Source organism: Lynx rufus, unplaced genomic scaffold (assembly GCF_022079265.1).
Source record: "Lynx rufus isolate CCGP_SWC_20201006 ecotype Redwood Valley unplaced genomic scaffold, mLynRuf1.p SCAF_4, whole genome shotgun sequence".
NCBI lineage: Eukaryota > Metazoa > Chordata > Mammalia > Carnivora > Felidae > Lynx > Lynx rufus.
Window position 1 is genome coordinate 117,323,965 of NW_025814856.1, and position 144,179 is coordinate 117,468,143.

The 144,179-nt window shown below is 38.0% G+C and overlaps 2 protein-coding genes and 1 pseudogene across 2 annotated transcripts in view; 2 read left to right on the forward strand and 1 right to left on the reverse strand.

Annotated features, from left to right (window-relative positions):
* The first annotated feature begins 34,588 nt into the window (after nt 1-34,588).
* On the forward strand, nt 34,589-98,168 carry PALS2 (protein associated with LIN7 2, MAGUK p55 family member). Its single transcript, XM_047097305.1, has 11 exons — nt 34,589-34,705; nt 53,827-53,979; nt 57,562-57,714; nt 58,492-58,719; nt 71,363-71,494; nt 73,601-73,700; nt 74,022-74,090; nt 75,842-76,003; nt 87,062-87,264; nt 88,256-88,384; nt 95,468-98,168. The coding sequence occupies exons 1-11, from the start codon at nt 34,589-34,591 to the stop codon at nt 95,642-95,644; spliced, it is 1,623 nt and encodes a 540-aa protein (XP_046953261.1). The 3' UTR covers nt 95,645-98,168.
* LOC124525037 (40S ribosomal protein S15a-like) lies at nt 94,658-95,081 on the forward strand (annotated as a pseudogene).
* A 6,036-nt stretch (nt 98,169-104,204) lies between the features above and the next one.
* The window catches only part of GSDME (gasdermin E), a 56,167-nt gene continuing 16,192 nt past the window's right edge, over nt 104,205-144,179 (reverse strand). The window contains exons 3-9 of the mRNA XM_047096248.1: nt 129,199-129,370; nt 127,452-127,572; nt 122,405-122,566; nt 120,231-120,358; nt 118,296-118,491; nt 108,246-108,319; nt 104,205-105,529 (exon numbers count right to left, since the gene is read on the reverse strand). Coding sequence (XP_046952204.1) covers nt 105,299-105,529; nt 108,246-108,319; nt 118,296-118,491; nt 120,231-120,358; nt 122,405-122,566; nt 127,452-127,572; nt 129,199-129,370 — 1,084 coding nt within the window. The 3' untranslated portion in view covers nt 104,205-105,298. The remainder of the gene's footprint in view (nt 105,530-108,245; nt 108,320-118,295; nt 118,492-120,230; nt 120,359-122,404; nt 122,567-127,451; nt 127,573-129,198; nt 129,371-144,179) is intronic.

Here is a 144,179-nt window from a genome sequence, read left to right on the forward strand (position 1 = left end):
AAGTGTCTTTCTTATTTTCACTTAAAAGTTACTCCAACTTGTAGTTCCAACTGTTTGCTCTAGAGATAGCATAACTTGGATATTTAAATTAAAAAAATAAGCTTTTAGTAACCTTTATTTAACTCAGCTTGCTAGAGCTGAGTGGGTATTTATAGTTCTACCCATGATAATTTCATGCTAGCACTCATCAGAACATAACATAATGTAACACTGACTTGGCTTGTCCTTCCAATTCTCATATCCTTTCTCTCTTTCCCCAAAGACTTTTCAGATTGAAGGCTGGAAATTTGTTTTGCTCCTTCTTCTGTCTCTTCTAAGAGCACACTGAAAATACCTTCTCTTACTCTGTCGTCTCTTTATTTCCCTTCTCTTTTATCTTCCAAACCTGCAGTTCCCCCTTTTCCCAAAATACCTCCAAAAAGAGCACCTTAGAACTCATTACAGTCAAGTAGAAATTTTCACTGGAAGTAAATGTGTGTATATATGTATATATTGGAATTTCACACAATAAAAAGGTTACTATATGTGGTTTATGTGAAGAAAAAAACTGTCTTTGCATCCGCTCAACCAAACATTGTCCCATGCTCATAGGCTGTGTTTAATATTTATTACTGAAATTAGGAAGCACAAATTACCATATAAATAGCATTTTATCATGTGCAGCTAAGTTCTGAAAGAGTTTGAAGTTTAGGAAAAGAAATTCTCATCTGTAGGGAGGGACTTTGCTACTCACTTGATTGAATTAATTTTGAGATGAGTCCTTTCAGCTCTAAACCTTTGATTCTAAAAGAGCAAGAAGTGTGTTATAAATTGATTAGGTATCGAGTAGCTAAGAAAAAAAGAACACTGTTGGGGGGGGTAACATCAGTGAAGGCATTTAAGTAGGAAGAGATGTGTTTGTGCATATACAAAGTAAAAAAGAACAATGGTTAGAATAGTTTATATTAGAGAATAGAGGAATTAGGCTGAATAGATAAAAAGCTAGATTTTTAAAAGAAAAATTTAAACATTCCCAGATAATAAAAAAAATTTTCTAATCTAGTATTGTCATTAAAATGACATTTTTACATGATCTGTGTGATAGTTTTGTGCTGGGTGAGTTACAGTGAAGAAGAGAATAGTGGAAAGAGACTTGCAGTGATAATTAAAAAAAAAAACTTTTTTTAATGTTTATTCATTTTTGAGAGAGAGAGAGCGCGCAAGTGGGGAAGGAGCAGAGAGAGAGGGAAACACAGAATCTGAAGCAGACTCCAGGCTCTGAGCTGTCAGCACAGAGCCTGACCAGGAGCTCAAACCCACGAACCGAACCGTGAGATCATGACCTGAGTGGAGGTCGGACGCTTAACACTGAGGCACCCCTCTTGGACTGATGATTTAAAGGAAGTAAGAGCTTGAAAGTGGTGGCAGAAGGAATGAGGAATGAGAGTTGGATACAGGGAAATTATGAGTTCCCTGTGTCCAAATGACATAAAGGGGTGTCTTGAAGTTTGCAAGGAATTCCTAGGCAAAGGACAGTCCCTGGATCTTCAGGGTTTGGGGATCTTTTCCCAAGGTAAGCCCTGATCTTGTTTAAAGGTTCATTTAGGTTCTTATTTTTTAAATAACTTTTTGTACTCCTTAGATTTAAGCAATTTATTCTTAACTATATTTGACCGCTTTATTATTATTAAAGGATGGAGATGTCTTTTGCAATCACTTACCTGGGTATTAGTCACATTTCATTTATCCCTGCATAAAATACTGTTTAGTTCAAAGGAAAGATATTTACAGTAAGGATGATGGGTGAGCTATGTGGTTGTCATGGAAGGGAGGGGCAAAGGAACTGTAAATATTAGGGAAAAGGGAAACTTAGAAAATCAAGATGCTTAGGGGTGCCTGGGTGGCTAAGTTGGTTAAGCGGCCAACTCGTGATTTCAGCTCAGGTCATGATCTCGTGGTTCATGGGTTCGAGTCCTGAGTCAGGCTCAGTGCTGACAGCTCAAAGCCTGGAGCCTGCTTCGGATTCTGTGTCCGCCTCTCTCTCTGCTCTTCCCTCGCTCACATTCTGTCTCTGTCTCTCAATAATAAATAGACTTTAAAAGTTAAAAAGGAAATCAAGATACTGATAGGAAGATTATAAGAATATTAAAGAATTTTAAAACATTTTAAAAGTATTCAAACGCTTGAAAGATGCATTAAACAATGTTAACATTAGGGGCGCCTGGGTGGCGCAGTCGGTTAAGCGTCCGACTTCAGTCAGGTCACGATCTCGCGGTCCGTGAGTTCGAGCCCCGCGTCAGGCTCTGGGCTGATGGCTCAGAGCCTGGAGCCTGTTTCCGATTCTGTGTCTCCCTCTCTCTCTGCCCCTCCCCCGTTCATGCTCTGTCTCTCTCTGTCCCAAAAATAAATAAACGTTGGAAAAAAAAAATTTAAAAAAAAAAACAATGTTAACATTAAAACAGTGTTAGAAGTTGTGGGCAAATGAGAGAAGTATGTGACTTGATTTTTACTATTAGATAACACATGTAAAGTATGGTCATGGGCTTTCCTCTCTGACATTTTTTTTTATTTCACTAAACACTGTATACCAAGTACTTATTTTCTGTATAGAGCTAAATTATTATGAGACATTTACTAGGTGAGCAAGAAAATTGGATGATTTTGATGTTAGAAATATCAAACTGTATTAGCTTTGTGCATCTATTTACGTTATTTAAAATATACAACTGATTCTGGGGCAATTTTGCCTCCCACAGGACATTTGGTAATATCTGAAAACAGTTTTAATTGTCACATTTGGGGTGGAGGTGGGAGTGGGGATGCTTGTTAGTGTCTAGTGGGTAGAGGCCAGGGATGCTGCTAAATAATTTATAGGACAACCCCACATAACAAGGAAATATCAGAATGTCAGTAGTGTCGGGTATAGCTCAGTGGTAGAGCATTTGACTGCAAAATGTCAGTAGTGACAAGATTGAGAAATCCTGGAATACAGAGTAGGCAAATTCTCCTGTGGGCAATTTTAGAAACCTATCAATTTCTTTTTTTTTTTTTTTCTAGGATTGACCAGATACTGTCTTGCTGTTAATATACTTTTTTTCAACTGCTTATAGTACAGTTGTCACTATTTTCCTTATTATGTTCTTATCCTAAGGGTATATCTTAAGCACTTTAATTAGACAAATATTTCCAGTAGTTCTACCCCTCTTAGGGTAGTTTTTTTCTACTAACCTTGTGTATCTTTTGTTTCCTCTCATTAATTTAATTCTTGAGGGATCACTGTTTCCAAATTGTGAGAGCCTCTTGATGTGATTTCCTAAGTACTTTCTTTTAACAGGGATTTTTATGTGCTTTAAGGTGCTTTATGTCCCAGGTTTGGGCTGAGCTAGTTCTTGAGTCTAGGTTTTTTCTGATAGTGTTTGCATCTGTTCTAACTTTTTTATGCAGGATTTTTTTTTTTTTTCTGGCAGCATTTGAGCCTTTTCTAATTTTTCTATATACAAGAAGTTTGTTTAAATAAAATTCTTATCTGCAAAGAAAAAATTGCTTAGGAGTTATTTCTTTTAGAATAATTTTATCCTTGCTTAGAGGTAAAGATTGCCCTACATACAAACAGCTATATATGAAAAGGTTTTAGAATAGCTTTATAATGATAAGTGGAAAACATTGAAATTCTAGAGTGAAGGTATGCAAAGTTTTTTATTTGGTGTTATTGTTAAACAGTGCAAAATAATTCATTGGAATATAAAGATAAAAGTTGAATGAACATATCACTGATGGAGAAAGATACTTTGAAAGAACCTTAACCCATCTTAGTTTGGTGTTGATCTAAACATATTGGTCTTTTAGTAAAATATAAGTGAAGTATACCTTGTATACAAGCTACTCTATGTAAAATAAAGAAATTGAGAGGGAAAGCAAAAGTATAAAGAAAACTATTCTGTAGTGGTCAGGGTGTGGTGATAAAAAAGGAGAAAGAGAGAAGAGTGAGCGAGAGAACATTGCCCCTCAAAGATGACAAATTCTCAAAGTTGTGGAGTACGTGCAGGTTTTCTTTTTAGTAGACAACTTTTTGTCTGCTTCTAGTACATATAAATTATATTTTCATCTTTCATTTTCATCTGTGCAAGTGTTTCATTAATTGGCCTTTATAAAATCTAAAACTGACCTTCCTGTTCATAGATCAGTTATTAACAATCGGCTTTCATTAGTTTACTAAGTGATACATTCATGAACTGCACCACAGAACCATCCTGCCTTACCACTTCAAATATATACGGTTATGTGTCTTAGTCTTGACTCCTTCCTTGGGCTTCTTGTCAACTGTTGGAGCTGCTGTCTCACAGAACAGGCATCATGTCCTCACTGCATGAGCACACAACTCTCATCAGTAAGCTTATTTTAATTGTGGAGATGTGTTAGCTAAGAAACATTTAAGTATTTAAAGAGACTTCCCTTCTGAGTCTAGGAATTCTAGGGTAGTCGAGTACACAGTGTTTATGTTCTGATCAATCCAGTTTATATGGAGGGAGGGATTTTATGTTGGCCAATGAACAGGACAGCTTTTCCTCCCTAGTAATTTATGATAAACTTGTTTTAATTAACTTTTGAAAAATACTGTTACATGGTAAAGAGTTAAAATAATACAGAAAAATGAATGTGTAGTGAAAGCTAAAAATTTCTGTTCCTGGTCTTACTTCATAGAGTTAATCATTGATAACAGTTTTAGATTTAGTTAGTAAAGTGTTTCTCAACAATTCATAATTGGCATTTTGGCAGTACTGTTTTGTATGGTGTTGTCCTGAACACATCTTAATGCTTAGTGCCCCTGTTTCTCTGCCACAGCCATTGGGGCATCAAAAATGCCCTCACGTACTTCCAAATGCTCCTTGGAAAGAGGGTGGAACTTACCCTGGATGAGAGTATTGTCATTATTAAAATTATCCCACGTGTCTTAGAAAACATGTCTTTTTTCCATTTTACACAGTAATTATATTGACTCCAGTATAAAAGAAGAATATTTGAGCACACATGTACTTCTCAAGGGAGGCTTTTTCTTGGGAAGAACTGAATGTCTTAGATTACAGTGTTTATTCAATCTTATCTGCTTTCCTTTATGACAGTGTTACTGTCTTGTGTTTTCAATTACCTTTTTTTTTTTTTTTTTCTTGAGTGTTCTGTGGTTTTTGAGTTGTGAGCTCATGCTTGGCTGGGTTTTATTGAAAGGTTTCTGTACAGCCCGATTAAAGAGCACATTCCTCCAAGGAAGATTTGCTAAGGCTTTTCTTTGGCATCTTTGTAAATTCTCTGCTCATGGTTTTCTGAACTTGGTAGGTGTATTGGAACCCTGAATCCTTGAGAGTAGGCTGTGGTTACAAATTCTCAGGCTATATTTTCCTCTAATATGGAATCCAAGCTAAGACAAGCTAATGCCCTCATTGTCTTTCGTGACCAGCAGGCACGTCTTTGCTAGGCCACTCTTTTACAAGGTGGGGGTTAACCCTGTAAGGTCCCAGCCTTATATGGAGGGTCTCATATGCAATTCTCCATTTTGAGCAAACTAAGGCCTAAGCTGCTGCCTCTGAACTTCTAGGTACTAACATCTGCAAACCCTAGAGGAGCCAACCGGTCTTTTATCCTCTTCATGTGGGCTCATGGAGATTTTCTTGGGGATTTGTTTTGTATCTGAGAGGATGTTTTTGGTATTTAGCATTTCTAGCTGTTTTGTAAATGAAGGAATTATTTTCAGATTATCAAGCCTAATTTTTTGCTGGACCTCCAGGCCTCATTTATCTGTTTTCTAACTTCCGGGAATTTCCTACAATTTCTGGTTTGGCTAATCTCTTTGATTTCTTTCCCACCTCACCTCCAGTATTCTTGGCATTTTATTCTTTTTTTTTTTCTTTCTTTAATGTCCATTTTTGAGAGAGAGGGAGGGAGGGGCAGAGAGAGAGGGAGACACACTGTCTGTCAGCACAGAGCTCGATGCAGGGCTTGAACCCAAGAACTGTGAGATCATGACCTGAGCTGAAGTGGGATGCTTAACCAACTGAGCCACCCAGAAGCCCCTCTTGGCATTTTATTCTTTTTAAAAAGTGTTTTTCCTGTCATTTTACTGTGACCTCAGGAGGAGAAAATGTGGGCATGTGTGCTCAGTCTTCCATTTTGGCTGGCAGCTTCTCTGTTTTTAGATCTAAGCTCATTAGGGCTAACTGATGAAAAGTAAATCTCTATAAATGCCTTTTCATTTAACTTTGATTTTTTAAGTTTGAACTTGAAGAGCATGATCTTTGGTTATAAAAGAGGTGAAGGGGCAGGGATGGAAGATAAAGTTCAGACCATTCACTGTCTAAGTTGAGCAAGGTCTTCCTGGGCTGGGGAACAGTTGAGGATCCTACCATAATGTCTAAACATACACGGCATATCCACATTACAAAAATGAGAAACCATAGTTGTAAAATTATGTGCAATAAATGGTAACTTCAGTATGCATGTCTGGCATAATACTAAGAATTAGAGTTCAAAGATAAGTAAGATGCATTTCTGCCCTCAGCCCACTAATTTTGTGGTGGAGACACGTAAATGAAAATACAGTCAGTTTTCATTATTCATGGTAGTTATGTTTTAGAAATTCTTTGTGAACACTGAATTAGAAAATAGTCATTGCTTTTAGGGGAAAATTCAGGGTTAGATTCTTATGAGCCTCTGATCACATTTTTATTAACTGGTCAGTGCATAACCGGGTTATTTGTGTTTTTTGTTTAAAGACACCTTAACATGTGTTGTTGATTCATTAACATTGAATGGTCAACAGCAATAACTCATGCTTAAAGGAAGCTCATTGAACACATGTATTTTCTGTGCAAGGCACATCATCAGGCTTCTTGTCCTTAGGAACACTAAATAGCACTTAAGCATTATGCTTGGGGGACATTTTAGACAGCAGAATCACCACAAAAAAAAAAACAACCACAAAAATGTGAAAAACATGGCACTAAATAAACTGTGAAAAGGATCCTTGTTTTTAGTGTGAGAGCTGAAACAAAAGGGCAGAGTGTTGCCTTGTTGGACCTATGCTGGGGATGCATACACTGGATGCATTTTTTGCCTCTGTGCCTGTCTGCAGGTAACCACAAAAGCACTCCAAGTATTGATTTTAGGGTTAAAAATAAATTTTAGCAAATAGGCAAATTCATAAATACAGAACTCATGAATAATGAGGATTGACTATACTTATACAGTAAGTGTTGTAATTCTAAATCTGCTAGGATGGGTCAGAAAAGGCTCCATTTGAGACAATTAAGATGAAGTTACAGCAAAATGAAGCAGTGGATTTAGGGACTAGCAAATGGCCTAGCGTGGCCAGAATTAAAAGGGCCCCTCCAAGGGGGAGCAGGAGAGCATGTTTGAACAGTTACAGGGGAAAATGTGAGGGCTTTGTGCCATGTTAAGGAATTTGTATTTTATAGATGATAGGGAACCAGTGAGTGATATTAACCTGGGGATAAACATGGTCATATTTGTATTTTTTTTAATTTATTTATTTTGGGGGGGGGGAGAAAAAAACGTGAATGGGGGAGGAGCAGAGGGAGGGAGATAGAGAATCCCTAGCAGGCCCCAAAGAGGGGCTTGAACCCACAAACCGTGAGATCATGACCTGAGCTGAAACCAAGAGTTGAACACTCGCCCAGCTGAGTCACCCAGGTGCCCCATATATTTATATTTTTGGAAAGCTCACTCTAATGGTGATATGGGGGATAGATGAAGGAAAATAAATAGAATGTTGTGGAAGTTAAGGTGAGAGATGAGAGAATGAACTAAGGCAGTGACTGTGGAGATAAAGGGATATATATGAAAGATACTACACTGAAAGGTCTTGGCAGCAGGTTAACTAGAGACAATAAAGGAGATTGACAGGGTGTACCTGGGTGCCATTACCTGAGATAGGAAATATAGGAAGCAAACCAGATTTAGGAAGTAATGCAATACATGGGTACATTGAGTTTATAGTACTCATAGAACATCTTTACAGAGAGGTAGGCAAGGAGATAGGAGTCTGAAACTCAAGAAATAGAACTTTGAACGGCATTAGCACATATTTCTGAATTGGTTGATAAATATCTGAGTGCCTACTGTGTGTCAAGTTATTGCCCTAGCGCCAGAGGAGATAAAATGACTGAATTTTTAGTGAAGGGAGACAGACAATAAGCAAAGGTACTTCAGATAAGCACTCTGATGGATACAAACCTAGTAGGAGGGAGAGTGCCTAAGTGTGGTGTGTGTGTGTGTGTGTGTGTGTGTGTGTGTGTGGAAAAGGCTAGTTAGGATTGAGTATTTAGGTTGTTTCTGGGGAGGTAACATACTGAGACAAATGAGAGAGGAAGGATATATGTGTGGCTATCTGGGAATCATTTCAAGCAGAGAGAACAGAAAATGGTAAAGATGAGAAATGGGAAATTAGGCCTGTTTGAAGTACAGAAAGCAGGCCAGTGCGACTGAGGATAAGCAGATTGGGGAGAGATTGTCAAGGGTGAACTCAGCGGGGCACACAGAGTGCCAACTCGTGAAGGCTGGTGTAGGCCATGGTCAGGATTTAGAGCATTTTATAAGTGCAGTGAGAAACCATTGGACAGTTTTGGCAGAACAATAACAAAATCTTTTTTATGTTTTAAAATAATGTTTCTAGCCCCTCTGGAAAATACTGTTGAGAACTAGAGTGAAAGTAAGTGACCAGTTGAGTGGCTGCTGAAGTAAATAAGCAAGAGGTGATGGTGGTTAGAGTAGTGATGGCAGTGGAGCTGTGAGAAGGTCAGGTTTTAAGTCCATTACTTAAGATTACTTTTCTTCAATCACCTCCGTCATGGCTGAATTTTAAAACCATTTTATTACTGGTTCTGTTATGAATTCTAGGTATTTTTGTAAGTGTATTATCTTGAAAAAAGAAACTCGATGAAATTTATTACCATAAAATAACCTAGTTTTCAGATACTAAAAAATATTCAAATTTGCATATTTAATAAGATCGAGCAGTGATCCTATAGTCAGTCATATTTCAGGTTTATTAGTGCTTATTGTATAAAAACATTTTCAGATAGTTCGACTAGTTTAGTTATAACAACTACATATTTTCTTACAATAAGTAATGAAATTACTTGACCTGCTTTGTTAATTAGTGGTGAGGTCAGTAAAAATATTCAAAACAGGACTACTACACTGTGAGAGTAAATTAGGGACAGCGCTATTTACTTGAGCTGTTTAAAAAATAAATTTCTGTAGATCTAGCTTTTCTCTGGATGAGCTCTGCACTTTAACCAGATACTTCTAGACATAGTCTGGAGCAGGGGCCAGGGTGGGGAAAGATTGGGGGTTGGTAGACTAGTTAAGAGAATTTTAAAATAGTCTGTGCAAAAGAAGATAAAAACTTTAAACCAAAGGTCTGAGAGTGGAAAATTTGAAGATGATGAATTTGAGACTTTGATGAAGCAGAATAAAAATATTTGAAAGAGAATCAGATATTTAGAAGTTAGGGAGAAGAAAGAAAATCCGATGGCTTTGAGATTTTAAGCTTTGGAGAATGGGTGGATGGTGATGTCATAATAGATAGAATATATAGTAGGAAGAGTAGGCTCAGTTAGGTGAGTGAGTAGTTTTGAAAATGGTAAATTGAAAGCACCATCTTTGGGACGCCCAAAGAAAGTATGTTAAGGCAGTCAGAGAAAGGTGAGTGCTGTCACTAAGATTTGAAAATCATGTTCATATAGAAACTAGTTACAGTTCTGGAAGTGAATGAGATCACTCAAGAAAAGAAAGAAAACCCGAAGGACGTTAAAAGCAGTGATGGTTGTCCTCAAACAGGATGAGGACAGATTATGTAACTGATTTATCAGTCAAGTCATTCCTAAATTTATTTACAAAGTTTGGAGAGAATAGTGGCTGGGGAAGCCAGAAAGCAGTGGCTGAGATGGGAAGGGTAGAGAACTGAACTACTCTTTAGAGGAGCTTGGTGGGGTAGGAAAAGGACAGAGAGAGGGTATGATTTAGGGAAGAGGGAAGTGGGGTTCCAAATAGTTATTTAAAAGAATTATTACTGAAGGATGAGGTAGATGTTAGCACATTTACAAAATGTTTAAGTATAAAGTGAGGAAAAAATAGTGACAGTGTAGGAGAGAAATGACCTTTGTTTCATGGTCCCACAGTGGGCGAGAAGGATTTGATTCATTGCAGCCTTGTAGGAGAGGAGGGGCATATTTTCTTCTGACCTTGGAGAAAAGGAAGGAAAGAATGGTGCTGACATATCTGATTTTAGAAGTGGAGGGAAATTTCAATAAATCATAAATGATACCATTTTTTTTTCCTTTTGTCTTCTAAAAAAATCATCTGTTGGCAATTTAGTGTAGTGAATGTTTGATATGGGAGTATGGGAGAACCCAAGAAGGGGCAAAATAATGGAATTGTGCAGCAGTATTTGGGAACTTGCTGATTTTTGGAGAAGCAGGGAAGTTTGAAAACCTGGGGAGAAGAATACATAAGAGGACACTAAAATGGGGGAAAGAGCTGTGGACATCAGAAGTGAAGAGAGAGGAAGAGAAATTTGATTCCCTGATGATTTTGTCTAGGGCTACCTATTTTGAAATGAATGACGGCAAGCTTGCCAGAACACTGGGTGACTCTTTTCACTAAGTCTAAATGTAAACTACATCATTAAGAGCATTTTATCAAATCAGAGCATATGAGGGAAGTTTTGTTAAAGCAGAAAACTATCATTACAGAAAAGGACTTATAAAACATCCTGCAATATTTGAAACTATTATGTAACCTTTAAAAAAATTATGAAAGACTAAATTACCATATTTTTAGTTCATTTTGTTACCAGTATTCTCAAAACATGGTATGTAGCTCAATCCTTAGCTGCTAAGAAATGAAGTCTGGTAAGGATATCCAGTTGTGTCCAGTGTTTATGCTTGCCATAGGGAAATACACAATAAGATTTAAATAGTAACAGTGTTCAATTGTTATTTCATCTGTTTGCAGTACTCTTTCACCACTTTGAATATATTGCATATTCCTTAAGTTTCTTAAAACCAGAAAGTCTTCCAGATAATAAGTGTGAGGTAACAACCTAAAATATTTTCATTTTGGATGGGATATAATTTGCTCCTCTTACCAAGGTAGGACCTCTTTGGACTTTGTAAATTTCTAAAATTTTGTTAAATAATTAGTAAAGCTAAGGCTACACAAGGTTTTCTTCTGGACCTGTAAAATCAAAATCTTCTAATATTTGAACTATGTTTTGACATTCCTATTGCTAGGACTCCCCATGTGGGGAGCTGGTGTCCCTCTGTCTTTTCACATGAGCATTCCTGCCCAGAGGACATGACTGAGTGACATTATATCTGAGAATATTTCCCACTTTTTTTTCCACCATCAAAAATAAAGTTTTGTGCTTTAATGCAGTGCCTTGTAATGTTTTGCTCAGTGCTTTAAAGGCTGGTGTAAGTACAAATGGACACAATCTGAGAATGCTAAGACACAAAAATACTCCAAATTGATGGCTAATTCTAGTAGCTTGTAAAATATCTTTGCATAGAGAGATCTGTGTCATTTTATTATAATATTATAATCTGAATTGTATTTGAGTACAGGTCAATGATTTTTAAGTCCCAGTTTTTTGTTAGAGTGGAATTGGTAGGTACAAGTTAAAGAAAATGATTTGAGGGGCACCTGGGTGGCTCAGTCAGTTAAGCGCTCGATTTTGGCTCAGGTCATGATCTTGCATTTGGTTCATTTGAGCCCTGCGTCAGGCTCTGTGCTGACAGCTCAGAGCCTGGAGCCTGCTTCGGATTCTGTGTCTCCCTCTTTCTGCCCCTCCCCTGCTCCCTCTTGCTCGCTCGCTCTCTCTCTCAAAAATAAACATTAAAAAAAATTTTTTTTTAAATGATTTAGGTTGACATTAGATACACATGGCAGTAAGTAGAAGCAGTTATATGATGAGTCAAATGAGATTGACTAAAAAATTCCCTTTTATTTAGGTTAAATCTTTATACTTACAGATGTAAAGAATATTCATACCTCTTGAAAATTGAAAATATTCTTTGTAGGCTTTTAAATGTTGGTTTTATTTTATTGTTAGGTTGAGTGGAATATTTTACTAAAATATATTTAAATATGTTAAATATGTTTAATGATGCTTATTTTCCAAGGACAACTTGGTCATCCTCGCCTTCAAAGAAAAAGTCCTATTTGTTTTTAACTCTGAAAGAATGGTTATAATTCTCTGATTTTTCTGGACTCAAACTGGAATTACGACTTATACATGAGAGTTGTATTTTTTTGTACTTTTTAAAAATTAAAATTGTTAGTGTACATATAGATGAAAGACTGACAGTACTTCTCAATTTTATCCTATTTCTTGCTCCCCAGAGGCTACTACTTGAATTTTTTAAGATGTCATGCTTATGCTGCTGCTTCTTGATTTGTTGATTTTAACCATTATTGAAGATGAGGATTTAGCTCTTTCCCACTCTCCTCCTACTCTCTCTGTCTATACACACTTTTGATTCTTCAATTCTCCCAGTGTAATTATATTAGTAATTTTTATTAGATCAGTATTTATTAACTGATCCATTAGTAAACTATAGTTACCTTTCTCCATTCTTATATTTTTATTCAAGTTATTATTTGCTTAGTTCTGTATATATACTACTTATCAATAATCCAATCCCCAAATCTCTGCTAGTTTTCTAAATCACCTTTCAGTATGTTCATTCAAATTTATCAATTTTATTTTCTTGAAGATGTCACTCCTGGAGGCTTCTGACCTGTTGAATATGGACTCATTATTCTCTATACTTGATACACACTTGTCATCTTCTCCTGAGAATTACTTTTGCCTTTCTCCTAGTTTGCGTCTTCTAGTATCTCCTGGTATCTAATGTCTTTCCTTTTCTATGTTGATCCTTTGTTTCATGCTTACAGAGCAGCACACCTTTGTTTGTTTGTTTTTAAATCGTAGAAAAAGTGTTGTGGTAGATTAATTTTGTGAAACCGTATAAGCAAGTCTGAAAATAATTTTTAACTATCCCCACACTTGATTGATAGTTTGTCAAGGTAAAGAATTTTAGGATGGAAATGTTTTTAAATGCATCACTTAATTATCTTCTATCTTTAGATGTCATTATTGAAAAGTTTAAAAGCACTTTGATTCTTGATTCTTGACATGTGAGTGTGGTTTTTGTTTTTCCTTTGTCCCTAGTGTTGTGAAATCTCACAGTGATGTCTCGTGCTATAAGTCTATTTTCATCTGTTTCACTGGGAGCTATATGCCCCATTTAGTCTAGCAACATAATGTTTTCCAGAACCAGAAGCAGTAAGTATTTCAATAACATTTTCCTCCCCTCCAGGAGGAAAATTTATTCTTCTTTATGTAACTCCTCTTAGATGCCCTCTATCAGGTCGTGTAATTCTCTTCTATTTTTCCTGCCTCTGTGCTTTTCTACTTCTTTGGTTTTTCCCTGAATTTATCTTCCATGATTTCTACTGAATTTTTTATTTCTACTTTTGCATTTTTGTTGTCTAAGAGTTCTTTTGTTTCCTCTGGCTGTTCCTCTCCTAGAGTAATCTTATTCTGATCTCATGAATGCAATATTCTCTTCTTTCTCTGAGAATGTTAATGATGTTTATTTTCTTTGCCCTGAATAGTTTCATTATTCCAAGTCAACTTTACCTGTTTGATTGTTTATTCTGGTCTGTATCTTTCATGTTATAGGCTTTTCTCAGCATCTAATATCCCAAGGTTATTGGTTCATTGTTAAGAGTGGAAAACTAAAAACATAAAGCACATTTTGCATTTTGAGCTTCTCTGTAGACATTGTATGACTTGATTGGGGGTTTAATACGTGAGCTTGATGTCTATGTCTTTCCTGTTAGGTTGGTCATATCTTGAGAGAAAACTCTTCACATCTGCCTAGAAGGTCAAGTATAGGCTAAAATAAAGTCTTCTGATAGTCAAAAGGGAGAAGCAGATGGAGGGGTTGTTTCATTATTCAGTAATTCCGTTTTCGATATGATTTCAATCCCCTTTGTCCAGAGACAGTTCTTACCTTAGCGTCTCTAGAAAATAAACCTCTAGTTTTTGGTCCTCCATGGTGGAGGGTAAGGGGCAAACACCCTGCAAGGAGGGTGAAGTTGAATTATTGATAAGTAGTGTATGAAAATAAATATAACTCTAAGAAAACAAAATTCAGGAATGGAGAAAGGTAGCTACAGTTTATTAATGAATCATCTAACAAATCCTGAACTAATATTATCTAAGTCTCCTTATTATAGCCCCCCTCACCTCAGGTACCTTGTTCTGCTAATCCCTGGGCCTTTGGAAAATTGAGATGATTTTTTTTGCTTTACCCATAGTTTGTTTAAACTTTAGCCTCTTTGGGTTTGCTCAATCCATTCACTCCTTTGCTCACAGGTTTTATAGCTTCCAAAATCAACTTTTCTCTCATTCTTTCCATTTTTGTAAACTTAAGCTGTTAAAAGTAAAATAAAATTATACACATTTATTACATTTTAGAGGGGAGAGAACAAAATTAGATATGTTCAATTTACCTTTCCCTGAAAATATTGATATTTGTCCTCTTGAATAAAAAAAATTTTTTTTTATTTACTTGTGTATTTCTGTTTACTTTTCTTTCAAGCTTGACACTTGATTTTGTCAAATCCAAGCACACCAAAAGTTTGGAGCCTGTCAAACGGAAGAGCTGCTAAAAAGCCATTCGTAATTTTATTTTATTTTATTTATTTTGAGAGAAGAGAGAGCATGAGAGCATGAGCAAGGGAGGGGCCGAGAGAGAGAGAGAGAGGAAAGAGAGAGAATCCCAAACAGACTCCATGCTGTCAGCACAGAGCCCAAAGTGGGGCTCAAACTCATGAACCATGAGATTATGACCTGAGCCAAGATTAAGAGTTGGACACTTAACTGACTGAGCCACCAGGTACCCCTTAATTTAATTTAATTTAATTTAATTTAATTTAATTTAATTTTCTTTTTTTTTTTTTTTAATGTTTATTTTTGAGAGAGAGAGAGACAGAGTGTGAGCAGGGAAGGGGCAGAGAGAGAGGGAGACCCAGAATTCGAAGCAGGCTCCAGGCTCTAAGCTGTCAGCATAGAGCCTGACACGGGGCTTGAACTCATGAACTGGTAGATCATGACCTGAACGGAAGTCGGCTGCTTAACTGACTCAGCCACCCAGGAGCCCTTTAATTTTGTGTTTTTAATTATGCTTTAGGTACGAAGATCTTTGATAAAGAGCACCCTTCAGCTTTCTCTCCCAAAATATTTTTTTTCTCTAAGAGTCACTGCAGTCATCTACGCTTTGCTTCAATTTGAACTTTTATTTAGATTTCTTGAGTGTTAATATGACCTATGAATTGGCTCCTTTGACATGCTGGTATTATTACAAACTCAAGGTAATTCCAAAATAACTTCATATTTTACTTTGGCATGTATCAGTTGCTTGTACAAAATTTTATCTCCAATTTGGGCTGAAAGCTGGGTAATGGAAGGAAAAATAATTCAGAGCATTAGTTGAGCATTTTTTGAGTACCTATTGTACACAAGGTAATATACTGGGCTATGTAGAAGAGAATGCTCTTGTTCTTTGAGAGGTTATAAGAGAATAGGGAGCACACAGGAAATACCTAGTGAATGCTGAAAAACCATTATTTCCCCTCATTTTACCAGATATTTTAAAACATTTGGGGAGGGGCGCCTCAGTGACTTAATGGTTTAAGTGTCCCACTCTTCATCTAAGCTCAAGTCATCTCACGGTTTGGGAGTTCAAGCCCCATGTGGGGCTGCGTGCTGACAGTGCACAGGCTGCTTGGGATTCATTCTCTCTCTCTCTCTCTCTCTCTCTCTCTCTCTCTCTCTCTCAAAATACATAAACATTTAAAAAATAAAAAAAACATCTGGGGAAATAAGAAATTATGAATGTAGGGGCGCCTGGGTGGCTCAGTCGGTTAAGCAACTGACTTCAGCCCAGGTCATGATCTTGTGGTTTGTGAGTTTGAGCCCTGCATCAGGCTCTGTGCTGACAGCTCTGAGACTGGAGCCTGCTTCGGATTCTGTGTCTCCTCCTCTCTCTGCCCCTCCCATGCTCATTCTCTGTCTCTCTCCATCTCTTAATAATAAATAAATGTTTAAAAAAATTAAAAAAAAAAGAAATTATGGATGTATGTTTTCCCTTTGGATCTTAGCTTAGCTTCAATTATTAATTATTATAATAGTCCTTTTTGGAATTATGTCATGTACAGTGACATAATTTGAATCTTTAACCATTATCACTCTTCCTTCAGTATTTCTTGCACTTGATAATTTCCTTTAATCCTAGGAAATTACTGCAAGTGAAGAATAAGAGAGAAGAAAGAGGCATTTTTTTAAAAAAAGCAGACGTTTTATATTTAATCCTTTTCTTTCCTTTCAGTAAATACATTTGGTTCAGTGGCTATTTATCTATTACAGTCCAGGGAGACAGATAATAAAATAGAATGGTGATAAGTGTCTTAACTCAATGTTAATTGTAGCATCCAGCATCTCTGGATCCTTTTGACTGCAAATAGTTTTTAATGGCCATTTCTGACCATTAACCTTTATTTCAGTCATCTACTGTTCTTGCAAGCATTTGTTTCCATCACCTGCTGCTTCTGAGCACATTATTACTGGCAACTCATTTTCTTCCATCTTACTAAACTTTGTAACTGCCTCCAAGTTTTTGCAGGTTATTTCTAATTCCATTAGCATGTCCAAACACTTGGCATGGCAGTAGGAATGTTGAGAGATGTTGACCTGTGGAAATTTGTGTGTCTACTCTTTCAGGGCTAAAATCATAATAAAGTCATATTGCACAATGGCAAGACTAGAACTAGAAACTGCCATTTTCTCATACCCAGTGCTCTCTCCACTACCCAAACTAGATTGTTGCATGATCTTTCTTCATACCTGCCACTTGTTAAAATGCAGACCCTCAGTGATAGAAATGAGCTTATCATATCCTTATGCTTATGGTCAGTTCCTTGCAAGGAAGGTTGCTTATAATCGATGATTACAGCTGCAAAAGTTAAGCATGGTTTGAGACCAGTCAGTTGAACTGAACTCTCAATTTTTTTTCTCCTGTTGATCTGTTTCTGGCATGTCACTTAGTTTTAGGGCTTCATTTTTTTCATTTATAAAGTGGAGATAATACCTAACCCATCCAACTTACAGCATTTATTTAAATATTTTATTTACTTTTTATTTATTTTAGAGAGATGATGCATGTGAGTGGGGGAGAGGGGCAGAGGGAGAGAGAGAGAAAATTTACATGGGACTCAATCCCACAACCCTGGAATTAGGACCTGACCCAAAATCCAGAGTCTAACACTCAACCAACTGAACCACCCAAGCCCCCCACAGCATTTTTAAAAGACTAAAATGGGTTAGAAAATTAGGAAGGGGTAATAATCTACACATAAGGTGGTTAGGGATTCACCAACTTAGGGAAAATGCAAAGATATTTATTGAATTGACTAATGTGGTTGGGAGGCAATGGACAACTGACCTAGAAATGAAATGGAAATAAGATAGTCTCTGTATGTATAGTGTTATTTAGGCAAGATTCAAAGGTGGTGGAGTTGTGAAGAATACACATTGTTAAGACTTCTGCCACCAATACCACTTGATGACTTTTGGTTAAATTAGCATGTGTAGGTGCATGTTTATATTAGAAAAGTCTAAAAGAGCTCTTATAAGAGGACTGTTTAAAGCAACAATAGTAAGAAATTCTTCCCAAGTCACTTAGTATAAATACAAAAGATTGTTTTATCATTTTATAATTGTGAGAGGGTAATATTATAGGAGAGTAAGTTCTCTGGCCTGATCAAGAATCAATATCAAGATATCTTGATAAATCAATATTTATCAAGAATCAATATAGAACTTAATTTTTAGCAGTCTCAAATACCCTTAGAGCTACATGTGGGAACTACAGTGTGTGTGAGTAAAAGTGAAAGATAAGTTGTTTTCATCTATACCCACAGTGTCTTGAAGCCTCCGTTTTCTTTTTGAAATCTGTAAAGGCTTTGATTAGGGCAAAAATGGGAAAAATATCTGATTTGTAGGATTTGTTAATGAGTTTCATTTACTCTAATTGTTTACTATAGGCCTTAAAGAAATCTTTTAATTTAAAGCCAACCTGCTAAAGTTTTTAAAAGGTATTATTTAGTGTGACATAGCCGGAAATGGCTTACTCAGAAAGAAATCCATGATAAAAAGTACAAACTAATACATAAGGAACAGGATATTTAAGGGATGCAGTATTCTCTATAAGGAGATTATCTTTGGCAAATTCATGACTTGAGGAATGAGGCTAAGCATTTTTCCCTAATAAAATCTTGTAGATGGTAATACTTAATTTTATTAGGTGAAGTGATTTTCTTTAATCCTTATGGGTCTGTACGGAAATCTCTAGGAACCCTCTTGATAATGATTTACCAAATATACAATTCATAGCTAGAGCAACCTATTAAGTTACTGTTTTTTTAAACATGTATATGTAAATATGTTAATTTTGTAACAATTTTAATTATTACCAGATAGAGCCGAGAGCCTTTTAACCAACCCTTCTTTCAATCTTTCTGCTCTTTCCTAAGGGGTAACACTTGTTACACTTTGTTTTATATCTTTTCAGACTTATTCCTATAAACATATTTGTACCTATGGAAAATACACAGTTTTGTGTACTTTATTTCTATAAATACCACACTTGTTTTTTTCCCACAGAAAAATGTGTTTTAGAGAGCATTTTCATGTTAGTACGTGAAAAACCATGTTGTTCTTTTAAATGTTTGCACATTATTCATATAGGATGGATATTTACCCATTCTCTTCCGAAGTAACATTAAAGGTTGTTTCTGTTTTCTTCCTATGTTTTTGAATAATATCACCATGTGCATCCTAAAAAATTGCCTCATTAAGAAGCAGCATTACCAATTATGATTATCTTTTTCACTTGTGACAGTGAAGGTTTAAACTTTGAAAATCTTTATTAAAAACATTACTTGAATTTTAATAATAATGGCATGAAGAGGCTGGCAGTTCCCCTGTGCAAAAAGTAAATACAAAACTGGACAAAATCATCAAAAACAGCCATTTAGGAGTACTGGAAATTGACCAAAGGCAGTTAAAAAATTGATCTTGCACAACTGTTAGGGCTTGGGGTGAGAATAGTGTGAGTCTATGGCCTTCATGCCTGATTATCTTCCCAGATAGATACCTTCCTAGCACCCCTCTGTCCCTTCATTTGGTGAGAACTGAAGCTTTACCAGATTGGGTCTGACAGAAAACTAGCAGCTTTGCTTCCAGAACTAGGGGTGATGTGACTTAGGGAATGGGGGACTAAGAGGGAATACAGAAACCTGCGGCTTTGCTGGTGAAAAGTGGTAGCTTTGGTTAGAAACAAAGAAAACCTGCTGCCTTGCTGACAATGGTTTGGAGTGAGCAGTGGACCAATAGAAATTTCCCAGAGAAATCCTAGAAATGAGAGAGCCACAAAAGGGCTGAGATAAGCTCTCCATATAGCTCTGGTTGCCTGGGAAACTACATATGTGGAGGGGAGACCGAGGGAGTCTGGCAAAAAGTTCAAAGCAAGGGAGACTAGAGTCTAGGTTTGAATCCATTCTCCACTCTATATACAATCAACTGGCAGATGGTGGAAATCGTACAGGCTTGAGATGTTAAAAAAGACTCGACGACTCTGAAAAATAAAATGAATGCCCAGTTACTGTAATATATTAAAGATTCAGTTTTCAAGCAGAAACTTCTGGACATGGAAAAATAAAGGCAAGAAAGAAAAGCCAGGAAAATATGACCCATAATCAGGAAAAATAGTCAATGGAAAATGCACTCTGAGCTTGATGTTGGATTTAACAAAGACTTCAAATTGGCTATTTTAAACAGGTTCAGAGAATTATAGGACAGTTTGTTAATTTTCAATAATCTCAATAGAGAATTTAGAAGATAAGACCCAAATAGGAATTTAGATTTGAAAAGTACAGTAATTAAAAAATTAATTAGATGGGCTCAACAGCAGATTTGAGGTAGCAGAAAAAACATGAAGATAAGTAAAAGGTATTTAACCCAAAGGAGAAAGAGAAAAAGATGTTAAGAAAAGTAAACAGAGCCTCAGAGACCTTTGGGACAATGTCAAGCATTTCAACATGCATGTAATGTGATTTCCAGACAGGAAGAGGACAAAGGGACAGGAAAAATATTTGGGGGCGCTTGGGTGGCTCTGTCAGTTAAGCGTCTGACTATTGGTTTTGGCTCAGGTCATGGTCTCATGGTTCATGAGTTCGAGCCCCACATCGGGTTCTGCACGGACAGTGTGGAGCTTGCTTGGGATTCTGTCTTTCTCCTTCTCTCTCTCTGCCCCTCCCGCATTCTCTATCTCTCCCTCAAAATAAACTTTAAAAGAAAGAAAAAGGGGCACCAGGGTGGGTCAGTTGGTTGAGTGTATGACTTTGGCTCAGGTCATAATCTCATTGTCAGTGAGTTGAAGCCCCTCGTCGGTCTCTGTGCTGACAGCTCAGAGCCTGGAGCCTGCTTCAGATTCTGTGTTTCCCTCTCTCTCTGCCCCTCCCCCAGATTCTCCCAGAAGTAAACATTAAAAAAATTTTTTGAAGAAATAAAGGCACCAAACCACCCCAAATTAGTGGAAAATATAACTCACAAAGGGTTCCAGTATGGTAGAATAAACATGCTATATCCTGTCTCTCCCAGTGAATGCATCTATAAAAACAGAACTGAATATAGGAGTATCTATTTCTAGATTAAAGGGCGATAGTACCAGGCAGGTTGAGAAGACAACCAGGTATTTAAATACCACTGAATTTATGTTGAGTTTACTTTTGGTATCTCCTGAACTAGCCCCAAACCCAAAAGTTGGCATCAGAATGAACAGTGAGAACTTCAAAACCTTCTAGTTCTGGCTTAAAGAACAAGATACTCAGTGCAGAAATCTCTTTTTTTCTTATTCTGAGTTCTCTTGCCCCCCAGTCCCCAGGAAATCCTTTGGTAGCACTGTTGAAGCAGCTGCAACAGCCAAGAAGACAGTAACTCCAAGGAAGGAAACCTTCCTCTTCTACTGAAGGAGTTGTGATTTTAGTAAGTACATGGCAGAGTAGGTTAAACAGAGCCCCTGATTTTTGGCTGGAGCATTGGTAAAGAGCATCCCAGAGAACTAGAAGTACCAGGCATATTTATGGAGAGGAAGTAGTCTAGAAAGGGACCCCTTAAAGTTGTTTATGCACTCCTGGACTTGCCCTTGAACTGTGCATGTGTCAATCTGACCCTAAAGAGCATACATAGATGTTGAGTACTGAAACTAGATAGACTACCACCTAAGTCCCATGATGCATATGTGGGACAGATCCAGATAACATTGTGAAAGTTTTGAACAGTTTCGTAGTTTCTGATGATGTTAAACATACACTGATCATGTGACCCAGCAATCTCCTAGATATTTACTGGGGAGAAATGAAAACTTAAATTCATAAACAAGCATGGAAGACTAAACTAAAATGGCCATAGTACCTCAAAAGGTCAGAATCTGAGGTCTGCCCTCAACTGACTAAATTGCTTGCTAAAACAAAAATATCAACACTCTCCGAAAGTTTTCAGCAAGATTCAGTCTCATATGTTAAAATATACAGCATACATTCCAAAATTACTTGGCACGTTGACAACCAGGAAAATGTTCAACTCACATGTGCAAAGATAACAGACACAACACTGAGATGACACAGATGTGGGAATCATTTGAGAAAGATTTAAAGCAGTTATTATAAATATGCTATGACAACGGTGAGCTCTCTTGAAGCAAATGGAAATATAGAATGTCTCAGTAAAGAAATAGAAAACAATGGAAAATTTGAACTGAAAAACACAATAACAACTCATTGGACAAGTACAATAGCAAAATGGAAATGACAAAGAATCCGTAAACTTAGAGATAAATAGAAATCTGTCCAACCTCTGAACAAGAGAGAAAAAAGTTTGAAAAAAAATAATGAGCAGAGCTTCAGGGATCTGTGGGGTAATACCAGAAAATCTAACATTTTGTTTCATCAGACACCCAGAAGAAAAGAAGAAAGAATATGGTGCAGAAAAAACTATTTGAATGGTTGCTGAAAACTTCCCAAATTTGGTGAAAGGCATAAACCTATAGACTCAAGAGGTTCAACAAACCTCAGTTATCGATAAGTTCTATGAAATACATGCCCAGTCACATCATCAAACTGCTGGAAACAAGACAAAAAAAAAAAAATACTGAAAGCAAAAACCACTAGTAGATGAATGATTTAAATTAATGGGAATTTCTCATCAGAAATTATAAAGACCAGAAGGAAGTAAAACAGTTTTAAGCATGGTGGTAGGGAGGGGATATATCAGTCCAGAATTCCTTATTTAGTGAAAATATCTAGATGCTGCCTGTTTCTTATCTTTTTTGTTTTTGAAGAGGACTTTTTTCTTAAAGCATTGCCCATAATAGGAAATTGTTTCTAGCAAGAGTGTTGGTGGAGCTAGAGAGTGTTATGCTAAGTGAAATAAGTCAATCAGAGAAAGACAAATACCATATGATTTCACTCATGTGCAATTTAAGAAACCAGTGACCATAGTGGTGGTGGGGGTGGGGAGGGTAGGAAATAGAGAGGCAAACCAAGAAACAGACTCTTAACTATAGAGAACAAACTGATGGTCACTGGAGGGGAGATGGGCTGGAGGATGGGTTAAATAGGTGATGGAGATCAAGGAGGGCACTTGTGATGAGCACTGGGTGTTGTAGGGAAGTGATGAATCACTAAATTCTACACCTGAAACTAATATTACACTGCATGTTAACTAACTGGAATTTAAATAAAAATTTGGAGGAAAAAAGTCTTTTCTAACTAAGAATGCCAGAAAGTTACACTAGCTGCTTTTATAAGACACTTGATTTATAATAGGAATATTGATAAGTTCTTTACAAATGGTAGTTCACTTTCATTTCTGAATTAAATTTATCAGATGATGACAAGGTGCAAAGTGGTCAGTTAAGATAATGAAATTAGGGGAACCCTCAACTATTTTTTTAAGCCATGTTTTCAAGGTAGGAAAAAATATATTTAAATTGCTATTATTGGGATTTGTTTTTCATTGACACTTTGAATAATTAGCAATAGTCACAATGAGAGATGAAGAGACTGAGTTACAGAATATTAGCCTGAGCAGAATATTTAGCGTTTACATGTTTTTAGTAGGTGAGTCATTTAATTTTGTTGAATAACCATATGAGCTGGATCATTGTCATTTATTTTTTACAGATAAGGAAATAAAGGTGCTGTTAGGTTTATTTTGATGCCACGTTGGTTCTCTCTAAAACCACTCCTTTTGCTGCACAAGTTCTATGCATTTGTATTGATATGTCTTTATGAAGCAATTCATTATTATTGTAAAGATAATGAAATGAGGATCTCTTGATGGAAATGTAATTGATAGACCCTGTTTAAAAAACAGTTTCACAATATCTGACAATTGAAAAATCACATATCTTCTGAACTAGCAATTCTCTTAGTATTTACTCACTTATGGTACATACATTTATGTATATATGTATATGTGTATGGATATAGATCTGTAGATGCTGATTATAAATGATAATTGCAGAAAGTGGAAGCAACCTGTATATCTTTCAGTAGAGGACAGACTAAATAGATGTTGATGCATCTATATAGTGAAGTACTAGATATATTGGAAAGGGTGAGCTCCAATATGGAAAGATCACAAAGATATTAATAAAACAGTCACATTTGTATAAATAAAGGATATATTTAAATACAGGCATAAATTTTGTCTAGAAGGCTAGAAAGCTCTTTGGAAGAGATTATTGTGTTAAATATTTCAACATAACTAAACTTTTACCACATACGTATGTACACATACATGAACGTATTTTATGTATATATGTGTGTGAATGTATGTAATGTTTCTTTAAACTTATTTTGCATCAAAACTTTGACATTCTTACTGTTATCTTTTGGCATTCAATATTACCAGTAATAAATGGCATGGAAGTCTGATTATTGTTCCTTTTATACAACTCTTCTTTTGAGAAATACCCACTTACCCCCCATTTTTAATCCTCGGCATTGTGAGATGTCACTTAGATGTGGCCAGATCTGGATCTTTTTCATACAATCTGCTCTGTTCTTGGAAAGCCTTTCATTCTGAAGGTTTGCATGTCATTTAAACTCAGGGACGTTTTTTCCTATTGTTTGACAGCTATTTCCTCATCCTTGTCTTTGATCTTGTCTTATGAAACTCCTGATAGGCACTATTGGACTTGCTTATGTGTTTTTTCTCATGTTTTCATCTTCTGCATTTAGGACTTTATCTTCACTTGATTTTCCAGATTAGCACTTTTGACCTTAACAGTCTTATCATTTAGTCTACTGTTTGAGTTTTCTAAATTTGACAATATTTTTAATTGCCAGGAACTTTTTCTTATTCTCTAGATGCCCCATTTTCTCCTTCTTAGTTGCCTGTTCCTTTATGAATGCAGTAGTCTCTCATGTATCTCTGAGAATGCTAATAAAAATTAAAATTTTAAATTGTATTCTCAGCACCATCTGTTTCTCCTTAGTTGAGTTTGTTCAGCTTTGTCCACTGTCACTGATGTTTTCTTTAGGTGTCTGGTGATCTTAGCAGTTGGTTTATATTGATAAATGAAGGACTAGGTTGATTAATCCAGAATATGTATCTACTGAGGATAACCTCTATAGTGTACAGGCTGTCCCCTGAGCCTGCCCCGCTCTCTCTGGAATGAGAGGGCTTGAGCAGGGGCTGAGTGGCGAGCCTCCGGCAGGCTTCTTCTTGAGATTTGAAGGCAAAGAGCAGGTGAGCAAGCTAGGAACCCTCGGATAGCTAAATTGAGAGGGAAGAATTTACCCTGGAGACAAAACATATTAGTGCAAGCCTTTCTGTTGGAAGAACAGAAGGGGAGAAGATGGTACCACCTATAGATGTGTTAGAAAATGCAGTAAGGGGAACTTTCGGTTGTCATAATAACTGTAGAACACTATAGGCATTTGGCAGAGAACAATCCTGTGCCAAAAGTATTTTTTGTTCCTGAAATGCTAATAGTTTCCTGTTTCCTGAAACACTGTGTATTTGTGTATTCCCTCCTGTATCGTAGCCTTGCCTCCACCCCTTCTTCTTTAGTGTCCATTATGAAGAACCAGATTTACCTTGGCCTCTGTGCTTCTTTGTTCAGGTCCCAAGATTTGTGTTAGGAACCCTTCCCATGCAGAACACCTACCCACTGTCTCTGTGAAGAAATGTGTGGGTACTTAGGTTAAAATCTATGCTCTTGTGTATGGGATTCCTTATTTACCCTGTATGGTTGCCCCTCCACTGTGCCTGTGCTTTTGTTGACTTCATGCTTAGATTTTCTCTAGGAATACTTTAGGAAATACAGCTTCATATAGATAAATAGATAGGTAGATAATAGATTTTTAAAAATTAATGTTTATTTTTGAGAGAGAGAAAGAGAGTGAGCATGAGTGGGGGAGGGCAGAGAGAGACAGAGGGAGACAGAATCAGAAGCAGGCTCCAGGCTCTGAGCTATCTGCATAGAGCCCGATGTGGGTCTCAAACTCATGAACTGTGAGATTGTGACCTGAGCCGAAGTCAGATGCTTAACTGACTGAGCCACCCAGTCACCCCATTTTTTGTTTGTTTGTTTGTTTAGAGAGAGAGCACAAGTTGGGGAGAGGGGCAGGGGGAGGGAGAGAGAGAAAATCTTAAGCAGGCTCCATGCTCAGCATGGAACCTAATGTGGGGCTTGATCCCATGACCCTGGGATCATGACCTGAGCCAAAATCAAGAGTCGGAACTGTGATTCCTTCAAAGTGTTCTTATCACTATTGTGCTTTGTACACATGTTTACACATTTTGGTCTACTAGTTTTCAGTTTTTGGAGCAAAAATAGTATGTTTGTAGTCGCTTCAACATGTAACATCATACCTAGCCTATAAGCCTTTAGCTAATTTTGATTAAATTAGCTGAGCACGTTCAGTTTTTTTTCTTTGATTTGGTATAACTGTAACTAAATTAGAATTTCAAGATATTAGTTTGAAAGCTAAAATATTGACAGCATATTATCATTTTATGGAAAACAATTGTTACTGACTTAACATTAATGATTTGCATGAACTCTGCTGTGATGGTTAAATTAGTTGTGTGGAAATACTGTGTCACAATTTAGTTGTAAAGAAACCTGACTTGGTCCAAACCTCAGTAGAAATTTGTCTTAGAAATATGTTTTTAGAAAGAATTTTGATGCTCTGTTGCAACTACATGAGAAGTAGTCCAAATGACTTTTTAGATACCTCCTTTAAAATTTTGATTAAACCTTTCTAAAAGCACATAGGAGGAGATTTTGTTTTTCATTTCAGGAATTCTATAAATTATCCAGGGTGGTTCTGCTGAAATAATTGTTGTTTTATCTATAAAATATAACAACAGAAATAAATTTTAACATGTTATGAAAACTTATGTGTCATATTTTTTTAACTTTTATTTATTTTGAGAGAGAGAGAGCGCACAAGTGTGAGTGGGGGAGGGCCAGAGAGAGGAGAGAGAGAGAATCCCAAGCAGGCCCCACACTGTCAGTACAGAGTCTGATGTGGAGCTCAAACTCATGACCCATAAGATCATGATCTGAGCCAAAGTTGGATGCTTAGCCAACTGAGCCACCCAAACACCCCTTACCTGTCAATTTTTCAATGGGAAATCTAGTTTGTTGAGTTGAATGGGAGTGAATATACCACCAAGTGTGGTTACAAAAGGATTTTTTATCTTAAGACTCTAATCCTAATTTATTAAGGATAGCTCATTTAATTATAGTTCTAAAACTAGTTAGAAATGCTTACATAAAACAATTCTAAAGAGTTTTTGAAACAGAATATAGGTGGGTAAACTTATTTTTTATATTTACCTTACATACTGAATTATATTCTAGGAAGTTAGAAATATAGAGAAGGATTACTGAAAAAGCCATTTTAAGTAGACTAAGCATTGAAAGATACCATTTCTATCTTTATGGCTTATTATACAATTTGTGGAAAGTTAGTAGTTTTAAGGTTACTGCTTTGTAAACTACACCACATTTTGCCAATTCCAAGCAGTAGGCAGATATTTTGTTTATACATAACAACACATAATTTAAAACTATTCTTGATTTTTTTTTTCTTTTGGTGTTTATTTTGAGAGCGAGAGAGAGAGCATGAGCTAGGGAGGGGCAGAGAGAGAGAGAGGGAGAAGAATCCCAAGCAGGCTCTGTGTTGTCAGTGGTGAGCCCAGTGCGGGCCTGATTCCACAACCCCGGGATCATGGCCTGAGCTGAAATCAAGAGTCAAATGCTTAACCAACTGAACCATACAGGCACCCCCTATTCTTGATTTTAGTAGGAGAAAAATGGTACATTTTTGTGACTGAAACTGTATTATGAAGAACGTAGGATGTCCCAGACTGTGGGCTGGGAATATGGGTTTGAACAAAACAGATACAATTTCTATGCTAAATTGGAGTTTAGAAAAGAAATTGTACATTAAACAAATATCAAAGTACTTAATTATAGGTTTATCAGAGTTATAATGTATAGAATACTGTGAAAATATATGTTAGGAGAATTTATCCTAAATGGGGCAGCCAGGGACATAGAAATCCTGCTCCTAAAGGGTGAGTATGAATTAAGTACACAAAAGTGGTTGTGAATATGGGGTGGTAAGTGGAAGGAGGACTTTGCATCAGGGCAGGGATAGGATTGATATAGCTAAAGCTATAAAGGATGGTGCAGATTGAATCTAGCAATGTATTACAGGCCATAAAATCTAGGTTTCAGTTAATTACACACAAACACACGCATATACACAAGAGAGCCTCTTGTAGTCTGGACAAGAAATGATGATGGCTAGGACTCATGAGGGGGTGATGGAAAGAAGTTGTTATATTCCACAAGTATTTAGGAGGTAGAGTCTACCTTTGCTCTAAGTTAGTTTCTTTTTGTATTATTCCAATATTTTTTTGCTATTTTTTGTCCTTTTTTTTCTCTTTATTTTTGTAGGGCTTTACCTTTATTAATACTTTGCTACTATTTTAATAGAAGTTCTGAAGGGAAAGAATATAAACTCAAGTAGTTAGTTATTCTACCATATTTAACTGAACCCTACCCACACTGATTTGAAATGTCACCTTTAGCATATTAAATCCTGGTTAGCTCATCTCTTTCCTTTTTTTTTCTTTTCTTTCATTTTTAATTTTTTAAAAGATTTTATATCCTTTTTTTTACTTTATTTTTTAAAATTTAATTTATTTTTTAAATTTACATCCAGGTTAATTACCATATAGTGCAACAGTGATTTCAGGAGTAGATTCCTTAATGCCCCTTACCCATTTAGCCCATCCTCCCTCCCACAACCCCTCCAATAACCCTCTGTTCTCCATATTTAAGAGTCTTTTATGTTTTTATGTTATTTTATAATGTTTTTATATTATTTTTGCTTCCCTTCCCTTATGTTCATCTGTTTTGTATCTTAAAGTCCTCATATGAGTGAAGTCGTATGATACTTGTCTTTCTCTAATTTCGCTTAGCATAATACCCTCTAGTTCCATCCACGTTGTTGCAAATGGCAAGATTTCATTCTTTTTGATTGCTGAGTCATACTCTGTTGTACATACACACACACACACACACCACCTCTTCTTTATCTGTTCATCCATCAATGGACATTTGGGCTCTTTCCATCCTTTGGCTATTGTTGATAATGCTGCTATAAACATTGGGGTACATGTGTCCCTTCAGAACAGCACACCTGTATCCCTTGGATAAATACCTAGTAGTGCAATTGCTGGGTCATAGGGTAATTCAGGTTTTAATTTTATGAGGAACCTCCATACTGTTTTCCAGAGTGGCTGCAACCAGTTTACATTCCCAAGCTCATTTCTTTCAAGATTTGTCTGTTGCCATTGCTGTGTCAATACTGCACTATTTTAATTTATACTGTTTTTATACTTGATAATGCAGGTTACTCCTTTATATTTATGCTTTTGTTTTCTAAAATTATTGGCTACTTTTACCCATTTTCTCTTTCAAATAAATTTTGGAATAATTTTATTTAAAAAATCCTGTTGGGATTTCTATTAGGATTTATTGATTTTTTTAAGGAAAAATTTGGAGAGAATTGACATTTTTATAGTACTAAATCTTCCTATCCCAGGACATGGTCTCTTCATTTATTTATTTTAAACATTCTTCATTGTATTTTATAGTTTTTCTCATACCTATCTGGATGAATATTTTTATTTTAGCATTTTTTACTATTTTTGCAAAATAGATTTTGTTGCTATTGTGAATGGGATCTCTTTTTTCCCTGCAATGATGTTTTTCTAGTTGGTTATTACTATTAGGAAAGGTGTTTTGTTTTTTTTTTCTTTATTGCTCTTATGTCTAGTCACTTAGCAAAACTCCTTTAACTTAAAACTCCTGACTTAAATAATTTTTTAGCTGGTTCCTTGAGACTTTTCCAAGTAGATAGTTAACATCTGTAGTTTTTTAAAATGTCATGTCTTAATACCTTGGTTAAAACTTACAATATAGCTTTGAAAAGTACTGGCCTGAGTGGGCATTCTGGTCTTATCTTTGACTTTAATGGTAAAGCCTTTGCCATTTCTCCATTAAGTATGATAGTTCGTATAGATTCTGGTATAAAATGACTTTCTTCTGTTCTTATTATGGTAGCAGTTTTCCATCAGGATTAGGTTTTTAATTTTATTTGATGTGCTGTATTCAAAACATTGAGATGATAGGGTTTTCTTATACTGTGACAAATTACATTATATTTTTCTTAATGTTAAGTCATCTTTATATTACTAGGATAAAGTCTACTTGGCTATTGTTACTTTTTAAGACCTTGTTAGATTAAATTTGCTAGTACGTTGTTTAAGGTATTTGCATATATGTTCGTTAGTTTAATATATCATTTTTTTTTTTGAGTTTTGAAATCTGCATTGAAGTTGGAATGCTTTCAGTCCTTTCTATACTTTCTTTTAAAAATGTGAAGTAGCTCTTTTTTGAAGGTTTGATAGAATTTATTCTTATATCTCTCCTGGCCTGTGTCTTTTTAAGAAGGTAGATCTTTGAAAACCTTTTCAGTTTCTTCTATTATAATCTATTTCTATTTTTATCTTTTTCTCCTACACTTCTGTCGTTGACATTTTCCAGGAAAAATCTCTACTTGACTAGATTTTAAAATAAAGTTGTTTATTACATTCTCTTTTTAATCTTCTTTTTGCCTGCAGTTACTTTCTCATTGCATCCCTAGTGTTACTTATGTCTTTTCTTAATCAGACTAGCCAAGCATTTATCTATTTTTATAGGTCTTTTGAAAGAGCCAGCTTATTGATCAAATTATGTTTTGTTTTTTATCGATTGCTGCTTTCCCTTTTATTAATTCCTTCTGTCTATTAATGAATTTCCCATCATCTTGTAAATTTTGGTCTTTGTGATCCACAGCAGTTTTTTTTTTTTTTGTTTTTCTTCCCATAAAGAAAAATTTTAGTGGGAGAATTTTTCAGTTTGATCTTCCTACACATTATAATTTCATCTTTTTTTCTTTCTTTTACTCTTTCTCCTCCCCACTCCCCACCCCAGTAATTCTGTTTCTTTGGCAGTTAATGTTTCTGTTTGTTGAATTTGGTGAGTCATATTCATGCTGCTAGCTTTCATAAGTGTTTGATGATTCTTGATTTGTTCATTTTTGTAATGGGATGATCTGGATTAAATATACTTTTCTCTTAAATAAGAATTCCATTTATATGTGTCTGAATATATGTGTCATATATATGTCATAAATAAGAATTCCATTTATATATGTCATTGAATATATATATTCACATATGTTTATATGTGAATATATATATTCAATAAATTTTTCTCTTAAATAAGAATTCCATTTATATTTTTCATTGAATGTAGCTTCTGAATAAAGGGTCCACCCTATAGTGATTATGGAGGAGGAGTGGAACTTGTAGGAAACTTTTGAGTTTTGGGGTTTTCTTTTATCCCTGGAATCTCTGAGTAAAGGAGGACACTTTACTTCCCTGGCTCCCACTCAACTTTGCTAGGTCCCCACTATAGAGAGCTTCCTCTTTTATGTGTTAAGGTTTTACATACATTAGATTTGATAGGTTTAATTTATGTTTTAATATTTTATAGGGTTAATTTTCATTACTTTTTGTTACAATTTTCTCACAGTTCCTCATTTTTTTCATATGCTTTGAGGATAATTTTGTTAAAAAGAACAATGGCATTTTTTGAATAGGTCATGTTATTAGATAACTAATTTATAAAGTCAGACCAACGAATTGATTTAGAGGAAACCATTCCCTCACACCATCCCATAGCATCCCAATACACGAGGGAGAAAGGGATTATGCCAGGTCAGAACATTATTCATTTTATTCATGATAGTATGAAATGAAAGTGTCAGAGCAAATCCTTGCATGTCAGGGAAGTTGTGTTAGTGTTTCCACATCCTGGTTTAACTGGAACACCAGGGTAGGTTGTTCCATATACACCTACTGCCTCACCAGTTTCTTCACCAGTTTCTGTCTGCCTACCCTACTAATCTACTCCAAGATGCCCAAAACCCAGATGGTTCTCATTCAGTCACGTAAAAAGGGGAATCCATGGAAGAGACCAAGTCCCTTCATCTCAACTCTCACCTTTGGGATTAGATAGCCTGGAACAAGGCAGACAAACTATGATCAAAACCAAGAAGGGGGGAAAAAAAAAGGAACAAGAAAAAAAGTGAGGACTTTTAAGGAAGCCTTGACAGGAATGTTAAAAATAACATCTGAATTCAACTCCAGAGAAAAGTGTTACCAAGGAAAAACAAAGTGTTAGTGGATGTTCTGAAACTGCCTATAAGAAAGGGTTGGGGAATGATCTCTAGGAGCTTGGGACTCAGTGAGGCTTTGGCTTCCAGTCTGAACCTGCCCAGCAAGCACACTGCAGTCTGTTTGGCTCAGTCTTCAATGAGAGTCCTTCAGATCTATCAGAGTACTCCCCAGTGTGTTACATTGTCCTCAAAGTTCTGTAATTCAAGGAAGTGCTTGGCATGTTGACTCTTCTAACTGGAGAGGAGGTTTTGTACATGATGGCTGTTGGGGAGACTTTAGTTAGGTCTCTAGCTGCTGACTGTTGGTGTTGCAGACAGCTCCCAATTTGTGCCTTGACCATGGTGGCCAGCTTGGTCAGGGTCTCCTTTTAGAGCAAGTACTCTCTCAGTACTTGCTACAGACCCATATCCCATAGTGGGCCATCTAGCCATCAGCAGGAACAGGGTACCACTGAGGGCTTCAAGTACTCCATGAAAGGAGTACTACTGATTCAAAGTTCTAGCAGGTGGGGGGGGGGGGGGAGTTCTCACGCATAATGGAAGGGGGATACCAGCCTCAGCTTGAAACGGGATCTCATAGGCATGGATGGCATCCAGAGCTTTCATCCTGGTTAGATAGTTGTAACAATTCTGATTTCCTTGGGTTTCCATTGTACCAGCCTTGCATCATCATTCCCAAGGAGCTAGGGTTCATACTGCATATCATGAAGCCTGAATAGTGGAATATCGGGTAGGAGCATGGGTCCCAAAGGGACTTGAGGTCCTTTTCAAGATTTCCTTGTAAAGCACATGATTTGCTTTTTGCTAAAACTAACAACGTATACCAGGTTCCTGTAGACATTCACTAGCACAACATTGCCCCAGGACAACCAGTTACTGCCGAACACTGTGGCCTCCCCAACCTGTGGAGAACTGCATTGGTTTTTCCCACTTCCCTGCCTCATCAGCCCAGGTTTCCTGGAACTCCCTGGCCATTTCCTTATGGGGGGGGGGGGGGCGGGGAGGGGAGGTGGGGAACAAGCCAGACCTGGCCTGAAAACATGTGGGAGGGTCTGTTGCATTTTGATTAGAACTCCATTAAATGTACAAATTAGTTTGGGAATGTTTGACAACTTTATAACATTCAGCTTATCAGTTTCTGCAATAAAAGGGAAGGGGGCAGCAGAGATTTTGACATGGATTGCATTAAGTCTGTAGATCAGTTTGCCAATTTAGCAACATTAAGACTTCCAATCCATGGAAATAAGGTATCTTTCTATTTATTTTAGTCTTCTTTAATTCTTTCAATGATGTTTTATAGTTACAGTGTATAAATCTTGCATTTCCTTTGTTGCATTTATTTGTAATTATTGTTTTAGTGCTCTTGTAAAAAGAATGTTTTCATAATGTCATTTTCAGATTATTCATTGTTAATATTTAGAAATACAATTGATTTTTGTATTTTCGGGTTGTATCCTGCAACCTTGCTGAACTCAATAATTTTTTGTGTGTATAGTTTAGGATTTTCTATATACCAGGTATTATCATCTGCAACAATAGATAGTTTTACTTATTTCTTTCCAGTGTGGATGCCTTTTATTTCTTGCCTAAGTGCCCTGGCTGGAATCTCCACTATAATGTTGAATAGAAGTGGCAAGAGTAGACACACTTGCCTTGTTCCTGATCTTATGGGAAGGCATCCAGTCTTTCACCATTAAGTATCATGTTAGTTATAGATTCTTCATAGACACCTTTCATGAAGTTTGGAAATTTCCCTTCTGTTCCTGGTTTGTTGAATATTTTTATCATGAAAAGGGTTTGGATTTTGTCAAATGGTTTTTCTGTGCCTCTTGAGATACCATGTTTTTTTGGGTTTTTTTTTGTTGTTGTTGTTCTGTTAATACAGTGTATTATACTGATTGACTTTTATTTGTTGATGAACCACTCTTGTATTCCTGGGATAAGTTGTACTTGGTCATGGTGTACAGTCCTTTTCATATGTGGCTGGATTTAGTTTGCCAGTATTATATTAAAGATTTGTGCATCTATAAAGGATATTGACTGTAATTTTCTTGTGATACTTTTTTGTGGATTTAGTATCAAGATCTTATAGAATAATTGGGAAGTATTCCCTCTATTTTTTTTTTTTTGAAGAGTTTGTGAAGTATTGTTTTAAATTCCTCTTTAAAGTCTGATAGAATTTATCAGTGAAACCATCTAATTCTGGGCTTATGGAAAGTTTGTATTAGTAATTCCTCTCTTTACTTTTTTATAGATCTATTAAAATTTTGTATTTCTTCTTGAGTAAGTTTTAAATTAAAAAAATATATAAAGCAACTGCAAAGTGGTAAGTATGTATAAGGTAGTCTGATAAAGCCCAAATGGCATACAAAAAACTGTCCTCATGGGAATTCAACTTGAAACTTACAGCATTTAACAACTCATTTTATTAAAACATAACTTTTCAAAAGAGTGTTAATTGTTAATGTCTTTTTATTTAAATTACATATATAAAATATATCTTATTTTATAATTATATTTCATAATGGCTTGTAATTTAAGTTTTTTTGGTTTTGTTTTGTTTTTTGCTTTTATCTTAGCAGCAATGCAGCAAGTGTTGGATAACCTTACAGAGCTGCCCTCATCTACAGGAGCAGAAGAAATAGACCTTATTTTCCTCAAGGGGATTATGGAGAATCCTATTGTAAAATCACTTGCTAAGGTATAGTGGTTTATTCATAAGATTACTCAATTAGTTTTAAAATTGTCTTTTCAGAAGTCTTTTTAGATATTACTAATTTAGGACTTGGTTGATATACCTTTTGCTTAGCAAATAGTAACACTTATCACATAATGAAATCATGCACACAAAAATTAGACCACTTTTGCCTCGCCTGTGCAGACTTTAATACAAGATAAAATGACTCTTAGTTTTAACCTAACACATTTAAAGTCTTAGGGAAATGGTAACAGAACCTGTGAAAAAGATCCTGGTACTATCTCCATTTCAACAATAACAAGATACTGATTTTCTTCTTTTACATTAGAACATGTACCTGTTTTTCATTCTGTTTCTTGACTTCCTATATCTAGTACTTTTTGAAATCTTGTCTTTTCATGGGTAACCCTGATATTCTGAGTATTTTTTGTAATGAACTCTGTAGTTATGTCCTTAACTCATCCATAAATACACTTTTACAAGTATTTTTCATCCAGTTTTATTTCATTTATACTATTTCCTGTATTAATTTTTATAAATATCACTAAAGCGTGGTGTATTAACTACTTCACAACCCAGCTCTCCCATTCTTTAGCATTCCCTCAAATGATTCTTGCTCTTGGGAACTCTGTGCCACATGTGCTCTCTGACCTGTCCTCCATGTAGTCATCTTGTCTTTCCCTTTGCCTCTTGCACTCCTACCTAGTATGTTGATTTCACCCCCTCCCATAATCATTTTTTTAACCACAGTCTCTTTTATTCTTTTTTTTTTTATAATTTTTTGTTTAACGTTTGTTTTATCTTTGAGAGAGAGAGAGCACAAACAGGGGAGGGGCGGAGAGAGAAGGGTACAGAGACTTCAAAACAAGCTCCATGCTGACAGCAGAGGAGCCCCAGTGTGAGGCTCAAACTCTCACACCGTGAGATCATGACCTGAGCCGAAGTCCGATGCTTAAACGACTGAGCCACCCAGGTGCCATCTTTTTTTCTTCTAACTTGTATAACATGATACTTTTACAAAATTCTCCATTTGTAAAAGTGAATTAATGATGCAGATCCTCATTGTATTCAGAACCTTACCCATTCTAAGATCCCATGATAGAAAGGCTTTGGCTCCTCAGTACAAACTAATCCATGTGTATATTAACCAACTGGAATTTAAATTTAGTAATTTTTTTTATAGTATACCAATCCCAACTTTTTATTCTAACAAAATAAGGGTTAATGAGTTATGGCTTCTCCAACTCTATAATGTTTACAAAGCAAAATTTCTAAATAGGAAAAGAATTTGTAAAGTTTGTACCTGGAATTAACTTAAAGGAAAATAAAAACTTTATCACATTGAGCTGTCTTTCAATAAATACAAATTAAGAGTGTATTTAACAACTTGGGAAGATATAACAGGACTTCAGAGGAAATCAAACATTGGTTTCTTATAATTACACAACGAGAGATAGATTCAGAAATGATCATTTCAGTTAGTATTTCAAACTTGCTTTTACAACTTTATGGATATTATTTAAAATTTAAAAAATACTTTCATAAACATTAATGCCTATAATATAAAATTGGTAGCAGTTAATAGCTTCTTCCTTAGTCTGTCTATATAAATAATTGATGAACCAATTAGTTTATCCCTATTCTGTAAAACTAAATGGTCAATGCATTTGATTTCAGATTTAGCATTTTTGAAAAAAAAAATGACTCAAACATCTAAATACTTATTTTAATACTTTGGAGAATTATAGGAATATGAAAGAAAAATTTTATCTCTTGTATTTTTTATTACTAGAGAGTTCTAAAACATTAAAAAGTATTTTTCTTTTTAACTCATTTAAGACTATTAATATGTAGAAAAAGATGAGAGATTTTTGTTATGCAAGCAAATAGTTGTGCTTCAGACTGGAATTGCTTTTGAATTCATGTTATTTTTCCCCTCTAAAGAGAAACCAGGAAAAAGAGAATCCTGTAAAACTAATAAACCATCACAAGTGCTTTCAAATTATTCCTTTTCATACAGGAACTTCTAAGCAGTCACACTATGGTGAATATCTTTCCTTCACTCCTCTTCTGGCAGACCAGGTGAGGTTAGCTAGAGAAGATCTCCGGGGGAAGGGCACCTGTGAATGGAGAGGCTTATATCTGCTTTGATTTTCTTCTCATTGCCAAATTAGCTGGTCTCTGTCCGTTGATAAGACGACTTATCACAAAAATAAAAAATACAAAAAAGAATTGTTGTAACCTCATTTTTCTGCTACATGGAAGCAGAGTAATAGCTCTCAGTGTAAATGAAATAATCTTTGAATAGTCTGTGCAATATCTGTGTGGCTTTCCTCATATTCTAATGAGGAACCTCAGAGAACTGCCAGCTGCGTTTACCAGAAAGGTTAATGATCACATCACACAAGGTTACTGATGCTGTGGTCTAGCTCCCTCTTTCTCAAGTCCCTCCTCCACCCCTCCTCCTCCCCCATCACTCCCTTTTATTTCCATAAGCAAATATTGTTGAAATAAACCATTCAAATGTGCTGTAACTTAATGGAAGTCTACTAGTAGTGGAAGTTCCTAGGAGAGACTCTAGTAATTTTTGATTGCAGTCTTTCTAAAATTTATTAGATAATACTTTATTTTAATAGTAATAATAAAGGATATGATTACTTTTTTTTTTTAAGTTTATTTATTTTGAGAGAGAGAAAGTGCAAGTGGGGAAGGGACAGAGAGAAGGAAAGACAGAATCCCAAGCAGACTCCAGGCTGTCAGCATAGAGCCTGATGCAGGGTTTAAACTCATGAACTATGAGATCAGGACCTCAGCCAAGATCAAGAGTTGGACACTTAACCGACTGAGCCATCCAGGTGCCCAGGATATGATTTACTTTAAAATTCAAGCTTCTTATCATAAATACCAATTACTGTACCAGGTCAAGATAGACTAATAGCTTCAGGGTCCATTGAAATATGTAGGGGCTACTTAGGCTATATTGACTAACTCACCCTTAGTTCTAATTGGTACTTTTAAAATAGTTTTTGACTCTTCCTTTGGTGTTAGTTGTCAGTTTTTATTATCAACATATCTATTATACCTGTGTCTCTGTATTTGTTTAATTTATAGCTTTTGATCTGTAGATTTAGAAACGAGATAATATTATGTAAGACATCTTAAAATGTGTTTATAATTTACAGAGGTCTTTAAAGTATATTGTTTTGAGGTCACCTGGGTGGCTCAGTTAAGCGTCTGACTTTGGCTCAGGTCATGATCTCACAGTTTGTGGGTTCGAGCCCCATGTTAGGCTCTATGTTGATAGCTCAGAGCCTGGAGCCTGATTTGGATTCTGTGTCTCCTTCTTTCTCTGCTCTTCCCCTACTTATGCTCTCTCTCTCTCTCTCTCTCTCTCTCAAAAATAAACATTAAAAGAACAAAATACATTGTTTTGTCTTCACAGCAACTTAATGAATTGAAAATCATGATTCAAAGTACAAAAATTATTTGTCTAAGGTCACTGTCCTAGTAAGTGACAGAGATGAGGTGTAGACCAGGTTTTCTTTCTTTAAATTCTGTGCTCTTTCTACTACAGCATAGGTTTTTGTGTGCATGTATATTCTTAAGAATTTCTGGTAAAAAATTATTTTTAATGTGGCTTTGGTGCCATTGATACTGGCCTTATGGAGGATCATCTTGATCACTATTTTCAATAAAGGAAATGGCTGGATGGCTTTGGAGCAGCTCAGGTACTAGTGTAATGTAATCTTATGATAAAAATGAAATTAAGAACAGAATAACCAATAGTATCCAACATTCAAGCAGTTTCTCAATAAATGGGAGCAATGATAACTTAGTATTCCTACAATGAAAGAAAAGAAATTCTAGGAGGAAGGGAAGACATCTACTTCCAAGAAAGAGAGATTAAGTCACAGCCGGCCAATACTCCCAGTACAAGTAGAGGAAAAATGGTTAAGTTGCTGAAGAAACAGAGAGGCATATGTTGCTAGACACATGGAGAGACAGGAATATGTGACTAATAATCACGAGAAAAATAATGGAAGCAGTTCCATAGATGATGCTTTTATTAGAGTTTATAAACAAATATTTTTAAATAATTAATATCTTTTTAATAGAAGAAAAGAGAAAGTGAAGACATTTAAAATATAACTAGAAAATTAGAATAAAAAGCAATCAAAAGGTCATTTGTTCTTTTATTTTTTTTAATTTACTTTTTACTTTTTTAATGTTTATTTTTGAGAGAGACAGAGACAGAGACAGAGTGTGAGCAGGGGAAGGGCAGAGAGAGAGGGAGACACAGAATCTGAAGCGGGCTCCAGGCTCTGAGCTATCAGCACAGAGCCCAACTTGGGCCTCGAAGCCACAAATCACGAGAACATGACCTGAGCCAACATCAGACACTTAACTGCCTGAGCCACCCAGGCGCCCTTGTTCTGTCTTTTAGATTCCACATATAAATGAAATCATTTGGCATTTGTCTTTGATTTATTTAAACTTAGCATAATACCCTTTAGGTCCATCCATATTTTGCAGATGGCAAGATCTCATTCTTTTTTATGGCTGAGTAGTTTTCCATTGTTGTATGGATATCAATGTGTGTATATATATACACATATATACATATATATATACACACACTATGTAATCTTTTAAAAATTTTTTTTCTTTTGAGGGGTGCCTGTGTGGCTCAGTCAGTTAAGTGTCCAACTTCTGCTAGGGTCATGATCTCACTGTTCGTGAGTTTGAGCCCTGCGTCAGGCTCTGTGCATACTGATAGCTCAAAGCCTGGTGCCCACTTCAGATTCTGTGTCTCACCCTCTCTCTGCCTCTCCCCTCTGTGTGTCTCTCTCAAAAATAAACATTAAAAAAATTTTTTTTTCCTCTTAAAATAGGGTTGACACAGTGTTATTTTAGTTTCAGGTGTACACCATAGTGATTTGACAAGTCTATACATTATGCTGTGCTCACCACCAGTGCAGCTACCGTCTGTCACCATACAACACTATTACAATACCATTGACTGCTTTCCTATGTTGTACCTTTTGTTCACGTGACATGCATTCCATAACTGGAAGTCTGTTATCTCCCACTCCCTTTCACATATTTTGCCCATCCTTCCACCTACTTCCCCTCTGGCAGTCATCAGTTTGTATTCTGTATTTATGAGTCTGTTTGTGCTTTTTGTTTGTTTTTTAGATTCCACATGTAAATGAAATCATATGGTATTTGTCTTTCTTTGTCTGACTTATTTCAGTTAGTGTAATACCTTTTAGGTGCATCCGTATTTTACAAATGGGAAGATCTCATTCTTTTTAATGTCTGAGTGATATTCTATTGTGTGTGTGTGTGTGTGTGTGTGTGTGTGTGTGTATATACACACACACACATCTTTATCAATTCATGTATCAATGATGCTTGGGCTGCTTCCATATCTTAGCTATTGTAAATAATGCTGGAATAAACAAGGGTGCCAATATCTTCAAATTACCATGCTTGTTTTCTTTCAGTAAATACCCAGTAGTGGAACTACTAGATCATGTGGTACTTCTATTATTTATTTTATGAGGAACCTCCGTACTGTTTTCCACAGTGGCTGCATCAGATTGCATTCCTACCAGCAGCGTACAAGGTTCCTTTTTCTCCACATCCTTGCCAACACTTGTTATATCTCGTCTTTTTGCTTCTAGCCATTCTGATAGGTGTAAAGTGATATCTCATTATGATTTTGATTTGCATTTTCCTTGTTATTAATGAAGTTGAACATCTTTTCATGTGTCGGTTGGCCGTCTGTATGTCTTCTCTGGAAAAATGTCCCTTCAGGTCCTCTGCCCATTTTACAAACATCTCCCATTCAATAGGATTCCTTGTCATTTGGTTGATGGTTTCCTTTGCTGCAAAAGCTTCTTATTTTGGCGTAGTCCCAGTATACCACATCATCTTTATCCATTCATCTATCGATGGACACTTGCGTTGCTTCCATAGCTTGGCTGTTGTAAGTAGTTCTCAAATACAGAGAACAAACTGGTGGTTGCTGGAGGGGAGGTGGGTGGGAGATGGGTGAAATGGGTAAAGGGGATTAAGAGGCACAAACTTCCAGTTGTAAAAAATAAGTCATGGAGATTAAAAGTACAACATAGGAAATATAGTCAGTGATATGGAAATAATATTGTATGGTGACAAGTGGTGGCTATACTTATGGTGTGCACTGAGGAATGTGTAAATTTGTCAAATGTACACTTGAAACAAATATAGCGTGTGTGTTAATTAACAATCAAATGGACATTCAAGTACTCAAAAATATATCTGAAATTAAAAGCCCATTTGATGAGGTGAGTAGATAAAACATTGCAGAAAAGGGGATTCATGAATTTAAATACAGTTAGCGGAAAGCATGCAAACTGAAATGCCGAGTGTAAGTATTAGAAAGAAAAGAGAGAATATGTAAGTCATACTCAGAAGATCTGATACACATGTAACTGGTATCCCAGAAAGAGGGGAGGGAAAATGGGGCAAAAGAAATAGTTGAAGATGCAGTGGCCAAGAATTTTCAAAATTAGTGAACAACATTGACTGATGATCCAAGAAGCAAAGTGAACCCTCAGTATATAGAAAAACATTTTTTGGAACGTCATAGTTAAATTCCTGAAAATCAAAAACAGAGTGAATATTTGTAAAGCAATCAGAGAAGAAATATACATTATCTTTAAAAAGAAACAATAAGACTAATAGCAATAAAACAGGGACTATGAATGTGAAAACAGAGTACATTAAGATCACTAAAATTTTGAAGGAAAAACACTGCCAACCTTGAATTCCTTTCCAGCAAAAGTAGCTCCAAAAATGAAAGCAAAATAAAGATTAGTTTAGACAACATCTGAAAGAAATAATCTCCATTTACTCTATAAGAAATGCAAAAAAAGAGTTTTTCTGACAGAATGACAAATGAAAGAGAATATTAATGGTAAATATAAAATAATATTGACTTTTAAGGTGAGATAATAACCTTGTCTTGGGGGCATTTATAACCTGTATATAAGTGAAGTATGCTAAGATGATAGCCTAAAAGGAAGGAGAGACTTAATGAGTCAACTGTAAGATTCTTTTGTTGTTCAGGAAGTGATAAAAGTAATGGGTTATGATATATAAAAAGGGATGCATGCTGAAATCTCTAGGGTAACCACCAAAAGTAAAGTTATAAGGGTGAATAAAGTTCACCCCAGCCATATGGAAGAAAAAAAATACTCTTGAATTACCCTCACAAGTTAGCAAAATATGGGATGGGGAGACAGACTGTCTTTAGACATGGGACAGCAGGCAGCACAGGACCATGATGCCTGACAGAAAGGAAACAAATGAAGTGAGCATTTTGAAACTGAGTTGAGTATAGTTTTCAGGCTGCAGTACAGCAAGAGGAAACACAACCGGCCAGTAGTCTTCAGAGAGGTCAGGATCTGGGGAGATTGAAGTGACTGACTGGAATCAGGGAGGAGGAAGCTGAACACAAAAAGGGCTCTAGAATCTGCCCTCAAATCTTTGGCTGAGTACTGACCTGTATATATATGAAGTAAGCCTCTAGAGTTAGAAGGAAGATCCCCCTGGAAAGCACAGTAGGCCAAACAATTTCCAGAGATCACAAAGGATGGAGAATAGTTTGCATTCTCACCAGCCTGAGTGGAGAGTCCTCATACTACACAGTACATTGGGCAGAATTCACCCCAGTTTGTTGTAGCAGACCTATGAAACTAAAGCAAAATTAAACTAAAATTCAGTAGCAGAGTTATCTGAAAAATTACCAAATATCTGGAAATTAAACAGCATACTTTTTTTTTTTTTTTCTCAACGTCTATTCATTTTTTTTGGGACAGAGAGAGACAGAGCATGAACAGGGGAGGGGCAGAGAGAGAGAGAGACACAGAATCGGAAACAGGCTCCAGGCTCCGAGCCATCAGCCCAGAGCCTGACGCGGGGCTCGAACTCACGGACCGCGAGATCGTGACCTGGCTGAAGTCGGACGCTTAACCGACTGCGCCACCCAGGCGCCCCAACAGCATACTTTTAAATAGCCTTGGGTCAAAGCAGAAATAACAAAGAAACATTAAAAAAAACTATTTTGAATTGAATGAAAATGAAAATACATATCAAAGCAATGCTTGGAGGAAAATATCTAGTTAGAAGAGAATATATAAGTCAGTCATCTAAGTGATAAGTCACCTCCAAAAAATAGAAAAAGAACAAATTCAAAATAGGGACAAAGAAGTAAATAATGAAAATAAGTTTGAACGTATAAAAGACAAAAATAGAAAAAGTCAATATAACTTTGAATATAACTGTAAAATAAGTAAACCTCTAGCTAGGCACACATTATAGTATCAGAAATGAAAAAGGACATCAGTACAAATCCAACAGATATTGCAAGAATAATATTATGAAGAACTTTATGACAATAGATCTCACAACTTAGGTGAAATTGACTAGTTCCTTAAAAGATACAACTAAAACCTATGTAAGAATAGACAACCTGAATAGCCTTGTATTTATTTTTTTCAACTGAATATTTTCAGTTTGAAACCTTTCTCGAAGCTCCAGCCTAAATCGCTTCCCAATAATATTCTGTCAAACTTTTAAGGAAGAAGTAATACCAATTCTACTTGATTTCTTCCTCAAAGGAAGAGAAAGGAACATTTACTTTTATGAGGCTTATTGTTACGCTAATAGCAAAGCCAGCTAAAGACATTTCAAGAAAGGAAATATTCCATTAAGTGAGTTTTGGCTCAAAAATGCAAGACTGCCTTAACATTTGAAAACCAATAAATGTCAGCATTCTAATGATAACATAAAAAAAAAAATCATGTGATTATGTCACAGGAAAAGCATCTTACAAAATTGAACGTTATTCATTCCTGATAAAACTTGGTAAATTTAAAAGGAAATTCCCTCAACCTGATAAAGGACATCTATTAAAAAAGAACCATAGTTAACATAATTCTTGGTGGAACATAGAATGCTGTCTTTCTGTGATCACTCCTGTTCAGCCTTCATTACTTCCATTCACTTCTATACCTGGAGGTACTAGCCAGTGGAAGGAACAGGCATACAGATTAAAGAGGAAAAAATAAACTATCTTTATTCAAGGATGACATTATCTTTATTCAAGGATGACATTATTGTCTCTGTTGAAACCCTAAGAATCTACCAGAAAGGGGGGGGGGGCGAGGGGAAACACACCTTCTAGAACTAACAAGTGAGTTTAGCAAGGTCACAGGATACAAGATTGATCTACATAAATCAATTGTATTTTTATATACTAGCAATGAATCAGAAATTGTAAATTAAAGAAATAGTAAATGTAATAATGTGTGCTAGACCTGTACACTGGAAACTATAAAAAAAATGCTGAAATTAAAGGCATACATACATATATACATACAGGGTTTGGAAGGTTCATTTGTCTTTAACATGTCAGTTCTCTCCAAACTGATCTATAGAATCCCTATTAATAGCAGTCAAAATTTCAGGCTGACATGATGATAGTGAAATTTATCAAGGACCTACCCTAACAAAAACAGTTTTAAAAAAGAACAAAATTTGATGTTCTCTACAACCTGATGTCCAGGATTACTGTTACCCTACAGTAAAGAAAACAGTGTAATATTGGTATAGATCAGTGGCACAGGTTAGAGCCCAGATAGAGACCAACACATGTATGGTCAACTGGTTTTTAGTAATAATACCATGGTAATTCAATGAAGAAATGATAGTTCTTTAAATAAGTGTTGCTGGAACAATAGAATATTTACATGCAAAAAAATCAACAATATCTTATTCCTCACATTATATACAATTACCTCAAAACAAATCATAGATCTAAAAGTAAGAACTAAGATTTTAAAACATCTAAAAGAATACATAAAAACTTCGCAACTTTGGGTTAGAGAAAGACTTCATAGTTAAAACATAAAAAGCATGAAGCATAATGAAAAATTTCATTAATTAGATTTTATCAAAATTTTAAAATTTCCTCTTTAAGAGAATGAAACGGCTAGCTACTGATTGGGGAGAAATATTTGCAAAATGTACACGGGCATACCTCATTTTCTTGTGCTTCTTTTTATTGCCCTTCACAGATACTGTGGATTTTCTTTAAAAAAAAAAAAAAATGAAGCTTTGTGGCAACCCTGCATTAAGCAAATCTATTTGTATCATTTTTCCAACAGCATTTGTTTCATGTCTTTGTATCACATTTTGGTAATTCTCAAGATATTTGCACTTTTTCATTATAATATTTGAATTGCTGCAGTCTCATGATAAACTTTTTAATGGATGAGGTGTTGCTTCTTATGGGTGAGCAAAGAAAGTGGTTTCTTGAGATGGGGTCTACTCCTGATGAAGATGCTGTGAAGATTGTTGAAATGACAGCAACAGATGATAATGCAATGGTGGGTGTGAGAGGATTAACTCTAAATTTTGTAAGAAGTTCTACTGTAGGGGAAAAACTGTCAAACAGAATCTCCTGTTACAAAAAAAAAAAAAAAATCATTTGTAAAAGGAAGAGTCCATCAATGCAGTAGACTTCCTTTTGTCTTATTTTAAGAAATTGCTACAGCTACCCAGACCTTCAGGAATACCACCCTGAGCAGTTAGCAGCCATCAGCATTGAGGTGTGAGTCTCTCAGCAAAAATATTATGACTCATCAAAAGCTCAGATGATGGTTAGCAGTTTTTAGTGATAAGGTAACTTTTAATTAAGTTAGTATATACATTTTTTTTCAGACACAATGCTATTGCACGCTTAATAGACTATAGTAACTTTATAAGCACCGGAACACCAAAAAATTCATTTGACTGGCTTTACTGCGATATTCTCTTTATTGCAATGTTATCTTTATTGTGGTAGCCTGGAACCGAACCCACAGTATCTCTGAAGTAGGCCTATATTATAAAAAGGAAGCTATTTGTTCATTGCTGTTAGTATTGCAAATAGCACAACTACTTTGGAAGACACTTTGGCAGTTTCTTAGAAAGCTAACATGGTATTACCATACAATCCAGCAGCTGCACTCCTTTAATTAAAAAAAAAAAATTTAGTGTTTATTTTTGAGAGTATGTGTGTGTGTGTGTGTGTGCAAGGGGAGGAGGAGCAGAGAGAGAGACACACACACAGAATCTGAAGCAGGCTCCAGGTTCTGAGCCATCAGCACAGAGCCTGATGCAGGGCTTGAACCCACAAACTGTGAGATCATGACCTGAGCCGAATTCAGACGCTTAACCAACTGAGCCACCCAGGTGCCCCAGTTGCACTCCTTGATAGTTACCCAAGTGAGTTGATAATTTATGTATACATAGAAATCTACATGTGAATGTTTATAGCATCTTTATTCATAATTATCAAAACTTGAAAGCAAACCATGATGTCTTTAATAGCATAAAGTGTGATGTATCCATACAATGGAATATTATTCAGCAGTAAAAAGAATTGAACTAGCAAGCTTCAAAAAAACTACAGAGGAACCTTAAATACATGTTGCTAGATGAAAGAAGCCAGTCTTAGAAGAGTATATGCTGTATGATTCCAACTATATTACATTCTGGAAAAAGCAAAAGTTATAGAGACAATACAAAACAATCCATAGTTGCCAGGGTTTGGGAAAGTACAAGAGAGGGTGAGTAGGTGGAGCATGGAGCATTTTTAGGGCAGTGGAACTGTTATTCTATATGATACTGTAAACGTGCATAGATGACATGCAGTTGTCAAAAACCATGGAACTATACAACATTAAGAATGGATCTCAATGTAAACTATAGGCTTTAGTTAGTAATAGTATATCAAATTGACTTATAACAAACATATCACACTAATGCAAGGTGTGAATAAGGGAAACTAGGATGAGGCAGATACATGGAAATTCTCTGTACTTTTCAGTTTTTCTATTTAAAACTTTATTAGCTAAAGTGCATAGTGTACATTAGTGTTCATACTTTGTGTTGAATATGTCTGTCTGGGTTTTAATAACTGTATAATGACAAATTAAGGTTTTGTCCAGTTTTGGTATTAGAGTAATGCTCTCCTTGTAGAATGAATTAAGAAATTTTTCTTCGGCTTCCTGGAAGAGATTGTAGAGAATTGGTATAATTTCTTCCTTAAATGTGTGGTAGAATTTACCAGCAAACCCATGTGGGCCTGGTGCTTTCTGTTTGGGAAGGTTATTAATTATTGATATAATTTTTTAACAGATATAGGACTATTCAAGTTATCTATATTTCCTTTTGTGTGTTTTGTTGGATTGTGTATTTAAAGGAATCGATCCATTTCATGTAGGTTATCAAATTTCTGGGCTTAGAATTGTTCATATTATTCCTTTATTGATAGTGTCAGTAGTAATGGCCCCCCCCTTTCATTTCTGTTATTAGTAAATCTCTGTCTTCTCTCTTTTTTCTTAGTTAAGCTGGAATTTTAATCTTTTCAAAGAACCAGCTTTTGGTTTCATTAACTTTTATTGATTTTCTCTTTTCAGTTGATTGATTTGTGCTTTAAATTTTTCTTTTCTTCTACTTTGTATTTAATTTGCTCTTTTTTGAGTTATATTGTAAGGTGGATGTTTAGATTATTGATTTTAGGTCTTTTTTCTTTCCTAACTATGCATTCACTGCTATAAATTTCTCTTTAAATATGGCCTTTGCTGCATCCCCCCAAATTTGGTAAGTTTTCTTTTCACTTGGTTGATATATTTGTAAATTTTTCTTAAGACTTCTTGGACCTGTGTATTGTCAGAAATGTGTTGCTTTGGGGGACCTGGGTGGCTCAGTCGGTTAAGCATCTGATCTCAGCTCAGGTCATGATCTCACGGTTTGTGAGTTCGAGCCCCACATCAGGCTCTGTACTGACAGCTCAGAGACTGGAGGCTGCTTCAGATTCTGTGTCTCCCTCCCTTTCTGCCCCACCCCCAATTGCGCTCTGTCTCTGTCTCTTAAAAATGAATAAACATTAAAAAAAAATAAATGTGTTGCTTTGTCTCCAAGTGTTTCATGGGTTTCTGGCTGTTTTTCTATTACTGAGTTTCGATTTAATCCCATTGTGGTCTGAGAGCATACTCTATATAATTTTTATTCTTATAAGCTTTTTAAGATGCGTTTTATGGCCCTTACTGTGGTCTGTCTTGGGAAATGATCCATGTGAGCTTGAGATAAATGTGTACTCTGCGCACTAGTATGTTCCCACCGGGGGGGAAAAAATGTGTGAGAGTGTCTGTCTTCTACCCTATTCTCACTAACATGGTATGTTACCAGAATTTTTATCTTTGACAATCTGATAAAAAAAAAAAAGAATATTGTATTATAATTTGCTTATACTTCTCATGAATGTGGCTGTGCATCTTTTCATATGTTTAAGAGTTTGAATTTCCTTTTCTGTGAATTTTTCATATTATTTGCTTATTTCTCTTAATGTGTTGATCTTTTTCTTATTGGTTTGTAGAAGTCCTTTATATATAAGGAAATTAACTCTTTGTCTATATTATGATTTGTAAGTATTTTAACCCTAGTTTTTCACTTGTTTTTTCACTTTGCTAATTTTTAACAAGAAATTTGAAATTTTAAATGTTAATTTTATTGGGCCTTTTTTGCTTAATTTATGGCTTTTCCAGATTTTGCAACATAAGTTAGAAAGGTCTTTCCCACTCAAAGATTATAAAAAGTATCTTTTATATTTTCTCTGAATACTGTTAAAGCCAAGCTTTAAAAAAAAAAAAAAAAACGTTTTTTCTCATTTTTAAAAGCATAACAGATTCCCATTTCTAGTTTTTTGACATCTGTGTGGTTCTCCTGATTCTACAGATACCTCTAAGAATGGCTCAGCAATGTTATTTAGAAGCTCCCTGAGTACTTTGATATACAGTTTATCTAACGTAAGAATTTGACCTCTTTGGTTAACTAAATTTCTGACAAGTTCTTCACTCATTAGAGAATTCAGTTCTAATTTATTTATACTTATTTCATCTTTGTTGTTCAAAACAAATCTCATTCTCTTTGATATAATGTATGCAGAAGCAAATTAGAAATTGCTTTCTATTCTCATTTCCACTTTCTGCTCAAATTCTTATTTATTTTTGACCATTTGTGGGCTTCTCTTGATCTTTCTTGTCCTAAATGTCTAGAATAGAAGAGGATAACTCTTTGACCACAGCCAAATTTATTTCTCATGTACTTAGCTTTTTCAGGAAATATTTAATGAGCAACTACCACATACTTAGCCACGTTCAAAGAAGATAGAAACAAAATTTATGGGGCACATGGGTGGCTCAGTTAAACATCTGACTTCGGCTGTCAGGATCTCATGGTTCGTGGGTTCAAGCCTTGTTTTGGGCTCTGCACTCACAGCATGGAGCCTGCTCCAGATCCTCTGTCTTCCTCTCTCTCTGTCTCTCCCCCACCTTGTGCATGCATGTGCACGTGCGCTCTCTCTCTCTCTCTCTCTCTCTCTCTCTCTCTCTCCTAAAAATGTAAATAAACATTTTAAAAATTTTATGGTATTTTGGTCCTTGCTTTTAAGGGAGAAAAGGTTACTACACAAAATGATAATAGTATTAGATACAATATAATAAATAGTAGTATTTGTCTCTTTATTATAGCCCACAGCTTCTGTTAGACTTTTTACTATTATTATTATTATTATTATTATTATTATTATTTGCTTGCAAGCATGGTTAGACTATGCCAATATAAAATACCTAAAAGTCCTGAAAGAACTTTTTCCTCTCTGTAGGTCATTTTTCTAAGATGCAGTGGTGAATAGGTTTCTCAGAACTGGACCTACCAGGTAGATTAGGCCATATTTGTGTCAGCTCCAAGTGTTCTACAAAGCCAGTTGTGGCATGTTCTTTCAACCCTTGTGGCAAGTGGAATATATTTTTATTAAGTTATGCTCGTTTTTTTTTCTTTTTTTTAATCTTTTTTTAATTTTTAATGTTTATTTATTTTTGAGAGTGTGTGTGTGTGTGTGTGAGCGAGCAGTGAGGGGCAGAGAGAGAGGGAGACACAGAATCCGAAGCAGGCTGTAGGCCCTGAACTGTCAGCACAGAGCCCCTCGTGGGGCTCCAACCCAAGAACTGCAAGATCGTGATCCGAGCTGAAGTCAGACGCTTAACCGACTGAGCCACCCAGGCACCCTTTCAATCTTTATTTTTGAGAACGCAAGCAGGGAGAAACAGAGAGAGAGGGAGACACAGAATCCAAAGCAGGCTCCAGGCTCTGAGCTGTCAGCACAGAGCCCATCGTGGAGCTTGAACCCACGAACAGTGAGATCATGACCTGAGCCACCTGGGTGCCCCAATTATGCTAGCTTTCTAATAATGCTTTTTCTTAAAGGAAACAAGACCCATTTATTCAAATAGCTAATGATTCATCTGTCCTTCTGGTCAGTTTTTAGTATTTCCTTTTTTTTTTTTTTTTTTTTGGTTGGATTAGTTAAATTCAAGTTGGTACTTGCCTCTTAAAAGCTAGTAAATATATTCTGACTTTAAAATGAATAGAGGTCCCAGCTTCTTTCACAGTATCTTAGAGCTTAAAAATCTACGTAGTTAACAAATATGGACCTACACTTGCTTTCTTGGAAAAACTAAAGTTGATCTTGATAGCCCCAACTGTATTTCAGAAATGAGCTTTCCGGGGTGCCTGGGTGGCTTAGTTGGTTGAGCATCCGACTTCGGCTCAGGTCATGGTCTTGCAGTTCATGGGTTCAAGCTCTGCACTGTGCTCACTGCTGTCAGCGGAGAACCGCTTCACATCTCTGTCCACCTCTCTCTCTCTCTCTCTCTCTGCCCCTCCACCACTTGCGCTCTCTCTCAAAAATAAACATTATGAAAATATTTTTTAAGAAATTGGCTTTCTGTGTTAATATAATTACAGCTACAGTTTCACTAAAAAGCTTTTTTCTGAGAATTTCTGTATTGTGTGGTGATATTCTTCTCCTACTACAGAACCAGTCTGTGCAGTTCATGTGAAAAAACCTTCAGGTATGTTTGTTTTTATAACATAATTCTGCCCTCCTACTTACTTCCTCTTTCTTGTGGGTCTTTCCACATTCCCATGTGTCCTCACCCAATTTGGGAGCAGTAAGGTAGATGAACATAGAAATGAAGGGTTTATTAGAGTTCTCAAGTCAGTGATCATTTTGGTTTCTTTACTTGTCCCAGTGTCTTGAATTGGTAATGTTACATAATCATAGGATGTTATAGAAAATATACTGACTTACTACCTGAAAACTGTAAGCCAGTCATTATCTGTTTTCCTGGAGAAATAGGTGGTGTTTTTATACCTCTTATTTGGAGCACAAAGGGTACAGGTTGAAGGGGTGGGTTTTATTCTGAACCATAGGAGTATAAAATAACTATGAGGACAGATGTAGTAGAACATAATTAACACCACATCTGGACTAGAAAAACATGCTAAGAAGCAGCAACTCAACTAGCAGTCAATGAGAGCATATCTCACACAGTTAAAATGAGTTAGAATGATACATCATATAGTAGATGGAATAATTAACCACAGTGGCTGTCTATATAGTGATCAAGTCAGATATGCCTTGATATTAGACTACCTGACTGCCACTTGTCAGTAGTATGAATTCAAGCAAATCACTTTATCTTACTTTGCATGAGTGTTTATAAGGTGAAGATAATAACACATCTATCTGTGTTTGATATACACATATACACACACTCATTCTCTCACACAGCACTGAGAACATGGTGTCTCTCTTTCTCCCTCCCTCCCTCCCTCCCTCACACACACACACACACAGCCCTCAATAAATGTTAAGCTTCTTTCCTTTTTTTTGCTTAAACTTTCTTATACTACCATAAGAGGTTAAACAAGGTTAGCAAAGTTAACGATGCTAAATTCAGTATTTGTTAACAGCGAATATTTGTGTTAAAGTAATAAGTCTAGTTTGTTTTGCAAGAGTTAGCTAGTTATGTCTGTTATTTTAGTTTTTTTCCAATGGTGATAATCATTTTATGATACATATTGAGTGTCCTCATCATCTTATCCTTATTAGGCTTGTGTTATGCTTTCAGAAAATTACAAATTTATCCATTCCATTCTTTGTGACGTTTTCTAATCTTAATTTTTTTATCTATTTTTTTCTTATCCAAATGTAATAGAAACTGCTTTCTCTAAATTACATTTGGTCTTTTGACATTTTTCTTCGTTTAATAACAGTTATAATTTCTTCTGTCTTCATATGACTTAAATTTCTTCTTCTGAGGTATTTCTTAGAAATGTTGCTTAATATGTGTCCGCCTCTTCTACTTAAGCTCTTACTTCACTCTTGTGAGTCACTTAGAGGAAATACATTTAAATGAAAAAAATTGCATTTTAAAAATTAGAATCTGTATTTGTCTTTGAAGGATCCACTCTGTGGTAAAAATAACAGCTGAAGTATAATAGGTGCAGATAAAGTTTAACCGATACTGTTACCACTTGAAACTTGGATTTTTCCTGAGTACTTAGAGAAATTGATCTTAAAATATTAAATATAAGGTTTGTGATCTTACATCGTTTCATTTATACATTAAATCTTAACAGTTATGCTCTGCTTTGTCTTCAGAATCAGACAGCAACCATTTATCAGAAAAACAAAGAGCAATTAAAAGAGAGAGAATGCTGGGCACCTGGGTGGCTCAGTCTGTTGAGCATCTAACTCTTGGTTTTGGCTCAGGTCATGATTTCACAGTTTGTGGATTTGAGCCCTACACTGGGCTCTGTGTTGATGACACAGAGCCTGTTTGGGATGCTTTCTCTCTCCTTCTCTCTGCACCTCCCCTACTCACTCTTTCTGTCTCAAAATAAATAAATTAAACATTTTTTAAAAATAGAGAATATTTAGCATTCATTTCCAGTTTGAATTTTTTTTTTTTTTTTTTTTTTTTTTGGAAAGCGATTTTGCAAGTGTGCAATCAGGGGAGGGGGTCAGAGGGAGTAAGGTTAGGGAAGGAGGGAGAGACGATGAGAGAATCTTAAGCAGGCTCCAGGCTTAGTGTGGAGCCCAGCGAGGGCTTGATCCCAAGACCCTGGGATCGTGACCTGAGCTGAAATAAAGAGTCAGAGGCTCATCTGACTGAGCATTCCAGGTGCACCTCCAGTTTGAATTTAAAACTCTGCTTTACCCTCACTATTGAAACCTACTTATTTTCTGTGACAGTGTGATTCACAGTCCATTTTGCATGGAAAAGACTGTGAGATTAAAAAAAAAAAAAAAAAGGCAACTTAATACAGAAATATGAGAGGGTCACCCCCCTAACAAAATCATACAGTCTTTCAAGGTCCAGTTCAAGAGCTACCTTCCGTGAATTGACACTATTTTGCTGATTTTCAAAGTTGGAAAATGGTAGCTTTAGGATTCTGGTGCTCCCAGAATGGTTTTTATTATTTTTTAATGGCAGTCCATATAATGATTATATTCCTATTTTTTGTTTTTATTTATAATTTATTTTCATAAAGCATATGCAGTATCATCTAGAGTTTGAGCCTAGATAAGAAAGTCATGAGGAATTTATATTGGCTAGAAAATGTTTTTTAAATTGTCATTTGACCTATTCAGTTTTTTCTTTTTCCTTTTTTTAAAAAATTTAAAAAAAAAAAACATTTTTTAATGTTTATTTGAGAGAGAGAGAGAGAGAAAGAAAGAAAACATGAGTGAGGGAGGGGCAGAGAGAGAGGGAGGCACAGAATCTGAGGCAGGCTCCAGGCTTTGAGCTTTCAGCACAGAGCCCGACACATGGCTGGAACTCATGAACCATGAGATTGTGACCTGAGCCACAGGTGGACGCTCAATGGATTGAGCCACCCAGGCTCCCCATACCTACTCAGTTTTTCATGGTTTAATTAAAAAAAGTTTTCCATGACTTTTAGGTTAGGAATAGAAGCCAAGATTTATTATACTGCATGATAACATTTACTACAGAATCTATATATTGCCTGTGATTGGACTATTAAATTTGGTTTCAATGAACCAAACCTTGGAATAACATTTTTTAAAACATTCTTTTTGAAAAAGAAATCAAGAAGAAAACCATGGTCTGGAGCAAGACAATGTGTGTTATGACTATAATATATGGTTATCTTTTCAGGCTCATGAGAGGCTAGAAGATTCAAAACTAGAAGCTGTCAGTGACAATAACTTAGAATTAGTCAATGAAATTCTTGAAGATATCACTCCTTTAATAAATGTGGATGAAAATGTGGCAGAACTGGTTGGTATACTCAAAGAGCCTCACTTCCAGGTAAACTTTGCCTATTATTCTTCTTCCCAAGTCCCCTGTATTCCCAAAGTATTCTCTTTTAATAGTTAAGTTCCAGCTTAAGGTGATATATTTAAGATTTTTTAGAGCCATATTTTGTAAATATGTGAATTCCAACTTAGGTATTTTACTACCCTGATATACTGAGGATACAAAAACAGACACACATAACTAAAACACAGTACATAAATGTATAGCAAAAAGACATCAGAATGGATTTTCCTTTGTGTAATTAAAACCAGCCTTGATTCACCATCAGAACGCATGCTAAAGATGTTTTTCTTACTGTGATAATGGATTTTTATTCCTCACTACCAGTTTCACAGCCTTCCTTGTTAAAGCTGTTGCAGTATTGCTTCTGAGACTGAGATGCAATCGATGACCTTGGAATAAGAGAGGACTGTGTAAGAATAGAAACTTATCCATAGCATATCCTCCACAGGTGCAAAAAAATAAATACAATTGAAGCATTGGCCTGTATCAGTGAAGAGTTAACCTGTTTAACAAAGAGTCAGTTTCAGAAGAGAAAGGGAAGGAGGCGGGGAGGTTTCTTATAAACCCATAATTAAGTGTGGTATTGAGACATTGTTCGAAAAATAAATGAATAGAAGAGAATAAAAATCCCAGAAATCTATCCACATATATACAGCAGCTTGATTTATGACAGATGCTGCATTTTAGGGGAGAAAGAATGGACCGTTCAGTAAGTGGTGCTGCGATAGAAGAATAAAGTGTCACCTGCTTTCACTGCAAATCTTAACATTGAAAATCAAATGGCAAAACCCCTTTGGTTTTTCTCAGGAACTTTCTATGACCCTTCAACAATGTGGCTGCAAAATATGAAGGTTGATAGTGAAATGATTTCTCCATGAATCAGGATCTTAAGTACAAAAAAAAAAAGACAGTTTTTGGAGACATCTTATGTTGGTACTAGTTGATTAAGGTCTTATAAGTCAGAGTGAACTATTTGGGCCTTATCCTGAGAACAGTGGGAAACCATGAGAAGGGAAAAAAGAGGAGTATGTAAGGATTTTCAAGTTTTAACCCATAAAATCAACAGGACTTGGTGATTGGTTACATGTGGTGTAGTTGCAGAAGAGGGATGTGGGAAGTTGACAAGGGTAAGATTTCTGAAAAATAATTGGTGGCCCTCACTGAGATGAGGAACACTCTAGAAGAAACTGATATGTTAATGTTAAGGTAACTGGCCATGTTAAGTTTGTGATATCTCAAGCATCTGGTAGAGCTTTCAGGCATGCTATATATTTTTCATAAATATGTAAAATTTAATAAGTATATGAATTTATATAAAGTTCAATAAATATAATTAGAAAATACAAGCAAAAATTTTTAAATTAAGACATTGCATTGTTAGTACCCAGAACACTACTGTACTATTCTAGTGCATATTCCTCCATACTTTTTCTGTGCATATACATACGTATTTTTTTCTTTAGTGATTGAGATCCTTTTGCACAAGGTATTTTGTAACTTACCTTTTTTTTTCCAGTCATTAATTTCCACTTTTCCATTTCAGTGAATCTTTATCTCATGTAATATGCATATTCTATTCATCTCCATTTGACAACAAAATATTCTTTACAGCTGGTTGTACTTATGGGTTTCCAACCTAGACCCATGTTTGCCATTTGATTGGACCATCTATTCTCCCTTGATTATGATGTTGACCTCTTAAGAGACCAGGCCACTGCCCTCCAGAATATCCCACTGTCTGGATGAGTCTGGTAGTCTCATTGCTGTGTTGCTTACTTATCCCTTCTATTTCCTATAAATAGAAGTTCTAAAAGGTTGATGATTCAAGTTAATTATTTGGAATTAGAATGCATCATTAGTGATGTGATGCAACATGAATTAAACTACATCAGAAGATGTGTGACACCTAGTTAGCCCACCATTATTAATGCTGAGATTGGTCCCTTGATTAAAGGCAAAGACAGTCAAATCCTTCTTTTGAAATATTCTTCACTAGGACATAATCTAGTGTGTTATTATTCTAGCATTATACAAATGCTATTTCTTGTCCAACCATTTATCTACTTATCAACACAAATTAATGCTTGCCTGAATCAGTATTTTCATTAGAGGCTTCAAAATGACATTTTTCTGTTTCACTCATTTTATATTTTATAGCTGGTATTCTTGTATAAAGAGTAGAGTGTTTCCTTTTCAACTGGGTTATTTACTTATCACATAATGCATTTCATAAAAGAGAAGTGCCTGATCCTTCCCTTCACCAATTTTCAAAGTAAAGAATTGTTTAAAATAGCAGTCTCGAATGGTAACAGATGAGGTTTTCAGTCCTTCTGTTTTTGAAATAGGATTGTGCAGTTACAGATTTTTCATTAATTCAGTATGTTTCAATATTCTACAGTCCTTACTCTTTTTGATTTTGAGGTTATCATGACTTTGGCTAGTTGTGGACAAATTTTTAGTCTATGAATCTGAAGCTCATGAGAGTTCTGGAAGTAATCAATGTATAAGTAGTGGTGCAGTCACAGGAGTAGATAATATTACCTAAGAAGAGGGCAAAGGATGAAAACTAAACAGCCCAGTTTAGAGGTTTCAGCACCTTCTAGCTTTTATAAGAATAATCTTTACATGTGGATTATTGAATTTTTCTTTTGGAAATTTTCTTTAGTCACTTACAGCATATTTTCATGAAATGACCAGAAATTACCAATTAAACTCATATCCTGATTGCTTCTATTCTGAATCTGTTGACATTTTCTTCCTTCTTTCTATTTTGATTTGTCTTTGAACTTGCATTGCATCCACTCACAAAAATAACTTTTTAGCTCAGTTTTATGTTGGGTATACACAATTATAGTATAAATGAAAAACTAAAATAAATACACAAAAAATTGTAAGAAATTCCTAGAAAGCTAGATCAAAGTCATCCTTTATGATAGCACATAGTAAATGTAGGAGGTAAAATTATGTTATATTCAGGACCATTACTAGCTCATTAGTTTTTTTTTTCCCTTAAAATATATGTTTTACAGACTAAGCCTTTCTCAGTAATAGAACATCTCTTATCACTGATATGCAAATATTTATCCATTTTCTATTGGATATCTTTTTAGCAGACATTTTGTACATGTAAAGAATTAATATAACAATTTTAGAGTAAAAATGAGGGTCTGTACCATTTGAATTTGTATGATACCTAATAAACAGGGATTGATGATAAATAATGATGATATTGCTGATGACAATGGCAGCAGTGAAAGCCAGTGCCTTCAGTGCACCTCACTTTGAAGACTAGGTTCAGTTTCCTCTGAACATTTTTTTTAAAAAAAAATCATAAAACTCTGTCAATCTCTCCAAATCTTTTAAAACAAGGAATATAATACTATTTATGTTACTGAAACTATTTATATTTCTTTAAAAGGTTCTGTTGCCTTTGATTTAACTCATATTTTAGAATTTAATAATGTGTGCCTTGGAATATTTTAGCACTCCACTGGTATAATTAACTCTTTATTTTTTAATAACTTATTCCATCAATAACCAATAACCACAGGCTGTTTTGAATCCTTATAGTCACTCTTGGAGGCCCATGATATTGTGGCATCAAAATGTTATGATTCACCTCCATCAAGCCCAGAAATGAATAATTCTTCTATCAATAATCAGTTATTACCAGTAGATGCCATTCGTATTCTTGGTATTCACAAAAGAGCTGGGGAGCCATTGGTGAGTAGATATATCAATGCCTTTTAAAATTTGAAATCTGACATATTTGTGGCTTATTCACTATCTCATTTTTTTCTTTTTCCTAATTTGTATTACTATGAAAATTTTAATTCATGTTTATCTGTTTTATCAGTGTTTTTTGGCTTGTATATAAATACACAACTGATGCTCTCTCAACTTAATATAGCATACAAAATTAAACAAAAAAAAAAGTTAAACTGAATAGAGGCCAGAAGTTTGCTAATGGGCAGCAAAAATTACAGGAGATAACGATACTCCATTTCTTCCTATACCCTTTGAAGAAATGAACTCAAGTTGCTTGCTAATTATAGTATCAAAATACAGAAGAAAGTTATTAAAAAGTGAAGGCATTGGGGCGCCTGGGTGGCTCAGTCGGTTAAGTGTTTGACTTGAGCTCAGGTCATGATCTCACAGTTCGTGAGTTCAAACCCCACATCTGGCTCTGTGCTGACAGCTCAGAGCCTGGAGCCTGCTTTGGCTTCTGTGTCTCCCTCTCTCTTTGCCCCTCCTCCACTCATGCGCTCATGCTCTCTCGCGCTCTCTCTCTCATTCTCTCTCTCTCTCTCAAAAATAAGTAAACATTAAAAAAATATTTAAGAAAATGGGATATTGGGAGAGGAGAGAACATGAGAAAAAATGGAAACAATTCACTGACCTACTTTTAGTATTAGTTTTTTATATACATATTCATGAATATTTAAGATTTCTTCCTGATAATATAAAATCAGTGATAATTCTGTTTTTTATTTCCTTTAGGGTGTAACATTTAGGGTCGAAAATAATGACCTGGTAATTGCCCGAATCCTTCATGGGGGAATGATAGATCGACAAGGTCTGCTTCATGTGGGAGACATCATTAAAGAAGTCAATGGCCATGAGGTTGGAAACAATCCAAAGGAATTACAAGAATTATTGAAAAATATTAGTGGAAGTGTCACCCTAAAAATTTTACCAAGCTATAGAGATACCATAACTCCTCAACAGGTTAGCAATAAAATTCTTGGTAATATTAAGAATACTTTCATTTCTTTAATAACACTGTTGGGTATAACTGCCACTTGCTAATTTTTTTTGCTAAAGAGAAAACTATGATTTCCATGTTCTGAATTGCCTTATTTTGTCAGAAGTGAATTTTTGAATTTTTAAATTTTTAAACAATTAACACTATCTTATTATAAAGGAAGGATAAAGAAATGTCTTTGTGAGCACTATGAACCTTAGTATTATAAAATCTATGGCTCAGTATCAGAAAAATCATGAAGCCTTTTAGTCATTAATCTAGCGAACATTTTTGATACCTGTCATGTTCTGGGCATTGTATTAGGCCCTGTGAGAGCATAAGATATAGCTCCAATTAGCTCTTGCTTAGTATTCATGTGATGGGCTAAATTGGGAATGTGGCCAGAAAGAGAGGATGGGTATAGATTGAGAAAAACCTTGAATACGTGGTTTGTACACATTTGACCTGATTTTTATAACTAACTTTTAGGTAAAGTAGATTATTGAACAGGGGAACGTTTTAATGACACTTTTCATCTAACTTCATCATGTTAAGTGAACTTCCAAATGGAGAGAAATGATATCGTGTAACCCAGAAGCAGAATTTTAGAGATGTGAGGAGGTGATTTGTGAGAGACAACTCTAATGGAAAGTTAATACTGACTTCAAATACCAATGCTGCCACTTACTAGCTTAGCCTCTCTCGTGCTTGGTTGTCTCATGTATGTAGTTAGGGATAATATTTATTTTCTCAAAAGATATTATGAGGATTAAATGAGTTAATTCATACTTCATACTCTCATAGCCATGGCTGGCACATAGCGCTCAACACATAGCTGCTGCTATTGTTGTGATGGTGATGATGAGGTAGTGGTGGTGTAATAGAATTGTAGAGAAAGAAAAGTAAAAATGTGATTGCAGAAAAATATTTGGCAGTCATGGTGGGGTGTTGGAACTGAGGAGATTTTCAAACCTAGATAATATAGACATAGGAAATATCTATCCATGTTTCAGATTGATGCCTTTAATTTTTCAACTTTATTCCACAAATTTATTGTTTCATGAGTAAGTGAAGTTGTAAGTTTTTACGTAAGATACTGCCAATGGTCTTATTTTCAATATGAGAACTTAAAAGTCTATACAATTCTTTGAAATATATGGATAACATGTTAAATACCTGTTATACATTGTTCATTGAAGGATAGGATAGCTCTGAGTTCTCCCAGAGGTAAGCATGCTAACCTTTACAACTCCAGGCTTTATTTAGGCCTCACTGGTTGCAAGAACTCATGAACTTTGGATGCTCTCCCTTTCCAAGCCAGTTGCTCCAGGGATTCATTTTCCCCATGTGCTTCCCTGTGTGCTTGTCTGTCTCTTCCCTCCTCCATGACCACGGCTCCCTCCCCATTGCAGTGGCCAGGATCCTTTTCTCTCCAGGTCTTGTCTCCATACTTCCTACCTTCTTCACTGTGGCCTCTTCTGTACCTTTAGTTATGGAATTTGTTCTGCCACTCTTCAGGTAGATTTCTGGTGTATTTAGGATGATTTGATAGTTATGTAGTTGTATTCGTAGGATAAGACAAGCCTAGGGACCTCCTACTCCTCCACCATCCTCCTTCAATAGGATAGAATATTTAGTCATGGATTTTATTATGTATATTTGACTTCTGAAAATAAATAGGTTTGTCATGAACTTTGGTTGAGGTGAAGGTAGAGACCTTGTCTTCAGAGAAAAGAATCATGAAGAGAAATGGGTATTTGAAATTAGACATTTCGCATCAGTAGTACCTCTCAGACCACCTGCATTTCTCAACTGGCACATTTCCTTTTGGATCTGAGTAGTATGGAAAAGTAGAATCTAAGATTTATTTATTGTTTTTATTATGTTGTGATAGGAAGATTATCTTTCCCTCCCTGTGGTTTAAACCAAGAATCTTCCCAGTTTACCAAGGCTGTCCTGGATTTTTACAGGCAAGATAAATTTTTATAATATTAATATGTTACCTGTTAGCACTTTGGCTCAAATTCCTTTGTAGATTCTGCACCTTGTGAACTGATCTGAATAGTGTGAAGTGCCAGTATATTTAGTCCCATCTTAGGCATAAATTTATCCCCATCCCATGCCTTCTCAAACTCTTTTACTAGCCTTTAGAACTGGGAGAAAAGATTTAATGGGTTAGGAGAGGTCATCCAAGCCTGAGGCAGTTCTTGGGCCTATCCTAGGATAAAAAAGAAAAGAGACTATAATATGAAGGCTTCCAAAGGAGAGCTAAATAAAACATGTTTAAAGTGAGTAAGGAAATGATTACTAATCATGTTGGAACAAAAGGCATTACCAGTGCCTCTCCTGAGCAAACTATGGTCATCTTTCCTAAGAAAAGTTATGGAGAGGCAAGAGAATTTAGCCTCTTCAACTCTTTCAATAGAAGCTTCATCATATAGTCCTGGTGGGCCTATCTTAACTCTTCCTCTGAACTGCTGTGAGAGCAAAGGGAAGCCAGGAGCTCCCTCTCCCTGGTGGTGTGTTTCAAAGCATGAGCAGTAGATCATTTTTATCAGAATCATTTGAGGTGCTTATTAAAAATCCAAAATTTTTCATTAGGCCTGAGGATCTATAATTTTAAATTTGAGACCAAGGTGAATTAGAAGTTGTAGCTAATTCTGAAGTTCTTCGACTTATATAAAATGGGTTTGTTCCGAAAGGCTGTTCATAATTCCATTTGTTCATTAAAGCCAAACTGATAGGAATTCTCATTCATCTTTGAGGCCACCATGAGCTAGGTATCAAAAATATAAGAAAATAAATTATGGTTCCATTTCACTCAAGGATATGCATGTAAAATTTTTCAACAAAATATTAGCAAATGAAATTTCATGATGTATAAAAAGATAACAGGATATGTCCAAGTTGGATTTGTCCCATGTGTGGTAGGATGGTTTCATACTGGAAATCAATATGTGTAACCAAGCACATTAGCAGATTTAAAGAGAAAAACCTCAGTGCAGAATTTGATAAAATTTAATACATATTCATGATGTTTTTTAAAAGGATAAGTAAATTGAGAACAAGAGGGAAGTTCCTTAATCTTAATTTTTAAAAAACACTAGATAAAATACTATTCTGGATAGGTAAATATTAGAATCATTCTCTTTAATATCAGGAACTGAAATCTCAGCTGGTCTGCCTAAGACCATTTGGGTGCAACCCCATTCCCCCACAAAGCCTCATTTCTACTCCAACAAGATGTAAGAAACTATCATAAACTAAGAGAAGCTTGCAGACTTCAGACATTATTATGCAGTGGTAAAAAAGAACTGCCCTGAGATGGTATACAGAGTAACAGATGACATAACAAATATCTGTTATAATAAGTGATATCATTTTTCAGTTCTTCTTAAAGAAACTAAGAATAAACAGTATCTCTGATGTTAAGGAGGTAAGTATGTTTGCAGACTAGGGAATGGTTATCTACTTTAATAATCCTAATGTTCAGACATTTCTAGAAGCAAACATTTTTACCATTACCAGCCGTGTCAAGACATAGCAGCTGATTGGGGCGCCTGGGTGGCGCAGTCGGTTAAGCGTCCGACTTCAGCCAGGTCACGATCTCGCGGTCCTTGAGTTCGAGCCCCGCGTCAGGCTCTGGGCTGATGGCTTGGAGCCTGGAGCCTGTTTCCGATTCTATGTCTCCCTCCCTCTCTGCCCCTCCCCCGTTCATGCTCTCTCTCTGTCCCAAAAAAAATAAATAAACGTTGAAAAAAAAAAAAAAAAAAAAGACATAGCAGCTGACAGAAATGCCACCCAGCTTCTTAGACCAGTGTGGGTATTGCAAAGCTTAAGGACACCGCAGTGGCTGGATGGAAAAGCACCACTTGCTATTGGGGAGAATGGTGATCTTGTTCAGGATTTTGATGAGGCTTCCAATAATTAGGCAAACAATTGACTAAATTTGTTTAAAAAAATAATAAAGCTTCAATAATTTTGACTGCTTTAAAAATGTTTGTTTAGGATGAATATATATAATGTTGAAGTATAGAAACCTATAGTATCTTAAATTCTGCTTTTTAATTTATTGCTTATACGCCATTATTTGTTTGTAGTTAGTTAAGTCAAAGAAGCCAGAATATGAAGTTTAAAAGAATGATTAATAAAGTCTTACCTAGTTAAAAAAGTAAGAACTAGGAGAAGGATGTTCACAACACTACTTCTATTTAATATTTTATTGAGAGTTTCATAAGCACAAAAAGACAAATTATAGAAGCCAGAAATTTGGAAAGGAGAAAATAAAACTTCGTATTTTTAAGTAGCATGATTTTTTTTTGCAAAGAACACCCCAAGACTATAAATTATTAGAAATAAGAGAGTTTAGCAAAATATTTGAAAATAAGATTAATATACAAAAGTCACCTCTATTTCTGTATGTCATCAACAAACATCAAGAAATGTAAGACAAACATCGTTTACAGCAGAGTCAGAGAATGTCACATTTATGTCTAGGAATAAATCTAACAAAAATATTCAAGGCCCCTACACACACACACACACACACACACACACACACACAAATTGTGACGAATTATTATATCATCCTAAATAAATATATCCTGTTCATGGGCAGGAATACAGTATTGTGAACTGTATTCACAAGGCCCCTACACACACACACACACACACACACACACACACACACACACACACAATTGTGATGAATTATTATATCATCCTAAATAAATATATCCTGCTCATGGGCAGGAATACAGTATTGTGAACATAGCAGTTTTTCTCAAAATCTTTTAGATTCAGTGAAATTCAATACAAATTCCAATAAGCTTGTTCTTGGTATTTAATAAGATGAATAGCCAAGACACTTGTGAGGCAGAAAAGCAGGAATGTAGCATTACTCATATGTAGAAATTAAGTACCATTGTATTATTGGCATAGGAACAGATAGAATGATCACTGGAATAAAGAGTTCAGAAAGAGAGGTAACACATGTACTACTTTGATGATGTATCTTTCAGTGAGGAGAGACTATTCAGTGGATGAAACTGGTTATTAAATGTGGATAATATATGAAGTTGTGTTCCTGTCAATTTACATACACAAATCAAGTAAAGGGACACAGTATCGGTGAACATATGAAGAGATACTAAAAATCACAGTGTAAAATACCATTTTATGCCATTCAGTTGGCAAGAACATACATGTGATTCTACAGTATCTCTTCTGCACTGCTAGTGGCAGTGTAAATTGGTATAAGCACACTGGGTAGGGGAAAGTTCAGCATTATCAGAGTTGAGTGTTCACATATATCAAAATGAATTCCTAGAGCAATTCATATGTATGTACGGCTGGAAACATCTTAACAAGCCTGGAAATATCAAAAGATTTTATGCTATAGTGTGATGCTATTTTTTATGTTTAAAATAGCTGCATAGTTTAAGGAACGCCTATATATGTACAATAAAACTATACAAAAGGAAAGCAAGGTGTTAATGAGCACAAGATTCAGGATAAGGGTTACCCTAGCTGGCAAGCCAAAGTGATCAAATGGATGGAATGAGAGCAGGAGCCCCACTTAGGGTTGTAGCCTCTGTTTTGAGTATAAGTTAAGGCTATTTTTCACATTATTAAAAGAAATAAAATAACCAAAAGTAGGTTTTGCGTGAACCAGTGAATCAAGTGTGATGTAAATTAAGAATAATTAACCTGAACAGTGTAGTTTAATAGATTTTTTTAAATAAATTTTTTGACGGAAGCTTAAGTGTGTGGCCCACAGATGGATATTTACCAAATAGGAGTGTGAATTGTCCCTCAAAGCTTTTGTAACCAAACATATATTCCAGCCTCCCTGCTCGTTTCAAAATATGTGTGTGGCATCATGTAACTGAATAAGATGAGGTCATGTACTTGGAAAATCTTTAGAAAAATAACATCCTTAATCATCCTGATATTGTCATAGTGAACTTCATAGCAACTATGATTGCTGCATTCACCACCTTGTAACTCATTCTGATTGCAAATTCATATGGACCTGAAAATATGTGTTGAGACTGAGGGTGTGTGAGAAACTCTTGCTCTATGTTCAGACAACATATTCCCAAACAAATTACCAGCCACCTTCTGGCTTAACATAAGAGTCATGGTAGAGCTGTTTCTCCAGCCATTTCATACATTTATTTTCTCCAGTTAATTATTGTCATTTGCATAGGCCCAGCATAATCCTGTGCGATATCTTATTTTTTCAGTACTTTTACCGTTTTTAAAAAAATGTTTGTTTATTTTTTAGGGGGTGGAGGGACAGAGAGAGGAAGAGAGAATCCCAAGCAGGTGTCACACCATCAGTGCAGAGCCTGACACAACCCTCGAGCTCACAAATTGTGAGATCATGACGTGAGCTGAAACCAAGAGTCAGATACTTATCTGACTGAGCAACCCAGGTGCCCCATACTTTTACAGTTTTTATCTTTCCTTTTACAAAATATCTTTGAGGTGCGCCTGGGCAGCTCTGTTGGTTAAGTGTCTGACTCTTGATATTGGCTCAGATCATGACTTCACAGTTGGGAGACCAAGCCCCATGTCAAACTCCATGCTGAGCGTGAAGCCTGCTTGGGTTTGTCTGTCTGTCTGTCTGTCTGTCTGTCTGTCTCTCTCTCTCTCTCTCTCTCTCTCTCTCTGCCCCTTCCTTGCTCACGCAACTCTCATCTATCTCTCAAAATAAATAAACTTTTAAAAAATATCTTTGAGATAAAGCTTCTATAAATAGCATATATTTAAAGTGTACAGTTTGATAAATGTAGACACATACACATACATACCTGTGAAACCATTAACACAATCAAGACAACATATATATATATATATATGTTAATATCTATCATGTCCAGAAGTTTCTTTGTATCCATTTATAATCCTTCCCTCCTCCCCTGCATTCCAGGCAAGCACTGCTTTGCGTTCTGTTTCTATAGCTTAGTTTACTTTTTCCTTATTTTTATATAAATGAAAGCATGCGCATGAATCTTTTATTTGCTGTGTTTTTTTAAAATATGTCGTCTTTCACATAATTCTTTTGGGATTCATCAATCTTTTTATGTGTATTAGCAGTTGATTCCTTTCTGTTGATGAGTGGTATTCCATTGCTTGGCTATACCAGTTTATCCATTAACGGGCTGATGAACACTTTGTTTCCAGTTCGAGGCTATTATAAATAAAAGATGCTGTGAACATTTACATGTAAGTTCCTTGGGTGAATACCTAGGAATTGAAGGATTAGGTCATGGTAGGTCCATGTTGAACTTTTATTTATTTATTTTTCATGTTGAACTTTTAAAGAAGTGTCCAAACTACTTTCAAAAGTGGTTGCACCCACATACATTCTCATCAGCATACTGTACATCTTCACCAACATTTGGTGTGGTCAGTCCTTACAATTTTAGACACTCAAATAGGTGTGTAGTGGGATCTCAATATGATTGCATTTCCTTAATGACTACCTAATTTTGAGCATCTTTTCATGTGCTTATTTTTTAATGTCTGTTTTGGTTGTTTTCAGATCTCATCCATTTTTTGCCGAGTTGTTTTTATTTAGTTTTGAGAGTTCTTTATGTTTTTTTTAATGTAAGTATTTTATCTGAATTATGATTTACAAGGATTTTCTCACAGTGAAAAGGCTTATCTTTTCATTCTCTTAATGGTGTAATATTAAGAGTAGCAGTTCTCAATTCTGATGAAGTCCGGTTTTCTTTTATAGATCATGCTTGTATTCTGTGTAGAATATTTTTGTATAACCATAGGTCATAAAGGTTTTCTTCTGTATTTTTTTCTAAAAGTTGTATAGTTTTATGCTTCACATCTAGTCCTAGGATCCATTTACTCTACAAGCTTTTGTATATGGTGTAAGATCTGGATGAAAGCGGGAAATGCATACAGATACCCAGTTTTCCAGTTCCATTTGTTGAAGAGACAGTTTCTTTCATCAGATTTGGAAAAATTTTGACTATTATCTCTTCAGCTTATTTTTCTATTCCTGTTTCTCTTGCCCTTTGATGCCATCACTTCCACATATATTAGGCTCCTTGAAGTTATCCCCTTGCTCAGTGATAGATACTCTGTTCATTTATTTTAGTCTTGTTTCTTCCCTGTTTTTTTTTTTTTATCTTAATTTCTAATTGCTATGCCTTCAAGTTTACTACTCTTGTTTTCTTCAATGTCTTCAATCTGTTAATCACTTCTGGTATACTTTTTCATCTGAGATATTTTGGGTTTCATCTCCAGAAATCTAAATTGAGTCGTCTTTATATCTGCCATGTTTCTACCCAACATGCCCAGTCCTTCCTCTAGTTTCTTGAACATAAGAATATAATATGTAAAGTTAAAAATAACTATTTTAATGTCCTTTTCTACTAATTCTATCATATTTATCATTCATGGATCACTTTTTTCTTCTGTATCATTAATTGATTTTTCTCTACATTTTAGATTATGTTTTCCTGCTTATTTGCATGCCTGGTTATTTTTGATTGGCTGTCAGACATCACAAATTTTACCTTATTAAATGCTGAATATTTTTGTATCTTAGAATTTTTCTTAAACTCTTCTAGGGTATTTAAGTTACTTAAGAGCAGTTTAATCCTTTCAGATCTTGCTTTTTAAGCTTTAGGTGCAGCCAGAGCAGGATTAAGTCTAGGGCATAATCCTTCTGATTACTCAATGCCTCATGAATTATGAGACTTTTCCACTCACCTTGATGAGAACAGAAACTATTCCTGACCCTGTATGACTTGCTGATATTGCTACCTATTGTGCTGGTTCTTTACGTGAATTTGAGTAGTTCCCTTATACCCATGCACAGATCAGTGCTCTGCTGAAGACTGAAGGAAGCACTTTGCAGTTCTTGAGTCCTTTCTCTGTGCATCCCTTTCCTCACTGATTACTCGGTTCTGTACACTGTAGCCACCCGATCTCCCTGGTCACCCAGCTCATCTCCTCAACTTGGAGACTGCCAGGCTCCACCTAGATTCTTCCTTCCTGACTTGCAACCTGGAAATTTTTTTTTATGCAGTTAGCTAGGGCATCTGAATAGTTCACCTTGTTTCCATTTTTTAGGGATTGCTGACTTCATTGTCTGATGTATTAAAAAGTGGTTTGTACAATTTTGTCTGATATTTTAGTTGTTTCAGGCTGGAGGGGCCTTTATTCCTTCACCTTAGTCACAAGTGGGAGTCCTCTTTTATCTTGTATTACAATAAGAAATTAATTTTTAAATAGGTGAATCATTCCCATGTTTCAAAATTCAAGAAATATATTTAGGTATTCAATTGAAATCTCTCTTTCAAAAAATCCACTGTCAACCTAGTCCTTACTCCCCATAAGAAACCATGCTATTATGGGGCACCTGGGTGACTTCATTGGTTAAGCATCAGACTCTTGATTTCAGCTCAGGTCATGATCTCATGGTTCGTGGGGTCAAGCCCTGCATTGTCAGTGCAGACTGCTTGGGATTCTCTCTCTCCTTCTCTCTCTGCCCCTCCCCTACTCATACTGTCCTCCCCTCCCCCCAAAATAAATAAATTTTTTTTTTTTTTTAAAAAGAAACCATGCTTTTCTAGAGTTTTAGCCACTTACCTGTTGTTAAACAATTAGGTTGCTTCTAATCTTTGGCTATTAGGAATGATTTAGTAGTTAATAGTCTTGTATGGAGGTCATTTTGCATATGTCTGAGCAACATTGCTGTTTAATACATTCCCAGAGGTGGATTACTAGGTCAGAGGATTTTTGCATTTGTAATTCTGATAGCTTTTGTCAAATTGTTCTCCCAACGGATTAAACCAGATCTTCCATCAGCCTGTTAGGAAAATGCCTGTTGGACCATAGTCCTATCTACAGAATGTTATCAAGTATTTGGATTTCTGCTAATCTGACAGGAAGAAAATGTTATTAAAATACAGTTTTGTTTTGAGTGATGTTGAATATCTCTTGTGTTTAAAAGCTATTTGTTGGGGCGCCTGGGTGGCGCAGTTGGTTAAGCGTCCGACTTCAGCCAGGTCACGATCTCGCAGTCCGTGAGTTCGAGCCCCGCGTCGGGCTCTGGGCTGATGGCTCAGAGCCTGGAGCCTGTTTCTGATTCTGTGTCTCCCTCTCTCTCTGCCCCTCCCCCGTTCATGCTCTGTCTCTCTCTGTCCCAAAAATAAATAAACATTGAAAAAAAAAATCTATAAAAAAAAAAAAAAAAAAAAAAAAAAAAAGCTATTTGTACTTCCTGTTCTCTGTTTCATCTACTTTAGATTATTGGTCATTCAGTTTTTTCTTTAGTGATAAGAATATGAGATTCACATATTTTAGTAGGTTGTGTTTAGTAACTTAGTAATGAATGAACCATTAATGTATGGTCTATAGTAAAACATTTTACAGTGTACTTAATAAAATGTAATTATACTAAATCTAGTTAAATCTCTGATGACTTTTAAGGTCATTACAAAATGTTTAGATAAAAACCTGGGTTAATTTTTCAGATAGATTTTTAAAATTCAAAGTAAAACCAGGTTAATCTGAGATTTTGAGCATGAAAGTAATGTTCTAAAATTAGTTTAATAAATGAAAAAATAAGAATTGTTCTCTTTTAGAAACCTTTTTACATCTGAGTGATGTGTTTTGTCCCACAAATAATGACATTTCCAGAACAATTTGGGAATAGGGGAATAGATATTTGAAATTTGGGCTATCTCAGGAAGTCTGAATTTATGGTTATAAAATGTATGTTGTCCCACAGATAAGAATGAAATTCCTAGTTAGATGGCAGCATGCTCTTACTATTCATTTGGTGTAGCTTTCTTGAGAAATAAGGAGTATCCAAGTATTTTTACACTTTGCATACCCATCCTTTTGCTCTGCCTCATCTCAAGCGCCTCTATCTTTTTGCTTCTGTCATTTATAATTTTCAGGGATTATACCCTATGGACAATTAATTAGGGGAGTAGTTACTTTACCAAAGAGTGAGGTAATAAAATGGTCCAGTAGTTTGTTTATGTTTTGTTAATTAATTTAGTTTAAAGTCTGGCTTTATTTATGCAATGAAAAATATATTTTTAGAGTTGCATCAATATGGAGAGGCATCCAGCACACGTCCGTCAGGTATGATGTCATTCCAGGACATTCTCTGGTACTCCAGTTTTTCTGTCTTATCAGCCAACTAAATTTACCTTGATTAAATAAACTTAAAATTTTGGGCTTTTTTTTTTTTTTTTTCCATTGCCAAAATATTGAGCTGCATGCCATTGTCAATTTAGCCAGTTGTCACATTTTAGCAATCTTAATATTGTTTGTATGCTTGCTTCTTCAATATTTCTAAAATTGTGTATCAAAAGAATTATTGGCTTTCTGAGTTGTTAAACAATATTTAGACTTTACAGAGTTATTGAAAATGTTCTGAATGCGTTCTCTCAAAATCATCTAATTGTAAATAACTAAAATTTTGTCACATGTACCCAGACTTAGTTACTTCTAAATGATTTTAATATGCATCCATCACATTGCATTTTACCCCACTAATATTATGTATCTGCTTGTGTTACCTGAATATCTGGTTTGGTTACATTTGTAGAAGTATGATAACATTGCCATTTTTACTAATTTTGTGCTTTTCTGCTTGTTACAGTTTACCTGATTAATGCCAGGTCATTTCTTCAGTAAATAACATTTGAATTTTTATAAATATGCATGACAAGTTTTAAGAATATAATCATTCTGAAATTGCCATCAAATACTGAAAATGCTTAATTAGAATTTCAAGTGAATAAGCAAAATATTCCTGTGATTGGAGATAATAACTAATAGTGGTAACTGGCATACTTTTATTAATAAAATATATTTTAAAGAAATATTCAATGAATATTTCAATGAATTTAAATTGGGAAGTAGTTTCAAGTCTTTTTCAGTATTTTTCTTACAATTAATTTAATGCTAAGTATTTAAATTAGAGCAAGATGATTTCAAAAAAAAATATTTTCCACCCTTGTTTTGGCCAGTGTAAATCTGTGTGATTAAAAACTATATATTACCAGTGATGAAAGTTGGTTTTTTAATTTTTTTTTTTTTTTAAGTTACTAACTGTATTTCAGGTCTGACTTCAACATTCACTTTCATTGTTTAACTTTGGTTTCAGGGCTCTTTCATAAAGTCAGTCCTAAAAAAAAAAAAAAAAAAAAGGTCCTAATGTACCTGAAATATATGCCTTAAATCAGCTGCATATATTGTTTCTGGACATTAATCAGAAAGTAGCATTTAATTGTATTCAAAATTATGCAACATTATTTAGAAAATCATGTGAAAAGATTGAGGGAAAGTGTAAGAATGGTGGAGTAAAATGATTGTCAAACTCTGTTGATTTAAAATTAGAAGTTAAAATAGAAACAAAATGTTAATTGTAGTACTAATGTTTATTTTTTTCTTTTCTGATACCTAAGTATTAATGTCTAGAAATTGATTTCTATCTGAATGAAACCAGTTCCTTAGTTGAAGTACCAAATGCATTGTCAATTACAATTAAATCACAGTTATTTGAAAAAGATTTCAAAAATCTAGTGACAAATGATACACCTATACTATCTTAAATTGTGCTATGTGTTTTAGGTATTTGTGAAATGTCATTTTGATTATAATCCATACAATGATAACCTGATACCCTGCAAAGAAGCAGGATTGAAGTTTTCAAAAGGAGAAATTCTTCAAATTGTAAACAGAGAAGATCCAAACTGGTGGCAGGTTAGTATGCTTCTCATAATTTCCTCAGTTGCTTTTTTATTTTCAATCTTAGGTCTGGCCAATAGCTGAATATTCAGGAAGAAGGTATTAGCATTTGTTCCAATGATTTTTCCCACATGAACAGCTCCTGCTTCATGGCTGCTAATTTTGTGGACAGAAGATCAAATTGAGAGGGAATTTGCGAGTAGCTGTTAATAAATGCAGAATTAATTAGCCTGTGGAGATATTCCATTGGTTTAGGGATCAGAACAGTTGGTTCTTCCACATCAATGATTGCAGTAAAATATGATATTGGGGTCATCCCTTCTCAGTGTTTGTTTTTGCTTGTCTTAACTAGAAGTGTTATACTATGTGTATGGTAGCATCTCTCTCATGTCCTCTCTCTGTATGTACATTCATGGCAAATAAAACATAGTTTCTTAAACTCTTAAATCTATTTCCCCACCTGTTCTCAGTTATTGTGAAATGAAGGTTTGCTTTATGATCAAACCTTATGATCTAGTTGGTCGTGGATTGAAATCTGTATATGTGGAAAGGGATGTGTGTTATCACCGTATTTTCCCCACTTCATTTCCTTTTTTTCTTTTTTTCTTTTTAATGTTTATTTGTTTTGAGAGAGAGAGTACGTGCAAACAGGGGAGGGGCAGAGAGAATGAGAGAGAGAGAGAGAGAGAGAGAGAGAGAGAGAGAGAGAGAGAGAGAGAGAATCCCAAGCAGGCTCCATGCTCTCAGAACAGAGCCTGACACAGGGCTCGATCTCACAGTCTCACGAACCCTGAGATCATGACCTGAGCTGAAAAATCAAGAGTCAGTCATTTAACCCACTGAGCCATGCAGGCACCCCACCTCTGCTTCATTTTCTAAAGATCTGTGTGATCGTGTTCTTTTTCCTTTCCCCTAATACAGCTTTCAGAAATCTCTAGCAGGAGTAATAAGTCTGTTTTTGTAATTGCTGACACCAGCTAACAACCACAGTATTCAGAGCTGGAGAAACTGACAGATCAGAAAGCTTAAAATTCCCTTAAACTGTCTCATTAAAAAGCAAGGTGTATGAGGAAGGGACCCAAGACCCACCTCTAAACTCTAAGTGGAGATGGTAGTAACTCACATTAACTCTGAAAAGTTATATTGACTTCTAACGGGGAATGAATAATAAGAATGAGGCCAGTCTTACTAATGTGTCCTTAAATTTAAATTAAGACATTATTATGTGCAAGCACACTGTGAGGTGAGAGAACCAAAAAACAGATAAACAGAGTCTGTAATCTTGAGAGGTGTCCACTGAATTTTTTAGAACTCTCATCAAAAAACTTTCTGTAGTTGTTTCCTTTATTGAACTCTTGCAGGAGTCCCCCTTTTGGGGAATGTCCTCTTTTACTCTCTTCTCATACCGTCACCATTATTTCAGTCCCTTCTTGCATTTGGTGATGTATTACTTTAATTCTACTTTTCAGGATGTTAATTGCGAAAAAAAGATACCAAATTTTTCTATGCTAATTATAAAGATAAAGACACTAATTTTGTGGGATAAGCCACTAACAGCCAGTTCTTTAGCCGCTATTTTAAAATAGCACTTTTGGGGATTTCAAAACTTAGTTTCTTGACAGTGTAATTTTACCTATTTTAAATTTAAGATATTCAGGTCTTCCTTCCCTCTCTCTCTTTGTCTCCCCACCCTCCCTCCCTTCCTCTCTCTCTCTCTCTCTCTCTCTCTCTCTCTCTCTCTCTCTCTCTCTCGGGATTATGGTTGGTAGTGATACCTTACTAAGAGTGCAAATGAAATGTCCTGTTAAAAATAGTGTTTATCCTGTCCATTCTTTGACTAAGCATTATAAATAAAAAGTTGACATAATTTAAAGATCCTATGTACCTTTGTATTTTGGTCCCCAAATTTCAACACAAGATGGCAGATTGATTAGGTGCCAATTGATTCCTTAGTGCTAAGTGTTTAAATATCTTTACTGACAGTGCCATGGATTTAAATCTCAAGGTCAGCTTTTAAGAGCAAATGTGATATATTGTTACTGACTATTGATTGTCCTACTTATTAGAATATGGTCTCAAATTTTGGTCACTGAGATATACAATTCATTCATTTGATTCTAGGCTAGCCATGTAAAAGAGGGAGGAAGTGCTGGTCTCATTCCAAGCCAGTTCCTGGAAGAGAAGAGAAAGGCATTTGTTAGAAGAGACTGGGACAATTCAGGTGATGAGCTTAACACAATGTGTAACAAGTAGTCCTTTGTGGTTACCTTTCTTTGCCTCTTTCCTCTGAATCAGCAAATGAATTTATTTAAAATGCATTTAAATAATCCAGCCCCTGTAATTTATTTTAACGCCCTCAAAAGTAAACTCTTTGATCCCTTTCTGCCACCTGCCGGTATAGTCTCAGAATTCAGTGGCTCAACTCACTTCTGCCCCCTTCTGCTGTGTAGGACACAACACTCCCACCTCCAGAATACCACAGGGCAGTTTTATCCTATTCCAACACACTGTTTTAAGTTATATTTGTCTTGTCATCCTTCAGGACCTTTTTGTGGAACCATAAGTAGCAAAAAAAAGAAAAAGATGATGTATCTCACAACCAGAAATGCAGGTATGTTTTAAATACTTTTTGAGAAGTCTGAGTGAGATAGCTTTATACCATTAATTAATATGGCATAAACTCTAAATAAATAATTTTAAAAGAAGCTAATTCAGATGAATACCCAATTTTAAGGGGCTGTCACTTGAACACATGGCCCAATATAATAGGGAGACATTATTTAAATCTCAATATGTCACCAGTGCATTTTATTCTATAATTTACAATAAAATGAATTGGTTAGGATTTATGATTATATTAGTGAAGGAACAATCTTATTAAAACTTTCTTCAAAGAACTTTGATACTGATTTATGTGTCATTTTTTTTCTTTTTTTTAAATTTTTTTTTTAATGTTTATTTTTGACAGTGGGGGAGGGTGGGGCAGAGAAAGAGAGGAAGACATAGAATCTGAAGCAGGCTCCAGGCTCCCGAGCTGTCAGCACAGAGCTGGATGTGGGGCTCGAACCACAAACAGTGAGATCATGACCTGAGCCAAAGTCGGATGCTTAACTAACTGAGCCACCCAGGCGCCCCTGTGTGTCATTTCTAAAGAAATGCCTTTATGAAGATATTAAAAGAGTTATGATTCAGGGCAACTCTATTCTGTCATCGCATTGTCCATGATACTTTTGGGAAAACAGTAGTAGACCAAACAAATCTTAGTCTGATATAGTAGGATTCTCTCTTAAATCTTTTAGACTTAAACGTGAATATCACAGTTACCATAGTTATTCTTTTCAGTTATAGAGGCAGATAGGAGTGAAATGCAGCTCTTTGAATGAAAAGGCTTTCTGAAAGAAATTGATAATTTTTTAAAGTACTTGCTAGACATCAGAGCTGCTTCTCTTCTGGTACTAAACTAAATAGCACACTCTAAAGGGAATAATAATAATAATAATAATAATAAAAGGGGAAAAGAGAGTCTCTCAATATTGGTTTAATTGGTGGAGAAATTGTGCAAATAAAGAGTTGCTGTTAAGATAATAACCTAAGGAAGAAGTGTTATCACTACAGATTGAGAGTTATAATACTAATGACAGGTAATATACTAGTTTAAATCCACTTTGGCTTTATTATTCATTAAATGTGTGTCCTTAAAGCTTTCTTGCAAAATAGAAAACTTGCAATTTTCTCGTTGACTAAGATTTAATTTTGGAGTATATTTTGACTGAAAATAGTTTGGATCCAAAATTTCATTTTGTACATAAATTCAGAATCTTAATGTTTAATTATCAATATGTTTGTCTGCATTTTGTTAATCCAACTGGTATTTGCTAAGTCAGCACATGGTATTTGTTCTTTGATATTTTTGGAAGGCCATACTCATTCTATGGGGCTTATTTAAGCAGTCACACTAGTTATACTTCTGTCCTTTATATCTGATATACACTTTTTGGCTGAACAAATTATAAAAGATAATTTGCAGTTTGATTGTATATATTAAAAGAATTAGTTCTATAACAAATTGATAAGAAACGTTTTAATGGATAGAATATATGGTGAAGATAAAACATGGCATTTTTCTAGCTTTCTTAGCCAAATTTTTAAGGGCAAATGGTTGAAAACAGATGTTTAAATCAAGATCAAAAATAATTTATTGTACTTTACCAAATTTATAAAAAAGAAATCTATACCAAGTACAGTTCAAGTGATATTTACTTGTCAGGACAACGAAGCCCTTATTGAACAGAATTGCAGACGTTTTTCATCCATCTAAAAGGTAAGTGAATATGATGATTTTCCATTTCCTTTTACATTTAGAATTTGATCGTCATGAAATCCAGATATATGAGGAAGTAGCCAAAATGCCTCCCTTCCAGAGAAAGACTTTAGTATTGATAGGCGCTCAAGGTGTGGGACGAAGAAGCTTGAAAAACAGGTTCATAGTGTTGAATCCCACTAGATTTGGAACTACAGTGCCATGTAAGTTTTTCTCCCTTTTCTTTGCTGTTTAATTGGCATCAAAGAGTAGGTGGGCCAGATTATTATTATTTTTTATTTCTAAATAATTTTTCATATGAAAGCAAATAGAAGATACTGGAAAACTCGATGACTCTACAGAGGTCTTGAAATAATGCTGTAGCCATGTTGGCTTGCTGCCTTGCAGCCCTTGTGTCTCCAAGCTCCTGAGTCCAGAGATGTCAGTTAAATGCAAGTACTAGGAGTTGTGGCAAAATCAGCATTCACTTTGTATTTTCTTGTACCACTGATGTCTATCTGAAAAGTTGTGTTTTTTACCCACATTAGCGTAAAGAAAAGAGGGAAATCTGCTGGATCCTCAGACACTTCCAGTGTGGCAATTCCTTTGTGAATTTTGTACGTTTTCTCTTGTAGCTCTGTCCTTCAAGGTCGTAAACCTGATTTTTTGATAGCACATCAACAGTGAGAATCTTCAGAGCAGGCAGCATTAATTAAGATTATAAAGGTTGACATATAAAATGAAAATACTGATAGGAGAAGTATAACCATTAAATGAGCCAAACATTCATTTTATCATCTTTGCATTTTTTCCCCTATTTGCATATATATATGGAAAGTTAAATAATGTCAGAAGTATGCTTGATAAGAATGGAATCACATTAAGGAGTTAGATGATATCATAGTCTTATTATAAGAACTAGTATACATTTGTCTTTATTTTGGATATGTGTGGGCCTTTACATGTGGGAATTTACACGCTCTTTCCCCTGAACAACGCAGGAGACAAGCCAGCCTCACCTTCTGTAACTCCCCTTTCTGTGCTGCTTTTGCTGACCAAGCCCCCTTTTGATTAACAGTATTTCTTTAGGTATATTAATGCCATTAAGCTGTTCTGAGCTAATTCTTAGCCTAATGTCACTCCATCTCTTGTCGATGAATTTTCTAGTTTCTCTGCTTGCATCTAGTATGTTTTGAGGTTGAATTTTCAGTGAGTGATCTTAATGCTAAAACTTTTAGGGATTGGTTGGGGGAGTAATCGTGTACTATTTGTAATCCCTTTGGGGTAAGGCTTTGGATTCCATTGTAAGCACTTTATATCACTAAATTCAGACAAATACTGGTTAAATAGTTAAGAAAATAAAAACTTCGCTGTGACCAAAGTATTTTAAGTATTTTAAAGTGTTTTATTTTTCATTTTTGTCAAGTTAATACATGTACAGTATTTTAATCAAGTAGTTCTTAAAGATACGTAATAGATAAATTAACTTCCAGTCTTGCTGTATTCCACCTTTAACCTACTTACCGGAAACAGTTGCTTTTCACGTTTGTTGCTATTTATTTGGTTAGTCTTCCACATTTCTTAATAATGTCCCCATTCTGTAATATCTTGCATTATCCAGTGTAGGCCTTATCTGTTGACTTGCTGACTCTTCCCAATATAAAAATAGGTCTAGTTTCAGTTCATTGCATTTTACTTTCTTGAACAGATTTTCTCTCCTTCCATCTAACAGTTTCTGGAATTCCTTTTTCCTTCCTGTCTTTACCTTGATTTTTTTGCATGTATGTGTATAAATTTGTTTTAAACCAAAGATTCATCCAGTAGGTCATGTTTATTTTCCTGGAGCTTCCTGTGTCAGGACCATAGGTCTTCCTGCTTCAATGAGGACTACACACTCTCCATTCTGGCTGCCCCACTGTTAACACAGGAGAGCTTCCCTTTGTTGCTGTCCTGGGTTGACAGCAACCTTGTTTTGCTGGAACACATCCTCTTGTTACTTTACAAGAAATGTGTATGAGGTATAATTTCTCTTTGTATTTGAAGATATATATTTTCTGCCCTCTATTGATTGTTTAGCTGAGAATAGAAATTTTAGATTATAAAACTCAAAAGACATTACTCTTGAATCCAGTTCCATTAAGTCCAGTGCCATCGTAATTCTTGTTCTTTCATACATGACCTGATTCTTCTTTCACAGATATTCAGGGTCTTTTGTTTGTTTCATTCTGTTGTTTTTCAGTATTTTGAAATTTAATAATGCTGTGCCTTTGTGTGCATCTTTTTTTTTTATAATTTTTTTTAAATGTTTACTTATTTTGAGGGAGAGAGAGAGAGTTGAGCAGGGGAGGGTCAGAGAGAGAGGGAGACACAGAATCCGAAGCAGGCTCCAGGCTCTGAGCTGTCAGCACAGAGCCCGATGCCAAGCTCAAACTCATGAACCGCGAGATCATGACCTGAGCCCAAGTCGGACGCTCAACCAACTGAGCCACACAGGCGCCCCTGTGTGCATCTTTTTTTATTCATTGTGCTGATGATTAGTGGGTTCTTCAGACTAGAGACTCACGTCCCTCAATTCTGGGAAATTATTATTTCTTGGATGATTTCTCCATATTTTCTCTGTTCATGTTTTCTAGAAATTCTGTTAGTTGAATGTTGAACATCCTGGATTCATCTTCTCAATCTCTTTTATATCATGTTGTCTATCCCTTTATCTTTTTATTCTACTCCTTAAAAGATTACCGTGAGTTCTTTGTTCTGTTCCCTCAGTGTTTTATCACAAGTAATCATATTTTTCATTTTAGGATTTTCTATTTCTTGGTGGTTGTTTTTTCCACAGCATTGTCTGTTTGTATATCTTGTGTATCTCTAAGAATAGTAAATAGTGTATTCTTTTTTTAGGTTTTTTTTTTTTTTTCTATAGGCTAAATTATCTCTGCTTTCCTCCAGGTTACTTTTTCTGCTTGTGTTATGTTTGTGTGTGTTTTCCCTTTTATGCTAGAGGATTTTTTCTTTTAGGTACTGATCCTTGGATGTACATCCATACTTAAAAGTAAGTGTTAAAACTGATTGGAAGCTCTATATACTTGAGCAAGTCTTGGCAAATGGCTGAGCTTTATTTATGAGATGGGCAAGGAGACAACTGTTTTGTTTGGGGAGTCAAAAAGTGGGCATAAGATATTTTTGGAGGGAGCTGTTAGATTTCTCCAGGGAAGAGTTTTCAGATATCCCTCTGCTGAGAGTGTTCTTTCACAAGATAAAGAGGAAGAGGATATGGATTGACCTGCTCCAAATGCACAATTATACCCCCAACTCAAATTTTTAGCTTCTTGCTTCAAAGTCCTCAGTGTCTTCAGCGTTCTGGGGATAGCTCTGTAAACACTTGAGTTTATTCTTCTTTAATTTCTTTCAATAATATCAGTAATTTTCAGTGTACAAGTCTTATGCTGCTTTTGTCAGATTATTCCTAAGTATATTAATCTTTTTGACTCTATAATAAAAGCCATTTTCCTAATTTCCTTTTCAAATTGTTTATTACAAGTGTATAGAAATGCAGCTGATTTTTGTGCATTAGTTTTGTATCCCTCAACCTTGCTGAATTCATTTATTATAATTATTTTTTTGCAAATTTCTCGGGATTTTCTATACACAAGATTATGTCATCTGCAAATATAGTGTTCCTTATTACTCTAAACTGGCTGTCAATTATTTTTTTTTTCTTGTCTAATTGCCCTGATTAGAATCTCCAGTGCAGTATGGAATAGAGGTGGCAAAAATGGACATCCTTATTTTATTCATGATCTTAGAGGGATACCTCTTTCATCACTAAGTATGATGTTAGCTCTGGGTTTTTTGTAGATAACCTTCTTCAGGTTGGAGAAATTCTCTTCTATTCCTAGTTTATTGATTTTTTTTTTTTATCATGAGAAAGTACTGGATTTTACCAAATGTTTATTCTTTGTTTATTGAGACAATAATATGAGTTTTGTTTTTTAGTCTTTTACATTGTGTTCCTGTGGTAAATCCCAATTAGTTGTAGTGTATAATCCTTTTTATATGCTTCTAGAATCAGTTTGTTAGTATTTTGTTGAGTATTTGTGCACCTATATTCATAAGAGGTACTAGTCTCTAGATTTCATTTCTCATGACATTGGCTAATGTTGATAATTGTGCTAATGCTGGACTCATATGCTGAGTTGGGAAGTGTTCCTTTTCTTCTGGTTTTTTTGTTTGTTTGTTTGTTTTTTGTTTTTGGAAGAGTTTGTAAGGGATTGATGTTAATTCTTGTTTAAATGTTTCATAGACTTTACCCTTGAAGCCATCCTGGGGTTATTTTTGTAGATTTTGACTACTGATTCAGTCTTGTTCTATGTTGTAGGTCTACTGAGATTTTCTATTTCTTTTTAATCAGTTTCAGAATTTCTGCAGCATTCATGGTAATACCCCCTCTTTTATTCCTGATTTCAGTAATTTGATTCCTCTCTCTTCTTTTCTTAGTTTTTCTAAAGGCTTATCTGCATCTCCCAATATTTGGTGTTGTGTTTTTGTTTTCAGTTATCTCAAAGTATTTTCTATTTACACTTGTGATTTCCTATTTGACCCATTGGTTGTTAAGGAGCATATTGTTTAATTTCCATGTATTTGTTAATTTCCTGAATTTCTTCTGTTACTGAATTCCAATTCATGCCATTGTGGTCAGAAAATAGTGTATGATTTCACTTTTTTTAAATTCATTGAGACTGGCTTTATAACCTCAGGTACAGTCTGTTTTGAAGAATGTTCCAGGTACTCTTGGGAACAATGTGTATTCTGCTATCTTTGGGTAGAGTGTTCTACAGATGTCTGTTTAGTTGGTTTATAGTATTATTTAAGCCTTTTATTTCCTTGTTGATCTTCTTCCTATTTGTTCTATCCATTATTCAAAGTGTGGTGTTGAAGTCTCCAAATATTATTGACTTAACTATTTCTCCCTTCAATTCTGTCAGTTTTTGCAGCATGTGTTTTGGGGAGTCTGTTGTTAGATGCATATATGTTTGTAATTTTTAAATTCTTTTGATGGATTCACACTTTTATCATTATAAAATGTTCTTCTTTGTCTCTAGTAACAGTCTTTGTCTTTAGGTTTATTTTGTGTGGCATACGTATAGGCATTCCAGGTCTATTTGTGTTATTGTTTGTATGGGGTATTTTTCCTTTTTTTTTTTTTTTTTTTTTTTAACTTTCAACCTATTTGTGTCTTTGGATCTAAAGTGTGTCTTTTGGAGACAGCATATAGTTGGATTATGGTTTTTGTTTTGTTTATTTGTTTTAATCCATTCTGCCAGCCTCTGCCTTTTATTTGGAGTCTTTTATCCATTTAATGTAAATGATCCCCACTAAGAGTTCGCCTGATTGTTTCCCTGTGATTAGGTTCTGGTCATGCATTATTGTTACTAGAAAAACAGAAGTCATGTTTTATCCTTCTCTGAACATCACATCTGGAGGTACATCTTGTCAATATGTCCCATTACTGATGATGTTAACTTTGATTATTGATTTAGGTGGTGTCTGATAGATTTCTTCACTGTAAAAGATAATTTTTCTCCCATTTGTTATTGATAAGTAATGTGTTCAAAAATACTTTGAAACTGTGTAAGTATTCTCCTCAGCAAACTTTTACCCAATTGTTTTAGCATCCATCAATAATTCATTAATTTAAAATATTTTCCTGAATTTGGGGAAACAGCTATCAGTCCACTAAAATCCCTTCTCACATGGTTTGAATACACATTCATTTCCTAGTACCTTTAGGAAGTTAGGTCACCCGACTAATTTTTTCTGGCAAGCATATAACTAACTGGTTTGTTGGATGGCTGAGCTCTTTGGGAGCACAAATAGGAAAGAGCTTTATTTTCATCCAGTCACTGACTTCATACATGCACTATCAGATCTTCTTTCTCTCTTCTTTTCCTTCAGTCCCCTGGGAGATTCTATAACTTTCTAGTCACTTGTAGTTATGAGAATTATGTCATTTTGTCAAATAAGATTTTATTTTGGGTATGGAAAAAAAATAAGGCTACTCCAATTCAAAACTTCAGTGTTGCATCCAATTCACTATTTTTCCCTTCCTTACCGCTCATTCCTGACTCTTGGCTTAGGACCTACATTGGGAAGGGAAGGGTATAGTTTGTTCTATTATTCTCCCTTCATATCCTGCTCTGCTGTGTCTGGTTTTCAGGGTCAGGGCAGAAGAAGTGAGGATAAAAGGGCTGTCCTGTAAAATCTTGCCTTTTGGGGACTAGAGTTCTTTATGTCACAAATGTCTGAATACTCTTTTCTTCCTTGAGGCCTATTTGTAGCTAGGTTCTTTGGAGACTCTGTAAAGACCTCTCTACTTTGCAATTCCCTGGCCAGGCTATTATGATCTCCAGCTGTCCCCTTGAGACCCATGCCAAGCTCCATTCCTGTATCTCATATTCTCTTTTGCTTGGTTCTCTACCTTTCATTTTGTCTTTCTGTGCAGGATACCTTCAGAAAAGTTCAGGCCAGGCTATCTTTTGAATACACACACAGCCCACAGGAAGCGCATTTCTGTTTTGCCAGACATTGGGAGTACAAGTCGCTCCACTGCTACGATATGTCTCATGGGCTTTCACAATTCCCCAGGGAGAATCATTTTACCGTGGGGTAAAGGAGAAGAAAATAAAGCGTTCTGCCCTGAACCTATGATTCATAATGTCAGTGACTTCTTTCTGAGTATATATTAGACAGAGGCAGGTGAGCAGACGATCCTAGGACCATGTTGGCCACTTTTTGGTAAACCCTGAAAGAGGAAGCTGTAGATCCTTGGCATTGTAGCATCTACTTGGGACTTGAGGGATACTGTAAGACTACCAAAAAAAAAAAAAAAAAAAAAAAGTCTTATTCAGCATTTTGCTTATAAGTATAGAGAACACAGTTAAACTAACTACTAACCACAGAATTGTGACTATATTATTCATGTAAAATTCACCTACTTTTTTCCCTACTTAACACACTTCTTTCTTTTCTTCAAACTCCTTACTTAAACTTATCATTCACAACTTTTTGTTCTTGTTGATCCCTTAGCGTGGAACACTGCCTCCCAGATCTTCAAATGCTTGAATTTTAGTTTTTATTCAGATCTCACCTTCTCAGAGGCCTTTACTGACCATTCAATCTAAAATAGCCTCCCCAGTACTTAGTGGTTGTGTTTTACACTTAAATTCTCATTTGACTGCTCACTGTCTCCACATTCAAGAATGTGTCCCATGAGAACAGAGAGCTGCTCTGTCTTTTGTATTGCTGTAGACCCTAGAATAGGATCTAGCACATAGTATACACCCAACAAATATTTGATGAATGAAATTATATCATGAGCTTTTCCCCACAAGTCATTATATGTATGTATTATGTATGTATGTGTGTGTGTGTGTATATATATATATGTGTATATATATATACATGTGTGTGTACATATATATATACATGTGTGTGTACATATATATATACATGTGTGTGTACATATATATACACGTGTGTGTGTGTGTGTATATATATATATATATATATATATATATATAGTAAATATTAATCCTACAACAACAACAAAATAAACCAGTTCAGAAATGGGCAAAGAATCCGAATAGAAATGTCTCCAAAGAAGATACACAAATGGCCAGTAAACACAGGAAAAAGATGCTGAACATCACTAATTATTAGGGAAATGCAAATCAAAACCCCAATGATATACCACTTTATACTCATTAGGGGATGGAATTATGTATTTTTAAAAAACAGATAATAATAAGTACTGGCAAAGATGTAGAGATATGAGAACGTGTGTTTGTTACTGAGGAGACTGTAAAATGGTGTTATCTGCTGTGGAAAACAGTATAGCAGTTCCTCAGAAAAATAAACATAGAATTACCATATGATCTAGCAATTCAGCTTGTGGGAATATACCCAAAGGAATTGAAAGCAGGGAGTAAGATATTTGTACATGAGTGTTCATAGCATTATTTACAATAACCAAAAGATAGCAATAGTGTAGATGTCCATCAGTGCATGAATGAGTAAACTAAGTGGTATATACAGACAGTAGAATATTATTCAGCCTTAAAGAAGAATGAAATTCTGATCCATGCTATCATATGGGTGAACCTTGAAAACATTATGCTGAAATAAGCCAGACACAAAAGGACAGATATTGTACAGTTCCATTTGTATGAGATACCTAGAATAATCAAATTCATAGAGACAGAAAGTGGAGTAGTAATTACCAGAGCCTAGGGGAGAGCATAATGGGAAGTCAGCGTTTAATGGACACAGAATTTCAGTTTGAGATGATGAAGATGTTCTGGAAATGGGTAGTGGTGATGATGGTTGTACAATAATGTGAATATAATTAATGCCACTAAATTGCACACTTAAAAATGGTTAAAATGATCAATTTTATGTTATGTCTACTTTACCCTGGTAAACCTAAAAGAAATCTTAATAGCTTCTTAATATTCCAGCAAAGAAGTATACTGTTATTGCCCATTTATATAGTTTGAGTAGTTATTTTTGTTACAAGAGATGATAAAATGTGTATACATAAATCTAAAATTTAAAGTCATTAGATAGATGGATAATTTTAATTTCTTGATTTCTTAGTGCCAAATTAATTTCCAGAAAGATGTACTTATTTTACCTTTCTTCAGACTGTTACTTTAGTAAAGTTTCAAATCTGAATTTTTATATAGAAAGATTTAAATATATCCATACATTAAGTTAACTCTCACTTCTTCATATAATGTAGGTGTGTTTTCTCTTAAAATCATTCACGTTTATATAGCATCTAGCTTAGTTTTGTTTTTTTGTTTTGTTTTTTTTTCTTTTTACATCTCACAATCCACACAAAAAAGAAACACCAAAAAATTATGACAAGTTTGCCTAATTCCTGGTATATAGTATTGTGCTGCATATTGTCAGGTGGTATGGACGAGAAAGTCTCATAGGGAAGGAGGTAAACGCTGGCATTATATTAAGTTGATTTTTCTTTATATATTAAATGATCCTAAAATAAAATAGAAAAAATTATTAATCCAGGGGGATGGGCTACCTTCTGAATCAAGTTTGCTCTTTAACATTGGCATCTTGAGTTTAACAACACCAAAAATGTTACTTTGTTGATTGTTCTCTCATTTGAAGAGCTGTAAAAATTTAGAATTTTGCCATACAATTAAATTCTAAGAAATCACATTACTTGTTTGCTTAGTATATAAGCCTAAGGAATCATTTGTAGTAAAGTCACCCCGTTCTAATTTCTCTGTCCTGGGAATGGAAAGGGACTTAAATATGTGGCAGTATTGTTGCTGGGTTTTGTTAGATTTTTGTTTCTAGTTTTCACTAGAGAATGGGATTATAGTTAATATTTGCTTGTAAACTAAAAACATTTTGCCAAGAATTAAGATTCCCTCAACACATTGGAGGTGGCAATGGGGGCAATATATGCACCTATACATATTTATTTCAAGTAGTACATTCCTATATACGGTTTCACTGTAGAGCTTCACCCAAAAATAGTACTCTTCTAAAATTACCTTCACAAATATTGAGCTAAGTCCTAGTATGTATGTATTTGGGGAGTTTAAAATTGCTTTAGAAGTTTTTTCATACTACCTTTGGTGAATAATTTCAGAAACCTTAGGCGTCACATATTTTTTAATATGAAATGCCATCATAGCATCTTGAAGATCTTTAGGTTACTTTATAAATGCTCTCCACAGTTGTCTGGGATCATCACCTTCAAGGCTGAGCCAGAAAACAACGGGAGAAGAAAGGGAGTCCTGTTGTACTTAATGACCTCATTTATGAATTAGACCCTTATTATTGAGCTTGTATTTGAATTTCATTCTGTTCTTATCAAAGTTTTCTTGATGTGCTATGGGTATTATAGGTAGTCAAAGTACTGTCAACTTTTAATCTGGATTACTTTTTAATTACATGTGCTTGATGATCTCATCAGATAATCTACGTGAAAGTACTTGATTAGTAAAAGAATACTTTTTATATATAATCTAGCCAAAACTAGGTGAAGGCTAAACTGGAAAAATCACATACACATACTAACTCAGCATCTTTGCAATAGTTTTAAAGAGAATATCCTTTCCTAGGCTAGCCCAAGTTGCAAAGGAGTTTATATCCCTGGAAGTATTCAGAACTCTAAAATATCAAGCAAAAGCATCCTCTAAATTTTGACTTGGTCTATCCACTGTTATTCTCTCACAAGAAAACACTTTAGGTTAAAGTAGAGTAAGTTAATAGAACATAATAATATCAAGTGTTGGCTAGATCCACCACCGAGGTACAAAACAAACAATTAACATTTCAGATTATCAGTAAGCAGGAAGCCCAAAGAAAGGTTTGGTATTAGGGTGAGAAAGAGGATAGATAATTTGTGGGTAAAACTGCATTTCAGAAGATTGATAATACGAACTAAAAATAGAATTTTGCTCACTTGTTGGGCACTCAATTAGGAAATGTTCAAGCGTAAAGAAAGAATATAATTGATATTCCTTAAGAAGGGGAGTGCTGGTGGCAGCTGGAAAAGATATTCGCCTACAATATACCTCATAGTTAGTAGGATTCATTATAATTAAGAATTTAAATTTAGGGCTCTGCTTCTAGGAAATAATTTTGAGTTTCAAGCTGACTTTATAAAGCACATTTTTTTGAATATAAATTGTGTATGGGGGACTACCTCCTTAAACAGTCTTGTAGGTCAAGGGGCAGCAAACTTTTTTTTTTTTTTTTTTACGTTTATTTATTTTGAGAGAGAGTGAGAGCAGGGGAGGGGCAGAGCGAGAGGGAGAGACAGAGAATCCCAAGCAGACTCCACATTGTCAGTGCAGAGCCTGCTGCAGGGCTTGAACCCATTAACCACAAGATCATGACCTGAGCAGAAGTTGGACACTTAACCGACTGAGCCACCCAGGTACCCCATGGGTCAGCAAACTTTTTAATTCAAGGCCACATAGTAAATATTTTAGGCCTGGCAGGCCGTCTATTCTCTGTCACAAACTGCTACACAATTGTGAAATGAATGAAACCCTAGGTAATAAATGAGCCATAGCTGTGGTCTAATCAAATTTTATTCACAAAAATAAGAAGCAGAACAGATTTGGCCATAGGCCATAATTTGCCAAACCCTGCACTAAATGTAAAAATCCTAAGCTACCTGTGCATTTTAGTCTCAATTTTAATACTTTGCATCTTTGTATAAATTCTCAACATTATTTTAGTTACTTCACGGAAACCAAGGGAAGATGAAAAAGATGGTCAGGCATATAAATTTGTGTCACGTTCTGAGATGGAAGCAGATATTAAAGCTGGAAAATATTTGGAACATGGGGAATATGAAGGAAATCTCTATGGAACCAAAATTGATTCTATTCTTGAAGTTGTCCAAACTGGACGAACTTGCATCTTGGATGTCAACCCACAAGTAAGCTGCATGGATTCCAAAACTGTTTTTAAAATTTTGATTTCTGTGGAGTTTTTTGTTTTTTTGGGTTTTTTGTTTTGTTTTGTTTTGTTTTCAAATTGTGAGGGTGGTGATAGAGAACTTTATCATGCATCCACATGATAATTTCTGATCAATTCGCCAATAGAGGCTTGGATAGCAATAGAACTTGATAGTTTAGTATTTACTTACTTGCTCAAGTAATATATAAATTCATGTGTTAGGAAATGTTAATTTTAAATTTTCAACAAAGCTGCAACACAAAGAATAAAAGATTAAAGTCACACCCCTTCCCACCCAACACACATACTCACACACAACGATCTCTTCATTCTCATTCCCTGTCTTTCTCACCGACCCCTTCCCACCCCTCCACATTCAACTCCACCTAACTTCCCTACTCAGAAATAATTATTTAGTTCAGTGTATATCTTTGTCATTTTATATACCTTAAATACAGATATATCTATAATTTTAATGGGCTATTTTTTTGTATAAATAGGAAATTCTATACAGATTCTTTAGTTTTTTTCATTAAACAGTATCTCTTGAAACTGTTTTCATATGAGTTACTGTAGAGCTTTTGTTTTTAGTTGTTTGTAATTGCTGCATAGTACAAATGTATATTAATTTATATACCAATCTCAATAGACACTGAGATTATTTCTGCTTTTTCAATATTAACAGAATTCTACAAATAACATATAAAGCATTTACATCATTCTTGATGATTTTTTAATTACTTTGTTCAAAAGGATTAAAGAGTAATGTGACTGAGGTCAGAACATAGATACTGGATCACTAAGAAAGTACTGTATGGAATCAAAAAGATAGAAGGGGGCAAGTATTAATTTACAGCCTTAATCCTTAGTGAGAGGGCAGATAGACTGATTATTTAGCATTTAGTATAAATTAAAGGATAACATAAATTCTAATCCCATCTAAGTTGGTTTGTAATTGTTCTTCTACACAGGCCTTGAAAGTGCTGAGGACATCCGAGTTCATGCCCTATGTTGTATTCATTGCTGCTCCAGAACTAGAGACGTTACGTGCCATGCACAAGGCAGTGGTGGATGCTGGCATCACTACTAAGCTTTTGACGGTGAGCAGTTCTTTTCAGGCTAACAATATTATTTTCTTCCTAAGATTTTTTCTGTTTTATTTTGGACACGTTTTATTCCAATCATATTCACGAAATAAATATATGATATATTACAGAATAAAAATTCATTCATGAGATGTCGCTAGGATCTGGGACAGTGTGGCTTTAGGGGCTCCTGGGTGGTTCCGTCGGTTAAGCATCTGACTTCAGCTCAGGTCATGATCTCATGGTTTGTGTGTTTGAGCCCCCCATCAGGCTCTTTGCTGATGGCACAGAACCTGCTTTGGATCCTCTGTCTCCGCCCTCACACACACCCCGTGCCCCTCATGCCCCTCCCCCACTGGTTCTTTCTAAATAAATAAATAAATAAGCTTTACATACATACATACATAAAACACAAGTTTGTTTCCTCTATGTAAGTGAAAGGGAACAGTACTAAAATATGCATATTAATCCGTCTCTCATTTTATCAATGTGGAAAAGGCTCCAAGACCATTAACAAGCATATTCATCATAAGGTTTACTACTGGTAGTAGGTTCTGACTTTTAGTTTTTGTTGCATGTTTGCTTTTGTTTTCCCTCTCTCTCTCTTCATATTATAGGAAACTTAAAATATATACAGAAGAGGAAAAAAAATGAACTCCCATATGCCCATCACCTAGCTTCAATAATACATGCCATTTGTGTTTTAATTAGACCTCTCTTCATTTCCTCCCTTACTTGGATTATTTTAAAGCAAATCTTTGATATGTCAGCAGTAAATATTTCAGTATCTATCTCTAAAACATAAAGGTTTTTTTAAACATAACCGTAACACCATTAACACAAAAAAATTAGTATGAGCAACTTCTTTTTTTTTAATGGTTATTTGTTTTTGAGAGAGAGTGCGAGTGGGAGAGGGAGAGAGAGAGAGGGAGACCGAGAATCCGAAGCAGGGTCCTTACTGTCAGTGCAAAGCCTGGGGCTTGAACTCTCAAACCATGAGATCATGACCTGAGCTAAAGTTGGATGCTCAACCAACTGAGCCACCCCCAGGAGCCCTGAGAGCAATTTTTAATATCATCAAATATACCATCCATATTTGAATTTCTCCAAGAGTTAGAATTTTTTTACAGTTGATTTATTCAAATCAGATCCAAACAAGATCAACACATTTCATTTACTTGATGTCTTCTAAACTTCTTCCCCCCACCCACCCCTGCAGTTTAATCAAAAGATAACTGACTTACAATAAACTTTACGTACTAAAAGTGTACCACTTGGTAAGTCTGGGCATATGTATATACCCATAAAGCCATCACAGTCAGGATAATAGACATGTCCATTACCTCCAAAGATGCCCTTGTGCCCCTTCAGAATCCTTCCTTTCCACTGCATCTCTCTCTTCCCACACTGTTGCTGATAAGCCTGGAAATCATGTAGTGTTACTCTGCTTTGTTCTTTTTCAGGCTTCTCTATGTTTCTGCTTCACTTTTTGAATATCTGAAATATAATAAGTGTTTTCATGTCCTTGTTTACTAATTCTGACATTTATGTCAGTTCTGGATCAGTTTTGACTTGAATGACTTTTCTTCTCACGTTGGTCCTATTTTCCTGCTGCTTTCAGGCATTGTGAGCTTTGTTCTGAGATGCACTTGTTGGGAAACAGTTTGTTCCTTTCAGGTCTTGCTTTTAAAATGTGTTAGGTAGGACCAGAATAGTTCTTGATCTATGGGCAGTTATTGTTCACCTGTGAGGCAAGACCATTTGAGGGCTCTTCCGAGTGGCTTGTGCATCGAGGTTTTCTGTGCTGCCTGATGAGAAGAGGTCCTGTTCCTGGCTCAACTTGAGTACCTCTCATTTTTTCTGGGGGTTCTTTGGCGGCCTCAGGTAGGTTTACACTGCCCTAATTGGTATATAGCTGAATGCTGGAAAGGGATGGGTCTTTGCAAGTCTCTGAAGTTCTCTCTCCATGCTGCTGTTCTGTTCAGGTATTCTGTCCTGAGAACTCTTGCCCCCTTGGTTTCCCTGGGCTCTCAGCTCTGTCCCAACTCAGAATGTTGGGTAGGCTCCTCCTGGGTTCTACCTTGTGTGCTGCAGCCTAGAAAGTCTTTCAAGACAGTAAGCTGGGGTGGTCATAGGGCTCACTTCATTTGTTTTCTGCTTCTCTGAAATATCAGTCTTTTCTTGCCTCATGTATGAGGTCTTAAAAACTGTTTTTCTGTACATTCTGTTTTCATTGTGAGACAAAAGGGTTAGTCTAATATCTGTTACTACATCTTAGCTGGCAGTAGACATCACTTTATTCCGTTCTAATCTGTAAATTCTCACTGCTTCCCTCCCTCTCCTCTCTTATAACCTTCTAATTTAGTTGTTCAAAAAATGAAGTCAGTTATTCTATAGAGTGCTCCAGAGTCTATATTTTCACCAGTTCTGTCCCCATTGTGTCATTTCCCTCTATTCCTTGTATTTCCTGTGAACTGATGGATCAGATATAGGTTCACTTTTATTTCTCAAGAATAATTAATAAGTGATACTTCTTGTTTTGTTACATTATGAGGCATATTAAAGGTGCTCTTTTTGTGATAAGAATGCTCAGTGTGTTCAAATGTCCTTAGCCCAGTCTATGAAGTAGTAGCTTTTTACCTAATGATTTCAGCAAGTTTTATTCATCTTTGCCTGGATCACTTATTTCAGCGATCGTAAAATGGTAGTATTCAAAGTTTGTCATTCTTTATGAATTTATAAACTAGAGCTCTTCTAAGAAATAACTTTTCCTTATCAACTAGTTGATTACTCTGAAATAGAGTTCAAATAGGACGGTCAGGGTATATGTTGATACTTTCCTTTTTATGGGTCACTTTTCAGAATAATGGATTTGTTCCTTAAGAGCCCCCAGAGGCAACAGGTGATCAAATAAGGGGTTTTTTTTTGTTTTTTTAGTTTGATTATGAGCACATGATATGAGTTTTTGATGTGGTTACTCTATCGCAGTTATTGTTCTTACTGATGCTCAAATTGCCCCATCTTTGACCAATAGGAGCTTATTCAAGTTGGCCCTTGAGACCTTATTTCATGAGCCCAATAGTCTCTGATAGCTTCCTTGCTATCTGGTATGACAGATATTCCAGGCTCCTCTTGTACATTTCCTTTTCTAGGCCAGGCATCAGCTGTTTCTTTAAGAAGCTCTGGTTCCTTTTAGGGTAAATGGTGTTTTAAGACAATAATACTAGGGGTGTACATTGTCACAAGATTGATCATTGTTTCTAGCTATACCTTTCAGGTAGACAGAGGTAGGATATATGTTTTTCTGTTGTATGTCTGAAGCAAACTATGTCATGAATTCATACTGAAACTTCCCATTCAAATTCAGAATTACAAGGTCTTTATTTAACCTCTTTTATATGTATATCTCCTTTCCCCTACCCTGAGTATCCCAGTTCTCAAAAACACTGGGAATGTTAACTGGGAATGTTAGACCTAAAATAATCATATAATTGCTCATTTACTTAATCACACAGTACACACACAGCAGTGTGAGAATAAGTATACTGACACTACGGGGTATGATTACCATGAACTGTTTTTTTTTTTGGTTTTTTTTTTTGTTTTGTTTTTTTGTCCTTAGGGTTTATCCCCTGAATATATACAGTCAAATCACTGTGTTTAAAGTCCCTTGAAATACTTCCTCTCTGTGTACTTAGTTATTACTCTTTTTTTTAATGTTTATATATTTTGAGAGAGAGGGAAAAAGAGAATCCTAAGGAGGCTCCATGGTTAGCACAAGCCTGACACTAGGTTTGATCTCACAACTATAAGATCATGACCTGAGCTGAAATCTAGTCAGGCACTTAACTGACAGAGCCACCTAGGTGCCTCTACTTACCATTCGTTTTGATGTTTAAATTGGCCTATGTTTAGCTCATGGGAATATTCAGTTTGTCTTCTGAGTCTTTTTAACACAACCCCAATAATCTTTGACGACTCTTTTCTTTCTAGTACAACAAACTGTTCCAGGTTTCTTACACATTTATTGGCCCAGATCTGAACCAGCCATCCAAAATCCCTGGTTCCTTTTAGTGGGAAATGGTATTTAGAGACGATATAGGTACTAAAGTTGTGCATTCAACTTAGTTACTCATTATTTCTAGGCCTTTTCGGTGGCCAGATATAGGAAATATATTTTCCTTTTTCAGAAAACATACATCATTAGTTCAATTTGATGGTTCCAGTTTAAACTTTACATTATTTTACTTCTTTGACTCTGTATTTCTCATTTTTCTTATGCTGAAAATATTGGTTCCTGATAACATAATTTCTTACTTTACATATAAACTGAGAACCTACTATGTATATGATTTCTGAGTAACAATATCAGTATTAATGTCAATAGTATGATTATTGAAAACTTTTAAGTTTTGGGCTTTTAAAAAAGTTTTTCCTAAGATCTATTCCAGTGGGTATTATTTAATTTTAACGTTACTGAAATAATTCCTTTCTGTGTAGTTAAACCATCAACTTAAAACACTGGTTTATTTCATTTTCCTTTTTATTTTGAGGTATTGTTCTTTTTTTCATGTGAATTTAATTTTCTTGTATCATTCTATACATTTAATAGTTCTAAAGTAAATCTTAACAGAAAAATCTAGCTTTTCTCTGTTCTCTACACACCCACCTACAAAGGTAGCCATTTTCACTATTTGTTTTTAATATAAGCAAGTATGTATATGTGTGTATCCTTTCTCCCCTATTTCTTACATAAAAAGTCTCTTATTATATACGGTAGTCTGCCTGCATTTTCCACCTACCAATATAGTCTAGACATCCATCTGTATGTTGTACTCTGCTATTGTTGCATGATTGTTATTGCCCAAAACAACCTTTTTTTTTTTTTTTTAATGAACCAGATTGCTAGTGACTGTAATAGGTAAAAATTATTTTCAAGGTGAGTTGTGGCTGTACATCTATCATAAAAGATATTTTAGTTGTTTCAAACTGATTTAGAGATGTCAGTGATGTTAACTAAAATATAAGTAGTAGTGTCCCTAAGGCCTAGTTTGGAACCCATTTGTCTCTCTACACTTCCCTTTAGGTGTTTTTACCATTGGTAAAATGGTTTTATGTACCATTGTTACACTGATGATTTCTAGTTCATGTATAGGTAACCCAGGCCTCCGAGCTCTGACTTTTACCCATTGGTAAAATGGTTTTATGTACCATTGTTACATTGATGATTCCTAGTTCATGTATAGGTAATCCAGGCCGCCAAGCTCTGACTTGCATAACCTATCACTACTTAGCACTTAGATGTTACCCAAGACATCTTAAACTTAACATACACAAAGTAGAACATTTTCCCCCCAAAATTATGCTCTCCCTACTCCCACCCCCAACTTTGCATTTTCTACAATTACCTCTTCCACATCTTGATTCATTTTCCTCACTTTTCACATTCATAGCTAATATTGATGATTTTATCACCAAAATATATTTCCAGTCCGGTGTCATTTCCATCTCCTCTTTCTCCATCACAAGCCAGAGATGCCTTTCCATTGCATGTGGGTCCTCCAGGACCTAGCCTGTACTCATCTCCATGTTACCCCCACCCTTAGTCCCTCTGTCCATCCTGACCTTTCAGTATCTTAAAACACATCAGGGTCATTTCCCTCCTGGGTTTTTCATTGGTGTTTCCTCTGCTTGGAATGCTCTTTCCCCCCACTATAGTTCTCAGGCTAAATGTCATTTACTCAGTGTCTTTGTAATCATAATCACTCTTTCTAAAGTAGAAGTCTCAAAATTCTTTGTTCTTGGTTGGTTTCTTTTATAGTACTCATTACAACTTGGAAGTTTTTGTGTTTATTTGCCCTTTATCTGTCTCCTCCACTGGAGGGTAGAAACCCACTCTCTCTTATTCATTGTTCTATCTATAGATGATGAAACATAGTAGACACCTTAATAGGAACTCAATAAATATTTGAAGAACATATAGAAAAAATGTGAAATTTCATTTTTAAAGTTGCAATTTAATGAAAAGCTTCACTTGCTCATGCAGAACCCATTACTTATTTATTCTCCATATTATTCCAAAATATTTTACAAAATATAAACAATGCTAGCTACAGAAATAAATGTGTGTGTGAGTATATGTTGTTGGAGGTGGGAAACATGTGGTTAGTCTTCAAAATACATTTCTAAGATTCTCTTTCCTAGAATTAGGCAGCAGATTTGGCTTTGAGCTTAAAAGTCACTGCAGAATGGTTTCCATGATCTACAGAACCTGTAAGATAAAAATCTTTTGAACTCTTTCCACCATCTTTCTGTGCCGCCATATTGGTATACATGAATGTCCTGGCAGATGCTCTTAAGAGCATTAACAGTGCTGAAAAGAGAGGCAAATGCCAGGTTCTTACTAGGCCATGCTCCAAAGTCATTATCCAGTTTCTAAACTGTGATGATGAAACGTGGTTACACTGGCAAATTTGAAATCATTCATGATCACAGAGCTGGGAAAATTGTTACAAACCTCATAAGCTGGTTAAACAACTGTGGAGTTATCAGCCCCAGATTTTATGTACAACTCAAAGATCTAGAAAAATGGCAGAATAATCTCCTGTCCCACCAGTTTGGTTTCATTGTACTGACCACCTCAGCTGGCATGCAGGATCATGAAGAAGCAAGACAAAAACACAAAGGGAAAATTCTAGGATTCTTTTTCTAGGATGTCATACATATATTCAAATTAAAAAAAAAAAATCATTTGAAGAGGATGCTATAGTTGTGCTAGAAACCTAAAATAATTCTTTTATTACCTTAGATTTCACCCTGAGTTTATTATCAGCAGTTGTTTAATTAGGAATATTTTCCTAAGATCAATGAAATAGAAGATAGAGAATACTCATAAAGCAAACATGAACTCTGCTGTAAAGACTAGGATATGAACATATGGTAATGTTTTTTTCAGCACTATATAAATTAGATTTTGAGAATTAATATTAATCACCATAAATAAAAGTCCAATGTACTTAGTTCTTACATTCACTTTGGTGTTTGAGCAAGCAAATACACCTTATGATAGAAACATTTCCTTTTAACACTCTTTGACAGGACTCTGACTTGAAGAAAACCGTGGATGAAAGTGCACGAATTCAGAGAGCATACAACCACTATTTTGATTTGATCATCGTAAACGACAATCTAGACAAAGCCTTTGAAAAACTACAAACTGCCATAGAGAAGCTGAGAATGGAGCCACAGTGGGTCCCAATCAGCTGGGTTTACTGATGATTCACTAAGGTTCAGAATGGAAATAAAACTTTTTAAAAGTGACTGCAACAAATAAGCCTTCTACTGAGAAAATACATGAACAGATAGACAATATCTGCCAAGTTTAGGCATTTTTATTGTGTAGATTGAAATACCAGTACACTATTCTGAATTTTTATATAAAATGTGGTTGGGAAGGTGTACTAATATATAATTTATCTTAATTTTTCTAACTTTTTATGGATAATATTTCTATTCATACCACATAAAGAAATGCGTTGAAGCATTTTGTATATGTTTTGATTTAGTACCCTTGCCTTTTTCATCAAAGGAATTTTCAAATCCTTCATGCTCATATTGGTCTCCCATTTTCACTGTGATAATGAATACTTGAAATAGTTTTGTAAAGCTGTCCTTTGGTTCAGTATCAACTAGTGAAGGGTCAGTTACTCCTAGGAAAAAATTGTTGTTATTGGCCTTCTTTCCTAATACAAATTCTTACAGAAGCAGGACTGTAACGTCAGTGCCATCCAAGGCTGACATTGAAAGTCTGCTCAACGCTACATGGCTTCATTATTTCAAAGATAGATGGCTATCCATTCTAATTTAAACAAATATATTGGTTTCTTTTCCCTTCATTTCTATCTTGAGGGGAAAAGTGAAGAGCAATAGTTGGCACTCTCATTTGTTGCCATGACAGGCTGATGCTTGAGTGAATGTGTCCCCAGCAAGCAAGGCCATGCAGGCTGAGAGAGTGCCTTATCCTGTAACACGTAAACTGACACAAAGTTGATTTATTTTCACATGTAGAAATTTGACAAAAATGAGCCTACTGCTTTCAACAGGTTTTCATTAGGATACGGTCAGCAAATGTATTATGCCTCTGCAAATTTTTTTGATGCTTTAAAATGCCTCTAAGTTTGCAAGTGGGGGATTTGGTGAACAATCAGTGTGCTTTTTTTGAAGTGGGATGTGATTGTTAGAATATTTGTTAAATCTGTTGTGTTGAGAACCAAATCCATTGAACAATTTATAAGATTTGCAAATAACTGTAAGCCGTTTCATCCATATGTAATATATACATTATATAATATGTACATTGTATGTATTATATAATATATATTAAAAAAGGTTTCATATATTGTTTTTACGTTTCTGTTAGGAAATGTACTTTTTTGTTTAATGATTAGGAAAACAAAACAGCTCCCCTCCTTTAGATGCGTTAACATACTCAGATTTTTAAGATTCATCTCCATTTGTATCTCCCTTTAGGATTCTTACATGGTATATATTCTTCCTCAAACATATTTAGAGATGTAGCTCATCATTAAACTAAGTTAGCCATGTTTTATATTGCTGCCAACTTTTCACAGGGACAGTATTCACACTTAAAAGGTTAGGTGCTTAAATATTAGTGGTCATCTTTGTCAGTGGTAGGCATTAGACACCTGGCTGTTGAATTTGTTTTCTTCTCAGCAAAGCTGTCACATGGAATGCCAGCCAGGAGCACTTAGAGGGAAGAGAAAATACACGGCAGTAAGCAGTATGCACACATTGCTTTAAATCTTTTTAACAATGAAACAACGCCCAAGTTGCTGTATGGTTAAGAGTGGAAATCTATAGGTATTTTTTTCTAGAATCTCATATCCAGAACACAAATTAATGTTCTTTGTCCTAGCATAGGACATCAGTGGCAAAATGGATCATACCCTTTTAATAACTTTGGTAACTTTTAAACGACGTATATTTACATCAGAATTCTGGCTTCTCAAAGCAACCTGAATCAAAGCACAGTGTCAAGGTAATATCTTATGACTTAATGTTTCAACATACTATAAATTTTAAGAGAAGTTTCATTTTCATGTTCTCAGGAAATGTGCTGTCTTCTATGGTATGCCTTCATGCTGCTGCATGGAGCCTCTGTGAACAACTGTACGATCATCATAACAGCACAAGTTTATCCACAAAAATATTTCAACTGTCTTGACATGATAGAGATGATTTTTACATCATATATATTTTTAGCTTTATCATGTAGCATAAAATGCATATTAGAAAATAGTCTATACTTAAAGGAATTATTTCTATTATAAATTGTATTCATGACTAATTAATACACACTTGATTCCCCATAATATAAAATGAAATAATGCTCTTTAGTTAATTTCAGTCAAGATGCCAGAGCTGAAGAGAATAAATTCAGAGAAGTTCATTGTATCTCAATAGAGTCATTGAACTTGAAACTGAAGTCTCCTCTGAGTCTGCAGGACCTGGCAGATCTCTGCTGGGGCAAGGAGTCCCAAGGGCCCCAGTAGTCTCCCAAGGCAACAAGAGTATAGTTGTAATCAAGGAAATGTGAATCTCTCTTGTGGGAAATATACAAAATAATGAGCTTTACCGAAGAGAAATGGTTTAAAGTGATGTTGAACAACTGATAATAGTTAAAATACACATGCACCTGCATATGCTTTTGGGAAACGTGCCAATACGTTAATGTACATGAGCATTCTTTGTAGACAGATGAATGTCCACATTCAGCATTCAGGGCATGACTATTTCCATACAACTAAATATTATGTGTGTGTGTGTGTGTGTGTGTGTGTATATATATATATATATATATATGTATATATATATATATATATATATATATATATATTTTCAAATGTACAAATACCCATAGAATTGATGTTCCTGGGTAAGCCATATAACACTGTAACTAGTGGAATACATGCAATGCATTGCAAGTAGAGTTTCACTTTTGTTCTAGCCATGCCTTGATTATGCAGTCTCTATTTGTTTGATATTTGGATAATATCAATCCAATCCATCAGGACTTTGTTTACTTTTATCAATTCTAACTATACAGTTGCTGAACATAGCTTTTTAAAATAGAAATCATAAGCCCATGAACGACTACAGCAATAGTAGCCTGAATCTAGATTCTAGAATCTAGTAAATTTACTTATAGTAACTTATAAGGACAACTTTCCTTTAAAAGAGCAAATTGATTAACACAAATTTAGAAAATAATGCAAATTAGCAATAAAATACAATAGGGTAGCATTATAGATTATGGCCAGATACTAACTGCTTTGACCATACTTTCTTAATGACAATAAAAGATGATCTTTGCTTTAACAATTCATTAAATTGATACTTATTGTTAGGTAAAACAACAAGTGTCATAATCTAGTAATTGGAGTTGATTTTCAAGATGGATAGCCATGGAGTTAGGTACAGTTACTTTAAACTGGTAAATATTGAACATCAAGTTCTAAAAATTGGTCAAAATAGTGATCTACTTAACATTGTACTTTTATGACTTCTGAAACAACACTCCATTTTCCAGAAATCACAGGATAGGGAGCCAATAATTTTGTAGTAATGAATCTTTATACTAAATATGAAAAAATAAATCCTGAACTTTTATGTACATATATAGGTCATTTTTTAAATGTCTCAGTCACCATATATATTATAATATATATATAGCCATATGTATAATATGTAAAACTTTCCCAAACTACATGAATAATAAAACTAAATGTGTTTACCCATGTAATTATAGCTAGTGTTCTTAAATGTTTACTCCCAAATTCTTAGACCTTATGAAACTTTTTTTTTCATGTTGTTTTATAAGACTCTGGTTTTACCTTGAGGCAGATACTAATATCCTTTTTGAAAAAAATGTATGATGAAATTCAGATCAGAAAATTATCACTATAACAATTTCCTTAAGGAAAAAGGACAGAGTTCTAAATGGCATTGTCTTGGGAAATATTTAAGCTTTCAAATGAATTTGTGATATGACTCAGATTTAGAGATTGGGGTAACTGCCCTCCTCTTCCAGTGGATTTGCTGTGAAAATATCTGTGTAATAATATCTGCATTTTGAGTTTTGGGAGAAATTCAGTATTTTAAATAATGGCATTATTGTATATAGTACAAGTGAATATTCACAAACTTTCTTTTTTTTAATTTTTATTTATTTTTGAGAGAGAGAGCGCATGAGCGGGGGAAGAGCAGAGAGAGAGAGGGAGACACAGAATCCAAAGCAGGCTCCAGGCTCTGATCTCTCAGCACAGAGCCTGACACAGGCCTTGAACTCACAAACCGTGAGATCATGACCTGAGCCGAAGTCGGACGCTTAACTGACTGAGCCACCCAGGTGCCCCTATTATTCACAAACTTTTAAGAATACAACTAATAATTCAGCATATGAGTTTTTGAGTATACATTGCATATCTAAAGGAGATAACTCTTTAATTCTTTAAGGTAAGATGATTTTTAAATTTTTTGTTAGCTTCAAGTTTTATTCATTTTTAAATATTTCCCATCCATTATGTTACTTTTTTGTGTTCCTGGAATTATTTAGTGCACAGAATCAAAATTGAGTCTTTAACACAGTAAAAAGTGAAGGAACGATATCTCATTTCCAAGGTAAGAATTTTAAAGCATGGTTCTCTACCACTCCTGCAGTACATGGCAGTACTTTCTTTAAAATAATCTCTTTTGTTAAAAATAGAGATGGTGTACTTCTAGCTGAGATCCTAATTCTGATTCTTGACCACCTGACCTTTGATAAAATTTATATCTCCCTTTACTTTTAATATTTCACTAAATAAGGCTAGCTTAGTATTTGTCTTCACCTTAAATTACAAGAAGCAATTTGTATCTCTGATATAGTAAATGCTAGACTGGGAAATCCTTATTAGGCTGCTTTATCCATTTATTTTATGTATTCACTTATATTGAGGTTGTTTACCATTTAGTTTTTTTTAAAAGGCATCTCTTTCAGAGGTTACATAATGAATGGTACATTCCATTCAAGAATCTTACCTCCAGTTTTTTTTTGTTTTTTTTTTTTTGTTTTTTTTTTAAATTTTTCAACGTTTATATTTATTTTTGGGACAGAGAGAGACAGAGCATGAACGGGGGAGGGGCAGAGAGAGAGGGAGACACAGAATCGGAAACAGGCTCCAGGCTCTGAGCCATCAGCCCAGAGCCTGACGCGGGGCTCGAACTCCCGGACCGCGAGATCGTGACCTGGCTGAAGTCGGACGCTTAACCGACTGCGCCACCCAGGCGCCCCTTACCTCCAGTTTTAAAACAGCTCTGAGGTTGTAGTTCCAGCCTTGGAAGAGGGCCTTATCTGCTCTCAGTGGCGTTGGTCAGGAGAGTCATTTAGTTTAGAATGCCACCTCTAAGTCCAAACCTTTAGCGAATTCTTGCTGTTACTCACAAAAGTTAAGCAATCCAGTACTCTCTTACATCCAACCACATTCTAATCTTTGCCCCCCTTAAAGCTGCCCTACCTTAATTCTTATGGCTGAAATTTATCACTGCAGCCCTATTGTTTAGCCCATAGTATTAAGTTTAAAAGGCCTCTGTTTATTTGTAGGGAGAAATGTTTGGCTAGACCCACTTAGTGGACCTTGAATCCGATATGAAGATATCTTAGTTGCATTCTTTCTCATAGCTTCATGGCTGTTGGCTGATAATGCTGTGCTGTGATGAATGTGACTTGCCTCCACATGCCAGTCAGCCAGAAGTGACAGTTCCTTCCCTTTTTTCCCCTACTAGTTTTTACTGTTTTCTAATTTCTAGCACAAACTGAATGAACACAGCTACAGTTAATGTAAATGCCACTTAATACTTGGGAGAGCAATTGACTCCATGCTTGTAAACCTGTCTTGAGTCCTACTGAATAGGTATTGTTGACACAAAGCAGAAGCTAAAAGGTCTGATCTTAAAAGTTGGACTGGATATTTTTGTTGTACTTTAGCCACAGCAAACTCTGGGGGCAGAAACCTACAAATATGGCAGGCCATACCTGAAATTTAGCTTTCCTCCTATCAGTCAAGGTGGCCTGAGAGCTTGGAGGAAGTGGAAAAAAGCAGAGCACTCAAAACTCCTCAGCTATAAATTACCACTATTAAACCAGAAGTCATCACCAGTTAACATATGTGGGTTTTGTCTTATTCTTAAATAGGAGAGACGGGCAGTGGGACAAATAATGTTGCTTTGAAGACATAAAGCTTGTTCTGGTAAACGTGGTCCAAATGAGGAATGCCTTCATCTTTTCAGGTAGAACCAAATTTGAAGAATAGCTCATCTCATCTGTAATTGAAATATAAGATAAATATTCCTTTTGGTTGTGTGTCCTCTTTGAAAAAGAACAACCAACTGCTGTTTCTTTGGTAATGTTGACTTTTAAGGAAGTGGGATCTAGGGTTTTGCTGGAGAAGAATGAGCACTAGGGTTCAGCAAAACAAGTGTAGTTTTCTGCATGTTGAGTTCTGTTAGAGCCCATGGTGAGTATTTGATGTGAAAACCTTGCTTTGGGGTCCCCCTCCCCATTTCAGTTTGGTATATCTCTATTTTGAACACAAATGCATGCTGTTTTTAACCTCTAGTCTTTGAAATGGTTGTAGAACTTTTTTTTTTTTTAACAGAAGACAAAATGCTTGTTAGCAACCTAAAAATAAAAGCTGAACAAGCTGCTTAAGTTTTCTAATGAAAAAGTTTAAAAATAAAATTGGATTGCTGCTGCTTTCCAAGTAATTGTATTATTCCTGTGTAAAAGAAACATTACTGCTGTCCTTGTATAAATAAAATTTTCCTGCAGTACAATTAAGTATTGAGTTTTCAGAAACTGTCCCTATAAATTTTTTTTGCATATTTCCATATCCTGTCCAAACATGGGAGATTGTATATTCCAGGTAAACTATTTTTGTATATATAAAAATAAATATTTAATATTGCAAACAATGCAGTGTTTCATTTATAGGTAGAATTAAGGTTTAGAGGTAATACAGAGGATATCAGATTAGCTTTGGTAATTACTTTTAAATGCTAATAATCTTTGTAAAAAGCCTGTAATAACATTGTTTTTCTCACCAAAATAAATATATAAATTTTTCACCTGCTTCTCTTCTTTAACAAGGAAACCCTAACTGTTGTTTCCTTTGTCCCAGCCCAAGTGATTTGGTGGCTTTCAAAGGTGATGTACTCAAGGAAAAAGAAACTGCAGACACAGGGAAGATTAAAATATAGGATCAAGAAAAGGCCTTTGTGCTTAGATAGCGTGAGATGCTAGGACCAGCCAAGCAAGAGAAGCCCCGGTGGGAAAGACAACGCCTGCTGGGGCACACAGCTCACCCTTGAGGCCTGCGGTGGAAAAGGGAGGTGGACCTGCCAGGCTGCCCAAGAGGTAGACGCATGACTGTGGGTGAGTGCATGAAGCCTGCTTCCAGAAAAGGTACTTTGCAACTCTTTCTCAAGCAAGTTTCTGGGATTCCCTACCTTGTACTTCAGAAACTGCTAGTCCAGTGTACTTCTCACTTCTATCGTTCATTCTTTCATCTTACGCTGCCAGTATTCTACCACTGCAGTAAAAATATTACCACAAATTTAGCAGCTTAAAACACAGACTTAGTTCTGTAGGATGGAAATCCAACATGGGTCTCGCCAAACTAAAATTGAGACGTTTCCCAGGGCCTGCCCTGGCTCTTACTGCTGGAGAGAGAATCTGCTTCCAGGCTCCTGTGGGTTGTTGGCGGACTTCAGTTCCATGGTGTTGTAGAACTCAGGTCCCCTCTTCCTTCCTGGCTGTCAGGTGGACTGCACTCTTGTTTTTGAACTGACCTCTCCTGTTCCAGAGCTAGCAACAGCACTGAGTCTTATGCCACATCTTTCCTGCATTTTCTTTGGCCAAGTATCTCTCTGACTCTTCTGCCTTTTTTCTTTTAAGGGCCCACCCAGATAATCTGTCCATCTTAAGGTCTGTAACCTGAAAAACACCTGTCAAGTCCCTTTTTGGCATGTAAGGTAACATGTTCACAGGTTCCAAGGATTATTACATTCTGGACCCCTCTGAGGGACTGTTCCAGGGCCATACCACACTAGCTAATGTGTTTCTTTCTGCACCCACTTAGGAAAGAGGAGTGGTCATGGAAACATCTGAGTGAAGGTGGCTGGCCTCTTCAGAAGTATTACCCTATTTTCTGTTTTCTAGGTGATCTAGTCTACTGGAACTTGTTTCCAAATGTAACTATTTTTAATAGTTCTTGATCTCAAGCAGTAAATAAAGGTACATTTACAGTTAATAATTATATGTAGTGATGAAGATTCCAGTTAGAAGAGCCTTTTGGAGGCCCAGCACTACTTTGTCCACAACATTACATTGGGGTCTGCTAAGGAATGGCAGTAACTGGGGGGTGGCAGGGTGGCTAGGAACACCTGTAGCAGTATAGGCACATCCTGGGATGGCATCTTTAGTTTTTGTTGCTTTGGGGTGGTGTTAGTTGGTTCATTTCAACTTAGAGGCTCATGCATACAAAATTCTAACAGGAACAGAAGGGTAACTCCCCTAGCCTTGCCCCAACTTCTAACTCCTCTCTCTTCCCCCAAGGAGCCACTGTCAGGTTTCTTGTGGGCTTTTTTAATGTTTATTTATTTTTGAGACAATGGAAAGGCACAGTGCAAATGGCGGAGGGACAGGCAGTGGGAGACAGAATCCGAAGCATGCTCTTGATTCTGAGCTGTCAGCCCAGAGCCCAATGTGGGGCTTGAACTCATGAACCGGGAGATCATGACCTGAGCCGATGTTAGATGCTTAACTGACTGAGCCACTCAGGTGCCCCTTCTTGTGGACTCTTAAAGGAAGCTCCCGTTGCACTGTGGTACATGTGTATCTATTTTTTATACAAGTAGATTCTTCTTACACAATCTGTCCTCAGTTTGTTGTTTATAAAAGTTTATTTCAGAAAGCCAGAAAGGCAATGTATAGTGCCATAGCTGTAGCGCAACTATTTCCATTTCTGCAGATTCCTTTAAGGTGCTTTTTTTGTTGTTGCCACACAATGTGCAGTTTTTTTCCTCATGCGTCCTAAGATTTAGTCTCATTTTTGACTGAAGCAATGAAAGCGTTGTTTGCTTCATCTCTTCCATTTTAACATTCGAGTAGATGACAAGGTTATTTATATATATATGTATATATGTGTATATATATATATATATGCATGCTGAGTAACATGTTTCTCTTCAACAACTGCGACTTCTCATCCTCCCTGCTCCTAAAGTCAGACCTCTGGCAGGAGGTCCTAGCTACTTTTTACTAAGGGAAAGAAGGGATTTCAGGTCCCCAGTGGATATTAGCAATGGAATCAAGGGCACTAAAGAGACATTCCATGCATTTTTATAGAAGAATGTCAAGACAGAATTAAAATATGTAGTATTTTACAAATTAAACATCCAGAATGCATAGGAAATCAGCATTGTTCTAGACCTAGAATTGGTATGTTAGTCAAAGCATGACAAAAATGAAATGTATATAGCTAGACCCCTAAGGAAGGGTGTCCTGCTATGAGATCATTTTAATTTTATTCAGCAGAGGAATATGTATACTGTAGTGGTATTTACAGTTCATTTCCTCAATCAGCACATGTTCTATAGACTCAGCTATCTTTGTTTATGAAAGAAAGTGATAGATGGACCTATCTCGCTGTAGAAGAGGATTTTAACTAAACAACAGCTTAGAGTTCTCAACCCTGTGGGTGCTGGAGTTACCTTAGACACTGGGCCTCTTGGTAGCTAAACTCAGTAGTATCTTAACAATTCTGAAAAATACCTAACTTTGATGGTCTTGTACTTCTAATTCACATGTTATTAATGTGCTCTGCGTAAAGCACAGAGCCCACTGAGGCTTATATAAAGAATTCGTGGGACAGTGTTGGGGTCCTCCTCGGTGACAACTTTTATGGATGACGGCAGTCTCTCCAGGTTCACGTTGACTGTGGCAAACAAACGCTGTGCGACGCCAAACCTTTCTAGATCCTTCAGAGGAGCCAAGATTGGGTTTTTAAGATCAGATACTCCATCAGCCGAGAGACCATGAAACTGAAATGACATGTTTAAGCAAATTCACTTAAAATGTTATAGAAAATCCACAGAGAAAAAATAGTTTTTTACATTCCTCAAAAGGAGCACCCTTAAGATGTAACAAATAACAAGATTTATGTGACCTGGGCCCTGACCTTATGCCTGAGTTTTCCAATTTGCCTGCAGTTCTGACAGTCCTTCTACTCTCTGAACTCTGTATCTTCTCCTAGATTCCTTAACTTCAGGAGATTACGAAGTTCAGAATGTAACTTTCCCATACACACAGTATGTATTGTTTAATGATATTAGAATTTCCTATACAGCTGCTTGATCTCCTCAAAGGGATAAGTACCACAGTTTAGTTATGCTTCCTGCCTCAAGAACCTTTCTTTTGCTATTCCTTCTACCTGGGATTCCTCTAGAGTTCCACATAGACCTTTTCTTCTCCTCTCTCATGGTCCATTGAAATGCCACGTCAGAACAGCCTTTCCTGATCTTCCCTCCACCCCCATATCCCAACGACTATTACCCTACTGTCTTTCTGAAGATAGTCACTGTTTAGTCTGTTTTCTAAAATCTAAGCTTTTTAGGAGGCTGGTCTGTCATAGAACATAGGGCCCTCAATGTGCTGAATGAGAGTTCACTTCAGCTGCTGCTCTAATTGCAAGTTCTCAGATTTTTACACAGGCATTGAAAACCAGATCCAATTAATGTAGAGAGTAAAATTTAAAATAAAAAATGAAGGGAATCCAAAAAATTTCCAGAAATGTCCTGAGCAATGATAACCTTACTAAAACTTGCCCCAGTGGCAGAAGTGCAGCACGCATTTGATAAAAGTAATTACCACAGGCTTAACATCAGCTTTTGGTCAAGACCATCAACTCTGTTTGACTTCAGAGTGGACCAGGCTTGCTCTTTGAGCACCACATCCCAGCGATTCAAGAATGAGCTCTACTGGCACAGCCTCAAGACTGCCTCTAGCAGGCTGTGTCTGGAGTCTAGTGGACAGGGGCTGAGCAGCATCCAGCTTCCTACTCTGAATATCTGCCGGGCCCATGGGTCCAGAGACCCTTCTAGGTATAAAAGATTACAGTCACCCAAAGGGTGGGGGCAGGCGCAGAATTAGCAGTCTCTAACTCACCTTCTTCCCGGTTTGGCAAACACATTAGTGTATCTGATGCCGTTCTTCCCAAAGCCCTTCTGAAAGGCTCTCAAAGTTATTCTGGCCACCAGATAAGAGAAGACAGGAATACAGGTAGAATTTTGTACCCTGTTCTAAGTAAATCCCTATAAGAAACACAATACCCAAATTCGTTCAGAAGGCAGGAGCCTCATTGTCTTTAGCGTTGCTGCAGTATCTAGGGCAGATTATGTGAAGATACCCAGGAAATTCTTCAAAAGAAAAATTCTTTGTCTGTGTTGAACAGCTCCCAAAAACCACACAAATGACTCTGTGGGCTTTTGTGCCACTGTAGAATACCAGCCATTCTAGAACCCTAAATGTGGCTACCTTTAGACCAACAAAGCAGAACTTGGATGACCAGATCTAACGCAGACTACAAGGAAGATGACAATGAAGTATGAATTTGTTGGGAAAGGGAATTAGCTAATGTGGTCTTGCAGTAATATACACACAATTCAGGAAGTATTTCCTGAATGCAGTAGATAATTTTGTAAATCTTAGGACCCTGGGAAATGCTAAGTGCAAAGTTACTGCTATGCTCATCATTACAGACAAATAGATGATACTGTTTTCATAACTACACCACCAGCCTTTACCCTTAGCTGACCCCAGAACAAACATGCTGGCACGTTTTCAAGTAGTTCAGTTTTTGTGGTCACAGTACAAGAACCCAGAATTCCTCCACCAGTGGGTAGAAACTGCTTTCAGTTGTGAATGGGCTGTAAACTGTTCCTTGGAACAATGCCCTTGTTCAGATGTCTTTGCTATTCAGAGAAGTACCCAAGGCACTAAGCATGGTGCTCCAAGTTCTCAGGCTAGATGGATAACAAATTTCAGGGTCCCGTCCAGGCACTTAATCTCAATACCTACTTCCCAGATCTGGGAGCAGAGCTCTGAGCTTTGGATTTTTTAGCCTACAAAGCATGTTTGTTTTGACTCTTTGTAAGTAACCAGACCTTAAAATAATCTAGCCTGGTATGCTTTTGTTCTCTGCCCCAGGTTGAGCAACACTTGCCCCATTCGAGTGACTTCTGGGCAGTGTATTGATGGTTCCTTCTATTAATGACCCAATTTGTAACTTAAAAAGGTAAGGCTTAATCTTGACTCTCCAGGGCTAAGGTCATCACTACCTAACTCTGAGACCAGTCTCCTCTTAAATACCTTCCTGGTGAATTTGAGGCAGAGCTGTATCCAACTGGCCTAACCATAACCCTGCCAAATGGTGTCAGGTTCCTTCCCTGCAATGTTGCAACCAAACCTTGACCAAAATTCTCCAAACACTGGGAAAAACATGAGATTTGGAATCTAACGGCAAAGTTGAGAGTCCTACCCTGCTAACAAGTTCTTTGTACAAATCCTTTTCCTCTCGATCTCAGTCTTCCCATAGGGTAGGGTGTGTGGTGTGATGTGGACAGTGTGATACAAAAAAAAAGTGGAGTTAATAACATCTGTTTAACCTATCTTGAAGGGCTGTTATGGATGAGAAATCCTAAAGGTGTTTTATCAGTTGTCGGGTGCCCATCCCCAGGTCCCATCTGAGAGGTTTCTTACCAAGTGACACAGCGCAGGAATAATCTGGAGTTTACAGCAAGCACCCAGCAGAACCGCTGCATTGTCTGGCATTTCTGCAGGAGACAAACATCAGTCACTGTCCAAAAAACCCATGGGAACAGGCCAGCCCCTGAATTGTACCTAATTTATACTTTAGTGCTCTCCCATCAGCCAGGCAGAGAACATGCTCAGTCTCAGTAATTACTGAAAAAATGAAAGGTGCTAAAGAGGCAGCAAAGGCCTTTTAGGTGGGAACCAGGTAACCAGCTCTGTGTTCACTAGAGGATAGTCCTTGACATTCAATTTGCCAATCAGGAAGAACTGTACAGACTCAAGGAAAAGCAAATTTATGTAGAAAAGTAGAACCTACCTTTTCTTAAAGACAACAAAGGTGAAGAAGGAAGCTTGTGCCCCTCCCAAAGCCAAAGCAAAGGCTTTGAAGGCCAAGAAAAGGGTGCTGAAATCACACACACACACACAAATCTACGTCACCTACCATCCAACAGGCCAAGACACTGTGTCTCCAAAGGCAGCCCAAATACCCTCAAAAGAGTGCCCCCCGACCAGGAGAAACCCACTTGACCACTATGCCATCATCAAGTTCCCCCTAATCTTGAGTCAGCCATGAAGGAAACAGAAGAGAATAACACACTTGTGTTCATTATGGAGGTCAAAGCCAACAAGCACCAGATAAAACAGGCTGTGAAGCAGCTGTATGACATTGATGTGGCCAAGATCAACACCTCCATCAGGCCCAATGGAGAGAAGGCAGCATATGTTCAACTGGCTCCTCACTATGATGCTTTGACTATTGCCAATGAAATTGAGATCATCTACATGGAATCCAGCTGGCTAAATCTAAATTTTTTCACCCAAAAAAAAAAAAAAAAAAAAAAGTAGAACCTAAGATTTGGTGATAAGAGCTGTGTTTGAGCTCTGCTACATATTTAGGGTAGGACTTTGGGTATACCTCTCTGAGCATGTTTCCTCATTTGACCATAGTTTTGTTTCTGCATATGCCAGAGAACCAAGTAAACTGTGAAGGGTTCCTTCCACTCAGGTCACTAGTCATTTTGGGGAGAAAAATGCAACATGGCTGGATAAAGGGGTGGCACTGCAGAGCCCCCCCAGCCACCCACACTAGCTTGACACAAGGGGCACCAATGGCACAATGAGTTGGTACAGGGCTGTGATGAGGCTGAGGGCTACACTGGAAGGGCCCTGCCAAGTCCCAGGAAAAGGAAATCCACATCAATGTTATTCAAAATGGATTTTAAATACCAACCAGGATAAAAACAGACGCAGTTCTAAGAGAACCCAAATCCCTCAGGCTATAACCTTTGAACTGGAAAGGCAAAGAGAGAAATGAGTCACCTGTTGCATCATCTGGTCCAGGGACCACTCATGAACTCCCTCCATTTCCTGCATTCGTTAGCAGCCTTATTTATAAATAGCAATATGTCACCAAGGCTGTGGCCCAGCAGAGTACAATGAAATATAGCCCATTTCTAAGACAGAAATGCTGCTAGGAAGATAAGGCAGTTCTCCCTCTTGAGAACCCCCTAAAATTGCATTTAAATGTTGTGTGTGCATTTGCCCACAGAGAGGGTCCACAGTCCATGAATTATCAAGCAGGCCCTTATCCCAAATCAGGAAGATGCAGCTGGTAAATATATGACCCCAGGTGGAAAGATCACAGGACCGGGAAGGGCAGTGACAAAGTCACCTGGAACATGATCATGTCCTGGCCGAGCCACTGTCACACGTCATCTCCCGTGTTTATGCTTCCATTCCCTCACTTTTCTGGCTCCTGAGTCCCATGTAGTCATCATCCACTCTCCCTTATTCTTAGAAATACTTTAGTTCCAGGTTAGGAGGATAGTCATTCACTATTTTGAGCAATGGTGGTAAGGAGAGAAGGATGAAATAACAGCATCTGCTTTACAAACCATACCAACTAATTTTACCACTTTAACTTCCCTGTGGGTGCAGATGATTATCTTCCCCTATCTCAGCATCTAGCAGTGCCTACAACACATAAGAGGCCTCTTCAGTATTTCTTGAGTTGAAATGATTTATTTTGACTGCTCTTCTGTATTCTGACTCTTTACAAATGAGACCTGAGGAGTTCACACTTAAGGTCACAAAGTGGTTGAGGAAGAGTTCCAGACACAGGCAAGATGCTGGATAAGTTAAGCATGAAGAGACTGGTTCAAGGTGCAATGTAGGAAGATCCTGAACCCACCTCTTCCTGTGGTGCCCCAAATCTCCAGCTACATATGGAACAATATCCTCTGAAAAAAAACCCACAACCACCAGAGCAACTCCTACACATCTGGCAAGCAAGGAACATCCCACATTGAAGCAGGTAAGAAAGGCTGAGCCACAAAGTCACCATAAACCCCACCTTTGGCACAGTGACCCACAATTGGAAGAGAACTTAAAAGCTTCTCTATGAAAAGCAAAGAGTTTGAACCCTACATTTTTAAGACAGGCACCACAGGAACCAGCTCCTTACACCTCTAGCTTTGAAAGCCAATGGGGCTCATGTCCTTGAGACCCACAAGGCTATAGCAAACTGAGAAATGGTTCATTAAAGCCTTGCACATGGACTTACCTACACCAAGGCAGCCCTTTGACAGGTGTCCAGACTTTCTGTGCAACAGGCTTGTTATCTTAAAGCAGCAATCTGGGGGTGCCTGTGTGGCTCAGTCAGCTAAGCATCCAACTTCAGCTCAGGTCATGATCTCACAGTTTATGGGTTTGAGCCCCACATCCAGACTCAGAACTTGGGGCCTGTTTTGGATTCTGTGTTTCCCTCTCTCTGTGCCACTCCCTGCTCACACTGTCATTCAAAAACAAACATTAAAAAAGAAACAAGCAGCAATCTAAAGGGCAGACACCTCAAACACAGGAGAGGCCTGCTGGAGTACACTGTAAGGATAGATAGCTGCCAGTGCTTACCATCTTTGCATCCTTCTTCTACCACACTCCAGAGCACCAATATCGCCTGGAGGGGAGCCATTGCACAGGTCTGATGCTCTAGTTTTTATGGCTGCCAGCCAGAGAATACCTCTTGATCACCTGGCTCTGGTGGTGAGCAGGCTTGAGATCCTGGGCCCCATGGGACAGTAACAAATGGAGAGAGTTCTTGGCTGCCTACTACCCCCAGTTTTCCCATGACAGGCCTACTTGAAGAAGAAGGGGAAGATGGCAGCTGAGTAGGAGGAACCTAGGCTTGCTGCATCCCACAAATACTAGACAACTATCATATCATCCTAAGGACGCCAGAAATCTATCTGAAGACTGGCAGAATAAACTCCACAACTAAAGGTAGAGAAGAGGCCACATCAAGAAGATAGAGTCCAGAGTTGTGGCTTGAGAGAGAAATGGATCATGGCAACCGCAGAATGGAAGGAGCAGTGGTCACAGAGAAGGGTGAAACACAGGGGAGCACACAGAAAAAATGAATCCCCACAGCAATTGGCTTGGAAAGCAAAAGGGCACTTACTTCCTGAGTTCTTGCAACCAGTGGTGCTTAAAGCCCCGATTTTTAAAGGACATCGCCTGCCTTCTCTTCAAGAGCAGCCCCAAATAGCCTGCAGACATACAGCATGAAATAGCAATCTGAAGAGTGTCTTGGGGCACACACTGAGGAGGTTAGTTGCTCATCTGAGAGCATGTTCTAGAGAGACAGTGTTCATGGAGAGACCCCTCTGAGAACATAGGAACTGGCAAATGCCTTCCCCTACCCCTCCCATTAACATAAAAGCAGAGTCACCTGTAGTAACCAGGGCAAGGGGCACCTGGCTGGCTCAGTCGGTTGAGCATCCAACTTCAGCCCAGGTCATTATCTTGTGGTTTATGAGTTCCAGCTCTGCATTGGGCTCTGTACTGACAGCTCAAGGCCTAGAGGCTGCTTTGGATTTTGTGTCTCCCTTCCTTTCTGCCCCTGCCCAGCTTGCATTCTGTCTCTCTCTCTCACACAAATAAATAAAAACATGTAAAAAAATTTTAAAGTTCTAAAAAGTGTAATGCCAACACTTGGTACTTAACTCAATTATACCTAGCTTCATGCTCTGCAAGAACCACACTTTCCAGTCATGCTTGCCCCATTCCCAGCAGGCCCCCCCTTCAGAAGAGGGCCCCAAACTCCTGACAACACTGCATCTCCTGACTTACACGTTTTGTGAGGCCTCTGTTCCAGTGGCAGCAGCAATAGATCTCATTAACAAGCAGATCAGAGCACACCTAGTTAAACACACCAGCTCAGGCCAAGGACCAAACTCTGTCCACAACAGACAAAGAGAGCCTCTGCAGACTAGTCTGAAGGATAAAGTAGCCAGGACACATTAGAGACACTCCTGGAATCACCAGGCCTTGGGGAACAGGGGCCATTACACTGCAGAGCACTACAGGATCTCTTCTTCATAAAGCCCTTACCTAAGGGTAAGAACAGAAGATGTAGCTAGCTTTCCTAACAACGAAACAGGCACAGAGACTTAGACAAAATAAGAAGACATTTTGTCCCAAATGAAAAGACAAGGCTACCTCAGAAGTTCTAAGAAAAACAGATATATAGTACCATGCCTGGTAAAGAATTTAAAGCTGTGACCCTAAGGATTCTCATAGGACTTGAGAAAAGAGTGGAGAACACTAGGGAGACAATTAACCCAGAGATAAGGAATAACATAGCAGAGATAAAGGGCTCAATAAACAAAATGAGAAACACTCTCGATGGAATGAATATCAGGCTGGAGAAAACACAGGAATCAATTAATGATAGAAAAGACAGTAATGGAAAGAAATCAAGCTGAACAAAAGAGAAAAAATAATTATGCAAAACAAGAATAGACTTAGGAAACTCAGTGACTCCATCAAATGTAATGACATTCACATTATAGGAGTTCCAGAAGAAGCAGAGAGAGAAAAGGAGCCAGAAAATTTATTTGAAGAAATAATAGCTGAAAATTACCCTGATTCAGGGAAGGAAACCGATATCCAGATTCGGGAGGCACAGAGAACCTCCAACTAAATCAGCAAAAGCAGATGCACACCAAGACATACTGTAATTAAAATGGCAAAATATAGTGATAATGAAAAAATATTAAAAGACAGGGGCACCTGGGTGGCTCAGTCATTTAAGCATCCAACTCTTGATTTCAGCTCAAGTCATGATCTGAGGGTTGTGGGAGCAAGCCTCAGTATTGGGTTCTGCACTGGGCATGGAGCCCATTTAAGATTCTCTCTCCCTCCCTCTGCCCTTCCCCCACTTGTTTGCTTGCACTCTGTCAAACAAATAAATAGGTAAATAAAAATTTAAGAATAAAAGCAGCAAGACAAAGTAACCAGTTACATACAAAAGAAAACACCATAAGGCTATCTGGATTTTTCAGCAGAAACTTTCCAAGCCAGAAGGGAGTGGCAGGATATATTCAAAGTACTGAGTGGGAAAAATCAGCAGCCAAGAACACTGTCCAGCAAGGCTATCATTAGAATAGAAGAGAGATAAAGATTTTCCCAGATAAGCAAAAACTAAAGGAGTTCATGACCATTAAACCAGCCCTGCAAGAAATACTAAAGGGGACTCTGACTAGAAAGGAAAGATTAAAAAATAACAGTATGAAGGTCAAAAACACAAAAGCAATAAAAATGAGTATTTCTGTGAAAAAAGTCAAGGAACTCACAAAAAAGACATAAAATATGACACCATGTACTTAAAACATTGAGAAAGAAGGAGTAATGAATGGGTTCAAACATAAGTAACCAACTTACATGCAGAAGATGTTATGCTATGTTATGTTCTGCTACATGCAGAAGATGTTATGTACACACCTAATGGTAACCACAAACCAAAAGCACTAGTAAAGAGGCAAAGAATAAAGAGATAGAAATGCAAATATATCACTAAAGAAAACCAGTAAACCCTGAAAGCAAGAAAGGATCAGAGAAAATGTTCAGAAACAACCACGAAACAAATAATAAAATGGCAACAAATGCATATCAATAATATCTTGGAATATAAATGGACTAAATGCTCCAATCAAAAGATAGAGAGTAACAGAGTAGATTAAAAAATAAGACCCATCTATATGCTGCCAACAAGAGACTTATTTAAAAAAAAAAAATTTTTTTTAGTATTTATTTTTGAGAGAGAGAGACAAAGTGGAAGCAGGGGAGGGGCAGAGAGAGAGGGAGACACAGAATCTGACACAGGCTCTAGGCTCTGAGCTGTCAGCACACAGCCCGACGTGGGACTCCAACTTGGGAATGGTGAGATCTTGACCTGAGCTTAAGTCAGCAGATGCTTAACCGACTGAGCCACCCAGGCACCCCAACAAAAGACTTATTTTAGACCTAAAGACACCTTCAGGTTGAAAGTGAGGGGATAGAGACACATTTATCATGCAAAAGGATGTCAGAAGAAAGCTGGTATAGCAATACTTATATTGGACAAAATAGACTTTAAAACAAGACTGTAACAAGAGACAAAGAAGGACACTATATAATAATAGGCCATCATCCAGCAAGAAGACATAAAAATTGAAATATTTATGCATCCAACATGGGAGCACCCAAATACATAAAGGAGTTAATAACAAACATAAAGGAAATAACTAATCTATAATAATACAGTAACAGGAGGGGACTTTAACACCCCACTTACATCAATGGACAGATTATCTAAACAGAAAATCAGCAAGAAGATGGCTTTGAGTGACACACTGGACCAGATGGATTTAACAGTTATATTCAGAACATTCCTTCCTAAAACAGCATAATACACATTCTTTTCAAGTGCACAAGGAACGTTCTGCAGAACAGACCGCATATTAGACCACAAACAAGCCTCAACAAACTTAAAAAGATCAGTCATACCATGCAGCTTTTCTGACTACAACATTATGAAACTAGAAGTCAACCACAAGAAAAAATCTGGAAACACCACAAATACATGGAGGTTAAATAACATGCTACTAAACAATAAATGAGTCAACCAGGAAATTAGAGACAAAATTAAAAATTACATGGAAACAAATGAAAATGAAAACATGATGGTCCAAAACCTTTGGGATGCAGCAAAAGCAGTCATAAGAGGAAAGTGTATAGCAATATAGGCCTGCCCCAACAGCAAAAATGTCAAATACACAATCTTATACCTAAAGGAGCTAGAAAAAGAACAAAACCTAAAACCAGCAGAGGGAAGGAAATAATAAAGACTAGAACAGAAATAAATGATATAGAAACTAAGACAACAATGGAAGATCAATGAAACCAGGAGCTGGTTCTTTGGGGGGGAGGGGGACAAAAAATTGATAAACCTCTAGCTGGACATATCAAGAAAAAAAGAGAAAGGACCCAAATAAAGTCACAAATGAAAGATTAAAAATAACAAACACCACAGAAATACAACTATATGAGTAGTATAAAAAATTATATGTCAAAAAACTGGATAACCTAGAAGAAATGGATAAATTCCTAGAAACATATAACCTACCAAAACAGGGGAAAAAAAAAATAGAAACTTTGAATAGATTACCAGCAAAGAAATTGAATCAGTAATCAAACAACTCCCAAGAAACCAAAGTCCAGGACCAGATGGTTCCACAGGCAAATTCTACCAAACATTTAAAGAAGAGTTAACTATGCTTCTCAAACTATTCCAAAAGATAAAAAGGAAGGAAAAAAGTTCCAAATTCATTCTATGAGAGTAGTGTTATCCTGATAGCAAAACCAGATGAAAACACCAAAACAAAACAAAACAAAACAGAATTTTAGGCCATTATCTCTGATGAACATGGATTCTAAAATCCTCAAGAAAATACTAGCAAACCAAACCCAAACCCAATACATTTAAAAAATCATTCACCATGACCAAATGCAATTTATTCCTGGGCTGCAAGGTTGATTCAATATTCACAAATCAATGTGATACATCACACCAATAAGAGAAAGGATAAGTTGGTTAAGGATCTGACCAGCTCAGGTCATGATCTCATGATTCATGAGTTCAAGCTTTGTGTCGGGCTGTATGCGGACAGTTCAGAGCCTGGAGCCTGCTTCAGATTCTGTGTCTTCCTCTCTCTCTGCCCCTCTCCCTGTCTGTTTCTCAAAAAAAAAAAAAAAAAAATTTAATAAGAGAAAAGCTAAGAACCAAATGATCACTTCAATAGACACTGAAAAAGCATTTGACAAAGTACAACATCTATTCATCATAATAACCCTCAACAAAGTAGGTTTAGAGGGAACTTAACATAATAAATGCCATTTATGAAAAACCCACAGCTAACATCATCTTCAATGGGGACAAACTGAGAGTCTTCCCCTAAGGTCAGGAACAAGATAAGATGTGTACTCTCACCACTTTTATTAAACATAATAGTACTAAAAGCCCTAGCCACAGCAATCAGACAACAATAAAAAAGGCATTCAAACTGGTGAGGAAGAAGTCAAACTTTCACTCTTTGCAAATGACATTATACTATGTTTAGAAAACCCAGAAAACTCCCATCAAAAAACTAGAACTGATAGGGGCATCTGGGTGGCTCAGTCGGTTGAGCATCCAAAACAACTGACAGCAGTTGTTCTGACAACTTGTTGTCAGAAACAGCAAGTAAGTCTCAGGTTATGTGTCAACTCCCAGTGGCTGCCTATGTGCAAGGCTGCAGAGAATTTGAAACTTTGTCCAGGTTTGAAGGAGATAGGGGCATCTGGGTGGCTCAGTTGGTTGAGCATCCAAAACAACTGACAGCAGTTGTTCTGACAACTTGTTGTCAGAAACAGCAAGTAAGTCTCAGGTTATGTGTCAACTCCCAGTGGCTGCCTATGTGCAAGGCTGCAGAGAATTTGAAACTTTGTCCAGGTTTGAAGGAGAAGGGGACTGTGATGCATTCACCATTTCAGCCACATACTGCATATTTCACATCACTGAACTAGGCTATTGATAGAAATATTTCAATAAGTAATAGGGCATGTGAAAAAAAAAAAAAAAAAAAGGCCCTTCACAAACTGGAAAACTCTGGCCAATAGATTAGCCCCTAATAGAATGGCTATATCGAAAGACTCGAGTACACTGATGTTAACATCAGGGAGGAAGGGTCTCTAGTAGTGTTCCACAGGCCTCTATTTTATGTCCTGTCCTAGTTAAAACATGTATCCATGACTTAGAACACAGCATATATCCATAGCATATATACGTAACATATATTCGTTGGCATGTAGAGCTAGCAAGAGCAAGAGCAAGCTAGCTGTCTGATTAATTTTTTAAAACCTGATAATCTCCTTGGCCTCTGTTTGTCTGTGGTGCTGGGGAGCAGCCATGAATGCATCAGGAAGTCAACACCTCGACTAATATCATCATGAAGGGAAGTTGTGGGGACAGAGATCCTAGGCTGCTGTGCCAGGTCTTGCCTTTCCAAGAAGGAACTGGAAGCCCAGCCTCCTTACGTAGGATGACTACCTTCTGATACCCAAGACCCTCCGGCATGGTGAATCCTGGATGGGAGTGATAGAGGAGTGGCAGGGCAGGGTCCACTGCTAGATAACCACTGCACCACTGTGCTCCAGAAGGGCCATCCCGGGACCATCGTGGAAGCTGTGTTGCTGCTGGGCCCAGCATCCTAGTGCATTGGGATACTCTCTACAGTCTCCCTGCCCAAATGTGCACAAGGTGGCCAATAAGTCTGCAATGAGGGTCAGAAGTACCAAAACACTAGAGGAAAAAGCAGTAGGCAGATGGAAGCCACTTCCATGCAGCAGTGTCAGGGCTCAAGTATGAATCACAGGCTGTGTTTGAGGAGATGCCTTCCTGTGCCGCTGAGGGTATGTGCCTGCAGACAGCCCTCCTTGGAAGAGAAAAGAGAGAGTAGAGGAAGCTGGCATCACACTCAAGTCTTTGACTTTTCATGGCGATGATATAAGTTTCCTCAGCCTTTCACTTACCCTCCCTGTACTGCTGAAAGGGAAGTAACCATATTTACCACATCTTCCACAACAATAAGCAAAGCAATTTCAAAGCCACAACAGCACTTTCTTTCTCTCTTTCCATACCTGCTAGTGCACTGACCAAGAAGTAGGCTGTAGAAAAGAGCTCCTGGTTGCTGATTGCATCCTCTGGGCCTGGACACTTGCCCTGCATTCTGTACCCCACCAGACACAGGAAAGCCATGAGGTCCTGCTGCTGTGGGGGCTTCAGCTTCCCCAGTATTGCCATTGGGAGTGACAGGCCACTTAATATGTCCTCACACTGCATAAGGAAGAGAAAAGAGATGGATGTAGTAAAGCCAGAGGCCAAGCTGAGCCTCTGCCCCATGACACGCAACCCCTTGCCCTTCCACCATCTCCCAAGTAAAGCAAAACCCTAATTCCTTTCTGTTTTTAAATTACTAATCCGCCAGGTTAGATTTCCTCATAAAAAGAGTAAACAGCCTTTCCCAGGTACTATTCTTTCACAGCAAGGGTAAAATGGATGCAGGAAAACCTTCCAGGACAGGGCAGGGTCTGTCAGGTCGTGCCAGAGATCAGGAACAAGTGACTACATACAGCACTAAGGAGGGGAACATAAAAACATTATCCCATCATGTTATCCAGCTTTAAACTTGGCACAGCAGCCCCCAACCACATTCCCAGCTAGACCCAGGGCAGCCCCATTCGTGAGCATTGGACCTGCTGGAAGGTGGGTGACCCTGCTAGTAAGGAGTGAGCTCTCCTCCATCATCACCTTTACATCAGGTGCATTCGTAGAAGAGCCCACCAACCCCCACTACCTGGGAAGCTTGTTTCTCCTGCACTTGACAGGACACCTGATGTTCTTTCCAAATGTACTACTGGTCTGATATTTCCCTCTTGGAGCTATTCTAAGAAGTATAAGTCAGGGGCTTTTTGAAACATGTGTGTTCTTCCTGGGGCTCGTACACCCTCCTCTGAGCTGCACATCGCCCAGAACACCCAGATGTCTTGGACTGTTAGACTCTTTCTACAAGTATAGGGTCCCCCACCGGTGGCCAAGCTCTTTTGGTACAGTCCAATTTCAAGAGGGGAAAATAACATGAATGCTCTTCTGGAAATCATAAAAGCATTGAATCAGAAAATCAGAGTTCAAAATCTCTGAATAATAGAAAAAAGAAAAGAAAAACCTATCATATAAATCATCTGCTCTAGCCCCCTTAAGGAAGGAGAGTACAAAGTCTGGCAGGTTGCCAGGTGGTGTGTCCTTTACCATTTGTACAACTAATAGTTAAGGAACTCAACCAGAAAATCCTGCTGCTACAAACCAAAAAAATACAAAGGCCTGCTTTTCAATCTATTCTAAATAGAATAAATTGACCTATTGGACTCTGCCACACAGCCCCCTTGTAGTGGGGCTGAATAGAGGCCCCCAAAATATATGTTCACCTGGAACTTTAGAGTTTGACCTTATTTGGAATTAGAGTCTTTGCAGATATAATTAAAATAAGGATCTCAAGATGAGATGCTCCTAGGCTGGAATGGGTCCTACATCCAATGGTGAGTGTCCTTTAAGGGACAGAAAAGGAGAAGACATCAACACAGAAGACAGGGGCATAGGAAGACAGAGTAGAGACTGGAGCAGTGTGGCCACAAGCCAAGGAGCATCAGGAGCCACAAGAAGCTGGAAGAGGCAAGGAAGCATCCTCCCCTAGAGCCTGTGGGGGAAGCAGGCCCTGCTGACTTCTCAGCTTCAGACTTCGGGCCTCCAGAACTGCAAGAGAGTTTGTAGTAATTTACTATGACAGCCCGAGGGAACCAATCTGCACTTCGATTCTTGACATCAGCTACCTTTCTGCATTTAGATAACTAAGGATCTGGGAATAAGAAAAAGAGAAGCTTTAAGGTTTAAAGGAAGTGAGGAAATTTTAAATGCAATTTTATCCCAGCTCACAGCCTCATCCCAAGAGGTCTAGCCTGTCCACATCTCCTGAAAACCCAGGTAGAAGCAGCACTGCCTTGAGAGGTCTGTGGTCTTACCACTTGTTCCAGGACCACAAGCAATTCTTCATCGAACAGGACCGCCTGGAGGATGTCACTAAGTGCTGTCTGTTGCTGTTCTGGCAGCTCCAAAAACAGATGGAAATCCCTCTCCAAGAGCAGAGTCCCTGTGAAAACAGCAGAGCACACCCAGCATCATGACTCCCATGCATGTCTCAGAACAAAGGACAGCAGCCTTTGCTTTTTATAGTAATCGTCCTCAGTTCTTTGAAAGACACATGCAGTAACACAGTAACATGCAGTAACACACAATGGAACTAGGAAGCAAAAGACATCAAGCTAGATACCACCCTGCGTGTTTTTCAATAACCACTCACACTACTGCAAGAAGAAAGAAGGGGGACAAAAAGAGAAAAGAAAGAGGGCACCCGGATTCATTTCAGACTTAACTCTTTTTTCTGAGGACTTACTAAATATTAAGTCTACTTTCTGGAAAAGTCTAATCAATTATTTAGACTCCTCTTTAGCATGATTTCTACAGAAGTCAATTATCAAGGCTGAATTACTAACCATCACTCAATACTTTTATAGGGCTTTGCAGCCATGCAGACTCCAAAGTCCATTATTTTCCATGTCCTTTCTTTTAATACCATGCATATTTTTATCCTTTAATATTTAATGCTTGCTTTTCAAAGAGTCTGGCACCCTGTTTTTATGGCAAACACCAGCCATTCCATTTTTCCCATTCATTATTCTTCACCCATCCTGGAGAATGGGCAGGTGCACAGACCCACCAGCTGGGTTATGCACATCTTCTGCAGGATGGTTGAGGCTCTCTCCTTAAAATCTTTTCTGTATTTTTTTAAACAACACTGGAATACTTCTAGTAAATTAAGCCCAGTGAGGATTTAAGAACAAGATTTGATAAACCAAAACCGTTTCATATGCAGAAATGCATACTAATACATAATGCACTACCTCTGCTGATGGCAAATTCCAGCACACAATGGTCAGAGAGCCCCATGGAGAGGAACAGGTCACATCAGTCACTGACCCATTCAAAAACTTCTCTATAAATACAGCTAGGTCTTTGCCATGCCATCCTGGAGAGAAGAGCTCTCCTGGTTAGTGTAAAGTCCAAGGGCATAAAGGCCAGGCTGGCCCCCACCCTACTCCACATCAGGCTGATTTGAATGGCCAACTGACAGGGTGGACTGGTAGGAAAGGAAATGATAAGCTGCAGTCCATGAACTCTTGTCCCTTCCCTGGAGCACAGGACACGGCTGCAGGGCCGCTCTGTTGTGTCCTAACCTACGACCATGCTTAAATGGCAGCTGGAAGTCAGACCCAACTGTCAGTCTCAAGGAGGCAGAGGAGGGGCCTGCAGCCCTGCAGGATGGAAGAGCCCTATCCTTCCCTGCCATTTCTTCCAACCCTGATGCTTTTGCTACAGAAAGAAGTATCTTCTAGTTTGGGACCCTCTGAAGCCCCATAGATGACAGTCTCTTCTTATCCTCCTGGCCATTCTCCAGATCATTCTGAGCTGTTTCTAGCTCTTTTTACCAAGTTCTTACCCAGTTATTTGTTTCCCCTTTTCCTTGTCCATTTCCTCTTTGGCTACATACTGCACTCCTCCCCGCCCCCACCCCCCGCCCGCCCACACCATCACAAGAAAAGCCAACTTTTTAAAACACAAAATCCTATGAAGAATAAAAGGAATTGCTGCAGGCAAGTCACAGGTACTCCCCTCCTCCTCACCGGATGCAGGGCTTCAAGCCACGTGGATAAAGAGCCCCCAAGAGAGCATTTTGCAATGCTGACGAAAGCCTTGCCTGTGCTGGCAGTGAAGGCTGGAATGTAATGAAACAGATGCAAAATTTGGGATATGGCTCTTTGCTAACTAGCTACTTTTAATAGTCTGCGAGTCTTCTATGGATAAAATGAAAGAAAATGCCAAACCCCAGACTCTTTCACTCCTTAGTCTTCCACCCTTTCCTCAAAACATGGCACCCAAGACCTGAGGTTCCCTAAGATTCCACAGAGGTGCATCCTGCTGAGTGGACTAGGTCTGACTTGGAAGCATTGTTCCCTCTGTTCTCAAATGTTCTCCATTAAGTCGCTGAGGAGTCACCGCTCCTGAAGGCCACCTCACCTCATGAAGTATCATACTAAAGTAGCAATCAGATTACCACACCCCACCCTGCTGACAATACCTTGTTTTAAAACATTCAGCGGCCAATCCAGGGCAGATGGTCCTGGTCCAGAATCTGGCATTTCCCAAAATGAAAACTCTTCAAAGGACGGAAGGTCCAGGAAGACATAGTCACTTCTGTGAATCTCAAAGCCACCATGCTTCCCTTGTAGGAGGCAGAATTCTGTAATGTGGGAGAAAAGGACAAGCCAGGCATAGGGTCAGCTGAGACTTGTTGGCACATCTCAAACCCAGGATTACCTAATAGGGAAGTGGGGGGTGAAGGGGAACATATCCAGTCTCTGACCCCATAAGCCCACTTCCTACACATTACACTGTTTGATGAAAAGTCAGCCACTTCCTAGAAATACAGGAAAATGGTTGTTCTCAACATAAAGCTCTCCAGTGTGTCCTCTCTGAACGGGTGGGAGGCAATCTTTCCAACATCAAAAGTATTTCCTTAGCCTGACTTGAACAAACTGTTAAATAGCAAAAATTCAAATGAGTACATTTTAAAATGACAGCAGTTGGGGCCAGTGGTTTTCTTTTTTTTTTTTTTTTTTTAATTTTTTTAATGTTTATTCTTGAGAGAGAGAGAGTATGAGCAGGGAAGGGGCAGAGAGAGATGGAGACACAGAATCCGAAGCAGGCTCCAGTTTCCAAGCTGTCAGCACAGCGCCTGATGCAGGGCTTGAACTCACGGACCGCAAGATCATGACCTGAGCCCAAGTCAGACACAAAACCGACTGAGCCACCTAGGTGTCCCTAGTGGTTTTCTTTTTAATAAAGCCAAATCATAAACATCTTCCCATGTTTGAAACAAAAAATTTGAATTTTATTAATAAATTTGATTTGATTGAACTGATGATATTAAAGTATTATTGACAATATAAGTATATGAGTGGTATGTGGTTGTAGTTTTCAAGTCTTGTCTTTTATTCATTAATAAATAAAATAATACTCAACAATTAAAAGTGAATTTCTGATTTCTGCAATTGTATAAGTGAATCTTACAAACATATTGAGTGAAAAGACCAGACTCAAATAAATACAGTCTCCATGAATCTGTATAAAGGCAAAACTTGTCTTTAAAAAAAAAAAAAAAGTATCATCTTCAGATATACTGAAGTATTTATAGAGCAATACAATGCCTAGGATTTGTTTTGAAATTATTGAATGGGATGGAGGGAGGTGGTCAAGTTGTAGATGAAACACAAATCAACCCAGTTATGAAAGCTGGTACATGGAAGTTCATAGTATTATCTCTACTTTTGAACATGTATAAATTTTCCATAATAAAAAGTTTTTTTTAAATAATAAAATATTTCCTTAAATATGTCCATATTTAAGAACCTAAGGTAACAGTTATGTGACAGTTATTATGTCCTTAATAAGCAAAAATAGCAAGTGCACTCATGAATTAGGGCTCTTTTTATCTTTCTATTTAAATTTTTTTTAATGTTTATTTTTGAGAGAGAGAGTGTGAGTGGGAGAGGGGCAGAGAGAGAGAGAGAGAGAGAGAGAGAGAGAATCCAAAGCAGGTTCCAGGCTCTGAGCTGTTAGCACAGACGCCTGACATGGGGCTGGAACCCACAAGCTGTGAGATCATGACCCGAGCCAATGTCGGACACTTAACTGACTGAGGCACCCAGGTGCCCCTTATGCTTCTATTAAATCATTTGTGTACTTAAGCACAGGCTACAGAATTAAAATGTGGATGGCATGAGGATTAGCACATATTTTTACTTGCTTGTGGGTACTAATGACAAAAATCAAATGGCTATCTAAAGACAAATGAAACAATCCTTCATTTATGCACTCATCCAACCCACACTCAGTGGGCATCTGGGGCACCCCTGACTCATTGTGCCCTTGGCACCAGGCACTGAGGCAGATGAATGTGAACCAGGCTTCGGGTGTTAACCTTGCTCCCCCAAGACAGCCACCATGACAATTAACATAGGCTCAAATCCTGCCAAGAGCCAGGCAGGCCCCCCAGCTGGTAATTTAGGAGTCTATGGCATCAGCACCACTCTTGCCTATACACATGCACAGAACCCTGGAGACACTGCCAATTCTTTCATTGTTTTCTGTGTTGGTCACTGTGCCAAGAGCCAGTGACACAAAAGGACTATAGTCCAGGCCTCAACAGTAAGTATGTTATGAGTGGGAACAGACATAGCATAGGGGTACTGGAAGAGGTGCACAAGTCCCTGAAGCCAAAATGGCAAGAGCAGAGAGAGAACCAGAAAAAGTTTCTTGGATGAAGCAGTGTCTAAGGAGCCTCCTAAAGTTTTGGTAAGAATTAGCTGGACAAAGAGGGCAGAGAGCACACAGGCAGTCATGGGGCTCTGGAATAAGGGCCAGACGAGTGTTCCTAGACAGTGGGTTAACTCTGGCCAGATGGCTACATCAGCAGCATCTGGAGATTAGAAGGAAGGCTAGACACCTGTTGGGGCTGGACCACAACACACCTGAAATGCAGACTTTGTTTTGGGACAAAGGGAGCCCTTGAAGGGTGTTTACGCAGGTGTGTGAAATGACCACATTTTTATTTTTAAAGAATCATATTAGTTATACTGCTAGGATGGAACAGATGGGGAAAGATTCACAGAAGCGGGGAAGCCAATTAAGAGTGTGTGGCAGGACTTGGTGGGGAAATGCTATTGGGACCAGTAGACCTGCAGACAAGTGCGCTGACCGAGGCTGAGTCAGGGGCACAGGTTCATGTCCACAGGGCATCCAATCAGAAGTATGCACTGAAAGGACACTGGCATAATGCCTAATTGTACGAAGTACAAGGCTAAAGTTCAAAACCATAAAACGACGTCTATGATTGGCTATAAGAGGAGAGCTATTGGTGAAGGAAGGGGTCATGGATGAGAGAATCTCTTGGCTACGACAGGCCACATGGTGCCCCCCACAAGGGACTCAGAGGAGTCGGCCTCCACATAAAGTTTCAGAGGACAAACAGGATCCTTGTCCAATGTATTCCCTCTCAGAAGGTGGGGAGGAGACATCAGGCAGCCTCTTAAGGGCCCTTCTGGCCCCTGCAAATCTATGTTTATGAAGCCAGATCAGAATATTCTGTGGAACACAGATGGGGGAAAAGGCAGGGGGGAGCAAAACTGGCTTAAAAATCAGGCTATGAGTCGCACAGAAAGTCGGCCTGGCCACCAGGCTGCACAGGCACAGGTTCGGCGTTGGGAAAGGGCAATGGAGCGGGGCTTCCTAGGCCAGGGTGTGGGAAGTGAGCCAAAAGAACCTCCATGATCCCCCCTGGGGACCTCTTCTCAACAGCACAAAGAGGAGCATATTTTCAAAGACAGCAGAAGCCAGCCAAGATAAAAGGCTGGAAATTGAAATGTAAACAGGAGAGCCAGCCAGACAAGGCTGTGTCTTTCCAATCCTGTCTGAGAAAGAGAGGCCCTCTGCAGGTGCCCCACCAGAGCTGCAAGTGGCAGGGCACTGCCACCTCCTCAGAGAAACAGGAAGGGGATCCTCATAGGCCCCACAGCCTTGAGTGGTAGCCCCAGCCTGGTCTCGGCCACCAAAGGTCCTCAGAGCACTCACGGGCATCCTCAGGTGCAGGCCAAGTTTTCCAAAGGCTAATAAATGTGACCCCTCGACTACCAACCCATCTGGACAGGATAACCGGGCCTAAACATCTTGGGCTGGAGTCACGTAAATGCATGTGGTAACATGCTGATAACAAAAACAGGAGCGACAATCTTGTTCAAGTAGAAGACTTCCAACGAGACAGAATAAAATCATAAAAATGCCAAACAAGGACACAAATTTGGAACCATGGCCTGAAGCCTGTAGGTCACAATTCTTGGTATTTCTGATAGTTCACGCATTCCTAAGGAGCCTCTGCAGAACGATGTCTAAAAACCTGACACCCTCACTCTGTGTCACCTCCCTGAAATGCAGGCTGCTCCATGTGTGAAAAGAAAGCGGAGGCTCCACCATTGCATTCCGGGCCTCACGCATCTCTTCTTTGGCTCCTCACATGCCCAGGAGCTTGTGACTGTCAGGTAAGGACCATCAGTGTTCTAAGTGCCTGTACTTGTAGCTCAATGCCATAGTTAACTCGTGTGGGCCAAGTGCACACAAAAAGCTGCCTCCTGGACAACTTCCTCTTCCCTAACCTGCCACTTCAGAGAACAAACAGGAGAAGAACAGGGGACACCAAGAGATATGTGCATGGTGTATCAAGGAACACCTTTTAAAACTTTTCATTATGGAAAACGTGAAATGGCGCAAGAATAGAGTAGTACAACGAACCTCCTCATACCCACTGACCAGCTTCAACAATTGTTCTTTACCTCTTCTGACCCCACGCATACACCCTTTACATTCCATCTGGACTATTTTTGAAGCAATCCACAGACATGTTACCATTTCATCTGTGAAGACTTCAGTATAATCTCTAACAGAAGACTCTTTTTTTTTATAAACATAACTATACCATTACCATACCTTAAAAAGTCAATTATTATGTTACATTTATTCATTCATGTCCCTAAGAAGTGGTCAGTTTTCTTAGGTTCGACACAACCTCTTCTCAGGAAGAGCAGGAGGAAGGAGCCGTGAGCAACTAAGATCGGCAAACATGAGCTACGCTAAAGCCCTTGTTTTCTTCAAATGATGCAATGACCAGGATCTCCCAGCTTTGAACACACTGGTGAGCAACAGAGCAAGGTCAAGTGGAGCATTTTTGGCTTCATGTTGGGGGAAGGAAGGTGGGATGCTGATAGTATTATTAACAGCTGAGGCTGTTAATAAACAACCACTGTGCCAGGCACTTCACAGGCCTCATCGCATGTAATCCTGACCACAGCTCGGTGAGGGAATGCCTTTCCCGTTCCAGAGATGGAGAGTTAATGCTCAGCGACATCCACAACCTGCCTCACGGACACCATGGCACCAGGGCCAGTCCACAGTCTGTTTGATGGCATGCCCACAGCATAGACCCTGTGCTGTGCTGGTGAAAGTTCATCCACACTTGTCATCCCCACACTTCCCATCTCTTTCCCCTAACACCCAGGGCAGGAGGCGGCACTCACCAAACTGGCCATCCAGTTTCACGTACAACTCGATGACGCCGTAGGCTATGGTGGTGGGAGCCGGGATCTCCAGCACCACGTTGGTGTCCTTGATGACACTCCCATCCTCCTTCGCTGACACCTGTGAGTGAGAGCACAGGCTGCCCCCATGAGCTCAGACTTCCCCAGGCTTCTCTCTGCCTCCCCACTGTGGCCAGCCTTGGGCCTTGCACACAAAAACATTGAGCAAATGCCCAAGGAACCAAGTGGAAAATAGGAGCCAATCAGCAGATGTAAGGATGTGATCCTTGTGGGCCTCATGATGTGATACACATATTGGGAAGTAAATGGCCAAACTTCTGTGGAATGAGATTCCAGAGTGTGGGGGATAATGAGACTAGGTCAACAGTACTGAATAAAGCAGATAAATGAGCAAGGTAACTTGTCATTTCCCTCACGGAGGATTATGGTAACCACTGTGACAGCCCGGACAATGATGACAATCCCAAACAATGTCAGTGCCTGACTGGGAGAACTAGCTAAGAGCAAGGACCTCCCCAGGGGCATCATTCCAGACCCCTGTGGCTGGCACACTGGCTGTTAAATAAGCCCAGGGGAGGTGCTGGAGGCATGAGAGGAGGATTTCCAGGAGATGCCAAGTGGTCAGGCAGCAGAGCTCTGTCCTTCCAACACTGTTACAAATATGACCCCTTCCCAGGACGGCCTGGGGAGATCATTGCCTGAACACTGGAGATCAGAGACCCCTTTTAGCAGCTTGATCCCAGTTGGTGGGAGGACAGCCAGCTTCCTGATTTCCAGGCAGGCGCCAGGCCTGTAGTGGGGTCACCACAGGCAGAAACACTGGCAGGGCTGGCCAAAGCCGCCTCCCGTCAGGCCCCTCGTTCATCGCTGCTCTCCAGCCTTCCTGCCCCAAGGAGAGTCCACCTCCAGACCCAACCTCTGTCTCCACCTCCTTCCAAATACAACTTTCCCAGGTCCTCTGGAAAAAGTCAAGTCACTCCAAGAAACCAATCTCTGAGAATAGGTCATCAGACACCATGGTAGACTGTGGAAGAAACAGTTTGGGGTTGATAGCTTCCTGTTCCACAGAAGTCTAGTACTGGCTCAGGGATCAGCCTGGTAATAAGACTGCTTCTATTTTAATCCAGAAGCATCTGTTTTTCTGTGTATAGACACATGTACTGCTCTTTACCTTCCCTAGCTCAGTCCACAAAGAATTTGAGGCAAGCGATCCCAAAGTGGTCACTTTGAGACCTCTGGCTCTGAGAGGCTCTGGTAGCTATCTGTGCATTGGCCTGACCAGTGCTCCTTTGACCCATTTTCTTTTGGGGAAGGCACCTGACCATTCCGAGGGTTGTGTTGCCCTGGCCTTGGGTCTGCTTCAGAAATGGGTACAAGTGATGATGGTGAGAGCCAGCCCTGAAGCACACTCCCCTGGAGTGGCAGCACGGAGCCACCACACCACAAGGAGAGCACCTACCTGACAGGGACTCTACCCCAGGGGAGGCAGCATACACCGTCTGCCCAATTTCCCTTCTAGCAGCAACTGAACTCAGATTTCCCTGCATGTTTCAGTTACACGAGCCAATACATTATTTCTTGTTCAAGCCAATTTGAGTTGGGTTTCTATTAGCTCACTACAGAAGAGGCCTGACAAACAAAGACACAACCCCAAGAGGCCCCTGACCCAGGCCGCGATGACCAAGACCTCCAGCCCGGGTGCCTCCACCCCGGGGCAGCCACGCACCTGCACCACCTTTGTTTGGATCCCCACCACGCCGCCGCACTGCTCCTCCACCTGAACGTGCTCCCAGATCACACACTGCTGCGTGGTCACTATCTTCTGTGTCAGGACGCACAGGACTTCATTCTTCCTCTCCAGCACCTGCTGCAGCACAGGATTTCCCAGATTTATTGTTCTGAAAAGGGAAACTGGCCGTGAGTGGCCTCCTGCCTCAGGAGATCGATGCAGCAAATGGATCTTCTCTCACACAGCTGGCGGCTCAAGAGTACGCAGGTAACAACCAGCATTGCTTCTTTCCTGGCCACGAGAGAGGGGGCAGTTCATCCAGAAAGACTCAACTCAAACTTCCCAAGGCCACCCAGGAGCTTCCAGGCATCCAGAGAAAGGCTGCCCGGGCGGGCAGGGGGCTCCTACCGAACAGCATCACTGGTTGTCAAGGACGAAGAAAAGAAACCCAACTAGTGCAGGGGCTGAAATCCACCAGTTTTCCACCCTGGAAAGTCGGTTTCACCATTTCATCAATGGCTGAGGGCCCGCAGCCATCACAGGAAATGTGGGATTATGGGGGGAATGCTGACCAGCTCCTTCGAGAGGAGAGAGGGTCAGGCTTCCCACAGCAAGGAAGAAACTGGATTTGAAATAAAAAGGAGCTTCTTAAGCTGTCTGGGAAGGACACAGAATCTCTTAGGAGGAGTTTCATGCCATTTTACAGATGAGGAAACCGAAGTCAGGTAGACATGGCCTGCTCAGGGCCCCCCAGCACAGACTTGGGGCTCCTATGTGGCTACTCTGGAGAATTTCTAGGACAAGCTAAATTTTCCATGTACAGGAGACAGATTTCAGGCTTAGAAGTAAACAATGAAATAACCCCTGCAGAGTTCTCCTCTGACGCGATGCATCTATGAGGTGGACAGGAAAGAACCTAAAGAGAGTCCATATTGACACAGCAACAGTTACAATGTTCATCTTGAGCTTTTTAAATAATTCAAGGTTAGTTACCTTTAAAAACTTCAGCAGCACCTCTAACCACACACAGGTAAGGGTCACCCTGACGTGGGGCAAACACAGATTCTCCAGGGTTCAGAAAGTATCCTCAGAACAGGAGTGAGTAGTTGGTAAGGTCCTGTCTCCATGTGAAAAGCTGTCCCGGGTAGAAACTCCATCATCGGATAGACAGACAAAATGTGGTATGTACACACAATGGGACACTATTCAACCACGAAAAGGAATAATGTTCTGATGCATGCCGCCTCATGAACCAACCCTGCAGATGGTACGCTAAGTCTAATATGCCAGACAAAAAAGGACAAATATCGGATGAGTCTACCTATATGAAATACCTAGACTAGCCAAATTCATCATGGTAGAAAGTAGATTCAAGGTTACCAGGGGCTGGGAGGAAGGAGAATGAGGAGTTCTTGCTTGATGGCTACACAGTTTCTATTTGAAAGTGACAAAAAGTTCTAGAAATGCCACTGAACTGTACACTTAAAAATGGTTCGAACGATAGGGGCACCTCGGTGGTTCAGTCGGTTAAGTGTCCGACGCTTGATTTCAGCCCAGGTCATGATCTCACGGTTCCTGAGTTCAAGGCCCGCATCAGGCTCTGCACTGAGTGCAGAGCCTGCTTGGGATTCTCGCTCTCTCCCTCTCTCTGCCCCTCCCCTGCTTGTGCATGCACGTACGTGCCTTGTCTCTCCCTCTCTCTCTCAAAAATAAACATTTTTAAATGGTTAAAATGATAGAATTTAGGTTATATATATTTTGTAACAAAAAAAGTAAGATACATGAAAAGGTGCTCAATCTCAGTAGTGTCAAAGAAATGCAAATTATAACAACATTTCACACATATTAAGTAAGTAATATGGGGCCTGGCTGGCTCAGTAGGAGGAGTGTGTGACTCTTGACCTTGGGGTCATGACTTGGAGCCCTATGCTGGGTGCAGAATTAATAAATAAATAAATCATGGTGTTTTTTTTAATTAATAAAAAAAAATTGACAACAACTACAAAAAGCTGCCCAGGGGTCCATTCCAGGAAGGCCAAGGAAACAGGGGCTTGGAGCCCAGCCCGTGGGGTTCAAATTCAAGCTCTGCCCCTCCAGCTGGCTAATTACTCTACCTTCGCACCTTGCTTTTCTTATATAGATGGATGGGAACAGTGCTCTACTCGAGGGGGCTAGTGTGGGGTCTAGAGGAGAGGACATGCAGTGAACACAGAGTTAAATGCCACACGAACTCCAGCTGGCTCCCACTACCTTCTGGTGTTCTTCTACTGAGGTGCCCAAAATAAACCCCAATGTGTGCACTTGAAGGGAATATGAGTCATTTAATTGGGTTGGAGGCACTTTCTCACTCACTTGCTTAGAAACCTTCAGTGACTACATCACATCCTGTGATCCGGCCCCTGCCCATGGCCAATCCCACCTTCCAGCTTTCTCTCCATGCCTTAAACACAACAGGTGAGTGCCTGCCCCACGGCCTTAATGCCATGTCCCAATTCCTACATCTTGCTGATGCTAGTCACCTCCTCAGGAGTGGCAGGCATTTCCTGATCACCCTGTTCACGGTAACAACTCTGTCACACTGTCACATCCTGAGACCACTTATCTGGAGAGCATATTTAGACTTAATACTTTTCTAGCACATTTGTTCATTTGTACATTATCTGCCTCTTCCCCCTAAACTCCATGCAAGTAGGGACTGTGCCCTCCAATTACTATCAGGACAATGCCTAGTACATAGCAGGGAATCATATATAATTTTGGAATAAATGGATGAATAAAACTTGTGGGTTTTTTTTTTTTTGCTTCTCTGTCTCTTTGCCTTAATGAACATTCAAATGTGTGTGTGTGTATATATATATATATATATATATATATATATATATATATGCATCTCTGTGTGAAAGAACACATAGAAGATGGAGGAAATGGAGGGTTAGCAGTGTAGTTTAAAGAATGATATGTAGAGGTAAATCCTCCCAAGATTGTGTTCAGGTTCTAGAGGCACAGACTTGGAAGAGGAGAACCAGTGTATCCACCAGTCAGAACATACGTTTGAACCAGGCCCTTCTGATGCTCCACTCTGACTGTATAGACAATTTCATCTTCTAGCAGATTCTTGAAAATCAGCTGCTTCAATTACAGTTCAGGTACTGAACCAAGCCCATGTGAACACACACATCAGAAGCAGCAACTTCCAGCTTCCAAACCCCAGAACTCACAGCAGAGGGACAATGGAAGGCCACCCAGAGTCTGAAGGGACTCTGGCACACCAGAAATCACTGCACTACCACATGCCTTAAACAGATTCACCAAATGCTTGATGCTGTCTTAGGCAATGTTAAATTATTTGGAGAGAAAAAAATCAGCCTCAACTGCCCAAGACTGCATTGCTTAAAATGCCTACCTCCCTCCAGAACTCCCACACCAAACACCAGAAGCAAAAGGGAGCAAAGTCCATTGCAGGACCGTAACTTTCTTTTGCATCTGATGGTGGTCCAGTCCTTGGACGTGTGCCCATCCAGCCACGCACCTGTGAGGCTTAGTGGCCCTCAGAGTGGCCCCTGCGGGCTGACCCCACCACAAGCTAAGAACAGAAGCCAGGGTTTGGCCAGGGTCCATCTCGAAAGCTGAGAGACTCAGCTGAGTGGGGAGGTTAGTACTATGGACAAGACCCACGCAGGCTGACTCACAAATACTCCACTGAGCTACACAGGCAGGGCTGCGAGGGCAGGCCCTCCCCACCCATCTGGGGATTGTTTCCCAGAACAGTGCTGCCACCTTTTGGAAACCCAACACCACACAGACCTACTCATCTTCAGTGAGGACAGAAGACCTGGTGTAGACAGAGGGGAAGCTGATTATCAGGGGGAAATGGATTCCTCACTGGACTCTTTGCAAAGCCAGCTCAGAGGGAATTTTCCCCATCTCCTTTCCTAGTTACCACCAGCAGGCAGCAAGCAGCTGAGGATGCAGAGCAGCTCCTGGGGGCCAGAACATGGCCATGGCCTCCCCAGAGCATAGATCCCTGTACAACAGGGATACCCTGGGCCCACCAAGTGGGGAAACCATCAGGTTTCAGTGTAATCCATTTACATTAAAACCCTCCATGTTTCATGTACACATTTAAAGATGTTTATGGGTTCCTCCAGACCACTACACAGATTCAAGGGGAAAGAAAGTTTAAAACCCTAGATTAGCGTTTCATAAATGAGGAACATGGAGGTCCAGAAAGGTTGTAGATGGTAACTTTTCACAAAGCCTCCCAACCCCCCAGCCACAGCAGACCCACCGCTGCTTTCTTGCCCCTCTGGGCGAGGGCACCCTCTGGCTGTACCAGAATGTGACCTTCCTCTCTAGCAAACTCTTGTATTAGTATGTCCACTTCCACATGTAAAGATCTTGCCTGTCTAGCTAGACCCACAGGTAGGGCTAGAAGGGGGTTTATACCCAAGTCCTCCAGGAATCTTTTTCAGAATATCTCTGCCTGCTCATTCTCCCTGACCCTCCCTGACCCCATCGCCTGATGGCTGCGGCAACGTGCCCTTAGAAAACCTTCCCCAGGTTGTCTAAATTAGCTCCACCTCCCCCGAGCCCCATTAAGAGCCACTGAATAACATGGACAGAATGTCTTCAGAAAAAGAAGATAGTATTCACAGTAATTACCACTTGAGTGGGGAACTAGATGGCTGGAAGATCGGGAGGACACTCCTTCCCTTTTCTCTTTTGATTTGTAACATTTAAACCACATGAATACACCAATTATTCAAAAAATGTTTCTTATTAAAAAAGACCTCTGGGGGCGCCTGGGTGGCGCAGTCGGTTAAGCGTCCGACTTCAGCCAGGTCACGACCTCGCGGTCCGTGAGTTCAAGCCCCGCGTCAGGCTCTGGGCTGATGGCTCGGAGCCTGGAGCCTGTTTCCGATTCTGTGTCTCCCTCTCTCTCTGCCCCTCCCCCGTTCATGCTCTGTCTCTCTCTGTCCCAAAAATAAATAAAAAACGTTGAAAAAAAAATTAAAAAAAAAAAAAGACCTCTGGACAAACTGTAAGCTCCTGGAGGACAGAGTACCCTCTGTACCTACCCAACCAGAGTACCCTACCCCTACCTCCATGCCTATCCTACCCACCAGGTGATGGATAGATGAATAATTTATCACATAAATTCTAAAATGCATGGTTGGAATAAATCTCTCTCCAGCAGGACTGGAATCATGAAGAAATAGAAAATCTGATCACATCTATTACTAGTAAGGAGATTGAATCAGTGATCAAATACCTCCCAAAAAACAAAAGCCCAGGAAAAAACAGCTTCAGTGATGAACTCCACCAAATGTTCAAAAAACAATTAGTTAATCCTTCTCAAAAATCCTTCCGGGGCACCTGGGTGGCTTAGTCAGCTGAGCCTCCAACTTCAGCTCAGGTCATGATCTTGCGGTGCGTGAGTTCAAGCCCCACTTCAGGCTCTGTGCTGACAGCTCAGGGCCTGGAGCCTCTTCAGATTCTGTGTCTCCCTCTCTCTCTCTGCACTGCCCCTGCTCGCACTCTGTCTCTCTCTCTCTCTCTCAAAAATAAACATTAAAAAAATTTTTTTTAAATCCTTCCAAAAAATAAAAAAGGAGGGGATGCTTCCAAACTCCTTTTATGAGGCCAGAATTACCCTGATACAAAAACCAGAAGGAGGCCACAAGAGAGCTAAGACAAATATCCCTGATGAACACAGACACAAAACCCTCATAAAATATTAGCAAGCCAAATTCAACAATGTATTTTTTTAACATTTATTCATTTTTGAGTGAGAGAGGGGCAGAGAGAGAGGGAGAGACAGAATCTGAAGCAGGCTCCAGGCTCTGAGCTGTCAGCACAGAACCTGATGCCCCAGGGCTCAAACTCACAAACCATGGTATCATGACTTGAGCCAAAGTCAGACACTCAACTGAGCCACCCAGGAACTCCTTTTCATTTTTTTAATGTTTATTTATTTTTGAGAGAGAGAGAGACAGAGGGTGAATGAGGAAGAGGCAGAGAGAGAGGGAGACGGAATCTGAAACAGGCTCCAGGCTCTGAGCTGTCAGCACAGAGCCTGACACTGGGCTCGAACTCACAAACTGCAAGGTCATGGCCTAAGCCAAAGTGGGACACTTAACCGACTAAGCCACTGGGCGCCCATGCAACAATGTATTAAACAGATAATACGACATGACAAAATGCCATTTACTCCAGGGATTCAAGGCTGGTTCAACATCTGCAAATCAATGTGATACACCAAAATGAAGATAAAAATCATATGACCATCTCAATAGATGCGGAAAAAGAAAATTCAACATCTATTTATGACAAAAACTCTTGACAAAGCAAAGTAGGTATAGAAGGAACATACCTCAACATAATAAAGGCCGTATAGGACTAGCCCACAGCTAACCTCAAACTCAACAGTGAAAATATGAAAGGCTTTCCTCTAAGATCAAGAACAAGACAAGGATGCCCACTCTCACCACTTTTATTCAACATAGTATTGGAAGTCCTAGCCAAAGCGATTCAGCAAGAAAAGGAATCAAAACACATACAAATAAGAAAAGAAAAACTGTGACTATTTGCATATGACATGATATTACATACAGAAAACCCTAAACTCTCCACCAAAAAACCATTAGAATACACAAATTCAATAAAGTTGCAGGACATAAAAGCAGTATACAGAAATCTGTTGCATTTCTTTACACTAGTAACAAATAATCAAAAGAGAAATTAAGAAGACAATACCATTTACACTTACATCATAAAGAATAAAATACCTAGGAGTAAATTTAACCAAGGAATTGAAAGACTTGTGCACTGAAAACTATAGGACACTGATCAAAGAAATTGAAGATACAAATAAATGGAAAGATAGTTTGTGCTCATTAGAAGAATTAACGTTAACATTGTTAAGATACTACCCAAAGCAATCTACAGATTTGACACAATCTCAATCAAAATACCAACGGCATTTTTCACAGAAATAGAACAAACAATTCTAAAATTTGCATGGAACCACAAAAGACCCCAAATAGCCAAAGCAAACTTGAGAAAGAACAAAGCTGGAGACATCATAATCTCTTATTTCAAGCCATATTACAAAGCAATGGAATCAAAACAGTATGGTACTCACATAAGAACAGACACAGATCAATGGAACAGAATAAGGAGCCCAGAAATAAACCCATGCACATACGGTCAATTAGTTTATCACAAAGGAGCCAAGAATATGCAATGGGGAAGGACAGTCAATAAATGGTGTGGAGAAAAAACTAGACAGTCACATGCAAAAGAATGAAACTGGACCACTATCTTACACCATACACAGAAATTAACTCAAAGTGAATTAAAGACTTGAATATTACACCTAAAACCATAAAACTCTTAGAAGAAAATGTAAGTAGTAAGTTCCTTGACATTGAGCTTGCTGATGATTTTTTTAATCTGACACCAAAAGCAAAAATAAAAGCAAAAACAACAAAAGTAAAAATAAGTGGGACTCCATCAAACTTTAGTTTTCACTTCTGCACAGCAAAAGAAACCATCACCAAAATGAAAAGGCAACCTACTGAAAGAGAAATAATATTTGCAAATCATATATTTGATAAGGGGTTATCAGCCAAAATACATAAAGAATTCATACAACTCAATAGTTTAAAAAAATCCAATTTTAAAAATGGGCAGAAGATCTGAATAGACATTTTTCCCAAAAAGATATAAGAATGGCCAACATCACTCATCGTCAGGGAAATGCAAATCAAAACCACAGTGAGGGGCGCCTGGGTGGCTCAGTCAATTAAGCATCTGACTCTTAATTTCAGCTCAGATTATGATCTCACGGTTCAAGAGATTGAGCCCTATGTCAGGATTGAGTCCCATGTGGGCTCTGGGATTCTACCTCTCCCCTCCTACATGCACATGCACACACACTCTCTCTCAAAATAAATAAATAAACTTAAAAAAAATGAGATATCACCTGAGAATGGCTGCTTTCAAAAAGACAAGAAATAACAAGTGTTGCCAAGGATGTGGAGAAAAGAGAATCCTCATGTACTGTTGGTAGGAATGTAAATTGGTGCAGCCACTGTGAAAACCACATGCAGAGTTCTCAAAAATTTAAAATAAAACTACCATATGATCCAGCAATTCCACTTCTGAGTACCTAAAGGACACAAAAAACTGGATTGAAAAGATATATACACTCCCACATTCAATGCAGCATTATTTACAACAGCCAAGATGTGGAAATAACCTAAGTGCCCTTTAATGAACAAATGAAGAAAATGTGGTACATACATACAATGGAATTTTATGCAGCCATAAAAACGAATGAAATCTTGCCATTTGGGACAGCATGGATGGACCTTGAGGACACTGTGCTAAGTGAAATAAGCCAGATTTAGAAAGATAAATACAGTATGATCTATGGAATACAGAAAAATAAACAAAAACAAGAACTCATAGGTACAGAGAACAGATTGGTGGTTGCCAGAGGTGGGAGGTTGGGGGTGGATAAAATCGGTGAAGGGGGGCAAAAGGTATATATTTCCGGTTATAAATAAGTCATGAGGATGTAATGTACAGCATAGGGACTATAGTTAGTAACACTGTACAGTAGGCCCCCCCTTATGTGTAGTCTCAACAACCCGTGGTCAGCCATCATCTGAAAGAAGATGATCCTCCTTTTGATGAATCATCAGAAGGTCAAGAGTAGCCTAAGGCTACATCACAGTACCTACATCGTACACCTTACCTCACCTCATCTCATCACACAGGCATTTTACCATCTCACATCATTATCATCATCATCATAAGGGTGAGTACAGTACATAAGATATGATATTTTGAAAGAGAGAAAGAGACCACATTCACATAACTTTTATTACAGAACATTGTTCTATTTTATTATTCTTTATAAATTAAGCATTTAAGGGATAAATTAAACTCTATCATAGGTACATATACATAGGAAAAAATGTATTATACACAGAGTTAGGTACTATCCACAGTTTCAGGCGTCCACTGGGGTCTTGGAACATACTGCCCACAGGTAAGGGGGATCACTATATTGCATATATGAAAGTTGCTAGAAGAGCCCATCTTCAAAGTTCTCACCACAAGAAAAAAAATATTTGTAATTACATACGGTGACAGCTGTTAACTAGACTTATTATAGTGATCATTTAGCAATGTATACAAATATTGAATCATTACATTATAGAGTTGAAACTAATGTAATATGATGTGTCAATTATACCTCAATAAAGAAATTAAAAAAAAAAAACTTTCTCTTCCCCAGTCCGGCCAGAGATCAATGTCCATAGATAGGAGGAAGGAGACAAAAGCTCTCCTGTAAGAAAATGAACAGCCAGATGTTCTCTGTCCTCTTCACACATACTTTTAAGGACAGCCCAAGGTTCTTTTTTCTTCCTGGGGGACAATATGAAAGCAAGAACAGAAGGCTATCGAGATGGAGATTCCATATAATCACTCTTCCAAGGGTTAGACCCAAAGAAACACATCCAGAGGCGAGTGAAGGGAAGTAACACTAAATGGGGAGAAGAGTACCTTTTCCTCACTCAGTGTACTTGCTGGACCCTCCCTGCACCCATTCTCCTGAAGGATCATCCTACTTCTGTGTAGCAGGCCGCTCTGTGTCAACACAGACACCTGTACTCCTTCTGGAGATGGTTTCTAGCTTTATCTCCTATTCACTGGGTTATTACCTCCTCTGAGCCTCAATTTGCACATCTGTAAAATGAGAACTGGCTATGAAGCTTATATTTAATGAGGGCTTACATACAGTGACCACACTGCACCCGTCTGCAAATGTTTCTTTTCTTCCACTGTTGGCAGGAAAGCCTAATCAAGAACCCTTCCCAGGAGAGTCAAACACATGCAGACAATTTTCAGGGTGCTTCATGCGGTGAGCCCTCAGTCAGGAGGTGGACCCTCAAAGCAATTAAGAAATAGCTACACAGATACAGAATGGGAGCTGACTGAGAGACAAGACCAGGCAGGAGCCTCTAAGAAGTAGCAGGCAGGGATGCCGGCAGGGAAGTGAAACTCAGAGCTGGAGCTGCTGCTGGGGACCAGGGCAGCCAGCGGGAAAAGAGGCTCCTCTCCTAAAGCGCCTAAAAATTCCCAGGCCCAGCCCCAATAAAGCTGCTTCATCTCCTAGGCTGAAGCTTTACTTTGAATTCTACTTCTAAGGCTTTGAAAGCCAAAATGCAAATTCACAGAGAAGAAATCCAGAGACTTTTACAATTCTAATAATATCTGTAAGAAGGAAGGAAGCAGCTTTCTTTTCCAAAGCATAAATCCAGTCCCCAGGATCCCTCTTACAGAGACGAGAGAAAGGCATACTTTCTCACACAGACCACCACCCCCATACTCATTCATTCAATCCCACAAATAGCTGAATCCTCTTATGTTCCAGGCACTGGGCTAGATGCTGGTGATTTCTCACTGAACAAGACCAAAGCAGTCACTCCTGGCACAATCCCCCCTCTGTAATAGCCATTGATAATAACAGGTCCTATAGGAATAGGGGTTCCAATGGCATTTTCATAAGGCTCTCCAAAAAGTAGGTAGAGCATGACAGGGTAGGAAACATCAGCTTTTATCCAGTATGCTACAGAGAAATTATAAAACTTTAAGGGCCCCAGAGATTACTAGTTCTGGGACGGAAAACCAGTTGTATCTCAAGTACCCTCTGAGATGGCCCCCATCAGCAATCACAGCTTACCTGTAGAGAAAAGGATTCTGAGAACGAGTGTAGGCCCGTGGCAGAGAGAAGAAGAAAGCCATGATTGATCGGCAGTGTCTGCATGGGCCTGAGATGGAAACATGTCACCCCTCAGAGGTTACAGACTCACCTGAATCACATGGCACATTAGCAACATGGACAAAACCAGGACACGTGGCCTCTTTTTTATATATATAAATTTTAATTCTATTGCAAGAGCACAATTACCAAAAAATCCTAAAATTTATATGGAACCACAAAAGACCCCAAATAGATAAAGCAATCTTGAAAAACAAAAGCAAAGCCGGAGGCATCACAATACAGACTTCGAGTTATATTACAAAGCTGTAATCATCAAAACAGTATGGTGCTGGCATAGAAACAGATGCATAGATCAGTGGAATGGAATAGAAAATGCAGAGGGGTGCCTGGGTGTCTCAGTCTATTAAGCATCTGACTTCAGCTCAGGTCATGATCTCAAGGTTTGTGGGTTTGAGCCTCACATCGGGCTCTGTGCTGACAGCTCAAAGCCTGGAGCCTGCTTCAGATTCTGTGTCTCCCTCTCTCTCTCTGCCCCTCCCCCACTTGCACTCTGTATCGCTCTCTGTCTCTCTCAAAAATAAACAAACATTAAAAAAAAATTTTAAAGGAAAACCCAGTAATAAACCCACAATTATATGGTCAATTAATCTTTGATGAAGCAGGGGAAAATATCCAATGCAAAAAGGACAGTCTCTTCAACAGATGGTTCTAGGAAAACTGGACAGCCACATGCAAGAGACTGAAACTGGACCACTTTGTTACACCGTACACAAAAATAAATTCAAAGTAGATGAAAGAACTAAATGTGAGACCTGACACCATAAAAATGCTAGAAGAGAACACAGGCAGTGAGGACTTTGACCTCAGTCATAGCAACATTCTTCTAAATATGTCTCCTGAGGCAAGGGAAATAAAAGCAAAAATAAACTATTGGGACTCCATCAAAAGGACACACAGCTGCAGACTCCCAGACCAGTGCTCTTTCTGCTACACTGCTCTGAAAACTGACAGTGAGAGGCAGAGGGTGCACAAGCGCTCTGGAGAAACACGGCCAGAGCTGCTTTTCAACCTCTCCCCGGGAACAGAGATTGGGACATTGAAAAAAGCCAGAAGATGGTGGCTGGCCTACTACTGGGAGAGTATGAAGTGAGAATTACTAACGCACAGAAACACAGATGTATGCTGATGATTAAGCATTAGCAGTTTAGGTATTTTCTTTCAAAAAGTTTTGATTCATTGGCTGCGGCCGCAGTGAAAGAGGTACGGGGTTACAGACAGGACTTGGTGGAAAACTACAAAGGCTGCTCAGACGAGGTCCATGCACTGTGCTTGGAAGCTTAGTTTTGTTCTTCTGACACTTCACCAAGCACATCTGGCTTCTCTGTGGACAACCAGTGTCCTCCAGTATACAGACGCAGCCAGACACCCCCACGCCCCCTGAGATGTGACACGAGGTGAATTGCGGTAAACCTCCCCTAGAATCCTGAAATGCAGGAGCCAGTGCTGTTTCCATCTGCCCATTTAGCCCTCCAGGGTAACCCGTCTCTCCCTTTCAAGTCTGTGCGCTCCTGGAGGAAAAGGGCAGAAAGTGGCACCTCACCTGTGCCTGTGCTGCCCCTCCAGGTGCCGCACTGGGCACTCTGGCCCCCGAGAATGGTTCACCACCAGCTGCTCACCCCAAGTCTGTTCAGCCTTGAAAGCCTGGTGCTAGTGGAAGGAATGGGCAGGCCCAGCCCCACAGATGAGTCTCTCGGCCAATCCTGGTAACCCCATTGGTTCTTAGCAGGGAGTCGGGTAGGATGGGCCAATGTAGCAATTCTGGCCATTGAGACCTGAGGAAAACCTGCTGGGGGATCCCACGAGGCCTTTTGCTCCCTCTTAAAAAGAAGTACAAGAAAGAGACTGCTTTTCTGCCTCTGGACCTTGTGGTCTACAATGCGGCCATTTGGGGACCAAGAGGAGAGGTAAGGCGGCTGTGATACGCAGTGCATGGGGATTGGGGCCCCAGGGGACCACTGGATTAACCATCCACCATTAACTTGGGTTAAGGGTGGTTCATCCTACCTCACAATATCCTATGTGAGGTTCTCTGCCACCAGAGGCACCCTAAGAGGCTTGTGAAGTTCTTGTCACCTGTATTTCACAGGGTGACAAGAAGCGCAGAGGCCTCATAAGCCAATGACCCGAAGGCACACAGCTAATAAGGGACAGGATGAGAATGCACCTGAGTGTGTCCATCCCTGCAACCCTGTGCCCTTCTGTCTTCCCTCTCCCTCCAAGACCTCCGCTGGGCCTTCCACACAGAAAGTACTAAATACATGCTTGTTAACACACAAGCAGCCTTTCTGCTCCTCAGAGCCCAGCAGCAGGCCCTCTCAGCCACCCATAGCCGGCTCCTCACCGCCAACCAAGAGTCTCCATTTCAACCATAAAAGAAACTTCCCGCACACCAGAGATACTGAACCCAGAGCTGGGGTCAGGAGGCCTCAGAAACCTAAACTGCACCCTGGAGCCTCCACTTCAATACAATGAGAAAAGCCTCGCTCTTTCTCTCACTTGGTGGTGACTTCGGGATTGTCAATTGCCCAAAAAAACTGAAAGTCAAGGCACAAGGCTCACCGCACATGATTACCAACACGACCAGGTGACCCCCACACTGCAGTGGCTCCACCTCTGTTCACATTGTAGTCTGTGTGACACCTCATCTCGCTTGCATACAACCCAGGGAGAGAGAGAAGACAAAACTCCTGAGCAATTACAGACATTCAGCTTCCACACAGACCGATTCAGTCACTGCCACCGCTTCTGAGATGCTCCAGGTCTACAAGATGATAAACCAAGTAAAGCTGGTGTGCAGAGGTGAGTTCATGCAGGAGCCCTTTGGACATTTTTCTCCTTCAGAGCTCCGTGCTTCAGCAGCTAGACCTGAAAAATCATGTGTTTTGTGGACCTGGGCTTAAATGCCAAGTCCAGGCAAACTAACTTCAGCGATTCAGGCTCTTCAGATGTAAAGTGAACGTGAACCAATTATTCTCTCAACCAAATGCTGTTTAGCATGCAGCAGACACTGTGCAGGGCCAGAGGTGAGCTGGAGGGTGTGCTGGGAGGAACACAGACACGGGATCCGGCAGGTACAACATATGTTACCCCATAGAGTAACACTGGTCTGTGCCCCAATAGGGGAATCCCTGGGTGACATGGCTCCTGAAGGCAGTGGGGGCTATTCTGAGGAACTGGCCAGAAGCAGAGGAGGGGAGTCTACATGTGTCCTTCTGTGCCTCTGTGGGGACAGGAGTGAAGGAGCTGTCAGACATGGCCTGAGGTGAAAAGAGCTTGGGGCTTAATCCCAGGAATTGAAATAAGTTCCAGGGACTGGCCTGAGAGTGTGAGGAGAGAATGGTGGGAGAGGACACTGAAATGCAAAAGCTGGGCCATGCCAACCAGAGGAGGGTATGGACACCACCCTAGGACAGTGGAGAGCACAGCAGGGCATGAGCCGGGAAGGGACACGATCCAACCCATGGCCTGTGGAGAATCTACTGGGAGGGGTGACAGAGGGGAGGACATCCACCAGGAGGCCTGGTGGACATCCACAGAACAGATGGTAGAGGCCAGCACCAGGAAGTGGTTGTGAAGCTAGGGCAATAGTAACAGGTAGGAAAGATACTAAAGAGGTAGAACCAACTAGTGAGGGACTAGGTGTGGGAGAGAAGGTGAGGAAGGAGCCATGTCTGGTACTCAGATTTCTGGCTGAGACAACTGGACTTAAGCCTCACCAACCTCAGGAGTCAGATCAAGAAGGAGGTTTAGGATGCCTGGGTGGCTCAGTTGGTTGAGCGTTCGACTTCGGCTCACATCCTGATCTCACGGTCCGTGAGTTCGAGCCCCGCCTTGGGCTCTGTGCTGACAGCTCGCCTGGAGCCTGCTTCAGATTCTGTCTCTTTCTCTCTCTGCCCCTTCCCTGCTCACACTGTCTGTCTGTCTGTCTGTCTGTCTGTCTCTCTCTCTCTCTCAAAAAATAAACAAACATTAGAAACATTTTTTTAAAAAGGAGTAATGGGTACAGTCCATGTGTCAGACCCCACGTGAAGAGCTCAGGTGGGATAAACATTTGCTCATCTGAACTCAAACCCTGATTTGTTCCAGGCGATCCAATTTTGAATGCCACGTCTCATCA

What these genes read in the sequence shown, in the direction of transcription:
- PALS2 (XM_047097305.1), top strand. Translation starts at nt 34,589, where the DNA reads ATGCAGCAAGTGTTGGATAACCTTACAGAGCTGCCCTCATCTACAGGA. An exon ending in AAGATCCAAACTGGTGGCAG is followed by an intron (nt 71,495 to 73,600) that starts GTTAGTATGCTT and finishes ATTTGATTCTAG; the next exon opens with GCTAGCCATGTAAAAGAGGG. An exon ending in TCTCACAACCAGAAATGCAG is followed by an intron (nt 74,091 to 75,841) that starts GTATGTTTTAAA and finishes TTTTACATTTAG; the next exon opens with AATTTGATCGTCATGAAATC.